The sequence below is a fragment of the Plectropomus leopardus genome, chromosome 11 (assembly GCF_026936395.1).
Source record: "Plectropomus leopardus strain MGB_pleo_1.0 chromosome 11, ASM2693639v1, whole genome shotgun sequence".
Classification (NCBI taxonomy): Eukaryota; Metazoa; Chordata; class Actinopteri; order Perciformes; family Serranidae; genus Plectropomus; species Plectropomus leopardus.
Window position 1 is genome coordinate 13,368,647 of NC_142186.1, and position 144,179 is coordinate 13,512,825.

Genomic DNA, 144,179 nt, shown 5'->3' on the forward strand with positions numbered 1-144,179 from the left:
AATGTGCCTGGCTTTCTCACATGTATATCGTATTGATTGGCATGGAAAAAGTTATGAAAAGTTTATCTTTGTTCCCTCTGCAGCTAGGCTGAAGACAAGAGTCAAGCACACAGAGATGTCCTGACTTGTTTAGGAGGGAAACAATACAATGAAGCTGTGATTTTTAACACTTGGTATCATTTTCCCTGCTAGTTCTAGTGTGCCTTGTATAGAGAAGTGTCCTCTTTACTAACTACAGATCTCAGCAACAGGCTGTTTTTTGCCCTTAAGGAATGTGAGCCTTAGTCGATGGAGACATGCATTTAAATATAAACACCATGTTGCAACACTAAGGATGCTCTACATAGTTGTTCAGACAACTGCAGCTGGATTTTGCATCTGAACACTAAAACACTGGTCCCCAGGTAGAGGACTGTGTGTTTGTGTGTGTGTGTGTGTGTGTGTGTGTGTGTGTGTGTGTGTGTGTGTTTGTGTGCGTGCGTGCATGTCACATGTGCATTTGTGTCTGCAGATTTTCAATACAGGATCAATGCGTCCCTGCCCTGCTTTAATCTGGTTAATATATCCCCCAGGAACAAAGAGCCATCTTTTAACAACATTATGAACTATAGCCTGCGCCAAAGTATCACTTCTATTTAATCATCAATGAAGACAGATCCAAGAAAGTGGATGACGACATGGAGGCTGGATCTAATTTCCAAGTGCCTTAGTCAGCTCCTTTGAGTCAAGAAAGGCTAAAAGGGGTCTCAGTGAGGGCACTTTTTCCCCCTTGATTTTAATTGGAATAAAATGACAACCGTTCCAGCCACTAACCCTCCAATGATTGAACCTACAGAAGAGTGATTTTTGTCAAAGCCCTCTCCTCTGATACATTCTACTTCCCTGCACCTTGCTGACAGTCTCAGAGGTAACTGATTAAATACAGCTAAACCGAGCAGTGATCCACCAGTGCCCTCATCAGAGACCAAGAGGAACTACAACACAACAGATGAGTGATGTTGCTCCTCAGTGTCCCTGGCTGTGTTGTACCAAGAGTACAGCATAATCGAGAAGGAGGCACTCCAAAAACATTGGTACTACTGCAGAGCTCCTTGTGCGGTTAAGTTTCAAAAGAAAAACTCATACTGCAGACAAGACAGAGACAACCAACTGGAAACTATCTCACCAAAAACCAAAAACAGAAAGTTCCACTCTCGAGAAACTTTAAAACAACAGTGTTATCCATGCTTTGCATTTACATACTTGACTGAAATCAATGAATGGTACATGGCACATCACCCAGACCACAATGAGATTCCACACACTGATAAAAGGTTAAATGTGACAAAAAGGTGTTTATTAACTAACCACAATGACTCAACAAAATGTGGAAATATTAATATCACTGGTGTAAAGCATGCGTGGATGGGTGAAGTGAGTGTGGTGGAAATTGCGCTAAATAGCACAAACAAACAAATCTATTGTGCAGGCCATGTGGAAGGCATCCTAGCAGCCTAATAGGGATAGAGAGAGACCCAGGAAGTCAGCCAGTTTTTAAGCTTTTCTTAGTCCCTCCCTCTCAAGGTGCAGCCAGTTAACCCTGACGACCTCTTTGCACTTCTGGAGGAGAGAAACTAGAGATGGAATAATCATAGTGGCCATCACACTGGTTGATGGTTAATTTGTTAATCTGCATGCACTTTTTTATGTTATTTGTAATGTGTTTAGTTTTTGTCTTAATGCTTTTGTTTTGTTTTGTATTTCTGTATTCATGTCCGTTTTGGTGAAAGAGTTGACATCCTGAGACACAAGACACATTTTAGATTTTTGACAATCAAGTCAAATCAAATCCCTCTTTTGCATTAACCATATAAAAATCACCCCTTTCACCATCAAAATAACACTTTACCCATAAAATGGTCATTTTATATGAATGACTTACCCCATGTTACGCTGAATTCCTGAGAAAAGCTTTGTTTTACTTGCAGGCCTCCACAGTGAATGAAGAACCAAAAAACTGAATTCCTGATAAACTGAAGTCATAGTGGGCCATGGTTTACGGCAGCAAAATGATATCAAAACATCTGTTTACAAACACACAAAACTCGTGCAGTATAATGCATGTCTCATTTATCCAGTCTATGCTCAGTACTACCCAAACAGATAACTGTTACTGTTATTGACAATGGAGTCTAGCTTTAAAGAGAGCATAGGTAAGCTTCACTTTTAGTTCAGTTTAAGTATAAATGTTTTACTGAAAAAACACAGGTTTAGGGAAGTACTGACTGGATAAATAAGACTTTGATTGCACTACACGAGATGTGTGAGAGCTTGTAAACAATGTTTTGATATAGTTTTGCTGTTTTACACGCACCTGACTTCAGTTCATCAATATTGCTTCCCCCTTTTTCCCCATACACCATGGAGGAATGCAAGCACTGTTTTCTTCACAAATTCAAAGTAACTGGGGGTGAGTAACTAATATACAAATGGTCATTTTATGCGTGAAGTATACTTTTAAAGGCACCATGTAGTGGCTAGCAAAAGAGCAGGCATAACACATTACAAGCACACAAATTTACACCTTGAACTGAACTTGGAGTTTTAAAATGTTTATTAAAAAAATAGAAAAACTTACATAAAAAAACAAGGTATACATCTATATGTCAGTCATTTACACATAACCCATCCTTAATTACACATATTTGAGCAGGGAATTTGGTTCGTGACAATATGATGTAGCAACCCATCGATCGTCCTCTACACGGCTTAATAAAAGCAGCATTGAAAACGAGAGGATAAGGCTAACCGTATCATGTTGATTCCATCAAATCGGTGTGCAATGCATTATAATAATGACAGACTTAAAACATACTACCTCCATCAAATTTTGGTTCTGTGAATGGCTCTACCAAAACTCCAGTAACGGTGAATCTGTGACATCCCAAGCTCAAGTCCTCGTATGGATTGCTGTGTAAATAATGTAGCTTTGAAACCTTGTCTTACAAGATGTAGGAATACTGACTTTAAATATGGAAGAGGAAATTCCCTTTGAAATGTAAGAACCTCTTGCCTTTTATAATTATGACTTCTGAATTAAAAAAAATAAATGTTGTGACATGATGTTAATGTTAACAATCATTGGCTGCAGTAGGAGTCTACTCCTGGAGCATACACCTAGAAGCTGGGTGTAAAAATAAAAGCCAAGTAAACCTGGCAGTGCTTATAGAAACAAACAGAAAGCTGGCTTCGTACAGGAAAAAGGGCAGATTTGGTCATTTAAGAAGGCAGTTAACCTGTTGCTCTAACAGAATCAAAGGAGATATAAGGCAGAAAAAAAGCACTTTGCTGGTAATAAGTAGCACCAACTATTTTTGAAATGACATGAGTAAACACTGCTGAAGGTGCATTTCCAGTACAGCCTACAGTCTATCAAGAGGAAATACACCCAAATAAAAGTCAAACTACTAAACAGAGTGACATGGGTTGTGATTGAAAAACATATGGACAGGTAGTTGGCAAAATTTCAAGTGATCATAATGAAATGGTAAAGTAAATATGAGTAAAATGTTGGCTTCATGTCATTTTTGGCACATTTTTATGTTGCTTAACCATAGCTCCCCCTTCTGCTAGAAGGCTACACACACACACACACACACACACACACACACACACACACACACACACACACACACACACACACCTCTTCAAGGCCCTTAAATCCATCTATTGCACAGATCAATGTTGTCTAAAAATTAAAAAAAAAGCAAACTTATAGTGGGGAAAACCCCTAAAATAAACCTAAAATGTGAAATAAATTAAATAAAAGCAATTATTGCACATGAACGCAACAAACATAAAATAAGGTGGCAATGTTTACAAAAACAAAACATAGTAGTGCCAATGTGAACAAAAAAAAGCCCTCAGTGACAAAAATAAGAGAACATATGACCAACATACAAAAAAAGGAAACACTTTGTACATTCAAACAAGTCATCACAGTTTAAGCACTTGAGACAAGGTCCGGTTTGTGCCGTCACACCAAAAACATCAAGTCAGCATTGCGCTGCATAGGTCAAAAAGGTAGTGCTTCGCTTCGGTCCAGAGTACAATTGGTAGGTGATAGTCCAAGCTGTGAGAGCTCTGAATCAAGAGCGTAGCCGATAGGGAGTTGCATTCAGAAGGCCAGATGAGCCCAAAACCTGATCAAAAAGGCCCAACAAGTGTCAAAACTTCAAGAGAGACCAGGCTTAATAACCAGTTCAGTACTATGGCACATGATGTTGCTTTCTAAGGTGTTCAAGTTGCATGGAAACTCAATACTTGACCGAACCCTTCAGCATACCAGCCAGTCTTTAGCAGCTGGACAGCGACACTGGTGAGAAACCCAGTCTGGCAATCAGGAATTCCTTCATCAACTCAAAGTCTGTGCTGGTGTGCATCAAATTTAGAGGAAGGGCCTCTGACTGTTAGGCCGATGTAACAAAACGAGCAGCTAAGACTTTAGGCCTTTAAAATTGCGCCTTCACCTGCGAGAGCCTTGTAGCATCACTTAGTGCTTGCACAATGCTAGCAGAGATCAATCATTTGACACTTTAGGAAACAGCTTCCCTTGACTTGTGAGTTCCAGGAAAAAGTCAGTGTTTCTTAGAGCCTCCAACAAAAAGCAAGTGTATCATGAATCCTTCAAACTCCTCACCACCAAGACTCATGATGGGCTAAGTGAGGCCTTCAAAAACCAGTGCCAGTCAAGTCATGCATGTCTTTCATCTGCTCTGGTTAAGAGCAGGAAGATTGTCCCTCTTCCTGCGCCGCCAGGTGTTGCGGTTGTACTGCTGCTGGTTCCTGAAACCCGGAGCCGTGTTATGACCCTGGGGAACAAACTGCCGCTGGGGACTGAAGTTACCTTGAGACTGATTTTGACCTCTGAGGCAGCCACCTTGGTTGTGCTTGAAGCCAACTTTGTGCGGATCAAGAGAGCCATGGGAATTGGACCTAATGGTGTAAGTATGGCTATGCTGCCCTCCCATCTGAGGGTGGTGGAGCTGGTGGAGGGGGCTGGGGAGAGGGCTCGTGGAGTTAGTGTGCTGGGAGACGTGTGCAGCTTGCGACAGGTGACGGTGCACAACACTGATTGAGGGTGGATTCTCGTGGTAGAACTGGCAATCGGAGAGCGACGGGATGGTCAGGTTTTCTGGGAGAGACATCTGGACCTAAAAAAAAAAAAAAAAAATCATGCAGAATATGCAATGAGAAGTCTACCAAGAGTGAAGTGTTTGCATTGTTGAAACATGGTGGGAATTATAAACTAGAAATCATATCTCACTGTCAAATTAGATTTGATATGCGTATTCAAATTGGGGTAAATGCAATAGTTTTCATTCCCAAATTAAACATGTATATTGTCTATTAGAATGCAAAGGAAAAAATAAAAATGTCAGTGTACTGAGTTAACCCTTTGAACTCTGCAGCAGAAATGGCCTGACAGTGCCTACATTGCTTATGTTGATGTCATTTCTAAAAAAATCTTCAAATGCTGTTTTTCCCTAAAATCTACACCTAAGCTGAAAAGATTATGCAAGTATTGAATTTATTCCATAAATTTAAATATATATTACAAAAATCTGACAAGTTTATTTTGTTAAGTTTCACAAAATGAATACATTGAGCCAAAACATTTCTAAACAATATTTTAACTGTGTACATAAATTCCTTTTTGAGATATGCTCAGTTTCATGGACAGAGTTCAATGAAAATGAGCACATCAAAGCTATCTGATCTAGTTTAATTATTGATTCCTCTGGCTGCATGGTGGGGTTCTGCATGCAACATACCATAATGACATCATCACAAGTATACAATGTGATGACACTTTCTGCTGTTTTTAAAGGATTAATAGGTTCTACACTGCCTGAAAAGAGAAATGTTAGTATAGGTTGATGTTTTTTCTAAAATCTATGAAAAGGAAGAAAAAAATGAAACCAACCTGAGGCATGGTGTGGAAGCCTGCAGGATGTGTGGCCCTCAAGTCAGTAGCCATCTGGATTACTGAATGGACTGAGGCCAGGGTGAGGGGGTGGAGCTGGATAGCAGCATTACTGCTCGGGGGGGAATCAGACTCCTGGAAAAAGACATGAAGGCACAGAAAGCATTAGACCATTGCATTTATCTCAAATTGTTTGTTTCTCTCACACGTTGCCAAAGTGGCTGTGAACTACTGAGTCACAAGTGTTTAAATAGAAGAAAAAAATAATTTGGCCTTACGATGTCACTCCCGGAGGAGGAGGAGGAGGAAAGTGAGCATGCAGAGGATGATGATGAGTGGTGCTGAGGGCTGGGGAGGAAGACTGGAGAAGGTGAGGGGGAGTCAGCACTGAGAGGGGAGGAAGTGTCTCTCCGGTCCTCCACAGAAACCAGCATCAGCCTGGCGAGGTCCTGCTCACAGGTCTCCACATCTTGGACCAAACAGAATACTAGTGTTTAAAAAAGTTTAAGCACATTTGACAGCGTCAGGTATATTCACGACATCATTTGACTGTTAAAAAGGGGAAATATTTTGTCACTGTGTCTGAAGTCTTCACAAAACACAACTGCAATATAAATGTTACAAAATAGATGCAAACATACGAAAGATTCCCACAAAGTTACCATGGTTCTCCAGCTTGGCATACTGCTTAGCTCCCCACTTCTTAATTGTCCAGTCTCTGTAGGCCAATACCTCTGGGCTGACTTTGATGATGCGTCCTAAAGTACTGCAGCACAGAGAGAGGTGTAATCCATAATGCTGCCAAGACAAACTCAAAACTAGTGCTGAAAACAAACACTGCAAAAGATAAGAAAATATGTAATTAATTAAGAAACCAACCTGTCATATTCTTTGTTGGGGTAAGCGCGTGCGAGAGGAGACACTCCATGACTCAGCACCATGTAGGCAAAGTCAAACACCTGCTTGACTTGCAGGACACCATACGAACTCCTGCCCACGTCGTTCCCTGTGACAGCCACAAAATGAAAAATATATAGAGATTACACACAGAAGCAGTTTTGGACAACATAATATATGAATGACATCCTCGGTATAAACTCCAAGGAAATGTGTAAGAGCACTCAACATCTAGGCTTAACAGTGCCTGATCCCATCCTGTTCTAGAGGAGGATTTGGCAGTCAAATCAATATCGAATTAGATATAATTTTACTCGCAAATGTAACATACTTGACACAATGGCAACTACGCATCTACGATTTGAAACTAGAACTTCCAACAATTTCAGTGAATTTGGCAACATTTACACTATATTAGGTGTTGATTACAATTTTAACACCATTTGTCATGTTTCCCTATGTAAATGGGCAGATGATACATTTTGCCTGTTCGCTACTATTAGTAATATGTTATTGATATTATGCCATTAATGATTCTTCTTATCGGTCTTTTTCTTTACCTATTCCCTTATTGATTCCTGATCAATTTTCTGTGGGGGATAAAATTAGGCATACACAGGTTTTCATTTACGTATTCCTAATTAAAGAAAAAAAATCTGCTAAGTCTGCCTGCATGGCACTTATGTTATCGTAAGCAGACAAAGATTTTCTTTGATCATGAAACCCAGTGTTACAATTCTCGAAATAATCACTTAAATGTGCAGACTACGGCACAGTGACAAACCTGCCGAGGCATATCTACGTGATATACTTCTGGCATATGAAATGTCTGCATCCCGCTGTGCTTTATCTAGTGACACATCTGTCACCAGTATTCAGGTGTCATCTTACAAGGGATTACTACTACCAATCAGAATAGTGATACGCTATCTATTCACCTCATACATGAGGCTCTGCCTCTCACACACACCCACAGGTAAGGAAAAGCTGTTATTGCACAGGTACTACTGCGGTAATGTCATTCGTTGCATAGACTGATTTTTCTATAACAACTGTAACACATAGTATGTTGCACTGTCTTGTTTCCTCTTGAGAGAAGCCACACTTTTGACTGATTTCTCCTCTCTGCCATTACTCTCTTGTTGCCAGTTTCTAGCAGTTTAGACACAAGTTTGATGTCATTGTTTTGCAATAGGCAACTGTCAGAAAAACATGCCAAACAGACAAATTGGAACCGATTCTCAATTCACATCCCCACACGTGGAATGCTGAATTGATCATGTTGATCACCACTTATGCATCAATTCAAATCCCAATCTGACCTGGCTGTATTGGGTCTTCTATGCAGAGCATGGATGGCCTGTTTCCACTCCCCATGGCTTTGAGCATCTCCTCCTTACACAGGTAAGCCCCTCCATTCTTAACCCTGATGCCGGTCTTCATGTAGTTGAAATCGCGGCCATACAGCTCAAAGAACTCAATCAGCAGGATGCCAAGGTTGATGTTGGCCCGTCGTGTGTCAATTCGAGGGTGTAACTGTGATCAGCAGAACAATAAGAACTCATTATCTATACTTTGTAACCAAATTTATAAGCAACTTCAGCCAGGGTGAGTCCATTCACTGAATAGCAAGAAATATTAAACTTGTAATATTTTGTTAATGTACCAAGCGACACTATGTGTTGGCAACAACACAAAACATTAATAAAATCAATCTGATGAATCACACACACAAAATTATCTGAATGAAAAGGTGAAATTTCAGCACTGTGGACACATAAAAAATAGACCGCAAATAATAACTACTTTTGTAATCTACTGTTATCACACACAGATTCAAAATACATGCTATCACTGTGCTACTGAACTCATTGATCTTTTCCACAGTTAATGTTAATACCCAGCTATGGATCTTCCAAAGTTATTTATATAGAAACTGAGGAGCTATACAAAACACTGACCTGGGTTCATTCAAATTTAAATTTACTCAACAAGAGTGCAAATGGAATGTTATTATGTGGTATCACTATAAGCATATGATTAATGTGCACAATTTTTCCCTTTTCTTTATTTCTCATACAGATTACCATCTAATTCACATTTGTGTATTTGTTACATGAATGTGAATGAAAGCAGTCAACTTTGCTATTTCCTAAATCTTACTGACTGTTTCAACCATGTGTTTTTTATGTTCTTTCATATGATGTCATGTATGAAAAGACCTAACATAAACACTGTAAGAACACTAGCTGATCGCTGTAAACCAGTTAAATGAACAGCATTTGTATAGGAATGATTCTGTCCCAAACTTTTTAATCCATATAAGCAAATGATCACTGTAACTGGAATCACGTTTAGTGGTTTCCACTGTATTTAACTCCAAGAAGATTACAAAAGACTAAATGCGTGAAGACATGTCCCTCGTTTTATGCACAGATGTGGCAATTTTGAGGAAGCACTGTAACAAAATGCCAATACTGAGAGCTTTCTGGTTGATTTGACAAAAGATTGATTATTTTTGTAGCAAAATTTGCATAGTTTTTAATGGACAACTTATTTTTGTTGATTTAACAGACGTGTGTTTACCTGCAGGAAGCTGATGGCCATTAGTATAAGACTGTAGGAGCTGATGCCTCCCGTAAAGACTTCATTCAGATCCCTTTGCAGCAGGAACTGCTTCAGGACAAAGATCAGAGGTGGTAGAACAGTGTACTTCTACAAGAAAGAAAGAAAGACAAACATTAGACACAAATAAAGAGACACCACATTTGTGCTGAAAATGATGAGTGTTTACCTTAAGATAGCTTTTGATGAACTGTGCTGCTTTAACAGCTGTCTCTACATTGAAGCTGATGTCCACTTTGACTTCAGTTTCATGGTCGGTAAGCTTGATGATTGGCACCTGAAGACAGGACAAAGAGTCACTTGGGAATCAATCCAAAGGTTGGTGAACCGATCAATATTTTATCATTCACAATGAACTAACTAACACAGTTTCTTCAGTTATGTCATTGACTGGGACCTAATATTGTAAACCCAACTGTGAGGGTTCCCAAAAAAACACTTTCAACTCTCTCCTGGTGACCTACTGTAGCTTTGTCAAGGACCTTGATGGGATACGGGCCCGCCACATTGTGTTTCTTCAGGGCTTGTTCCAGTTCCTGCAGTGGGGGATGATCCCACTTTCCAAACACCACCAGGTCAATGTCACTGATAAGAAAAACACAAATTACTTTGTACCGTTAAAAGTTTTTTCCCTAAAATATGTGCACAGTGCACAGTGATGCAGAGGTCACTGAAAAACAAAATATTAGATTAGGGTCTAGTGTTATGTTGTGCAACTAATAAAGGCTTCTGGGAAATGTTGTGTGAGCACAATGTGACCGCTTGACAGATTAGGACTTTTAAAGGAACAAGATAAAGAAAGAAGAAATTCTAACTATAACTGCAGGTTTCAGAGAAGCAATATTTCTGTCTTCAGCTGCAAAAAAAAAAAAAAAATCTGCTCTTGACCACCTCTCAATGCAGTTTCTTCTCTAAGATAGTACACGTATACAAAGTAACTTAATGAATTAACGTATATAGAAGCAGTCATTTTAGGAAATTAGTACATGAAGTGGTTATCTTTAAGACCTGGTCCTAATGCATAGTCAGTTTTGCCGATCATGGAGTTCAGCCTAAACGAACGATTGAGTGTTAGCTGAATACAGTGGTGTGATGCTTAAACAATCATTGAATTAAATAGCTGCCTTATTACCCCATTGAAATCCCTGTCATGACTGCTAGACTGATAAATAATTCCAACAAACTTTACATGGAAATGATTTAACTGCTGTTGTTTATTTGCAGAACAACTACCCTGAAAGCAACTTTTTTTCCCAGTATTGCACAGCACTAAACTCAGTAATTCTAATCACAATGAGACCTTGAGAAACATACTATACACGACAACACCATGAGAGCACATGGCGAAAAGTAAAATCTGAATTTCCTGTAATGGGGTTGTAGATTTGCCACTGAACAGAAATACTGAATGCTGTATGGAATCATGTTACTGAAGCTCTCTGACATAAACATACCCTCCTAAAAATAATGATCCTTCTTCCTCAAAACTAGCATGTCAATGAGACATTTAAAAACACGCCCATATAAGGTCAGACTATACAGGACACACAAACAAATATTACCTTGTTGGAAGATAAAGTCCTGTGCTGAAGCTGCCAAATATCTCCACCTGCAGAGTACAAGACACATTAATACAAGCCTGATTTAAAGAGGCAACACATTATTGTAACCGTTATTAATTTGACTGTTCGTGTCTTTGCTGGTTTGACCTTTGGGTATTGGCACTGAGACTATGATATGAATTTGTTTTATCCCTTGTACATTATTGCTTAAACAGCAAGTTATAGTAAAGTCAAACTAAATAAATTGTCTGCAAGTTTACTGCCTGGTGTGTGTTTGTGCTTTCTCATACCAAAGCAATCGGTTAGGAGAGAATAAAGGAAGCTAAAAAATATTGAAGTGATCTGTAATTCCTTTTTGCTATGGTTGTTGTGGCTAAACACGCCTATGACCTGTACAGAGAGACTTGCATCATAAAATGTCAAAGAAATCCTCAATTATTATTGCCATTAAGCCAATAGTTTGCCATTAAGCAAATAGTTTGGGGAGGTGTTATCAGGTTAACTACCAACTTTATAAATAAGTCTCACAATAACACAAAACTACAAATTAAGTACTGCAAAACATAAAATAATCAAAGTTTTATGTCATTCTGATATTTTATTTGTCAAGCTCAATCAGTTTGCACAGGTGAGCATGTTTTCCTGTAAAGTTTAATTCTTCACATTAGTTTCAAGTCTCTTAATAGTGGTAAAAACTATAATGTAAAATAACTGTATTTTCTGGTCATGAACCAAAGTCCACTAGAAAAATTAAACATTTCTACTGCTAACACATATTGGTCTTTGGAGAACCAAGAGGCCCCGTGGGACCCCCCCTGGGCTATGATTAGCTCAAAATGTTTACAATGTTAACAAAAAGCCCTTATTTGTTACAAAGTGCACTTTGTCTAACATTCAGTTGGCAACATAGAATGGAAAATAATTCACTAATGTTACTTTGGGAGTGCACGCGACATGAATAATGATTACATCTGGCTGACTGTGTTTGGACGTGCAGTGTAAACTGGGCTGTTGACTGCCACCAGCGTGGCCAAACAGGATATGTGAAGTGCAGTAAACCTCCAGACACACTGACGGCTGAGTATATAAGACAATAACATTGATTTAAACAGCCCATGGCAGATTTGCAAAGCAATTTGCAAAGCAATAAACTAAAGTCAATACAAGAAGAAATAAAATGTTGAATTAAAAACCAAGGTAACACAGTGTCAGAACCTGCGAATGAAAGACAATAGTAAATGAAACTTAATGCAAAATTCTTTTGTAAAAATGTATTCTAAAATACATTTCTATGTAAAATGTGAAGAAGCCTGCTCTCGTGTTTTGTTGTCATACACTGTCACCCATAAGAGTTTAAACACCTGATCCGGCACAGGGGGTGGGGGTCACCAGTTAAATTTAACTTCTCCTTTTAAAAAAATGGTCAGTCTGTCTGCATTCATATTTGAAATGGATTTGTACAGAGAACAGTTTACTTAAGAATGCACCACTAATCAGGTTCACTTGTGCATTTTTAAACAAACAATCTAATAGGCCTACAATGAGTCCCTTTTCCTCTAAAGTTTGTAGTATTCAGTCCGATCAGACAGCGTGTCAGAAAAAGGGCTGATTATATTCATGGTCCTGCTCTGTCTTCCTCATGTATCTGAACGACAGCAGCTAACACCACCTCAGACACATTATTCATCTCAATGCTTACAGGGTTTCTACATCTTAAGGTAAAATAATTTAAGACTTTTTAAGACATTTTAAAAGCCACTCGCAGTGACATCTAAGACCAATTTTACAATAACCAAAAATGAAACAAAAACAACAACCAAAAGACAAACATAAACTAACATTTTTTTAGTTAAAAACAGTATGCCCAACCGTTTATCGTGGCATAAAACCTAACATTTTTGGTCAAGTGAAAAATTTAGATTTGGTGGTTGTAAGAGGTAAATACCAGGCTTTTAATGGTGATTTTTATTACCGATCTTGTGTGTCTCACTCTGTATGTTAGATTATTCCACTTCTTTAATTACTATCATGAAGGGTTTAAGAAGAGGGAATCTGTAAATTATTATTATTTGAAAAATGGATGTTACCAATTTTTTGGAGATTTTACAATGCAACTACAGAAAAAAAACACTATAAAATCCTACTTCCCATGTTTCTGCATTTTTAAGACTTTTGAAAGATTGATTTAAGACATTTTAATAGCAATTAAGGTCTTAATTTTGCATTAATGAATTCAATGCCTTTTCAGGCTTTTTAATGATCTGCTGGAACCCTATGCTTACTTAAAAATGACCAGGGTTGAATCAGCAAGTATCAGCAAAAAGACAATTAAACTGATTAAAAGTCATCCATTTCACTGTTACTCAGAGAACTCGTGTTACTATAGAGTTTTTAAGGTCTTTTAAGGACCATCACAAAATCCGCTACGCCTTGGTCAGTACTGTTAAAGAAGGTTTTGAGTTCAATACTTGATGCAGCAGGAAGCTGCGACTTACTGACTGTTTAAACTAGAAGGATGATTAGCAGCACATCTGAAAATTGTACTAAATAAAGGCAAAGGGCAAAAGAATAAAATGACCTCAAGAACAGAGTATTGTGGTACACCTCAAGTAATCAACTAAAAATCTAAAACAAAGGTCCCAGTCTCACAAACTGTAAAAGCCAGATGGATTTACTGCTCCCACAGACAGGAACCACAGCTTGGGTAAGCTCTGCCAGCCCATTAACACTCACCCGTGCTGTGGGCCACAAGTCCTTGATGACACTTTCTATTCTGTTTACAACATCTCGTCTCATGGCCTCCTCCTCTGGTCGCGGTGACATGAAGTTAAAAAAGTCCACGATTTCTTCATGGAGACTGTAAGGAATCAAGGGAGACAGGAAACCTGGGATCATGGACCAATATACAAGAGGAAAAACAGTGTGAGCACTGTACAGTATAAGCAGTACTGCTGGATGTGTTTGAGAAACAGAGAAAGTATCAGGCCTAGGCCTAACGAAGACTATACTGCTGTTAATACTCAAAAAGGAATCTTTGAAACACTGAAAAAAAAGAATAATGCCTCAAACACATCTTTACTCCAAGACACTTAAATTTAACTTAAATGTCCAGTGTTTGGGATTTAGGGCCATTTATTGCCTAACTGGTATAATGCTCATAACTGTATTCATCAGGATATAATCACCCAAAAATCATACAGGGATGTCCAAACTTTTTTTGAGGTGGGCCAGATTGAATAATGTGAAAACACCTGGGGGCCAGCTGCTTCTCGCATCAAAAGGGTTCAGAAGAAAAAAAAAAAGATTCCACAGAAAAATGGGACAAACGCAACCATTTTCATCTTTCAATAACAATAAATTTAACTTTACAGCAGCTCTTAAGAGCGGTGGTCCCCACTGTCGCCACTTCTATGCTGGGACCATGTCTGCTGTCTAGCAGGATATGTTGTTTGCTTGTCTGCTGTCTATTTATAAAAATAAAGTTCTGCCTACATAGTTCCTACTTGGTCAGTGTTTACAAAGCTTATGATAGTCCTATCATTGTAAGATGAAGGAAAAAATGCAAAGTGATCTTGCTTGTATAACCAATATTGTGTGGCCAGCCACATATAGCATGTCTTGAAAGTCAAGCTGAGGGCCATTTTAAATCAGTCCTGGGGCCCCCGGGCCAGACTGTGGACATGCATGTGTTAAAATGAGCCATTTATACCTACATAAGGAGCAGGTCCTCTTTCATGGAATAAGCCATGTAACCTAGAACAGACAAATCAAACACTGGCTCTAGATACGGCCATTTGCGTTTTTGCATCAGCCGCTGTTGTTCTGCAACTTCACCACTAGATGGCATTAATCCTACACACTGGACCTTTAAGCATTTTGCAAACTACTTTCATTGCTAGATGCACATTTGTGCAAAAGTATTAGGCCACCTTAAACTTCAGTATTTTAGCAAGGTTATAATGACCTTATATATTTATTTTGCAGCAGTCTCTTTACTAAAATAAAACCAGAGCATACAGGAAATACATATACAGTATATGGGCAGACCATATGAGATTTACAATACTTATCTTCTGTTATATCTGAAGATTTAAGAAAACTTCAAGATGGTCTGCCTCAGAGAGTTCAAGAGGAGCTACATGTAAAGACAGGTCACAGTAAATATTGACCTCTGTCTGAAGAAGTCATTTTGTTCTGATTTTTTGGTGTTTTAATGCATTGAACAAGGTCTTTGTGGTATCTGTATCCTTATAAAGAGAAACTAAGAAAAAAATAGATAGATGGTCATTACAACTTTGCTAAAAGAACAAATGTACGGTAGCCTAGGGCTTTTGCACAGTACTGTATATTGCAATATACGAGAAGGAAAGGCAGAATTGTGGAAATGTTTCTTTAATACTGAACATATGCCCTTGTGAACCAGTGTGCATTAACAGCTGCTCTTTTTGATAGGTGAGTTTCTCTCGGAGCCCCAGACCTCACTTGGAGAAGCCCTCCATAAAAACCTCCTCTTTCTATCCTTACCCATTGATACCCGGGCTGTAGCGCCTGGTCTTCCACAGGCTGCATGAAGAGTCTACATGGTGTCCACTGCAGCCGTAGGACAGGAGCGGGTTGATGCCGTGGAAAGTGTTGGCTCTGTTCAGATGCCTCCTGCGGCCGGCTGAGTGTGACTGATAGTGGTGGTGCTTGTTCCCATGCTGATTTTTCATCCCGGTGGGGGTGTGGCCGCCAGATTGTTGCATGCTGCGACAGTGTTGCTGAACAGTGTGAAAAGGCGGAGGGGGATACTGCCGTCTGAGATTGTTCTCGTTCAACTCGCGCTCGCCGTAGTGTAAAAACCGGCTGGCCTCTTCTGCGACGTTCAAATTATCGATTTGCAGAGAGGAGCCGGAAGGCGAGGAGCTCTCGGCCTCCGAGTCCAAAGAGGACGAGGACGGTGACAAGGAGCCCTTCCTCCGGACATTCCCCCTCTCTCCGCCGCCGTCTCGCTTCGGCAGTTTCCCGAACACACACCCCGGCGGCGGTGCTACATTTGTGCAATACTCGCCGTTTGACTCCGTGGAGTTTGCATTTTGCGCTGCAAAGTTGCGCTGGTGGTGGAGGTGGTTGTCGATGCCGGAGTTAGCCCCAAATCCCCGAGGGGTTTCCCAAATGTGCATCCACAGGGAACTGGCAGGTCCCTTCTGCTCCGGCTGGATCCAAGCGGTCCTGGGATCCATTGGACTCGAGTTTGTCGAGAACCTCTTCACGGAGAAAATGGCGAGCAATTTGGCAAATTAAACACTTGGCACTCGAGGAAACAAATAAATCCTACCGCGCTGATTTACTTGTTATCCTCGAAATGCTTCATGTCCAGGAACTGGTTTGGTTTTTCGAGCGGCTTGTCCAACTCCACTCCCCATGTAAGCCAGCCAATATGGCGCACCCAGCAGCACGGATCAGCGTCTACGCATGTCTGAGGGATTTAAATCTCTGAACACACCCCTCGAGACTGAAACATGCGTCAAGTTAACTGTCAGACAACCACACAGGCCAGAAGAAGACGGAAGCTGAGCTATTTAATTCTTTAAAAAACAACAAAAAAAAAAAAAAAAACAGAAAGACCCACATCCGACAACACGTAAAAGACAAAATTACAAAGGAGTGTAAATGTATTTGTAGTTAACAAATATACTATTCATATTATTGATAACATATTTATATTTTTCATTTATTTTCACATTATATACTTTTTTAAATTGTCTTAATTTATGTCCATTTTTAAAGCTGATGCCATAATCAGACTAATATCACCACCATCTTTACAAACATTCTCTCACTAATAATCACGGATGGATTACTGAACTGGCCTACCAGGCAAGGGGCCCAAAGTGTCAGGGTGGCCCCGTGGCCTCTGCTCGCAAGATGTCACATGTACCAGCCAGGAGGAGACTCAAAATGACCTCAGGAGACACAAAATAATCACAAAGAATGTATAACACACAAAAGCATGTATATTTACTACAAAGACATGCAAAACCACCACAAAGTCTGCTTGCATGGCTCTTGTGTAGTAGGAGGGGTGGTAGGGCCCTTTGCATAGCTTACCCTTTGCAAGGGGCTCATTGTCTCATAATTTAACCATGCTAATAATAGCCACTTGTAATATTCCCTTTTAGGTTAAATACAGAATCAATTATTATAAATTTACATAAAACGAAAAGAAGCATTACAAGAAGTACTTTACACCTCTGCCATAAAACTAGAACGATGTTTTTTTTAATTTATTCATATAGATTGTTAAACAGAAGTGCAGCTATCCCAATTTGAGGATTTTTTCAAACTCCTGTCCACATGTTCAAAATGATTTCTTAAAAATTGTTTTATTTAGTCAAAATAATGTCCTTCCTTATATTATTTTACATTTCAGTGATAGGACCCTAAAAAATGTTTTCTTAATGTAGGTATTAGGTAGAAGAGGGTGCATATATTTTTGATTCAAACGTTGGGGCTTTTATTTTGAAGGCTAGTCCCGGAAATCGTAGCTATTATATGTTTGACTTCTTCTCATAGATCAGACCAGGGAGAATAAAACGTGATAGTTGTAGTAATTTGCCTGGATCATTAGTTGCTGTCTTTATCACTATTTTTTAATGTAAATGCCAATGTTGTGGTAAATGACTTTCAAATATAAGGTATAAACAGCAGGGTTTGTTTTGTTTTTTTTTGAGAAATGTAGGTTTGTAAATGACCTATTCTCACATATGCTAAAGATGTGTATGAGGTCAGTATATGAAATAGTTAACCACAGAGGGCATCAATGCAATAACATACGGTATATTCATTTGACACAGGTAGAAGAGAACGCATCCAAATAGACATGATTTAGTTCAATATGTAGAAACTTTAATTTGAAAAAGTTAAATAACCTCTGGAACTTTAAACTGTACAAAACATATACTGTGGCAATGTTATTTTTCATTCAATACAAACATAGATACCTCATATTTACAAACACTAGTATGAAGAAACACTTGCAGCAGTGCCACAGTTGAACACATGTACATATTTTACAATATTTAAGAACATTCCCTGAGTACAGAAAACAAAAAAGGCAGGGGTTTATGCATTTATTACAGGCCGTGGACAGTCTAAAATTTTAGCAAACCATTTTACATGACCCCAACAATAAAAACTGAGGAATCATTTGCTACAAAATCAGAGTACATTTAAATGATATATTCATTTTAAAGTAGAAGTGCACATAAAAAAACAACTAAACAACAACTAAAATGTTTGACTCTAATTGACAGTGCATTTAAATTCAAGATTTGCAAAAACCTCCAGATATTCTGTGTTAGGAAGAGAATGAACCCCGTTTGTGACTGGTCATGTGCCCAAATGGTAAACAGCTCTATCACAGGCTGTCAGCCAGCAAGTTAAAATGAGCTTTGAGGTGCATTACTGTATTTTATTTTACCCCGTCTTTAAAATAAGTACAGACTGACATGCATGCTTATGTGGATTTGTAAAGTATGTGCGTCTCTATTAGCTCGTGACCTGTCTGCAGACAGATGCTAACTGGTTAATGCAGCTAGTGACAGCAGGAGGGACACTCTGAGATATTTCTCCTCTCCATGCTGCCAGGGCATTCATGGCTGGCTTGGGGTTGCAGGGAGACAGGTCATAGATGCAATAGCTGGCTGCTAACTGGACCTCCCATGGCAAACCTGGGGAGAGAAGACATATATCCACACATATTGAGATTAGACTTCTTTATGGTAATACAACTGCTGAATTGCCTTTTCTCTTTCATAATAGGATGTCAGACCATTACATTTAATTTTTGATTTATTTGGCATAACTATGACACTTACATATACCTGCCATAATATACTGCCATACTGCCAAGTACAGATGTAAATATTGGAATGTGCTCAAAAGGCGACTTATTCTTTTACAATGTCATTTATAATAAACATGGTTTCAAATAGTTGGGTAAGCGTATGTAGAAGTAGTCTCACACAACCACACTGATCTCATGGTGTGTCATTCTTTGAGAAGGATCTGGATGAAACAATCTTGAACCTGCACTAAAGAAAATTTTGGGTTGTTTGCATTTCTCTAAACCAATCACAATCATCTTGGGCGGTGCTAAGCCCAGGTTGCAGCGAAAGTGCCCTTGCAAAACAATGTTGGGGGAAACTTGTTTAGGTTGACTCGGAAGTTGAGGGGATTTTACCCAGTCTACATTGTGTGAGCTTGACTAATATAGGAATAATCCCTTTGAGGGAAAACCTCAAGCTTCAGAATGTTTTGAACACTCTTTCAGACTGTTTTTTCCTTCTATTTTTGAGACAAGATGATGTCAGATTGTGACAGATTTCTCTACAATGGCCATCTGTTTCAGGCACCCTACTGCTTTACATACACTATTACATGTAGCGACATGTAACAGTCTACATCAGGGAAACATATATTTTGGTTGGCCATGTTGTTCATTCCTATCCAGTTTCAGATCATATTTCCCCTGAAACATGCTACAGGTGTTCCAGAGCAGACAATATAAGGAAAAATGTGCTTTTTGACCATTAAAGCGAGTTAACATATTTTAGTAAAAACCCAAACCCTAGGTATTAACCTGAAAATGAGCATAATAGTTCCAAAAACAGTTTCAAAAATCCTGGTGAAGTGAAAGCATGTCTGGTGTAAATTGGCAGTACTCTCAGCACACAACAGAGGCTGCGTATTAGTTACAGCCAAACTGAATCAGTCTGTGTTAACCAAAGTTTCTCATATTTCATACCTTCAGTCTGTCCATGCATACCAAATGTGTTGATGACGTTGGCTACAGTTACCACAGAGGAAATGCACCTCTCTTTGATTCCCAGTTGACCGAGGCGTCCTATTTAAGACAAAAAACAAAACAAAACAAAAAACAAACAATGAATCACCTTGGTGATTATTAAATTACACATCTGGTTATAGTTAACACCCGAGTAACTTAACAATGCAACTGACCAATGAGTCGGAGTACAGTGGCGACAGTCACATCAGAGATGAGTCTTTGTTGATCTCTGGGCTGTGACACCCAGGTGTTCATGAGTGGCCACAGCTCCGTGCTATCAAAGTAAAATGAATACATTAGCACAGGATTACATATTACACTTGCTTTAAAATAAGTATTTAAAAAAATCTTTAAAGGTTTAGTGTGTAGGATTTATTGGGATATAATGTGACATGTATGTTTTCTTTAATGTATAATCACCTGAAAGTAAGAATTGTTTTGTTTTTGTTACCATAGCATGAGCTGTTAATATCTACATACAGAGCGGGTCCTCATTCATGGAGGACGCTGTGTTGCACCGCTATGTTTCTACAGTAGCAAAGAATGGAAAAACCAAACATGGGCTCTAGATGGGGCTATTTGTCTTTTTGGGCCAGTCACTGTAGTCAGCAGCCCTTCCACATCAACAGTGTTGGAAAAACAAAGAATTTAAACATGAAACTGGATATTCAGTGTTTTTAAATGTTTTAAGGTCCATTTGTTTTGGAGAGGTGGAGACCTCTGTGGATAAATAGGCCCCAAATAAAAACAACCAGAACATCTAGATCTTGAGTTATGAGAGAAAAAGGTGAGCACAAATTAGTAGGTGCTGGGCTTGTGGCCTGTCTTTGACAAGCATCAGAGATAGCCCAGTGTTTTTTAACCAGTTTAAATCACATGTTACATTTGTTCTGGAGAGGAGGAGACCTTTGTGGCTTCTGGCAAAACCTTCTGATTGATGAACACTGAAGGAATTTTAACCCGGAGAAATTTTAGCAGGTTGCAATCTGCTATCTTACACACTGTTCCTTTACCAAGTTTTACATGGTTATTTTTGTGTTGTTTAGAAGACAACTGAGATTAAAATTAAAATCATTAAGAACAGTAGCTTCAAGGCAGAAAAAGTGACATACCCCAAGACATGATCATAGGTCCACTTCCACTTCTTGTGTTTACAAAGGACTTGCAGTGCTGAGACAAGCTCCCAGGCCTCAGTCCCCAGGTCATGCCCATACTGACTGTGTTCAGTGAAAGACAGGCTTGACCCTGAGCGAATGTCAGACAGTGTTCTGGAGATCAGCGTGTCAATGTCACAAGGAGGATTCTGCAATGATACAGGGAGATAAGTTTTAGAACGCTCATTCTACATTATTTGACAGGGCACAGATGCGAGAGAAGAGATGATGTGATAAAGGCAATGAACTGACTCTAAACTTAAGGTTAGAAAATCAAGCATTGCATAGAGCTAAAATGCAAAGGAAATTGTTAAAATGGCAATGCTTTCACCAATCACTCCCTTTGAAAATCAGGGGATATGCATCAGAAAAGCTAGATTTGAAAAAAAATACACATAACTTGACAAATGTAGAGCCACATATCTATACAAATACTTCACCTTCTCCCAACCAAGAAATGCTGAGAGGCAGCTGAGGAGGTTCTCTGGTGCTGTCAGTTTGGTGACAGTATGTATTGCCTGGCACAGAGAACCACTGTGTGAGAGAACATTGGGCCATGTTGTCACCATAAACAAAATCAGCTTAGCAGAATCTGGAAAATCTGCAGTAGGGAAGAAACAATGACAAAAAAACATTGATCATATTTAAGCTTAATGGATTTGGATGAAAAAAAACATTGCAGCTGAATAAAAACTGTCTTCACAGATGCCAAGATAAGTTAAAATGGCAGTGCAGGTGTATCAAGTGTGTGTAAAGGCCTACAATATGACACAAATTGCAGACCTTCTGTGAGTAGGCTGTGGGCCAGGATGTGCACCTTCTCCCAGTCTCTCTTCTGTCTACAGATCCCTGTGTGGACTCTGCAGAGGGCCTGCATGTAGTTACTGCTGAGATCTCTTTTCTCTGTTTTCAGCTTGTTCAGGATGGCCAAAATCATATCATCTGCCTTAAGCTGAGGAGAGAAGTGAGAAAACATGCACATTAATTTCACATGGACACAGATTTTTGAAAACACACTTTGTCTTATGAGGCATTTGTCTTAATAAATTAACTTTTGTCAGAAGACTACCTAACAGCCACATGCTTGAACTGTTGTTCAATTGACATTTTTACTTCCTTTATACAAAGACTGCTGATATATTGGCTTCTTTTTTCTTTATTAAACCATAAGCAAGTTAAAAAAGGAGGGATTAAGAAAAGACTGGAAAATAGCCAATTCTGTGAATAGGGTTAGGGTTAAGGGTTAATGTTTTTGCTGAAATTGCTGTAGCAATACAATGTTAAGCCTGTTAGGATATTATTTTTCCGGTTCAGTTGATCAGATAAAAATTATGTCATTCATTTAAAATCTGGTGTGTACAAATAACCTCACAGAGATTGCCTGATGCTAGTTTGTCTCAAGAAACTACTGTTACCCATACTGGAAGAACAATGCAAAGTGACCAGAGGCTCAGAATTTAGTTAGTGAATGAATGGTAAGAAGGAAAAATAAAAAAAACAGGAGTTAAATAACAACCAGTATACTCACCAAACCGCTTTGGCAAATCTCAGAGATAACCTCTTTTTCCACATCTCTCAAGACAGGCTTTTTGGGCAGGTTACCCACAAACAGGTGGCTCTGGATCACAGGCAATAGATCAAAACACTGGCTTTCAATCTTCTTTAAAAAGTTATTTATAATATTTTGCTCTGCAGGTTCTCCAAATTCCATGGATGGAGGGGTTGTTTCATTTTTTAGCAGTTTGGGCCTCAAAGTCTTGGGTGTAGTGGTCTCCTCTCCACTGTTGGAGGAGGAAGGCGCCTGCCTGCGACTGACAGCAGGAGAGTCGTCATCTAGCCTGAGACATTTGCTGCTTTTGGGTTGAGGCAAACTGATGGCCTGTCTTTTCCCTCCTCTCATCTCAGTCTTGGTGAAGGCTGTTGAAGTAGAGTTAACACTTTTAAAGCAAGACATCTGACTGTCAGTTGCTGAAGTTACTGTTCCACTCTCAGAAGAACAAATACCGAGACCGACATTCCCTCTGAGGATGCTCAGAGTTCGGGCATGGGCAGAGAGCTCTGGGTACATGGTGTCAAGCATTCTCATGGAGTTTTCTTGAGATGGACTGGAGGAAGACGACGGAGAAGAGTGCACCGCCGTAAAGGGCAGGCGACCTGGGACAGGCAAGGCATGTTTTGGAGTGGCGGATCCGAACTGAAGTGGTGATGAGGGGACTCCGTTTGGAGGAAGTGGACTGTTTAGAGATGAGGAACACAGCTGCTGGCTGTTGGGTGTCAAATGGACCTTGACAGGAGTGGTAGGCGAAGCCAATCTGTCCATGGGAGAGGGAAATGAGAGCTTCCCAATAGCTTGCCTTGGATTGATTGATTTGCCTGCTTTCGGAGGTGTGATCACTGGCGTTAGAAGACGAGGAAGTGGAGGGCCCAGTTCAGAGCGAACCTGGCCTATGTATTCTAATGGTTGAGCTGCAGTTGAAACTTCCACTGGAGTGGGATCTTCCTCTCTGATCACATGTGGGCTTTGTTTTTCAAGCATCTTTGTACATTTTGACTCCAAACATTCTTTTTGTCCATTTGTGGCAGCAGCACTGTTTAATGAGATAGTAGCTCTAACAGAGCGCAAGTTATAATTGTTCTTTTTATGGTTACTTGTGTCTGTGCTGTCCCGAGGCAACTCTTTGACAATGGCCTTTTCTATGACAGCTTCTTCTTTTAAATTGGAGACAAACTGCGGGGTTTTTTTGCTTGCTGAAATGTATTCAGAGTTGTTTAATTTGTCTGAGCTTTGATACGTTTCCAAAGCCTGCAATGCCACATTGGGTAACACACATGAAGGACTCAACTGCCTGCACACAGAATGCATATTTCCTTTAACAGATTCACAGTTAACAGTCTGTTGGGAGTCAGACAGGGAAGGGCCAGGATCTACTAGTGTTTCACTGTTCATTGTCTCCATGTCCACATCCAATTTTGATGGAGTTTCAACATTTGCTTTACCAGATTCCTGCTCAGCATGGGACTCTTCATCTTCTATCTTCAGCAGTGAAGACTTGTGAGGAGACTGTGGATGACTATCACCATTTGACTCTGAGCTAGAAGTCGTTACATGAACTCCTCCAGGTCCTTGCGCTTCATTTCCATTTTCCCTCCCATGAGGTTTAATGGATGCATCACTTTCAAGCTTTTCTTTAGCATTTGAATTGGAGGCATTACTGATGCTGTCACTGCTGCTTGACAGACAAGGGTTATCGTCTGGCATGTCTGTGTCCTTGCCAAAACAGTCCTGATGACTTTTTCCCATTTCTGAACCATTTTCTTTATTTGTACCCTCAGCGTCTTGCACAGAGTCAATCAATGTTGAGGAAGTACCTGACTTTGCATCTCCTTTTTCTTCACAGATTACAGTTGTATCACTTCTTCTGGGTGACTCTCCACCACCAGGAATAACATCACTTGGACTTCTGTCTATATCCATCTTTGTAATAGTCTCTGACTGATCTTCCTTTGCCTTTCCTAAAGCATTTTCACTTTCAGAGATGCTTTTGGTATCACTGCTATTGGAATTTGCACTACAGGATTGGTCTTGACTTTCTGTAGTTAATGAGACAACCTCTACCATCAGTGTTATGTCTGATGTGGAAGAAGAGGATGATGCTGATACTAAAGAAACAGTCGCTGGCTCCAGCGAAGTCTGCATGTCTTTTTGAAGAGGCATTTCCTCACCATCTGTGCTGCTTTTGCCCTTCACTTCAGTAGGGCTACTCAACTTATTTTGTCCCAATTCTTTGGAGTCATTTTCAAATGAAATGTGTTCTACTTCCTGTGTTGTGACTGATAGCAAGTTCACTGTCTCCTCTGTTGGTTGTGCATAAGATTGTGGACCGTTACTTGTTACTGATGTTGTAATGAGTAAGGACTGTTCTTGTTGATGAGAAACCAGGTCATTGGCGATTTGGGGATGGGTTTCCTTTTCTTCATCATATGTCTCCATAGATTCCATCTCTGTGTCCTGAAAGTCAGGAAGGAGAAAACAGAGATGTAACATGCAATAGCATACAACCATCATAGCACTTTGAAAAGGACCAGGCCAACCAGCAGACAAGAAAAATGCCAGTTATTAACTAAAAACTTTGGAATTACATTACAGGAGCTTTGGTGTGACAAATGTGCTTTACTAGAAAGGCCAAATCTGCAATTTTTGAACATATAAATCACGTGTATGTTCACAGGCAAGTAATACAAGGCAAACCAGAGTTTTGTGTGTTTCTCCAAAATACAATTAAATTAAGTTTCAAAATATTGAAAAATAATGTCACAGTTTCTTAAAGTAGTAGTTGACACAGAGTGTGTTTTATCTTCTGTGACTTATTAATTGCTTATTCATTCATTGTAATTACAACTCTTGCATTGTGAATTCAATATCCAATAAGGCAGATAGAAGCAGCTTGCACTATTTTAAAACCATAAATAAAAACAGGGAAAACTGCATATTAGTAATTTTTCAAGAGCGCATTTGAAAGAACACACCTTAATTCTCGTCAAATCTGGTAGTGGTGAAATGCAGGGAAGCAGTGGTTTGAACATTGCCATTATCTCCCCAACAGATATTTCGGAGCTGCCCGAGTCAGGAGATGACTCCTTAGTTTTGCGTTCCTTGTACAATCGCTTGCTCTTTTTGGGAGTGTCCGTTTGCTTCTTGGCACTTGTCGACTGCAGAGATGCTGGCTGCTCAATGGCTTTCTGCTTGTGAGGGGAGGGTTTTATCTGTGTCACAGTGTCCTTCCACTGCATGGGGCAACTGTGGGATTCAATGATCTTGTGAGAAGCAGACCTTGATGCATTACTCAGATGAGATTGCAATCTGTTTTGTGGGGAAGAGGGTGGAACTTGCTTGGACCTGCACTCTGAAATAACTGGAATAAAAGAGAAGATTGCAATAAATGCATGAAATGGTGAAAGAAAATTGAAAAGCCAGAGGTAAAAGTAAAGACACAGTAAAGACACTCAATGAGCTAATTCATTAATAACACACAGATAAAGTTAGCTTAATGATGCCTCACCAGGTAAGTGCAACAGGTTTGCAGGGAGCTGCTGCTGAGGTTCAACACACGCCCACAAATTCTGTAGCAACATCTGGAACCTCTCTGAGAAACAGACACAAACAATCACAAGCTGCAAAAAATTTACAATGATCTTGATTGATGCATGCGATTACCTCCCCAAATAAATGTGATAAATAAAAAGTGAAGCTGACTGCATACCTTTGTCAACTTTAGGTTCCTCAGGTGCATTAGCTTGAGCTGATGCGCTTCTATATTCTGCCAAGAAATAATTCAGATGTCACTTAACTTTTGTTTCAATGTAATTTTAATTCTCGAAAAGACACTGCTGTTTCATAGATTAAACTAATTACTTTATCTTACGGCATTTGAAACCTAATTTTAAAAAGATAGGTCATTTGTAAGAATTGTAACAATTTTTGTTTACCTAAATTCTAACCTGAAGAAACAAGATCTGACCACAGAAAAATAAGCAGTGTAATGCTGTTTTTGTAAATGAAGCTTTAAGTTGCTTACCTTTACTCCTTTCTCTTTCCAGTTTCAGCAGTCTCACCTGCAAATGAATTGAAATTATACACAAAGAAAAGTCAGTTGAATATTATTGAAGATGCTTCCACCACTTTGCCATATGTAAAGGGTCACTACTGTACCTGGAGGTCATCAATATTTCTCTCCAGCAGGGTTTTCTCTTTGGTCAGCTGGGATATTTGATGTTTTTGATCGCAAACTGAGTCTGAAATAAGAACAGAAATATGTAAAGCTAAATCCCCAAGCAAGTACTTTCAATATTAACACAGATTCAGACATTCTTATGAACATGATGCAATTCTTAATCTTTTCATTGTCAATTTTTAATACCAACCTTCAAGCAGTCTTATGTTATTTTCAAGCTTGTTCTTTCTGTTGATAAGAAAACAACACAGGACCTTTTAGCATAATTAGATTGAAATAATTTTGTCAAACAAAATAAGAGAAACAATGAACCATGAATAACACAAAGTTTCATAACAAATAACAGAAAAGACACATTGAGAGATAGATGGACATGGCACTCATTAATGTCTTAGTTAAGAAACCTGTAAAGCAAGTGGAAGTTCTTACCTGCTTGTTGTCTTGGCATTCTCCTCAATCAGTTTTTCAACTTGATCTGCTTGTGCCTCAGACGTCTTCAGAAGTGTCTGAGGAAATGAAAATTAACATTTACTTTATTAACCTATAGATTCTGTGTATGAAGCTGCAGAGAACAATAGTCATCATTCATTGTCAACAATAAGATCACAGCAATTTTAAAGGACTCAAGTGTGTTTGGAGAGCACTTTTTTGCTTACCTGGGTCTTCAGCAAATCATTTTCTACCGCAGCCTTTTCCCTCTTCAGCTGAGCATTTTCAAGTGACTGTGTTTCTATCAGTTCTGACAGATAAAAGAACAAAAGCAAAAAGTCAGGGGTGCTTTTAAAACCATCTTTAAAAGATTATGAAACATTTTCACAAGATTATTACAACTGTTTTCATAAGTTATGCAACTATTCACTGGTAAAAGTTACAGCATGCAAATTTTAAGTACCTTTCAAGTCCTTTAGCTGGTCTTCAAGTTTCTTATTTCTGAGGGATGTGAAAAATAATAGCATTTTAACACAAAGATAATACCATCATACTATCATTAATCGAACTATCATAATTATGACATAGTTATCTCTTACTCAGCTGTCATCTTGGTGTTTTGCTGCTTCAGCGCTTCCATCTCTTCAGACATTGATCCATAGCCTTTGAGCGCATCCTATAAAAATCAACATATCATCAGAAAAACAAACAAAAAATACAAAAGTGTGGCTGGCACATTTTATGTTGTAGTACTAACGTTAAGCGACATATACATTATTACCATCAAAAAATAGTAGTTCATAAAAAAAAAAAAAAAAATGATATCCTACAGAGATGGGGCATACCTTCTTTTCCTCCAGTTCTGCTTGCACAGATTCATAATCTGCTGTCTTCTTCTCCAAAGTAGCCCGTCTGATCTGCAGCTCATGCAGCTGTTGTTGAAGCCTGATCGTGTCACTGCATAAAACATTTTAAGAACAGTTTCATGTAACATGTAATAACATATTGCAAATAAGCGTTTACTCTTTAAAAACTACAAGAGATGATGATAACTGATAGTCTTTCAGTAATTCATCACTACAGAGTTACTCTTGTCAAATATTCCCATTAAGATATTTTAAATTATTCAGAAACTACAAACAAAGGGATATTTTTAATTAATTGTGACCACCATTATAATGCATGTAAAGGGTTAGAAAAAGAAGTAATATATTTATAATAATTATTAACGGGAAACACTGACAAACAATCCGCAAAAGTAAACAGATAACTGGCTAGTTTGCTACGACAAATGTTTAGTAAACCATATAATGATAGCCAGTTGGAAAAAACTAACAAAAGAATACAGTTACATAATAGTCTTGATTTTGATGTGTAACTATGCTATATCTGTTGAGGAAATTCTAAATAACATGGTTAAAAAACTTACCCAGTTACTTTTAGTGTTTTACTGAGACAATTGTCCATGGGCAACACACAAGGTTAAGTTACGAAACGTTAATTTAATTATTAGCTGGCATTAATTTTAGTTACACTTAATATTTATCCCGGGCTCCGTAGAAATCAAATCTCAGTACGAAATGTGTTGTTTCCTGAATATTGTTCGTCTATTCACAAGACAAATTATTTCTAGACTCCAATTTAGTCACATTAGTTGTTACAGAGTGTCTCCTGTCACAGCTAGTTAGCTGTAATTTTTAACATAATGAGACGTGTCTCCATGGTAAATACCGTACTCACTCAGCAACCGTGATCTTCTGTTTCAGCGCCAGAAATGACGACACATATTCTGTCAGGCTCTGTGATCAGAGAAAAGAAGAAACAAAACAAAAACAAACGGGAAATATTGTCATAATTCATATTTACCGACAACGTTCACATGGCTGATAAGATATAAACAGTCACAATTGTCAACGAGTATGTATATATATTCAGTCAACAAAGACACAACTTTTCAGTTGACTCGTCTGTCACATAAAGATGATCTGACCTGGTTCAAAACAGAGCAGTTTTGACAGTTTCCAACCGTCGCGTCCGCGGCGACTGCGGCCGTTTTGGACTGACTGTCCCCTGGCATCATGGTAAGACAGATTCCACCGAAACCCTCAAAGCCGATGTTTTAAATTACAAAAAGTTACGACCATCTCCCGGTGATACAAAATCCACACAGGTTCAAAATAAACTTCACATTTTCGCGTCTCCCACGTTGACCAAGGACCCAAGCCAGGACCCCACGGAGGTAGCTTCGGGAAATGCCGTTTAAATTAAAATCAAATATATCTCACGTAGTTGTCACCCCTCTACAAATTCTTGTATGCATTCAATTGAGTATGAGTAAGAATGGTGCTCAGTTGTATACATTTCTGTCGACCGAAATATTATGTTTCCCGAAATTCGGATTTTGGTTCAGGCAGCGCTGGTCGATGATGTCGTATGGAGGCGGATCAGATAGAAAACAGAAAAGCGCTACAGCTTGTGCTGGCCAGTGGGGGCAGTATTTCAGCCTTTTAGCCTGCAGTGCACCGTTATTGTTGTGCAGCTCGATAGTCCGTTTTATGTTTGTGGACAACACATGAAAAGAGTTATCATAGTAAACCTCACCGGGTCATACACAGTTCATCAAGTATTGAAAAGGCTGTCTTTCACTACCACCATATGAAACCTGTTCAGAAGAAATACTACATTTTGTCTTTGTATATTTATATATACATATGATCACGAGCTAAATAGCTATCCCTGGTGGTCTAGTGGTTAGGATTCGGCGCTCTCACCGCCGCGGCCCGGGTTCGATTCCCGGTCAGGGAACTCCTCTTGTTTTCGAAAAGCACTGTTTGGAAGGATAGGAAAGGTATCCGAACAGAATTACCTATCGCATACCTCTAGTCATGTGAGCGGAACGTTTTTTTGTATTTATAAGCAGTGTTGCACGTTATGCTTTGCTTCAATATTTGCATTGTGTATTAAATTTCTATATACAGTCAGTAGAGGGTACTGTTGTACAGATAACAGCATTACAGTGTTCTCAGTATATACTGTATCTTTCTGTTTCTCTCTCTCTCTCTCTCTCTCACACACACACACCACCACCACCACCAACAACAACAACAAAAACAACAAAAAAAAACTTTTTCAATAGACACTTTGGAGGTCATGTGGTCACAAATTACAAAAGGTTAAGTGCCCCAGGTTATTATTCTCCAGACTGGTCCTTGTTACTGTAGCAGCAGATCGTCTCCAGCCTGCTGAGTCTAACAGCTCAGAGGAAACAACTAAAGGTGCTGGAACTGCTGTAGGTGCATCTTGATGGAAAGATAATAACCCTGTAACTTCAGATGAACCTTCTGAGTGTAGCCTCAAGGCTAAAGAGCCCAATCTCTCCAAACAGATGCAGTCAGAGATAGCATAGTTTCTTTAAAGTGGAAAGGGGAACATTGGGCATGCTTTCTCTCTTCCTGTCTCTCTCTGACAGATAATCTCCTCTGTTACCTGACATGGGTTAGGTAACACTTTGGATGTTGCCAAATTTGTCTCGATCACCTTTGTTACCTACAGGAAGCCTTTGTCTGATTGCTATCTTTGTATAAACAAAATGCTTCATCCTCTTAATCCCTTTCTTGTTGAGTGGTTGGATTTTTTTCCTCTTCTTTTTTCCTTTGTTTAAAGCTCCTAATTTGTTAAAATTATAGAGGTGGAATTACATTTGCTGTCTAATGAAAGTCAAAGCATAAGTCACTGAAGCAATAAATGATTGTTTTTGTTAGCCTAATTACTGAATTAAGATATTACCCTGTATTCATACACTGTCGGAATAAATGGAAAATTAGTTCTGTCTAGGAATATTAATGTGAACACTGCTTCAAGTCAGAACAACAAATTGAAAAATTGGTGAAAATTTGTCCACAAGACTTTCAGAGTTGGCGTCATATTACGCAGAAACATGGTGGACAAAAGTCACTGCTGGGTTAATGGTAACTGGAGACTTTATGTAATATGTGATATGGCATGCAACCTGACCTTGATGAATTAGAAAAGTTATTCATTAGCATTAACCCTCAGGTAAAGCAATATTTTAGTGCCCTTCTGTTTTTTTAAATGATCTGAGCAATACAATACAACTCGGCATCTTTGTGGCATCCACGTTGTTTCCATGTCACACTGAAAAACACGTGAACACAACAAATTCAGAATGACTTCCCGGCTTGGAAAAACGGACCATCTAAGAAAAATATGAATGCAGCATTACTCTTTAAAAAAGTGACTGGTTCATCTCAGGGCTAAATCACACTGACAGAAAAATATATTTGCATTCACATCTACAGCAGTTTAGAGTTTCTAATGCACCTAAACTGCATATCTTTGAACTGCAGCAGGAAACCCAGACCGCAGGAGAGGATGCAAACTTTCAGGTGTAAACTTCAATGCATTATAATACTTCATTATTTCAGTACTTCATAGAGAAACACAATAGTGAAATACATTGTTTTATGACAATTTCAGTTCACATTTTCATTCTCTTCTCTTCTCTTCTCTTCTCTTCTCTTCTCTTCTCTTCTCTTCTCTTCTCTTCTCTAAGATTGAGTTTTTACTTGACATGGGTGTGAAGTGGCTGATGACAGTAAATTCCAGAAACTAAGGAAGGGGGGGTTAGAGAAATCTGACTCTGTGTGTGTTTGTGTGTGTGTGTGTGTGTGTGTGTGTGTGTGTGTGTGCCTGTGTCTGTGTGTGTGTCTGTGTGTGTGTGTGTGTGTGTGTGTGTGTGTGTGTGTGTCTGTGTGTGGTGTTGCCTTTGTCAGCAAACTGACATTAATTAATAAAACTGTTCTGCATCTCTGAACATCTTGCAAACATTTTACTTGTGAGACCCCCCAACTGCTACCCTGGCCTAAATGTATTCAGTAAGATACAAAAAGCATACAGAAAGAGTGACACAGTGCCCACAGCTGACCAACTATATATCAGCTACACAGAGGTGGTTGACAGGGAGGAAAACCCCTTTTTCTCTGTACCCACCTCTCCCTCTGGCTCACTCCCTCTCCTGCTCACAGCATTTTTCTATGACAGCACCAAATACATAGATGCCCTCCCTCCTCCCTTCTTTCAACTCTCTCTGTCTTCTCACACTCTTCTTCTCTCTCTGAAGGCCTTAGGGCTGTGCCCCAAGGATTATGACAATGGTGATTTTGTTTTGGGGCATCTGTGTCTACTTGACATGTTGAGAAATGACTTAAGAGGAAAGCCCAGACACAAGATGTCATAGGTGTTGAAATGGCTAATACCGTTTTGGCATTATTGTTGCCTGTGTGCTGGCATATGTGCTGCACACCATTGCAGACTGAGGATGGGAGCTTAGAATTAGGGTCATTTCTCAAATCATATTTCTTTATTCATCAATTTATGATATAACATACAATGCTAATTCATGGTGTGGTGGTGTTTTATCAACCACGTACTAAAAAAATTACAAGAATTGCTGAAGATGGCTCATTGCATTAAATTAAACTTGATAGAAAATAGAAAAAGGGTGTTTGTTATTGTAGCCAAGGTTAATTGTATACCTCAATATTACATACACCTATAATACCTTAATAAATGTTTAACTTTACAACCCTGGATTCATACAAAAAATAGCCATAACAGGAAACATATCAGAGGACCATAACTGCTCGACACATGCCCTGTATTCACTAAGTTTAAACCTGCTCTAATCACAGTTTTAGTCAAAAGTCACTGGTAGAGACAAACATGCACATATTTACAGACACAGCAGTTCCCCTCAGCTCCATGGAGAACCTTTGCCTTTTCAGCTCATTATTTTAGTTTTGCATCCCCAAGATTTCCAGTTTTGATTTCCTGTTCGAACCAGCCTCACCTCAGGACATACAGAGCAGTTATCTTCATTGAAAACCGCTCTAAAAACAAGTTTAAGTTCGTATTAAATACAACCTCCATGAAAAAATTCAGCCTCATGTAGCAAAAAATGTGGCCGCCAAAGGCTGGAGAATTTTTTTCTGGACTGAGTGACTGTACAGTGCACATGGGAAAAGTTTACCTTTGGCAAAATCTATAACCTTAAACTGGAAATCCCTCTCTGGCAGAAAGCCCTCTAGGCAAACTCTTCTCCCAACAGTGTCCATGACATGGTGCATGTAGCTGCTAAAGAGCAAGATAGTTCTCTCAGTAGTTGTTAAGACAAAAACAGAGCTGAGAGATGAGTGAGTGTTGTACTTACATTTATTCATCTGGTGGCCAGAAACACAGCTTCAAATGAATGCTAATGCTGGTCCCTGACTGCTGCATGTGCAAATCAAGCCCCCGAGAACAACGCTGAGCTTTGAAGCCAGTGTTGCATAGTGGTTAAACATGGAATTGTGATGGCTGGCTCCATCATATGATGCCATGGGGCCCAAAAATACTTTTTCTCCTAGACTTACATAGTGAAAAAGAAGTCTAGGTCTAGATCACTGAATACATTTATTTGAGCCATTCGGTTTTAATAACATTTCAAAGTTCTAGAAGAGCTGCACAGTTGAATTGTTTCAATCCCATTCTCGTTAGTGGAGGGCTAAACTGGAAGTTAACTGTTTAGTTTATATTGCACTCGCTCTGTGGGCCCCATGGTGAGGAATATCAACCTCTGAAATCAAGCTTTTTGGCTTCATGTTCCACTGAGCAACTGAAATGGGAACTGAAACAGGGCTCCACCTCCTATGCTGTATCCAGTTCTCTTTATACACCCGTGGTGCAATATGTGAGATATTGTTTGCTGACAGCTATATCAGCTTTTAAAAGTGATGCAATGTCGTTGTTACGCTGCCCCCATGTAGCTAAAAACTGTATTAATGTAGCAACAATTTCTAAACTTTTTGATCCCAGCTGAGCTTGCACCAAGCCTAAACTGTACTGTTTTCTACCTTGTGGAGATAAAGTTCCCCTATGCAGTTTGTTGAAAACAAATCCTTTGCCAGGATAGGATAACAATATTATGCCCAGTTTAAAAAAAACAAAAAAGTACGATTGAAGGAATCAAGTTCACTTCCTGACCTTTCTTCCCTTGGCAAAAACATATTCAAACTTTCAGTCTCACATCACACCGAAAGGATCAAATTCACTCAACCTGACAGCCAAACACAATGAAATCAGGACTCGTGCCAAAGCTGAGATGCTGACATGACACACATTTCTTTATTATTTCATTTACATTGTAAAAATCACATCGAAATAGCCATCACCTGTCTGTCAGTGCTTTCAGCCATAACCAATATGTAATGCATTATTTTTGTGCCATATCAATGCATGCAATACATGACATGTGTAATAATGTAGGACAATGCAACGGGAAGACGGATGAGTGACTCTTAAAACAGCATGCTCATACCTTTTGTCATTATTACAGATTTAAACTCGAAAGCTGTTGTAAATGATTACTCATCCATGTTGACATTACTGAATTGGGCTTTGTAAGATCACATTTTAATTTTCTTCAAGAATAAAATAAAAGTTTTGAGTAAAAAAGGTGCAGTTTGTCAGCATGAAATCTTATGAAACATAATACAAAATATAAAGTTACTGGGCTTAGGTAAAGTAATAAAATGACACATTTATACTGCTTATTAATACAGTCTTCCAGCAACGCCATATCGTAAAGCCAATAAATAAAACAAACAATACTGTACATGGGTCACTCAATTCATTTGTTCTTTCCTGACACTTGAGGATTTCACATTGATTTGGTGACAGAAGACAACGTTGTAGCACCACTGAGAATGAAAGCCAGTTCCTGCAACCCTGACCCATCTCAGAATAGTGTATGCATGTATGAAGCATTTGGTTTAGTTCTTTCCTTTTTTTCTTTGACATGGCAACACAAAGCTTCCTGTTATTGTCCAGCTATCAAGGAAGCCTTCTTTGATTATTCCCAGTCTGTTTTTTATCAAGCCATAGAGAAAAATTATGTTCTCTTACTTGCGTCTTTGAAACATCCCTTTTCATTATCAGACCCCAGATTTCCAATTGATCAAGAATTGCAGCGCAGACCCGGGTGTATCACATGTTTCAGTGCCTGAAACCTCGTCAACCATTTTTCTCTGTTGGCCTGCCATCATTTGCTTGTGGTTGACTGGGAGACGTTGGGTGTCCTGGGTACAGATCACATACAGTCTATAAACAAAGCTGGGATTTTTCAGGTTTTCAGTTTCTTTTGGATATGTCAGTCCTATTCGCTTTAATCAAGATTCCCATTTTGCTAGTTCCTCCTCATAATTCTCTCCTTTATTTGTACTGTCCTGATCACATTCCTGTGTAGTGAATCAAGTTCTTGTATCCAGATGTCCGGCATCGCAGGGAAAAGAAAGGGCAACTCTCTTGCACTTCCACTGAAGTATCGTTCGTTTTTCAGTGCTCGACGCACGCTTAAAGCAAAAACACTGTCTTTTCAAGCATGGACGTCAAATATAGTCTTTTGTCTAACTACCTATCTGTCTGTGTCACAGACAAAGTCACTCCGTATGATTATAGGTTTGAATTTGAACAGGACTGGCAGCACTGCTTGCCATAAAACTTGTGGTTGCAGACTCCATGCTGAGGCACCAGGTAACACCAGTTGAAGTAATCTCGACACGCAACGTCTGTGGACAAAAAGAAATACAAATGAAGCTTGTTGCTATTCTGACAGGGCATTTAAGGATAACTACAGTTTACAAAAGTTTGCATACACGCATCAAAGTAGCACTTTTAAGTTAGGTACCTTTCTTCTCAGGCTGTGGGCAGAAGTTGGTGTTGCAGGCCTGGGACATCAAGGGTTTAAGGTGGAGGGCACAGCCAGGAGAGGGCTTCCCTTGGACCAGACACTGGACTGTCCTGGCCTGCACTCCTCCTCCGCAGGTAACTGTGCACTGTAGAGTTCAAAGAAAATAAACCTTGATGTTGGATACAATGAATGTCATGAACCCTGTTTCAGATCCTCCTCTCTTGTCAGTCACCAGGGGTTGATGAGCTTTCAAAGTGACCATAAACAAAGCCAAGACTGCAGACATAAAATGTAATGCAGTGCTCCGTATGGTTCAGCTATGTAACCCTGCTCTAGGGGCTTGAAACCTCATGTCTATCGCATGCTATGGCACAGCTTGGCCTAAATCAATTCTTCTTTGGGGTTTTCTTCACTAAAAGTTATTGAAAATACCTGATACTTTTTTTGGAACCACCTCAGCTGAGGTTTCAAGCGAGCCGTGACAATACTACAAGGTGAAGTTAAAACACTGCAGATCACTGATCATTTTTAAATAGCCACGCTACTGTCGATAGCAACCCCAATTTGTTCAATTCATTCAACCCCAATTTTAAAAGAATGTCACCCTGCAAAACCATGCCATGGTTAATTAACAAAGTGCAGAAACTACTCTGTTTGCAGGAATTCGTGCTTTGTTGCATTTAAGATGAAGTGTCTGCAGTTTCGGTCCGCGTGGCTATGAATAATATGAAGAATCCCGCTTACATTGATGCAATACTATCTGCAAGAGAAAAGTCCCCGGTCCCAAAAGTGGGTCGAGCCGAATTGAGCCGAACCATTCAGTAAAAAAGAAGAATAAGTTACCGTACCTGAGACCAAGGAGATGAGTGCCATTGTGCTTGAGGCGGAGGTTGAGGGAGGGGTTGAGGTGGGTAGGTGCGATGACGTGTGCTCCATCGCTGGACTGGTGGGGTCGTGCGGACGGGGCATTCAGCCAGGATGCAGGGCCTCTGGAGCTCAACTGTGGGCTTGGGAACATGGTGGCACTTCTTGGCAGCGAGCTCTCTGTATTTTCCTGCAGTGTCCTGTAGTATGGAAACCACAAATACTCATGCTACCGATGCCATTGTGTAAATTGCACATCACTGTTTGATGAAAATAAAAAGCAGTGATCTGTTGAAATAGATGTTTAAAGTTACTAATTTAGTAATTACCATTTTGCTATATTTTAGTGAACGGGTAATACACACCTTCTCTGCACACTTGATGAATCGTGCCTGATAGCCACGACCACACGTTACTGAACACTGGATGATGAAAGAAGGAAGTGAACATAGGAAAAAATAGAGAAAGACAACATATTTACATTAGCTAAAACACTATAATTTAACATACCACATTACTATATCTATTTTAGTTGGATATTTTTTCATCAGTCTTTATAACTGCTCTTGAATTACCTCTTGCCACGTGGAGACAAACCACTGGACTTTGCGTTGTTTCTGGCAGCGTTTGATGAAACAGGATTCTTGACTGGTGGGTTTCGACAAGCCCGCACACAAACTGTCTGGCAGTGTGTGTGTCCGGGCACCTGGGTTGGCGCTTGTACACAGCACCGTCCTCTTCCTCAAACCGTTGCCACACTTACGAGAACACTGCCAAAAAACCAGAAACATGATGAGGCTAAAATCTGATGTCCTCAACTGCTTTTAAGATGCTAAAAGTAGGGCTTTGTCTTAATTAATTCAAGATTTGACATAATGTAGCTATTAAATGAGCAAAGAAAAATATTGTTACGGGCCAAAGATCTTACCAAGCCAAATGCACACAAAGCATTTAAGCACAGGTTTATTCACATTCTCCCTACAGTGACTTATTATGCCTTACTTCCTCTGACGTAGTCCAAGAGTTCCCACAATATTCATTCTGATCCTACACACACATCTTATGGCACGGCTTAAATCAAAATCTTGAAAGTGCTTCACTATATCCAAAAAAAGAGGGGGAGTCAATGACGCAGTGCATAGTGCCAGAAAGAACCGGAGAGGAGGTAAACTGGACACCATTTGTGGCAGGTAGTTAAGGATATTTGGGGGTAAAATGGCAGTTAAAAAAGTTTAAGAGTGAGACAAATCACCGCGCACAATGTAAAGGAATTGGACAGAGAACAAAACATGGGCGGTCTCAGTGGGCACATTCGTAGTTTAAAGCCACTGAGATCACTGTCATAAAATGTGGTGAAGCCATCAAGGCAAGGGTTCACTGAACAGCACAGTGTGTGGAGCTCTTTAGGCTGGATGGCAAGTGTGCAATTTTGAAGTGTGTTTTTTTGCCCCCTGTGAATGAAAGTGTTTTACTACTGCAGCAGCAAGCCGTCGAGAACTCTCGTTCTTACAGCCAGATCACTTTCACACATGCTCACCTGTGACCATGGTCCGGTGGTCCAAACCGGTGGACAGCTGTGAGTGTTGCAGTCTTGCCTCCTGGGCGGCGTGGGCTGGGCACAGTGAGAGTCGGTCTGGGCGTCTACTTTGGTCTGGCTGGTTCTCTGGACACACTGAACCTGCCTTGTCTGCTCCCCTCTTCCACAGCTAAGGCTGCACACCCCCCACTCTCCTACAGACCAGCTGCGACAACACAACACAAGGCTGCTGAGTCAACATGCAGAGCTCCTCAATCACTTATTCAGACAGGCCTGCGGGAATTCACAAATGACATGATAACTGCACAATTATAGTGACTGTTGTAGACTCCCTGTGTTGTCTCTAAGCCACCTCTCTTCTCAAGTGGTCCCTGCTGCTTATTTTACTTCAGAGATAAGAGATGGTAAAACACAGAAGTTACTTTAGTTGTAACAAAATTTTTAATAGCTCTTAAAGAGGCAATGTTGAAGATTTCAGTCCTGAATGATTTGGCAACACCTGTACTTACTGGTGGTTACGTTAAATGTGGTTTAATACTATAGATCACAGAGTCCGGGGAGCAGCAAAACAAATGTGTCATTTTAAGAAAGAAGTCAGTCAATAATTTACCTCTTTTCTTTATGAGAGCAATTATGATTATGATGATTATGATTTTATGCTGCACACGGCATCAGTCTGTGAACAGCAGGGCACAATGAGAGGAGCTGGTTACAAGCAGTAACCTGCGGAGCAGAAAAATGAAGCCAACGCAGAAGTGCCAAAAATTACAGTTCAGCAAATGGCCAGTTGAGATTGGCCCCGAAAGTAAGTCAATCCCCATGAACCCTCGTGTTAAAATTCCCAACTTTACAGCAGAGAGAAGATTGTTTAAAGCCTGGTACAAAAACGTTTTGGTTTTTTTGTCTCTGTAGGTGTAAGGGGAAGTGAATTTTATTTTAAAACTCATCGGTTTACTTTTTATTAAGTCTTAAAGTTGTGCCTAACTGTGTGTCATACAGCATAACAAAAATGACCATTGTCTTGATATGTAAATGCAGTTTTGATAAATGATAGTGGGAAATGTTAAGCTCTCTAAAAAACACATTGCATTTTCCGTGACTACTTCATAATAAAAGTCAGTTAAATGCTTTTAATGAGATGCTGCAGCAGTACGAAATGTTCACTTTTCATTACCAGTAACTTAATACGCCAACTTTTTTGCATATTGTCACCCTGGACACCCAGTTTACAATACTGCAAATATTTTAATATTGCAATACTTTCATCCGTGGGCCATAGATTTGATCACCACTGTGTGTGACCTTATTTAGCAGTAAATAGTGAATTAATACTTATTTAAATTAAAGTCTCCAAGATTACTACTTGTTTTGAGTAATAAAACACCTTTTCACAAAGAACCCTTACTCCTTGGCAGACAATAATGTGAAATTAAATCTAAAAATAAAAAATTGGAGTATCAGTCTCTGTGACTTAACACCAGTCCTCATATGTGGCGCTGAGCTTGTTGTAATCTTCAAGGCCAAACTCTTCAGGGCGTTAAACATTTGTTCATGGCTGACTGGCTTCAGAACAAGTCACAACAGCCGAAACACCAGGCTTTTAAACTGTAACTTAAACCCCACTGCATGGTTTTAAACCCCCTCCCTGCCTATACTCAGCCCTCATCACCACTAAAACTAAGTAAATCACCGCATATTTCCTTCATAATCACCTCCAGTTGTACTGTACACTCCTAAAAATTGCATATGTTTTACAAAAACATGGCTTTTTAAAGATATATATTAAACATCCTTCATTTGATTCATCTGAAATACACAATCCATTGACCCTAATGACTCCTTAGTTTAGGACAGTATAGTTTTTGTTATTTTTAGGACATATTTTCAACACTGAGGCACCCAGGCAGACCAAACATCTAAATCGTCTAATCCCTATTCCTAAACTCTTCCTTAAAGCTTCATCGCATCCATCCCAAGTGACCCCAAATTCAAGGTGCAGGCAGCTCAATCCCTCATCACACACTTTGTCAAACTGTTTTTAACTTCACTCCAATGTACCCAGCCGGCCTACTAAGATCTACACCAAACAACCCCAAAACGCCGCTGTCAGCACATAGAGTTGTATATATTAACAGTCTAAACTTTATTTGTGGTAATTGGGTGCATCACTTGCTTGGAATGTTGTACCAGGAGGATGGGAAGAGCCTAGCTCTAAAGGGCATTATGCATGCACTATCGAATATAAATAAATATGGATGGAGAAATTACATCTGGTTTTATATATGTTACAGCTTGTCAGGAGGAAGAGACACGCTGTATTATCATCAAAGGATGATTTGAGGGAGGAGACGCAGAATGCAGAGATGAAAATGTCTGTTCAGCTGCATACTTTAAACATTTAACCGAGTGATCAACACATACATGTAACATATTTAACAGGATGACATGATATTTATTAGCCCTTGGCGCAGAAATAGGGGCTAAAACCTCATGGTGTTACTGAATACATAAATAAATGAAAGCAGAAGACCAACAAAAGTCACAGCAATATTTAAAGCCACATCGTTTCTTTCCACATTGTTTCTTTCATGAGCTGAGACACATGTGGACACATTGCACTTGAACTGTTGGCCTTAACTTAGATGAAACTCAATACACCTACTTCTTAATATGCATTTCTCCACAAACATGATTATAGTTAAAGCTATGCTCCACAATTTGTATGTAAACCACATGAGCCAGCAATGTATAACTCATGTAATATGGAGGGCTGCTATCATGTGACCAATGTGCTGACAGGAGTGAAAAAGGAAGTAGCATAAAAACCGAAACTCCACATGAGGAGGCAGTTTGGGGTGGTGGATGGGTCAAACAACACAGGACTTTACCCCAGTAGACAAGTTTTTGGGGTCATATAAAACCAAGTGAACTTTTCTAACCCTAAACTACATAACTTCATTTGTCTAAATCTATAAACACCCAATCATGTTTCTTTTCCTAATCCTAACCAAAGTTATTTTACTTGCTCAAACCTAACCAATGTAACTTTACATCAATTCATGGGGTGGTAATTTGTTAGAGGATACGCTGCAGTAGTACAAGAGAAAGATAATCTGGAAAAAAATTCATGTTCCTCTGTCCCTTTGCAGTACTTCTCATGGCATTTGCAAGAATCCACCGCAGCTGAACAACAGCCGTGGAGTCTCGGCTCTATTTGCATATACATACAAATTTTAGTATACCGTTTAGCTGTAAATGACAAAGTTTGTGACTTGACTGCCATGTTGAAAACAGCTGAACCGAAACCAAGCATATCTAAAATATGTTTCTGAAAACATGAGGTGAGAAATAGCCAATGCAATCACAGAATCTTGATCCATATTTGATCAGTGCTGCTTAGTTTGATGGTTTAGACTCAGTTCACGAGCACTGATTGGCATGATTGACAGCTGCGTTAGAGACTCCTTGGTTCTAATTTCTATACTGTACCATGCAAGCTTGTAGTGGTTGGCTGGTATCATGGATTGACTATGTGAGAACTTTTACCAACTTGCACCAGTATTACATCATACTTGCTTACATACTCATTTTGGCTCTCTGACATCACTTAGTTACATCTCAGATATCAGTTTCTGCACAGAAAAGTAAAATGTAGTCATCTGAAGACAGAAGGCTTTAATGTGGGAGATGATAAAAGCGATATAGTAGAGCTTTAATTAATACTGAAGGGCGTTTACTTATACCATGGTTTTATCACCTCAGCGACCCCGGTGGCATGCCCATTGGTATAACATACCGACTAATGCCATATCAAGTTATAGCTCACCTCGTGATCTTTGCCTTGACTGTTATTTGTCAGTGGGGGTTGTTGGAGGATGAGTAAGCATTACACTCTCAGGACAGAAGCACAGGGGGATCAGATGTCCTGTGGTCAGAGTGTCAGATAGCCTCTGTGGTCTAAAAGACGCTGTCTAGATGCTCACCAGAGGCATTAAATAACTTCTGACCAGTGTTTATGGCTGTGCCACTGTGCGTGTGTTTGAGCTTTCAAGTGTGCATGTCAGTGTGTGGGTGTTTCTGTGCTTACATCAGTCTACGTCCACACTGTGAGAGAGAATGATATCATGCTCTAAATGTGGGTGGGCATCGGAAACCTTTTTCCATGAGGTAATGCCTGTGCAGTCCAACTTACTTGGTGCAGACACAGCAAAATGAAATAACTGTAGGGCCTCAGAATAGTATGACCTGCAGAGATGGACTGATGACCACAGATAGCTTGTCTAGTCATGCATGTTTTGGTCTGTGCAGCATATATCTTGTCTTGCTCACATTATACATGAGGAGGGCCCATAAACTGTAAGATGCACTTTGAAAATCTTCAACTCCAGATGTTTGGTGAAAAAAACCCAAACATATGTACATATACTAGCACAATATGTTTCAGTTTAGTTCAACACTAATGTTCTATAGTACATGAGGTATTTCACAGAGGCACAAATCAGTTCTGGTTGATTAAACCATGAAAGGGAACTCTAATATAGCAGGGTACAGAAATTAATGTGATCATCAGAAAGCCAGACACGATAGCATCACTGTAGCTATATGACATGCGTGTTATGAACGCTTAATATGAAATCAAAAAGCATGGAAATAAAGCCTGAAGGTTTAGATTGCAACCTATAAGAAAAAGACAGATTACCTAATATTATTACTGTGCAAGTTTTCTCCTGTAATATGAACTGTTGCTGTAAATGTTTGGTTAATTTTTTTGCCAGAATATTTGAGGTCTGGCAGTAGATGTCGTTACAAAGATTGATGGATCTTGAACCCACAAAGAATTCACAAAATGATGATGATAATAGCATCTGATTAGTATCTCGATATTTAAATAACATCAAGTTAACAACTTTTCATTTGTAAAAGATGTAATCCCATTTGAAATTATACAAAAATAGCAGTCACTAATATGGGTAATGATAACTGACAGAGGAACATTGAATAAGTTGAGGCACTGCAGTAGTCAGCAATAATATTGTATCCTCCATTAAAAATATTTTGCCCCCTATACATAAAAACATATCAACTTAAAAACTGTTGATGTTATAATGCTCATTTCTCTAAAAAAGTTTCCTTCATAGCATAAAAAATAGCTTATTCAGTGGTGAATCTTGCTTGTCACTTTATAGATTATCTGACAACTGTGTAATTATCAGTTCCCAAAGACCCAGCCCTGTCTCTTAGAAATTGCATTTATATACAACCAATCTGAAAAAGATATATTTTGAGGTAAATGTAATACTGAGCAAATTACGTTTTCCATCGGGAAATGTTGCTGATTAACGCAAAAATATTCATGCTAAATGTATCAGTAAAATGTTCATTAGCAATGTATTTCAGTTGTTTTCCACAAAATAGGCAATTTTGCAATACACTTACCATAGGTAGTGACTTTTTAATTTTTTGAGTTATTTATTTATGGATTTTATCAGCATTTAACCAAAATGTTGATCTTTGCCTAACCTTATCTTAAGTGCTCTTGTTGTCAAAACCTAAGTCAGGACTCTGGACACGACCCCAAGGTTCTGGTGTTAAGTTTCAGCACTATTTATGCTCACTTTCCTCTCCAGCCCCCTTTTTCTAAGGCCTATGCCATATGATGTCTCTGAACATAATTCAAGCACTAATTACATACCACAACAACATAAAAAAATAAGTTTAGTAACATACAAATGAAATTTCTAGGAGACAGGGTTTCAGAGATCTCCATTTAAATACATAATGTACTCAAACACTCCAAATCTTTCACATATTACTGAATAAACAACATATTACCAGCAAAGTAGCTCTGTAAGTGTCTCCTTACTTCATGCATGCATACATAAACACACACGTGAATATACACAGTCACACACCTAAGCAGCCCCAGCTGTAGATAATGAAGGAGATAGGAAATGAGTGTTAACAGTTGTGAGATCACTTTACAGCCACTATTATCTCTGCTTCCTCAACTCAGTGTAAACACACAAATCCATTAGTGAGTAAATGCTGATAGGGGTGGTGTGTGTAACTTTGTAAATGGTGGAGTGGATGAGAGAGAGAGAGAGGGAGAGAGAGAAAGAGAGAGAAGAGCAAGAAAAGAAAGTTAAGTGGAAAGAAGAGATATCAGAGAAGACATCAACATCTAAGATTATTTATAGGTGACTTTTTAAAGCTACAGTGAGACAGACAGGCAGACAGACAAGCAGACAGAGTGTGTATGTTTGTCATGAAGCCACAGCCCAACAAATCCCTGCTGAGAGATTGGAAGTGCTGCAACGTGAGCACAACAAAGTTTGAATGACAGCTATCCTTGGCTGGCTGCTTAGTGGAATCAGTGTGCCTGTGTGTGCATGTGTGCGTGTGTGTCTGTGTGTGTGTGTGTGTGTGTGTGGTAGGACAGGGTTGGACAGGTCACAGAGAAAAAAGATGTCACATCAAAGTGTCCAGGCCATTAGGGTAATGTTTACAGCTGAGCCTGAAGCCACCCAGGTAATGGACACTGCAGTTACTGAGGTCTAACTACCAAACTCTGTCACTCTGTGCAGTGTGTGACCTCAAAGGCTTCACCTTTGTCTCTGTGTGTGAGAAAGAGAGAGACAGAGGGAAACTGAGTCAGACAGTAGGACAGACAGAGAGTGAGGGGGGTATGGGGACAGAGAGAGGCCGTGCCCTTTGCAGACAAGTGGAGTGTGTGTGTGTGTGTGTGTGTGGAGGTTGAGGGTAAATGAAGCATCTGTTGTACCTTCAGTATCCTGAGAGATGAGTAAGCAGTTTACGTACTGACTGAAATATATGGAAGTGAAACAGTCACTGTCTCTGGCTGCCAGATAATGACAATAATCACGATGAGTGATTGTCACAAACCATAGATGTGCAGATAAAGCCTGAATTGTTTTGTTTCTCTGTACAAACCAACAAACGTGAGCAAGAGTTTCCCAATTTCTTCCTTGATGTTCTCCTTCTTCTCTATTGAAATGCTCACTTTCTGACTCCACTACGATCCATTTACCAATAGTTACATAATTCAATTTTCTACACTGAGCGTGGCATAGAAACATAATACACTACATGCATGGGTCATGCCCATCTATGTACACTGTACAGTAATATGTCCTTTTTATATCCGATTTTTACATGGGTATAATTGGCAAACCTAGCTGAGACCACTCAGTGAGTCATATTTCGCTATACTGACATTTTGGAGTGCAGAAAATGAGTTATTAGAGCTCTATGTGACATATTTTATGGTGAAATATTAGCTTTCAGTGAACTGTAACCCAGTGCTTCTCAAAGTTTTTTCTGTCAGGCTCCCCCTCAACGAGTAAACTGACTGCATATTTAATGATCAATAACAAGACCAGGGAAACCAGTAACAAAAAGATCCGAGTAAAATTTCTATGCTTCTCATTGATTTCTATTGTGTACAGTAAGTGAAAAATACAAGTTCAGGGTACGGTCGCACCTGAGCAAAAGTAACATTGGCGAATATTTACCCTTCTATTCACTGCGAGCATTGGGGCGAATAAAACATTCACTTCTGGTGGCAAAGCAAATTCTCACCTTTGCACAGTGTGGAGTTCAACTTTGGTGAACTTTGACTAGCAAAGTCGCAGCCTCAAACAATAGCATAGAAGTGTGTGTGGAAGAAACATTGATTGTTACTGTGTCTAACCAGCCAATATTTTATGACATTGGCCATGAAAAGTACAAACTGCCCCACATGAGAGATGCTGCCTGGCAGCAGTGAGTCAGGAGAAAGTCACAGAATGTAAGAAAATGTACCAATAACATCATAATTTGTGTTATTATTAAGCTAGCCAACATTAGCCAGCAAGCTAGCTTTCCGCTGTGCGACATACATTACTGCCCACATTCAGCATGAATATCACCTCTGCAAGCGATGGTCACTCGCCCACATTTGCCTGTGTGTGACCATACCTTAACCAGTTTTGCTTTCTTCCTTGTCAAAGGTCTTTCCATTGAAAATCATTGTTAGCATCAGAGTGATTGCAGTCCTCTTTCAAAGCAGACAGTCTATCATAGCAGGAGAAGCTCAGGTGGAACTGATGACATTAATGATGACTCTTTGGGCAATCAATGCAATGCAGTAATTAACGTTAGCTGTTACACCTGTTGTCAAAAACAGTCATCACCATAACATATGTTGATGCATTTTTTTCAAACAAAGCTTGAAAACATAAATCAAAGATTTCTTTTGACCATTTTTCTTTTTAACTTTTATGTTACCATCGGGTGAAACTCAACACTGAGGTCATGTGATAATAATTAAACCAACTCTGTGACGACTGTATGTGCTGAGTGGTTGAAACATATTAATAGTACTATTCTATTTAAATGGGTTTAAAGTTTCAAATGCAACAAGTGGGACCTTGCATTTAATCTTTCTGCACGTGCAACAGGCTACACTAATGGAGTCTGACTGCCTAACCGTAGAGCTTATATATTTACATAAAGTCCCATTTAACCACACTTATGTCATCTTGTCAGTTGACAGTTAACGGTGAAGCTTCCTCATAGTTAAATGTGTTTTCTTTACTTAACTTTAATTCTACATTATAAAGTAACAAAAACATTATTTTGTTTTGTAAAAGAAATCCTTGGTAACAGTAATTACCCCAAAAGCACCCAATAGTTAATAATGTCGACTGTAGGTGGAGTACAGTGGTAGCCATCCTAACATAACATTTGGTGATCTCTTTTATCCAAAGTGCCTGACAACTCTATGAGTGCAGACATTTTTAGAGCGGGTGGGAATAATCTGTAAAGCTGGCAGTGTTGCGCTGGGCTCACAGTACCAGTTTTTTTTTTCAAATACAACAGTGAAAACAAAGCAGGAATGACTACATAATATACAGCCCATTACTACACACGATGACACAATGAACCACAAACATGCCATTATTACTTAAAACGTCTGACTTAACAAAGCTCTGGAGGACATGGCCTGCTTTTCTGATGACTTTATATATATATTTTCTGTCAACATGATTGCTACTTTATGTCACTGAATATGAGACAGCTCTGTGGTCATCATGCAGGATTTTCCGAGGATACCTGTTCCAAAACGGAGACAGACACAAAATGAGCAAGAATGGAAAAAAGAAGGCACTGACACTGCTATGCAGTAGAAAAATCCCCTTTAGAACAGCTGTTGGTTACTATAAAACATGAGATAAATGGTAACGTAACTGGGATTCCATGATTTCAGTGCTGATTACATAATGTTGGTGCCCTGTATAAAGCTGTCTATATCCCGGAGAAAATCTTTCTGACTTTTTTTCTGCAGGTGTTGGGACACCACCAATAGCATGCAAATTAAGGACAGGATGATTTCATGAGTAAGAGGGGAGATTTCAAAGAAAAGCCTCCAGACCAAAGGAGGGAGACTGAAGTTGAATATACTTCTGGAAATGTGTGCATCAGTGTTACTGTAATAGATTTTGTTGTGGTTTTAGATTTTGGAACGGCAGTGTTCATTGGGTGGGGTGTCGTAGAGAAAATTGTTCCTTGGGAGTCTTGATGAAAGGGTGAGAGAGTCTGGGTGGGAGTGAGTGTCATCGTAACCAAACACCACCACTGTTCCTCTCCTGCCCTGCCCTGTCTTCTTCCTGCATGAGTGTGTGTGTGATGTGTGCCAGACAGCAGCTGATGGCCAGTCATTCTGCTCTTGGCAACATGATGTCAGCAACAACAGCATCATACACAATGACTGCATTTATCCTCTAGATGTTATTTTATGCACACGACAAAACTGTTTTGCAAAAAGCCAACAGGCAAAACCCAAAGCAAAGAATGTCTAACACTCAAAAGTCTGATTTTGCACCTTGTACTTTTGTATTGTATGGTGATGGGCAAAACAGAATGAACTAAGCTGTCTGAATGGCTCTTTAGTGTCCTGTATATACCAGGTCAAGGTATCAGACAAATTGAAAATGTACCAATAACATTTACAATTAGAATGCAGCATAAGCCTGAGGAAACTATGACGTCTCCTACTCGCCTTTCGAAGAATGACAGTCAGTCAGTGACATTTTTGTAACACTAACTTCATTTTGAGCTTCCACAGCCTACCTACATACAAGTGGGATTCTGAGTCAGTGCATTAAAATAAATATTTGGTCTTTGTTAACCCTTTGAACTCTGAGCAAGTTGGTTCGATTTCTTTCAAAAATGTGAAAAAGGCAATGAGCAACTTGATAAGAAATTTTTCACAAATTGCAAGAGAAAGAGAGAGTAAAAAGAGTAAAAGCTAGGGTTAAACTATATTTATAAATATCATAATTACATAAACGTATTAAAAATGGTGTTAAAAAATATCTAACATTTTTTAGCACTTTCCTAGGTCAATTCCTTGGGTTTTTTTTTAAACTTTCTTTTTCATTTTCCACCACTCATTTTCAAGCAATTTCCTTGTTCTTTTAACTTTCTTGAAAATCATTGGGTAATTTCTGCTTTTGTTGCTAAGAATGTTCTGAAAGAACAAAGGGTTTATGTAAACTTAGAGATGATCGCTGGTAATTAATTGAGAAGTTTATTGGTGCAAAACTTAGATGTACTAAAATGAAGTGTGGTGGAGAATGACATCATATTTGGCAAGTATAAAACTAAAAAAGTTGTAAACATTTATATATATATGAATTCGAAGGAATCAATACTGTGACGAAATCTGTCCACCCATCACTAATTGTGTATTTCATTGCTTCTAAAACCTTGGAAATAACTCCTATATGGTCATGTTATATTTTACAGGCATTTAGCAAACACTACTTGAAACTGACTCAGAGCCTTAGAGGCATTGATGTCAAGGAGCAAAGATGCAATAAGGCCTCATTGTGTCTGTCTCTTGGCCTTCTAATATTGAGAAAAAATATTAAATAAATAATGAGACTTCCTAAAATATTTTAAGAGGTCTGATTTGGCCACAGAGTAATAAAACAGTTTTACATGCAGGGGACAAATCCGCATTTGGACACACAACAACTGAATTTTTCTGGACATCCACATGCAACACTGACCAAGATGAGGTCAGTGTCTCAGCTAAACCATTCTCTGCTCGTAAATCAAAGCGCAACTTGTCATCAGTGTCCACTTCATTTGCAAGAATCTGGCTGATATTTCAGACCACTGCTAAGAGCGTACGTGGGAATACTCAGAATAGAGACACAGAGGAATTGACGCCTCAACAGCAGCTGTCAAAAGCCACGAGATAAATGCTCTTGTTATTCCTTGGGAGACAGGCATCTACTGTACTCTTTAACTCTCCTGCTTTATCTGTGCAGAGGTCGTCTTCATATGGGCTCAGTTCTACGCATCATCTGTTTATGTTGAACTACGTTTTGTACCTTGGCTAATAATTGCAGACACTGAATTACACAAGTAGCCTAAATATGAAGTTATAGGCCATGACCAGAGGTAATATATTTAAATGTGTGTAGAATAGTTGACTGCTCTTAAGTTTTGCTTAATTAAGTGGAACAAGCTTGACAAAAAGAGACATGGAAATGCTGGTTTGGTTTTGCTCGGTGCTGCAGTGTTAATTGAATCGTTTCTTGGCAATATAGCTTCAAAAAGCAGCAAGGACTACAGAATGAGATGAAAGGATTCACAATGTTAACTGTTATGAACAAGGCAAAACTTCAGCTGCAAACATCAGCATGTGTGGTTAACTCACATACTACCTAAAGTAATAATCTTACACAGCGTTACTTGGCTGTAGAAAAAACAGTGTTATCCCAAGAGCGCCTTTCACGAAATTGTTTTCTGGCCAGGCTTTTACCCTTCATGACACTGTCCAGAGCAGCATAGACAAGGGAGGGATATTTCCCCTGTGTGTGTCTTTATGTGTGTGTGTGTGTTCATACATGTCCTGCCTGTCATCGGGCGCACCACTCCCTATGATGTCCGCAGCATCGCACCACGCTGACTGATCTTTGATCCTCTGCCTTTGGCTCTACGTATCAGGGGTATAGACAGTGACCAAACCAACTGAGCTGAGCCAAGATCCCACAGAACCACACCCTGAAACCACAGAACTATTAGCTGGTCTCGTTCCCACTCTCTCTCTGTCTTGTATCGTCATACATCATAGAAAATTTGTTCGTGCCACTCTTTGTGACAGCAGTGACATTTTACAACACCGAGAAAAGCCCTCTTGGCCACAGCATCCTGGAAGTGAATCTCAACATGTGATAACATTTCCTACTTTGGTGCCCAACTGCAAATCAATCATGAGCTTGTTTCTGGTGCACTCTTGTGGGAAGAAAATCCTTGGGATCAGCAGTGTTTGGATGAATCAACATCCCCCATCAATTCAGCTGGCATGTGCAGTTTGCATACAGAAGTGTTTCTCAAACTACACATTCAAATGTGAAGTCTCTGTACTGTAAAATCCGACAAGTTGATTTTACTTAAAAACATCTAGAAAACTGACTGCCTTGAAAAATGTTAGAAAAAAATAACTATTAACTAATTTATGTTTACTTTATGTCTAATAGTTAAGTTTACTTAAAATGTAGCGATATCTGCTTAATTTTTGTGAAATTGTGGCAAATTAAAAATGTCAGCTTGAATTAAATCAATCTTTCTAAGTTTTAGCAACTTATAGCAAACCAAGTGTACTGTGCTTTATATCTGACTTTTTGTGGCTGAAAACTAGTCGGTCATATTTGTATATTCCTAACCATGTTCAGAACAAAGAACTCGCAGATCTCCTAACTTCATCTTTGTCGTGATCAAGTTAAACCAGACTAACTTTGTTTACTGAAGTTGCTAACACAAGGTAAGAGCAAGGTAATTTCACGCCTCATTTTTATGTTGCTAAAATTTCACAAAATTAAGTAAATATGGCTAAACATAAATTAAGATTTAAAGTTTCATTTACTTGAGTTTTACAAAGCAATCGCTTTTTGAGATTATTTTAAGTAAGATCAACTTGTTAGATTTTACAGTGTAGTGGGCCTGATAGGGCCAGAGAACTGGTGCTTTGTTATGAGTTTGGGTCCCACAGTGATGCTCCATGTGAAAAGGTTTACAAGTCCCTGACCTGCTGTATTATACAAACACAGAAGCTAACTATTTCTGACAGTTGGTGAGGTATCATGTTGAACTGGACAAAGACACGAAAAGAATATCCAGTGGAACTTCCCATTCTTCCCTGTGTCTCACAAGCATGTTTTGGCCAAAATAATTTTTCATTACACGAGAGGAAAATGTCATCATCACAGAACAGGTGCTTTACTGGGCTGGGAAAGGGTGGAGAATACAGTCAGCGCTGCCTGACACCCTTCATTCGCTTTATTATAAGGAGATAGTGTGGGAAGTTGGGAAGAGTTGACTCAACCAATAAACAGCTCCTTTTGACACTGCATGTCAAGAAATTACAGAGCAGATGTGTAGGTGTTGTAGACCAATAACACATGGCGGTCAGGAGGAGAAAGGGAGGAAGGTGAAAAGGACAGAAGGTAGGAAGACAAAAGAATGGTGAAGTAAAATGAGACGTGCAGAAAGAAAAGACAAAGAAAAGGGTATTAGGACAAAGTAGAGAGAATACTTCAAATGCTGTCTACAAGATAATATCTTAACGAGCATGGGGAATAACTGTATCAACCTATTTGGCTGGTGGCCCCAAAGCTGCCTCCTCAAGTTCCAAACATGAACATGCACGCACAGAATGTTGAGCTGTTGCAGCCAACAGTGTTTTTGGCTGTCACATAGACTACAGCACACCAAACAGCCCTTCCAGGGTACGCCAATTGAACAATTGAATAATTGGCATAGCCTGAAACCTAGAGGTCTAGATGGGCCAACTATTCTGTGTTTTTCCGTCCAAAAATTTGTATCAGGAAAATATGAGGAAACGTCTGCACCACTGAAATGCCATTTTCTAATGATGTCCAGATTAAGAGCCAGAGTGTAGGTACATTGATGAAGTCATTCATAAATGTATGAGGCCACAAATTATCATTGACGTTTTGAGTTTGAATTAAATGAGTTGTGATATTTAAATCACATAAACTTTGATCTTAACAGCATGAGTCTACAGCCATGCTAACTGCTCTGTGAGGCTGTACTTTGGCATAGCGGTCCTAAATGAATGTCGGCATGTTAACATGCTCACACTAACAATGCTAACATACTGATTTTAAGCAATAACAATGTTAAGCATGTTAGCATTCTAACATTTGCTAATTACCACTATACACAAAGCTCAGTTGAGGAAGACAGGACTGTCAATTGTTTTGCAAGTATTTAGTTAAAAACCAAAGCACTGCACATATTCAATTTTGCAATCATATCATAATGATTAAAATTCATTTTGAAGGGCATATGAATGTATGTACCAAATTTCATGGCAATCCATCTAACATCTAACAGAGAAATTTCACTACAAACTGAAATGATCAACCTCGTGGTGGTGTTAAAGGAAACGTCGGGATATCTCTTAAGTTACTAGAATTCATCCACTTGGGACCATGAATGCCAGTACAAAATTTTCACAATTAAAATGAAAAAACAACCAAGGAGTGCTGCAGGATGACACAATTAGCCGATCAGTGCTGTGGGCCGACCAACGCTATTGTCAAGCTGAGTAATAACAATGGCGCGCTATATACAAAATGGAAACTGCTATCGAGGCTTTTCTTTATTTAAATTGCTTACTTCAATTCACTTCACTCTAGGGTAAGGGTATGGGTATGGTGTCAGTGTGGACTTAAAATGACATGAAATACTTGTTTGTTTACTGAATAGGTATGGTGAGCATCTGACGTTGTTGTTTTTGCCCATATTTTTTATTTTTATTTGTTGTTTGATTTTATTTGCCATGTTCGAAAAAAAGATCTATCTATCTATCTATTTATCTGTCTTTCTAAAATGACATTATATTCAGGCAGATATGTTGATCTCTAGTGACTGGTTGGGGAAAATCAGGGAAATGAGCTAGAGCAGTGGTGGTGTTGGAATAAGATGGAACAGCATAGCCATTCCTGGAGCCATGCCTCTAGCGTGTCTTAAAACAGAACTTGTAATGGAGAACCCTTTACTTTGATATTAAAACTAAAGTTACTGAGTAAATGCATTTACTAAAACCAGGATACATAATATTGATATACGAAATAGCACAGTGTCTGACCTGGCAGGACATGGTTGGGTGTTGCAGGGCATCAATCCAGTAGCTGGTCTTGACCTGGGATTGCAGTAAGATGTATTCACCTGCACTCTCAAGTCTTTGTAGCACGCTGACTTGGTGTTCATCTGGCCTGTATGGGTGAAATGTCCATCAGTTCAGGCACATCATCATGCTGAAAGGAGAATATCCTTTTCATTTTGACTTCCACTCTACTCTGTCTGCGGCCTGACTACTATAAAATAACAGTAAAACAAAACTGCAGGCTCATATTTACAGTGATGGATTAAATAATTATGGAGAGATTATTGGCACAGATGTATAAAAACACTAGTGTTATTGAGCTGGAAGGCTAATTCTTGACTTTGGAAACAGAAGCTTGACATAAAAGGTATTTAGAACAAAACAGCATTGTTGTGTAAGTCAGAGTGTGTCAAGCTACTTATCCGGATACTATCAAATGTTTGCACATAATATACTGGCAATATGTGATACCTGTTTAGTAATATGGAAACGTTTTACTGGTTTCACACTGACACTCGGTATACTTTCTAGGTAGCATGTGTTGATGTGCAAAAAAATACTATGTCTGCAACACACAAAAACAACATTTGAACAGATTTTAAAAATGTATTCACAACTAAATATACTGTACATCTTATAGTGCTCTGACTTTTATATTGGTGGAGTTTTGGCACAATGCAGATCTGACAGTGTTGCTTGATTTATGAGAAACTTGAATCCCAGCTTCACAGATCCCCTGGTTGGTATTTGGCCTCAGGCATGGTCAATCTGCACATCCTAACTCATTCAGGCCAGTTAGTCAGTCACACTCTTTAATAAAGCAAACGACCCCCAACCCATCATGGCCTACAATCAGGGCACAAAGAGGCGGAGGTGGTTAGGGTGGAAAGCAACAGACCAGGGTGGGGAACTTTAACCTGCAGTGTCAATCAATAGGAACTCTACACTGGGGGCTTTGTTCACACTCATGAAAGCAAGTACACACACACACACACACACACACACACACACACACACATCATACACCCAGGCATGTACAAGCAGTCACAAAGAGAAATGAGAAAGAGTAAACACACATGAGCACTCTTACACACACACAACCCCCCCCCACACACACACACACACACACACACACACACACACACCTACACATTGGGGTCAACTGACCTCCAGCCTCAAAGCACCATGCCAGGTTCTTTCTGGGTCATTGAAAGTCTTTACGTGTGTGTGTGTGTGTTTAGTACTAGGCCTCAGGTGGTACGACGGCCACTGGACAAAGTCATGCACATGTGCACTAGTGTGTTAGTGTGCATGTAATAGCAGGTCTCCAGAAGAAAAAAAGAAGTCACACCAGTCCAAAACAAGAGGTAGTAATGTCCACTCAGTAATGATGGGAACGCTCCCCTCTCCATTTAACCTGCAGCCAAAAGCCTTATTATGGATCAGAGAGGTCAGACTCAGCTTTGGAAGCTGGTTCACATTGAAGATCTGAAGACGATCTCTCATTTTCCTTCAATGCAATAGACCCATAGACTTTTACTATTGTATGAACATAAAAATACACAAAAACAGTATTGCACAGGCTTTACACCTTGATCAGTGCAGCTAAAAAAATAAATTTTGACTTTTTTTTTGTCAGTGGAAGTGAGTGATTTGGCCAAAATCCAATTTCAAGGTAATGGAATATATATCATCAAACAGATGCTTGATGCTGACTATGATGATTATTTTTTTTCTTTTTATTTATTTTTTGAACTTGCACACAAAAAACACACTTTCGTTAAAAACAAAGACCCAAAACAGTAAAACTTTTTTTTTCAGAATGGAAGTAATACGGTTCCTGGGAACAATCATTTTAAGTGTTACAGGCTTCTGTAGACAACTTCAGACTCCTCCTCATAGTCTGCCTACATCAAATGACATTAAGAGACAGCTGAATTCACAAAATCATGAGATCACATGAAAATCCTGATTTGCATCTGTAATTTTCAGTGTAATATGATAATGAAACGCAACATTTTTTTTTTGCCAAGTCATGTTTGTTTACTTACCTCCGGCACATGTAGCTGAGCACTGGGAGCGTATGATGGCCCATGTATAGTTATGTTTGATGTGATTCCTTTTCTCATCAGCTTTCTTTAGAGTGTATTCCCAGCGTACACCTGGGTTCCAGCCCTGCAACAATATCTACAGGAGAGAGAGCGTGGTATGAGCGATGAGATGAAGGCCGACAAAAAGTAGTCCAAATATAAAGATGCAAGTTATCATGGGAAGTAAAGAAAGTCACTGAGGGATAAAAGGCGCAAAAGGGAGGTCGTAGATATTAAAAAACAGCATGGCTGCACAAATACCTACATAAACTGACATAATAAATGTGTTACAAATGCTGCAGTAGGGGAATTACATCAGTAAATCAATACTTTTTGTGACCAGCATTCATTACCTCTATGACTAGTGTCTCATTAGTTGGGCCAGTTGATATGAGGCTCTCTGGTCTGTTGTACGGTCTCTTGTACTCAAAAATAGCTCCAGCGATGGGATGTCTGCCTGGCCAGTCCACCGTCCAGTGCCCGTTCAGGTAGTAGCGTCTCTGGGTGTCTCTGACAGACAGGTACGAGCTGGACGTATTCAGTTCCATCACACGGATACTCCGAGCCCCTGCTGGAATGGTTACCACCCCATAGTACTCTGAGAAAGAGGACAAAACAACAAACATTATAACAGAGATTTAACAACCATTCAATAAATACCACTGTACATTTCTAAACGTGTAAGTCTGAATTTAATGTATATTTAAATTAACTAATGCCTTTTATTTTATTCTATTTCTTAAGCTGTACATGCACCCATCTATGCTGCTATTACTGCTTTTTTTTACTGCTTTTATTTATTTTATCTTTATTTATTTACTTGAAGACGCCTTATGCAATTAAATTGTACCAGACTTTAATGACAATAAAGATCATTAATTCATTTCAATGCTGTGTATGAACTATATAATGAAATTCAAAAAGGCAAAAAAGCAGAGTCAGTGTTTGGGATAAAGAAACAAATCTGTAGCCTGAAAATACCTCAAATAAAACCCCACAAAACTAATGAATTGAACATTTTAAGCACTCTGACTCACGGTTGGTATAATGCTGCTTTGTGTACTGCCCTTTGTAGACCTTGCAGGTGGAGTTGTCTCCTTTACACACCCCACAAGCATCAGGCACAGCTGATGAGCCCAAAACATGGTCACAGCCCACTCTCTGTAGGAGAAAACACATCACTGCTTTAGACAAAAAAAGTAGATTTCACATAAAATTCAACATGCTATTATATAGATGACATCAGTCGAAGACGACCATCATTTATCCTTTATGTGGTGACAGGTCAACGTTTTCTTTTTCACAACATTTAAAGTAGTCGTGAAACACCCCGGTTAGGGTGTCTATTGATGGTCCTGTGCTACTAAATCCACCCAGACTTTATGGCTCAACCTCAAAGACATGATATATGATATAACATTCAAAAAATATTATTATAAAATAATTGCATTACCACCAAACACTTTAAAATGATCAATCTTCAGTCAAACAGTGCCACTGCCTTACTGTTTGACATTTAAAAGTATTACCTCACACAGTCCGTCAATACAGACATTGGAGCTGTCCTGTGAGCAGAGTGTCCCGTCTTTAACTTTGCTGGCCAGGGCGAAGAAGAAATCATAGCCTTCAGCAAAGCAGTACAGCTTACACACATCTTGATCTGGGAGGAAAGAAAATAACAACAGGGGCCAGGGCCACCAGAGAAAATAGTTTACTACTTAAACATGGCTTGTTGGTAAAACTCCCTCCTAAAATGTCTTTCATCATTTCGAATCTTTATGTCCGGAGTAATTTTGAAAATTAATGTAGCAGTTGTCCCACCATCCACTCGAGTGTATGGCCTCCAGTTGTAGTACCATCCTCTGAACTGTTTGCTGTTGAACTCTGCACACTGCTGCGCTCTGTAGTCAGTGGTGTTGAGGGGACAATCCTCAGTGTTGCAAAGTTTGTAGGACCTGGTGGAGCCCTCGCAGAACTTCCCTCCATAAGCAGGTCTGCAAAAAAAGGATGAGGAAAATATGTCTCCATTTGTTGCATACTGCTATATATTTGACATTCAGTTTTTCACTAGAATCATTTTCTTCGTAATGTCCTGATTTCTCATCATAAGTGTGGGATATTTAACGCTTACAGGTTAAACAGGGTTAACAGTAAATTCTGCAAAAGAAAAACACATTTGTTGCGTTTGATCTAGGTTAGCTTAAGTTTGTTTTATTAATAACCATTAATAACCATTTAATAACCATGTACCGGCATGACCTATATATGAGTATGCTTGCCCGTATATGTGGCATGTGTGAGGGTGCCTTTAGTGAGGGCTTCTCCAATCACAGGTGTATATCCCCGGGCTGTGTTCCTTAAAATCCCTTCCATGGGACAATTACACCTTCTTTAAGCCCTCTAATCACATTGTCACTTATCTCTCTATCGCTCTCAGATTCTCTCTCTTTATAGATCTACATTTCATCTTTGGCTTTTTTTAATCCCTTCTCTGTCATCTCTCCGAACCCCTCTTTCTCTCTCTCCCCTATCTTTCTCGCTTACCCTTCACCACCATCTTTCCTACCCCCTTTCTCTCTCTTTCTCCTCGTCACTCTGTCTAATTTAGCCCGCCACTTGTCAGGATCTTGGCATGACATGATAAAAAGGAGGCGCCTGCATCTGGGATAGGGCCTCCCTCACTGACTGGCAGAACAAATAATCCTGAGTGACTGATGAGTAGGGGAATAAGTGAGCAGATCAGTGATGAAGCGACAGACCCATGTGAGGGATACTCACTATTTTAATCACGTGTCTTAATATACTCTTGGCGTTGAGTCAAGCAATCATAAACTGTACAGTCCATCTCTGTACCAACACACTTGATAACCTTCTGTGTGTTCTGAAAATTACAGCAGGAAACTGATTCAGCTTTGCAGTTTTGCTCAACACGGTAAACAGATATAGGGATGGATTTTACTCTGGTTTTGGGCTCTTTGATGACACATTTTGAACAGCAGCAAGACTGCAGCAGGGAGTCACTTCTCTTGGGTGCTTGATCTTTTTGGTATTTCTGTGTGTACTAGTGTTGATATTTGTCAACATTTTCCATTCCAAAGAGAAATACTGACACTGATGTCATACAATTTAAATTTTTGACGGTGACAAGTTTTCTTGGTTAGTAGCACAGAAGAGCAGAAGGATGTTAGTAAACATTGATAATTAAACATTTTTTAGATTACTTAAAACATTATTCTTGCAGTGTACATGTTCAAAGCCATTTGAAATCGTCATAATTCAAAATGCTAAAAAACAAACAAACAATAAAACCATGTCATAAAAGCCTATATGTGAACGGAGTGAATGAGATAAATGATGAGAAGATGGCACTGCGAGGGTGTGAGAGAAGGCAGGGCTATAGGGGCACTGCAGCGGTATGTAAGAGAGAATAAAGAGCGAGAAAGTAGTATTCATGGTACTGATGCTGAGAAAAAATACTATTCAAATAAATATTCGGAAAAGGTATCAATAGATATTTTTACAACACTAGCATGTTTTAATAACCCCCCCCCAACACACACACACAAAAACTCTTAAACCAAACTTAAGATGTGCTTGCTAAAATATTCTAATCGCCTTCAGTATTCAGCTCCATAACAACTTTTTTAACCCACAAACATGAGTTTGGTATTCAGCATTTTTCTGTTGTCATTTTTCTTGTCTTTGCTAACATGCACTGCTGTTTTTGTTTGAGGAGTGTAGCTATGTTCCGTGGGTTTTATGTTCCCCAGCTCAACATGACACCTTCAGGAGGACCTTTCAACAGGTTTTTTTATTCTCAGCAGTTCTTTAGCCCAAAGTCAAATGTTCATTCTATGTTTCCCTGGATTAATATGTTAAAGTTACCTACAACTAATGCCCCCAAACTTGCAGGTAAGACCCTGAATAACTCCACAGTGGCTGAAAGCATTTTTACAGCGTAAATTGCATCTAAAACGTTAATTTCTATTTGTCTTTATTTGCATTTTGAACCGCAAAGATAGCCCTTAACCCCACATATGCTCAAAACTCAACACAAGGCTATGTCAGGCACTTGGGAACAAAGAACCCAGGGAACATAGGAATGCCCCCCTTGCTGTTCGAGACTGTTATTGTAGATATCTCTACCTGGGGTTGTTGCACTGCCTCTCTCGATAGGTGACTCCACTTTCACAGCTTCGGGAGCAGGCAGACCAGGACGACCACTCTGACCACTGACCGTGCTGAGGCCTCGGCCCCTCGTCACCTTGTTTGACACACTGACCCCTACGACACCACTGGAGAAAACAAGAAAGATAAATTATGAGTGGAGTGGAGGGAGGCAGAAGAAGGGAGGCACATACAAGCGAAGAGAAAAGTGTCATAAAAATGTCAAAAATACACAGACTTTCCAACGGACCCTGCCCTTTATCTTCTTTATGTTGACTGCCTGTCAAGCCATAGAAGAGCACTGTAAGATATAGCTTTCAGCTTTAACTGCTGTCAAAAAAGGTCGTGGTCCAGTCCTGGTTACATACTCACAATCTATCAGTGAAACTCCAGTTGTGCTGCTTTTTGGACAGCCTCTACCTTGAGCTGTCATCAGCTAGAATTAACAGAGCTAAGCCAAACACAACTGAAATGTGGAAAAACTGTCTCATACCTGACAAGGATATTCTCCTACTGTGATAGTCTGTCATATTTGCATTTCATGTTGCCGCACACTGTATTTAACGTTTGCTTTATTTCCACCCTAATTCTCCTTTTTTTCCTCTGTGAAGCAAGAAAGAGAAAGAAAAGCAAGACAAGTAACTATAAAAACACGAAAAAAGGTTCACATACTATTGCCAGCAATGCATAAGTCAAAAAAGAAATGTTTTTTTTTACTGCTGAAAAACATTTTTTGAAACACTTTTAACTCTTAAACAAAATAATAAATATCTTCCAAGCCACTGAGAAAATTTTACTTCTCTCCAGCGCAACTGTAAGAGTTGAGTGTCAGTCTTTGTGTGACTTGTTTATTTGTATTCATATCTCGAGTCTGCCTAACATTTAAAAGTAGTGAACCAGAACAGGCAGATTTCTACTGTGTATTTTCCAAAATTTTACCCATCTTCTCCCAATTTGAAGATGCAAATTCCCCTCACAATCTGGCCCGGGGACTGTGCAGGAAACCATGTCACCAGCTGCTTCTTTTTACCCTACAGAGAGGAGCTTCAGTGGGGTTCCCAGTTACCTCCTCAGATACCACCACCCCTCTGCACAGGGACCACTCTGGCCAAGTGGATTTCCATCTGTGAACATTGCCAAATTTGTTCCATGAGGCAAACAGGCAAGCAAGGAGAGGAATATGAAACTAAATGGCAAGTTATGTGAATACAGCGTATGAGATGATGGAGGTGCTACAGGAAGTTCATACTCCTGAATCAAGTTATTTACTGTAAGTGCCTCAAAAAGGCTGAGTCATTGAGCATCCAACAAATAAGTAGGACTTCACTCAAAATCCCTAAATGTAATTTGAGAACACTTTGTGGAATCTAGACTCACTTAAAGCAACATTATGTCAGGGGCTGTTCCCTGGCACAAAGCTGAACTGGATTTGTGCATGTCAACATGACATCAGTCACAATTTACTTAACTTTGCGCTTTGGAGTGGTCTCAGAAACCTCTGCAAGCACACACACTGCACACACAGCCTGCTCATGTATTAGGATTGATAGGGGGGCATATATTCAGCTATTCTGGTTCTCTCTGTGTGTTTATGCCTGCCACGAGACACACACTAGCACATACACGCACACTCTCCTCTCAAACTAATCTCATGGTCCTTGACTAAGAACTAGAACAGCTGATTTCCCCTCAGTTTTCCCCCTGCGGCTGAGTGCCACGGATTCCTAAGTGAGCCTGTCATTGTTTGTGTTCAGTTAATTGTCCCGTGGAGGGAAAGGGCGGGATTAAACCATCAAGTTTAATATATCGAAAAGCAAATGTGGATGAGTGGCTGTCAGGGGAGAGAGGGTTAAGAGAGAGAGAGAGCCTTGGGGGAGAATCATCTTGAAAGAGGCAAGGAACGAAACAAAGAATAAATAAAGAGCACAGATTGCTTTTTGGCCCAATCCCCAATGGCATATTTTTGCCACGTCAGCAACAAACCAATTGCAGCTGCTCCCTGAGGTGAAATAATGAAGGGAGTGTGGTACCTCTATCATAAAGACAGATTTTGTTGACACTGCACTCAAATGAACCCAAATGTAAAACACAATAAAGTACATGTAAAGTCTTTGCTTACAAGTTAATTTATTTTAGGCTGCACCAGTACACAGACATTGGTGTGTAAAAGAGGTGCAATGTCACTCAGTTCATGGACTTTTGTCTTGAAATGGCCAAACTGAGTGGACTAAATAAAACCAAAACACTCAATAAATGTTACTTTACAATAATGTCTCCATCAATTTTGTCTCTTTACCTTATAAAATACTTACAGTCGTTGCCTAGTGCAATTTACTCACTCAGAGGTCAGTGGTATCCCTTGGACGAGGGATCTATGTGTGTGTTAGACATCTTAATACAAGCTCTACTTCTCTTATGTTAAATGTCACACAGTTGATAATACTAGGCAGCACAATGAAAAAATGCTGGGTCAAGAGATGCCTTAAAGGGAAAATCCACTACAAAATTAAATTCACTTTATTCATTAGTCTTGTGCAGCCAAGTCTATTAATACTGTGCAGGGAATCAGAGAACTGTCACATCCAATGTTCTTGTTTGTATTATGTCGTGGGGCATATTTTTTTCACCAAAACTGCAAAGAAATGGTTCTGGGAGGCTCTTGTTTGGCTTCTTTTATTTGTGGATATACTTGGTAAGATGTTACCATGGAGCAGCAACAGAAAAAAAAACATGCTGTCCTCATCTGACAAAACAAGCATATCAACTGCATAATCATTTTGGCTCCTTTGGCAAAAACGGAACAGAGGTTATCTTAGTGATGGCAGGATTAAAGGGAAGCTCTATCCCCTGAATGGATGGTACAACAAAGACATGATTAATGGCATCCTGAGGAAAGGTATGACCACTTGGATTGCCTCAAAGGCGATGGATAAAGAAGTCCAATAGAAATGAACGGGTTCCCATGCCAGTCATGTGATGCTGCTCTTGAGGTGACAAAACTCGTGAGAAATTCCCCATTCCACTCCACCTCACACTCACACATACACATTCTTGTACTTCTATCCTTGTGAAGACCCCTAGCCCCTTACCCTAACCTTAACCATCACAACTAAATGCTCAATCCCAGCCCTTACCCTAACTCTAACCTAAACCAAAGTCTAACTTTAACTTTAAAACTAAGTCTTAACCCTCAAACAGCCTTCTCAAAAAGTGAGGACCAGCCAAAATGTCCTCACTATAAATGTCCTCTGATGGTTAAAAACGTGTCTTGGTCCTCACTATTGGCAAGTACAAACACACACACACACACACACACACACACACACACACACACACAAATGCACGTGTTAAGTCACCATATCAGGTCCGCAGGCAGAGCCTTCAGCAGCTGGCATGAACTTGGTCTCACACTTCCTCCCAACACGGTGGCACCACAGAGCCTTGCAGATGTCCTGGAACAACATGGGAGAAATGCAAAGAATAAGTTACACATCAATGCTAACATAGAATTTCAGAAGTGGGTCAATCAGTATCCTTCTCAGAACAGCTGTAAACAACGCTAGCAATGGGAAGGACCATAAATTACCAACACATTGTGATTTTGCCACTAGAGAGCTATTAAAACATGTTGATGGAAACCTGCTGACATTGAAATTGTCTGAATAATGATCTTCTGGCAGGATATCAGTGTGCAGCAACCTTGTATCTCCAAAATATTTATGCTTCAGTAGCTAGGATAACAACATTTGCGAAAAAAAGCATGATCCCAGAGGGAATGCATCAGTGAGAATAAAACAACCATATCAATTGTTTGTGCAGCAGAATGACAAAACAATGAAATGAAGAAAAAAAAAGCTGCAATCAGTATTTTAATACATTTTCTTTGCCTAACAAATAGTGCATATGGGCCACAGAATATAAACATTAATACAAAGACATTATGCTATGCAATTACGTGCATTAACAGAGCACAATTGACTTAACAAACATACATGATGTCATGGCTGTGTTTCTCAGCAGTGATCTGAGAGATTCCGATGGGAGCGCCGGGTAGTTTCCCTGCTCACATTGCCTGAGAAACATGGCCTGCTACTCTTTAACATGTCCACTCTATTACTATATGAATGACTATATCAGATTTTGACAACTCAGTGCAGATGTTGACAGGCACCTCAGCCTCAGCTTGTTGCTGCCAAAAGCCACCATGGACTTCATCCCAAGGCCTATTTGTCCAGCTGTTTTGCTTGCTCAGCCTTTTGTAGTAGTAAAAATGGCGTGAGTGAGACTGAGGAAAAAGTAAGTGAGTGATGGAAGGAAAAGACAGAGCGAGATGATGGACAGAGTGAGACAGAAACTGAGTTTAAGAAAGAAAAAGGGAAAAACACCCATACGTATCATTTTGCTTTTTGCTAGGGTGACCCAGCTCTATCTAACCGCACGCACCACGGAGAGTATCATTTGGCTCCTCCAGCGGTACCTTATCTTGACAACACCTGCCAAAAGTGTCATGAAATATGAGCTCATTACACCATGAATTGCACCACTGAGGACGATACTTGTAGTGTTTTTTATGAGCAACAAGTGTCTGGAATGACAGTGAGCATGAGTGCTGCTTGGGGAGTTTTGGGTCCTGTGCACCTTGCTGCTACCAGGTGCACGAGCAAAGACAGTGCAAGACCAAAAACAAAACCATGAGGGAATAATTCTCAAATATCTTATAGCTGAAATAAGGCCTGGATGTTTCAGTGTTTTGATGAGCAGGCTAAGTAGGACACCATGAGCTGATTTCATGGTTTCAAATGCAGCTAATAATCTCTGTGGCATTTTACAGCCTCTTTCCCAAAATCTTTTCCACCATGCCCTTCAATAAGGCAGAAAACCTCGAAAGTGATCTTGAAGAGGAGGAAAGAAAAAAATGGTATTCTTGGCAGTCCTGTCCCATGCTCCAATCCATTCAGGAAAAGATATAAACAATTTTAACCATAATTCACTGTTTTTATTAAGAAGCATTAAATCTGCATCTCATGTCAAGTGCTGATGCTTTTAAGAAGCACATGACGAGGATACAGTGCATAAAAAAATATACTGTGGAACAAGTTTTCCCTTCGCAGTCTCTAGTGCATAATCAGGGGACAAGAAAGACATTATCCACAAAAAGTTGACCTCAGTGTTGCTTTAGGTGCTACAGGAACAACGCTGATTAAACCACTGCCAAAAAACGATAAATAAACACAGTAAATCTCTAGTTGGCACATGGGTCCACTTGATCCCAATTAATGGTAATACAATGGCCATAAGAGCTGCACACAGCAGAAAAAATGTATACCATGGTGTTAATTACTTATGTGATATGCTGTATTTTTGTATTTCAGGACACTGTGCAATATCGCACCAGTTATGTAGAGTCTTCTAGCTAGCTGGCTAAATGCTGTAGTCTGACAGTTAAAGATTTCTGCCTGGAGGTAAACATGGTGGCCAATTTATTATGGAGTCAATGAGTTTGCTGACAGAGTCCAAGGCTGCAGTCAAATAGTCTTTTTTTGCTCAAGAAGATTCCTACCTGAGAGAAATGGCCCGCGAGTAAGAGGCAACCACGATAAGAGCTGGTCAAATTCTCTGAATGCCAAGGAAAGGTGCATCTATGTTTCCTTTCTTAGCTCCTTTAGCATAGGATACACTGGACTACCCTTTGCCTATTTTGCATACATTTACAAACTATTTTCAAACAATCACACTAAATGTGATTCATGTAGATACATATGAATGGACAGGAAGGTGAGGGTGAGCAACCATCAATATGATTACTTTTTTATTTTACTTATGCGATTGGTAGTGTTTTAATAATTACTTCCAACCTTGGTAATCAAGTGAATTTTTCACTAGGTTGTCCACATTTATTAGCCCTCATGAAAATACATGGTAAGAACACAGGGTGAAGTATCTAAGATGAGCTTTTAGTAGTCTGTCTTTGGAACATTGTAACTTCACCACAGCAAATGCACTTCGATAACATCCACTGTTGCATAATTAGGTAGCTTACTGTAAGTGCAGTCAGATTTATTTAGCACCGCTGATGTCTTTCCCTAATGAATTCTTCTTCACATCTTTCCTTGATCCCATGACATTTTCAATTGAGGTCAAGAAAAATTGTTTGGGAAAAGACATAGCAGTTTTTGACCATTCAACAACATGTTCTCACACAGTGTGTCAATATCTATTGACTCATTTTTCTTCTTAAGGGCAGGAGCATCCTCAGGTGAGGATCAGATGGAGAGCCATGCTTGGACCCATTAAGATCTCCCAATATTCTGACCTGTCTTTACAGTGCCATTTAACACCTAAGTAATCCAAACCCTATCTGGATTCAGACCGGGTATCTCAAACAGCAACATCAGCAGAAATGGGACAATGGGAGAGTATGGAGAGCATCAAGGAGAGGTTCCCATTGGCAACATTCCAGTGTATATTTAGTCATCTATCCCAGTGAGTATTACATGGGCAGAATTATAACTCTCACTGTTTATTTTGTATGTGTGTGAGAGTGCAGTATGCATGCATTTGTGTATGTGTGAGTGTGTGTGTGTGCGTGTGTATGGACATGAGAGAACGCAACCCTGATCAGTTACTCTTTTCCTTCCTCTTTCCTTTATTCTTTCTTCTTTCCTTTACCTCATTCCCCCCATCCTGCTCTCAATTTCTTTTTCAGTTTTTTCCTAAGGAACAATTGCCACCACATTGTTTTAAACTAATTAAGCACTCAAGTTTGAGTGTGTGTGCTGAGGAAACCCCAGAGAGAATTACAGCATGGCATGGGCTTTTTAACAATTTTTTTTTTTAAAAAAATTGCATGAAATGACATAATTGAGTCAAAATCAATTTTACCTTCTTGAAGTCGAGGGTGCAGAGTTTGGCCTTCTCCCCAAATTGCCATTTACACTGTGTGTCTGCATCGTACAGCTCGCCAGGCAGCTTCTCAGGGTAACGATACTCCTTGACTGCTCTGGGTTCATCTGATAAGCACAGAGCCTGGGCTGAACTAGAGGAGAGAAGAGGAGAATAAAAGCAAACGTAATGGAAAAGTAGGTAAAGAAAAGGAAAGATAAGGAGAAAAGAGAGGAGCAGGGGGAAAAGTGGAGATCAACAGGTCAGCGGAGGACAGGAAAAGAAAAAACAGGGAATAAGTAAAAGAAAGAAGAATGAATCATCTCTTAACAACTTCCGATGTACAGTCAGCAGCAAACATAAACAGTCAAACAGACATGTGATTCAGTACATTATAAATGTTAGGTAGCTGATATCAAGGCTCCATGCTGTGCACATAGAAATTCAACGATAGGGATCATCGGGCATGATACTCCATTGTTTCCCACTTTGGAGAGTACCGTAAAGTGTTGCCACAGTAACATAACAAATTGCCAAACTCAAACCCTGGGAGTAATGGTTTTAATGCATCACAGACTCAATTATGACAGACATAAAAAAAATCCTTGCCCATATCGCTCATATCCTAACACCAGCAGGGGGTTTCCAATGTTAACTGATATCACTGGTTACCATACAGAGATGTTTTACAGCTTATACACTGCAGCCAGGGAGGATATAATACAAAAATATGGTGGGGAGAGCATGAAAAGGCAAAATATGTTGGAAAGTTTCATTGTGCTAGTGAATGGTCATGATTGCTTTAGCAGAGTGTGTGTGTGTGTGTGTATGTGTGAGAGAGAGAGAGAGAGAGAGACAGAGAGAGAGATCGTCTATTGCTTTATAGGTCCTGTGTGTCCAAGAACAATGTCTGTTCTGCAAGTGCAATATTCTGATATCCGACATTATTCACATAATAAGGTTCCTCAAAAATACATTACATTTACAGTGTACGCATATCAGCAGGAGCACATGTAGGGCAAGCAGTCACTCACACATTAAATTACAAGCCCTATGTAGCTAATTTACAAGATGACAGGACAGTAAGGAGCGTCACATATTCACTGATGGCACTACTAGAGGCTCAGGACAAAATGTTTTTCCAAAATGTAATCTGTAAACACAGTGTGCCACGAGACGGAGATAAAAAAAAAAGGATAAAAATAAAAATTAAAATTAAAAAAAAGCTTCCATTCTTTTCTGGGATTCCCTGCAGATCTTCTGACTCACTTCTGACTATCTTCCGGATAAAAAATTGTCAGACTTTTTAAATTTACCATGGTTTGTTTGTACATCAAACACAAAGATAACAAAATTATGTGTTGTACCAATGTCAAGACTGGCAAGAAGAACGGTGATCACATGTGGATTCACTCCTGAAAGCAGCTGATTGACTTCATCATAAAATGCTGCCAGCTATCCTGCCCCTGTCCAAAGGTAGCAAAAATCAGCAACAACACTGATTAAACTGCTTTATTGTTTAATTAACCTGTACAAAAATGGAGGTGTTAAACTATCTGGCTAATTGCCAGAAAATTACTAGTTCAGGCCAAAAACTAGTCTGGCAGGTAACACCCCCATAAAATGGCAAATTATTGTTTTTACATTTTTGTGTGGATTTTGTTCAGAGGCGAGATGTTTGCTATCTTTGTACATTGCCAGGCTAGCTGTTTCTTCAGGTTTCCAGTTTTCATGCAAAGCTAAGCTAATTACATGTTGGGACCAGCTACGTACTCAGACAGAGTCATTTGGCAGAATCAATTTCTTTTTGTCATTTCATGTTTGTAGATTAACTTCTATTTGTCTGTAAATGAAATTCACAGATCTATACCTTAAAACAACTTACAAAAAATGGCTCAGCAAAGAGCACCAGTTGTGATTGAGGATGAGATGCTGTTCCGAAATAGTATGTTGATCACATGGAAAGAGACATATCCATGTCAGTATGTGAGACTCTTGCAAAGAGGAGAAATCCCAGGGAATACTATGAGCAGGTCCAGGAGCTTTGCCTGGATGATTGTCAGTTTTCGGCTTAATTTCGGAGACAGTTTGACAGACTGCTGTCAATTGTCAGGCCTAATTGTTGTCTATAAATGATTAGAAAGTACTTGAGACTACAATTTCTTAAGATTTGTCTTAGAGCTTGAAAATGTTGAAACCGATCTTCCTTTCTAACTCTTGTCAAGAAAGCGATTAAGTATATTTCCCAAAACGTCACCAGACAAGAGTGTCACCAAGAGACACAGAGATATTTCCTTGATGTTGACTATGTGTTGACCGATGGGCCACACTGTGTCTTTTGGGGCATGTCTGACTCTGGGAAAAAGAATGTGACCCCAAGAGAATCTTGTAACTTTCATGTATTGCTGACTTTCTGATGTCTCTCACCAGTGCTCATACAAACAAAAACAACTTCAAGTGGCTCTAAAGGGGATTTGCTTCCCCTGCCATGAAAGTTTTGAAGCATTTCAGGCATGACAAAGAGCTCAGATAAAACATCTGACTACACATACAGCACTGGCACAGACCTCTCTGTCACAGCGGACTGAGGAGAGGCGGATTTAGAGTGAGTGTGATGTAAATTCTGTTGGCTGAAACAACACTCGCCTTCCATAGCAGATGAAGGTAGAGACATGTAGGAGCCTCAGTTAACTCGGTGAGACATATTTAGCCAAAAACATTTAAATATCATAACATTCTGTTGATTGCAATTAGGAAGACGTACAGCATTTCAGCATTTTTATCATTCAGTCATCACACAGGAAGACGACCCCTGGTTGTTTCAGCGGTGCAGAGATCCCCTCCACGTGGCCTCAGGGGGTGATTGGAGTTTAATATAAGGCTGACAGCCCTAACAAGGGTGAGGTCACCCAAGCTCTAATAACTCAGCGAGGAAATACACTGTCTGTCTCCACCACTCTGAGGGGAGACCTGACAGTTCAGTTAACACACTGGTAAATTTAGTGGCAGGCACTGGCTCTGAGCTATCTGGTTTCAAGCACACACGCATGCACAGACACATAGAAACACGGCCAGACGCATGGACGCTATGTCTGTGATGCTTCTTTTTGCTCGCCTGGATGAGCAGGCTGTATGCATGAAAATGCTGCTATTGCACAGACACACATGACTTTCTCTCTTGCACACTTTCACACACATGTTGCTTGACACATGAAACATACAGTATGCTGCATGTAAAATAACACTTACAGGAGAATAGAAGCACCACATATCACTTAGCTGCTATGTCAGCTCTATGTTTCAGCCTCTCGCACACATACATACTATAGACCTGCTTGTCCTTGCTTTTAAGTCCCATAATAGTTATAACATAAGTGAAGCTTTTCACTTGGCACTCTTTGGGTCAGGGCAGTGTTTGAAATTGATATATCTGTTTTTCCTTCAACACATCTTCATCTATCAGTAACACATGTTGAATAATATAAACACAATGCATGCTAAAAGTGGCTATTGCCAGGGGGACTCATGCTTTAATAATTCTGTTTTATAAACTGATACAGTGCTTTATGCTTTTGTTGCATGAGCTCTTAACAAAAGATCGCATGAGGACTTGCTCATTACTCATCAATGTGCCATATGGATGTGATGTAGCTCTTTTGCTGTGAAAACTTAATGAGACTCTTCAAGCAGTTATTCCCATAAAAATCATTACTAACAATAAGTGCTTCTTAAATCAATAATTTTGCATTTTCTTAGAACCACAACAAAAGCATCACAGTAATAGAAATGTGCTCACTTGAGGAAGCGGCTGAGGTACTGGCGGCTGCAGGCGGACCAAGAGAATATGCCATTGTGACCGGCTAATGTGGGAGACATGATGTTGCCTTCTGACTTCTTACAAACGTTTCCTTCACCATCATGGACCATTCCAAAACTGGGGAGTAAAAAAGGAATACATTTTTTTTTCTGTGAACAAGTTATGCTGACAATACTCCACAGTAAAGGATTCATGTTATTTAATCTCTCAGGTGGCTGCACCATGTAAATGTAACTGTAGCAAGGGCGAGCAAGCAGAAACCACAACACTGCATTACTAAGGGAATTTTTGCATATGGAGAAAAAATAATGGTTGAACACAATCTTTGTGGTCCATATTTGTCAAATGTGCATTAAAAGAACACAGCATTAGTTATGCCACTGGTTTATTATCTCCACCAGCTCTCATGTGTTTAGTCGTGTGTGTGTGTGTGTGTGTGTGTGTGTGTATCTGTTGTTTTGTCTGTCTGCAGTTAATTTCACATACTACTGGAGCCATCAGCCTAACATTTTTTGTTCAGATTTATGACCGTATGCTTAATGACCTATGATGGTTGAAGTGATTCAGAATATTTGCAAAACCTGTTTTTTGACTTCTATCTTTTTCATACCGTCAGTGACCGCTGATTTGTCACTCCTCTTTACCAGCTGGTGGAATCCACAAGTGATCAACAAAATCACATACTAAAGGGCATTTGTCGTGGCTCTAATAATGAAATCCATAGTTTTGTCAAATTTTGAACCATATCATATGTAGATTAAATCCTTACCCTATGTTATGATCTACTAAAGTTAGGCATGATATGATAATAATTCTACCGTTATTGTTTTTTGTTATCTCTAGACTGAAAGACTAGACTTTTAAATATTTTTAAGGGCATTTCGTGGCTTAAATAGGTTTCTGACAGTACAGAGATGACAGAGAATAAAGGGAGAGAGAGGGAATGCCATTCAAAAAAGGTTTCTGGCTAGATTCTTGAGTTCATGGTCAAAGCCTTAACTCCTTAACACTTAAAATCATGCGATTATGAGAGAGATGGAAAACCTTACTTGTGTCCAGATTCATGGGCGATGGTGAATGCCAGCCCCAGCCCTGTGTCTTCATTAATGGTACAGCTTCGGTACTTGCTGCACATCCCACTAATTGGAGCAAAACCTGCAAGGAGTAATGCAATTTTTCATCAGTGGTAACACAGTCAGTTCCACTATAAACTGTAATTGATGATAACAATAACCACTCTCAAGCTGAATTTACTCCTACCCAACAAAAATTTTGACCTTCCAATTTTGCAATGCATTAGCAGGGCAAAACCAAGAAGATACTTCAACTGGGAACCAAAAGAAGTCTGGGCTAGTTGTGGACTGCATGCAAAAGACACATCAGACACCCTATAACTGGGTTAAAACCCCTCCACATGTTAAAATATGGGACTCAGTGGAAACATTCCTAGATCCGCTGCTATATTTCACATCGTTTTAAAACATTCTTTCTCTATCGTCACTTCTTTCTCATATCGCTCATTCTCTATTAAACCCCCTTTTACTATACGGCTCCCTTTATGCCTTTCTCTGTCGATTCTCCTTCTGTCTCTCCCACACACACACACATGAACACACACACAGCACCCCTGGCTCTGAATCAAAAAGGATAATACCCATGGGGGCCTCCCTTAATGTTTTTGTCTCGGTGTCTCAGGGAGAATTTAGCCTTGTGTTTTGTTATTTTACAGCTCTAAGTCATTCACCATAGAGTGCAAAAGCCCTAAAGTAATGTTCTTATGTACACATCTTATAATGTGAGTAATGGTATTTAACACAAGCAGGCAGATTGACTGTGAGAACTGCCATTTAGTTACTTTTTTGTGTCAGGAAAGAGGTAGATCATATTATATACTGGTTTTGAAATATGGAGGAAAACACTGAGAGATAGGGCTGTAACTGTAATGCAAATAAACTGTGTTACATACTGACTGGTAGCGCAAATGGTCATTTTAACTTGTACCTTTGGGAAATGGTCAGACGTTCTTTACTGCACACACGCATGCACACGCGCACACACACACAGACACACACACACACACACACACACACACACACACACCTTTGAACTGGGCTTTCATAGAAACGATTAGGGCTAATGCTAGCCTCAACACTTTGAAGTCAAAATTTAAGCCTAGGGTTTGAGGGGAGTCTGTGTTTTCTAGTATGTGTGTGAGTGTGAAGGAGACTGCACTTTTCTGGGACACAAATGGAAGTTTTTTCTCACAGTGCGGAAGAAAACAACGTGTTTGCATGGTCATTACCACAAACAAGCTGTTGTTAGTTTGGTAGATGGTTTGCACTCACGATGACTGTATTTTTACAGTGTTTGTCCTACACAGATTATAGCTAAAGAGCACGTTTTCAATGTTCTGTGATTTAAGTGAAACCATGTATGCATGTTCCATTTTATGAACTTATATCTCATATTTCTCTGATGTTGCATATGCAATACTGCAGCCCTGAATATGTTTCAGAATCGTTTTTCTGAAAATGCTTATAACGCTGATGTAAAAAATTTTTTTTCTTTTAATCCGCTGTCAAACATATTTTTCCCACATATCCAGTGTGTGATACTCAGGGGTTAAAAAGATCTAAAAGCTGCAATTTTTTTAACATCTGGTTTGGCTGATGTGACGCTAAACCGCAATGTGACAAAAGACAGAGACACCTTCCCAGAGAAGCTCAGACAACGAGAGAATGACATTTTTTTTATCAAGAGCTCGAAACAAACAAAAAAATAGTGACATGTGGCATTTGTATAAAACACTCTTACTTCATAATTTGAAAATTTAGATCAGTTTTTCCTCTGGTCCTTGCAGTTTCTTGCATGTTTATGGTCCCAAATAAAAGTTTCAGGCTATTTATAACTGGAAAAAACACTTCTGGGGCGTCCGGTGGCTCAGTGGCTAGAGCAGGCGCCCCATGTACAGAGGTTGTGTTCATAGTGGCTGCGGGTTCGATTCTGGCCTCAGCCCTTTGCTGCATGTCGCCCCCTCTCTCCCTCCCTCTTTCACACTAAAAGCTTTCCTATCCATTAAAGGCATAAAAGCCCCAAAAGATAATCTTTAAAAAAAAGGAAAACAACACTTCTAAATGTTACCCAGTGTGTCACAGGGTTCATTCTTCCAAGAGCAGATGTCGAGTCCTGTGAGGAGGATGGCGTGGTCGTGGTGCCGACCTTCTCTGCTTCCCAGAGTGGATTGCCAGTGGCAGAAGCTGTTCAGTGTGTGGTCTGCATGGTGGTTGATCACCAAGCCATCCTGTGAGATAAAGCAGATAACAGGGGACAATATTGTCTTTATAGAAAGAAGTTGTGAGCACAAAGTGTTATGTGTTTAACTGAGAAAAATGTCAGTCAATTAACTAACATTACCTTCCCCCTTCCCTCTGCTTCGACAAACACTGATGTCTGGTTTTTACTATCAATTAGCTCTTGAGACCTATGTACGTTCAAGGCAAAATGAAAATGCAGCAGGGGGTACTGATCAAATAAGTGTTGCTGCTAGGAAGACAAACGTCTGGGACATTTTTGCCATTTTTGGCATTCCTCTTGCTGATAATTGCCTCTTAAGGAAGATTGAGATCTATTAACATCACAGGTGGATGGAAACCAGAATCCGTTCTCCTCGGTCTGCTTAACTCTTTTTCTCTGACAGTGCCCCACCTGTTTCCCTCTGCCTCTGTTCCTCTCCCCTCTTATATTCTCTTGTACTCAAGCTGTCCCACCATCTCCCGCACTCCACGAGAATTTCCCTCCTAAATCTGGCAAAGATCCAAGGAAACGTACACCCTATAATTAACCACTGTAAAAGCCCTTGGCGGTTAAGACGACCCCGAGCGAATCTCTGAGAGACCTAAGAGGTCTGGTCCTTCAGGCATACAAACAAATAAACAAACAAATGATCTGTTGTTTTGCATTCCCTTTGGTGTTTGAAGCTCCATGTTACATAGAGAAAACAGAAGAAAACACACAGTTATTGGTGTTCTTAAAGCCCCTTTAAGCATGCGAGCACAAAGTCCTTTATAAGAGAAATTTCTAAACCTTAACTTTTAATGCAAACATCAATTACAGTGTTTGCTGAATGAGAGGCTGGATTTTCTGACACATTAAGTTTTTCACCTGACAATGCTTACAGATTTTGAGATGCTCACCTGCTCTTCATCTAGAAGCACGAGACCAACTATCACTATGTTGATGTTCCCCCCTATTGTACCGTCTTTGAAGAGGCTGGAGACCTAGAGGACACAAGAAGAAACATTACTGCATAACTATTGACACAATTGTTTACTTAAATGCTGTCATTTATCTACAATCACCTCACCCAAGTCTGGTCACAATGACACTGTTTGCACCTTGTTATCATGGTAACACTCTTTCAAAATAAACCTTAAAACACAGTTAAAGATTTGTCAGTTTTGGCAACAAGACAGTCAAAGATTCTTCCCAAACACAGGCAATGTTGCCGGTAAAACCTAATTTTGTCTTGAGTGAGGGAAGTGAGGGGACACGACTTGAGAACATATGGCCTGGGTGGCTGGATTAGGTCAGAAAAGTGACATTTAAAGTGTTATTTTGTCTTCAGACATGCAAGATCAGTTATTAAAATATTCAATTTCAGAATAAAGTACTTATTTAAAGAGTACTGGACTACACAATGGAATTTTTTGAATATTTTCATCCATGGGTCCAGCTAACTAGCACTACATTAAGTCTTAATATTGCTGGCTTTTCTCATGCACTGTTCGACCATATACCTACGAAAAGTTAGTCGACAGAAATTTATGTATAACCCATGTGATCATAAAGGCTACAATCATGCAACCAATGAGCTGACGGGTGTAACAAGTTGAGAAGTATAAAGAGTGAAACTTTCAAACATACACAGGACTATTCCCCAGGAGATTGGTGTTCACATCCAGTATGAAACCAAGTGAAATTTGGGGTCTTTTAAGGTACTTAATCACTATGCTTCTTTTGCAAAATCTAACCTACAACTTTACACGCCTAAACCTTATCTAAGTAACTTTACATTACGTACATAATGTGACAACACCACTCGTGGTGTGCTAATTCGCATCTGTGATCAACAAATTCTTGCTCCACGTAGACTAATACAATAGAGAGGTCTGCGTCAAGTGTATAAGAAAACACACCTTAATGTTCCCATAAAAAGAACACACAAACCCCTTTTGATGGTATCTGTGAGGTCTGACAGCCACAACTGCTGTTTTCAATTCAGCCTTGTGTACTCACACGGATATCACACAGATAAAGTGAACTCCTGATCTTTTGGTCTTGTTCGCTCTGTCTTTCTCTCGGGTCCTGTGAATACCTGAGGTGCCACTCACTAAGCCTTTTTTTTTCCCCCTCCAGGATCACCCTCATTCGTTCCTTATGTTCCTGATGTTTGGTCTGTCTCTGCACTGACTCATGAGAAGACACATGGCTATGGTTTGTTACCAAATTCGAGCAGAATTCAGAGGTCAGAGAGGCATTCAAAGCAACTTACTTCAACTATGATCTCCTGGAACACCAGTGTTTGACAGAGCTCCAGATTTGCAAAATTCAAAAGATACAGGGAATCACTGTGCTTTCATTGCCTCATAGAAGAAACAATACCCAGTTTCCATAGAGCTTCAGTGTTTTGAGGTACATAATGTACAGTGTGTTTTTCTAAAATTGGTAATTAACACTTATGGAGTCTTTCCACTCTGCCGCGAAGAAAACATAAATCTACGCAAATGCTGAGGCGGCATATCAGATTTTACTTTTAACAAATATTAAATAACCTTTTTAAGACCCATGAGAGCTGGCAGGTGGGGTAGGGGGTTGGATGTTTTCTGTGAAACTCCATACTCTATTTAGGTGACTCCTCTGAGGCGGGCTGTGACTGCTCCAACTTGGTTTCTACTAGAGGGATCTATGTTTTCAAAATAGATGGATTATCTTTGGATTTGTCAGTCAGTCATTAAGTAGCAAAACGAGCGTGACGGAATTTGCTTGCAGATCAGCTGAGAGGGACGGGGGACACTGAGTGTTGTGGCGATGATCTCACCCAGGTATCACTTTCGTGTTTTCAGATGTGCTCTTTCTGATAAGTGAGAATGGAAGACAGGCGTTTCAAGTCACTAAATCCTAAACTATGACAAACATCACATTGATATGTATTTAAATGGCTTTCAAATCAATTTATACTGATGTTTTTCCTTTACATGCTTCATAATGACAATTGTGAAGTCAGGCTAAAGTTTGGCAAGTGCCAATAGATGCCAAAACTTCCTGTGATGAAAGGAAATAAGCCACTGCGAACTAATAGGCTTTATAGTGCTGTTGTTTAATCCATTTAAAATTATTTCTTTATATTCTGATGCATTGCAAAACGCTCCTTCCTTGCAAAAAGCTGAAAGACATGGCAAAGGCAGAAGGAAAAAAATCAGCAACCACTGTTGCTGAAAAACAAGCCAATGTGGAAGTGCCATCTGCTCAAATGGCCACTTGAGGCTGGCTCCAAGAGCGAGCCACTCCCCAAACACCCATGTTAAAATCCCCAACTTTACAGCAGGAATAAAAATGTTTACAATGGTTTCTGTCTATATAGCTAATTTACCCCTTAACCATGGCGTGAAGCCAGATTCACAGAGCAAAGCTATAGCTGTGGCTCAGTGCGTTTTCAGTTAATGAAAGTTAATTGTAAGATTTTGCTCACAAAAAAGCTTTGTCCAGTGTTTGTTTGTACTAAAAGACAATTTAAGGAGATGGATATTAGGTTTTTGCCAATACATTTTGCTATGGTTTAAAATCTGTTTTGGCTTGCAAAGTTAGCATTAGCATCAGTATTATGAAGGTTATAGCTGTAAATGCACCATGCTAAGTTAGCAGCTTGCATAAGAGTTATCTCTCCGCCTTCTCGTCCAAATATGGTTACTTTTGACACCAAAAACAAGATGGAGATGGCAAATATGCCAAATGCAGGGCTTCAAAACAGGAGTCCACAAACAAAGGGGTGACGCCACAGTGGCTACATCCATTTTTTTTAATACAGTCTATGAGAAAAACATATCCTACATCGCATTTGTTATTCATAAAAAATAAGACAGAGAATTAGCAATGCTAGCTACGCTCTGGAGCCTTTTGAAGTCAATGCTAACATCAACATGCTCACAATAACAATGTAAACATGCTGTTGTTTAGCAGGTGCAACGTTTACCATGTTCACCATCGTTGTCTAGCATGTTAGCATGCTAACAGTTGCTAATTAGCAGTAACAAGCTCCTTTCCTTTAAACTGTACTTAGATTTCACTCACCATGTTTAGCACAGTAAGAACATATGTGGTAATGTTCTCATGGCCGTGGTTGTCCATCATCTTCCTGTCCACCACCACCAGCATCTCCACATTGAGCTTCTGGTTGCCGTGGCTTTTCATTAGCACTGCTCGTTTGTTCCTCGGAATGAACTTGAACTCATCTGGAAGGATAAAGACATCTTCTCCTGGAGGTTTGGGCATGTCTGAATGAAACCAGATTAAGAAAAAAAAGGGGGACAAGTAGTTAATTAACCAATTAACTGTTTTGAATTTAAACGCAGTTACTTTATATGATAATAACAAAAGTTTTATGACTGCTTTGTTACTGTGCCTGTGATGATGAGGATGAGTCATGTGACAGCGAGAACTGGAAAGCGCCAAAACCAAACGTAGAGTCATTCATTAAGGAAAGGGATTTTTAAAAAATGGCGGACCAGTGGAGTGGCAAAGGGGAAGGCGAAGAGAGAAAAGGAAAACAGGGAGCTCAAAATACGGAAAAAAAAACATTTCCTCAATTTCTGCTTTTTTCAACCACTCGCCTCTCTGGAAAAGATCCAAAAGGCGACGAGAAGGACGTATTTTTTTCCGCCTGATACTTATATGGAGGACCAGCCCGACACTGAAGCAGATGGCGAAGACGCAATGGCAGGTAGGCAAGGAGTTTAACAACCCCACAATTTATCCTTTTCGTATTTATTTTAGTCTTGACAGTTTTAATTTAATATTTAGCCCCACCATAGGCCTTTCTGTGGCGCCAAATCACAAAGAAGTCATCTTTTCATATAGAATAGGTCTAGACCATGTTTTTTATAGAGTAAACTAAATATGCTTATGTTATTTATCTAGTTAATGTTTCAGTCTCTGCGTCAATACATCCATGCTCTGCGTCTTGGCACGCACGCGCACAACTCCTGTGTTTAGTTACACTCAGTGGGGTGGAGGCAGCTCTCTGTCTACTTAGCTTAGTTGCGCTATGCAGCACAAAAGGAAACAAAGAATATAGCTGAGATAAAACAGTCAGGTGATAGTGCTGAACTGACCTGGTGATCATGATGTTGGACATCAAAATGCACAAACGGAGTGCGCACTGTCTGTGGCGCACCGCTCTTAAAACTGTGTGCCCTGTGTTTTACTGAACATCCAACATGCAGCAGCTGGTTATGGAGTTAATACTGAACATGCACAGAAATAGTTACTGTTCTGTTTTTACGAAACGCGCCTGAATACAGACTGTGTGCCAGCTGTCCATGGATCGCAGCAGCAGTAATTAATTGCTGCAAATACCTTGTGTAAATCCTGTATGACAGATGATATCTACAGGTGTTGTCATTCATGTTGTGATCACAGGGTGCAGCCTATGATCACATTTTTTTTGTGTGTAAGTCCTGTATAAACTACAGGTGTTTCCAACAGATTCGAGTCCATGCAAAAACCTGTAATAGTAACATCACAGTACAGTGTGTGTGTGTGTGTGTGTGTGTGTGTGTGTGTGTGTGTAGTGGACAAGTTGGGCTCCAAGATTTTGTGCCCAGGGGCCTCTACATTTTTTATCCGTGCCTTAGTAGAAGTAGCCTACAAACCAGCATAAAATATACTCAAATACAAGAACCTTAAAATTGTACTTAGGTACAGTACTTGAGTAGATTGCTCAGTTACATTCCAACGCTGTTAACATAAATACAGCTCTTGTCAATGCATGTTTAATGAAAGCAGTTTTGTACCCCATGTTTTGACACTATTTTGAGGAACACACTTAAACTTTTTAATGATTAAGATTTGTAATTTGAATGTAAATAAGGTGCCAGAGTGCATTAAAAACGTGTGAATCAGAACATGTTTATCAAAAAAAATTCTGGAGGAGGATCCCCCTGGACTCCCTACCGAGGTCACATCTAAGCCTTAAATATCTTCAAATCCTAAAAAACAATGCCCATTAGCTCTGGATAAAAATAGGAGATGCCTATGTCATAGCACAGTCCTCAAAGAATAACTTATATTACCCACAAATGTCTCTCACTGCCCCCCAATTCAAAGCTGTCAACAAACGGGTCTGAGAGTCAATATAATGAGGATCAAACTGTTGCAGCCTACAGTAAAGTGGGTTTGTAAGTGTTTGATGAAAGAAAAATCAATAGTGCATTTAATAGCAAGTAATTAGCAGCTATGACGTCCATTACAAATATACAACCCTTCCTTGCCACAAATTATATGTTAGTGCAATATTTGAAATTGACTTATAGCCACATGGCCAACTTTGCCTGCAAGTGTTAACCAGCCATTCTGGCAAGTAGCTGACAACCATTTTGGATGATTAACTATACTCTTACTTTCATGACCTGATGTCATGCATTAACTGCAAACTGAGCTTTTTTTCTGTTGTTGACCCTGGCACTCTCAGTGCTATGCTTAAATAAAGTGTGAAACTATAGTATGAGCTTGTACATTAGCAGCAGCTACAGCAAGTCAAAATTTCTCACATGCAACTGTTCCCTGACATTGACATTTACACCGACATTACTATGACATTACTAAAAGCAAATCCATTTTGCTGTCAGTGCAGTCATAAAAGCGTTCTCTGAGTAATTTTATAGACATAACACAATGCTATATAATGATGGACGAAGGACATTTCTTGATTCATTATGAACAATAAGTGCATCTCATGTATTAGGCCTAACCTATCTCTGTTTTAATCCCCTTGCAAACCTTGTTAATAAAGGCAATTTTGAATGGTGCCCAAAATTATGTCAGCATTCCATAGATAAGATAATTTTTTTTTCTCTAAAGGGACGCTGTAAAAATGAGGACATAAGTGAATTCACAATTCAAGCTTACTGTGAGAACTTATCAGCGCTTTGTTAAGTGAACATGTGACTCACACTTAACACAAACACACACTTAATCTTGACATCAAATGTCCAACTCTGCCCTATTTTTTAACTCTCCTTTTGAAGCTAGGTCGTCTTTGGGAAACACGTCTAACATCTTTTCTCACTTCTAAACATGAGGTCAATAGTACACACAAGTCAGAGCAAAGCACAGCCTTCGACTAATTCAGCTTGTGACATTATCACCTCAGATCTTCACTTTCATGTTTCCAGGTTATCAGAACCCTTCACCTATCACTGCCCGGCTGTGGTAAACTATAAAGGCTAGAAAGTTTGCTTATATAGGCGGACTGCAGGTGAGCGACCAAAGTGCCTGTGTGACTAAAACATGGCACAGGTGTTCAGTGATGTCATCTCATGTGAATGTAAACATCAGTATGTTTTCACAGGGGACAGACAGACAGCTGGGGTTCTGCAGGGTAATGGTGGTGGTACCAGTCCAATCCCTGCCCGCTCCCTTTCCGATGACCCCTGTGACACCAGCCATGTTAACTGATCTTGTGGTAATTTCTTGAAAGCAAACATTTGTCACAGGGAATATAAAACACTTCCCTTAACCTTTAACCAGTCATGTCACTAATGTCACCAAAACTGTCAATATAGATTAAGTTCATTTTCCTCAAAGGAAACATTTGTCATCACGTGAAATACAAATCAAAACCTCCTCTGAAGGCTTTCCGCTCGCAGGATCATTTTTCAGGGAAATTTGCCAAACATGTTGATTTGCGATTATGTTCACAGGTAACAAAATATTCTCAGTTAAAACTAATGAGTCAAGAATGCCGTCAGCTCTGAGCAGCTACATTCCTGGATTTATAATCCACCCCCTTGTTAAATCAGTAAAAAAAAAAACACACATATCTTGTTCTCTCTCTTTAACACAACAGGAGCTAATGATGTGCTAACATCATACATTAGAACATGATGTGTGACTTCTAATGTATTTTTTGCAAATGTTACACCGTCTGTTGTCCTTAACACATTAGTGCTGTAAGTACCTGAGAATTTTCCAATAACGTTAACATGGGAACATAGTTATAGTGGTGTCTCCGTGTTCCCCTTACACTAACCAACCACAGCCCTGAGAGACTGACTGTTAACACAGCTACCAGGTGACATCAACAAATAGAATTATTATCATATGTCAACCTTTTTTTTCTATTTTCAAAGTCACTAAGCAGTTATTCTTCAAAATAAGCCTTAACTTTTTAGAGTTCAAACCACTAATTAAGTTATATCTGGACATTTAAGAATATTATGACAGTGTGTAAAATGTGCAATATGAGAAGTATGTCTTGGTGGGAACAATCTTATTTTGGTGTCAAATGTTAACCATTTTATTTGAAGAATGGGAAAGGGCAAAAATGACTACATGACATTTTAAGAACAAAATATGTCACATAATCTAATGTTATGCGTTAAAGTAAAAGGAAAAAATTGAAAAGCAAATATCCCTTAGGTGGAAGTATATAGGTAAGATTAACCTCATTATAAAGTGTTATTGAGTTGTTGAAACATTTAAAGACATCAGTGCAGGAAAGGTTCATGCAATGGTTTTTTTTTTTATTTATCTCCATCTCCTAAGTGCCTGCTTTGATTTGCAGAATGTAAACGCAAAGCTAAAAGAAAACTGTTACTTACACTATGTCCTCCTGTTTACTCAATATATGCATGAAAAGTGGCTGCAGGAATGTCTAACCCTTTGAAACCGGAATCAGCATCATTTTTCTTGTGTAGCGTTCAGACACCTTTGATTTAAACCCTTGAAATCTAAGCAAATCAGCTTGATTTCTCATGAAAACATGGAAAAATTACAATGAGCAACTTGGCAAGAGATGTCCTGCAAATTGCAAGAAATTAGTAAAAGTTGATAAGAAAAATGACCTGAGAAAAGAGAGAGAAAATTATTATAAATAGTAAAAAATAAAATAAAAAAATGTTAAGAGAACTACACATAGATATTTATTCTAATTCTATATTTAATAATTAATTAAATAATTATGTTATAAAAATATATGTATATATGATTTAACACTTTGTTTTTGTTTTTTATGTTTTTTCTCATTTTTGGAGAGATTTTCTTGGAACTTGTATGAATTTCTTGAAAAATTTTGGGGGCCATTGCTTGTTAAGTTGATTGTTGCCGTCTTTTATATGTTCTTGAAAGAAATCAAATCAATTTATAGGTTTCAAAGGGTTAATGCATGTCAACATGAAGCTGTGGTATATGACAGTGAATTTTACATTAACAATACATGTGAATTAGAATGCGAAATTGCCCTTACATACATTTCTTCCGTCTCCCGCAGAAGTGTTGCCTCTGCCTCTCCCCATGTCTGTAGTCAATGTTGTGTCGATGGCTGCTGCGGTGATGGCCCATGTCACGGTGCTCCATCTGGTCACCTTGACCGTTGCTGTCTTCATTAACTGTCTTATAGGTGGGGTTGGTGTGTGAGTTTGCGGATCTCTTGGTGACAAAGTGTCTGAATGATGTGTGATGAAATGAATCTGGGGATCTCTTCTGAAGCTCCCGGGGGTCATGATCCCTCTGCTCGCTCTTGTAGAGGATGTGCGGCTGGTGACTGGAGGGCGCTGTAAAGTTCTCTCTTTGGGCAAGGCTGCGGGACACGGGTCTCAGGAAGTAGTCCCCATCCTGTGTTCTGATCAAACCTGACTAGAGGTAAAACAGAAAGTCCTATTAGCTTACAGTAATGACTCTATAATGGGCCCATTATAGATAAAAAATAAATAAAATTATAATGTTTGACTTCAGTTTTTTTTTATCTACTTGTTCAGCGACAATATTTAAACATGACCTAAATAGCTGCCAAAATACAAAGGAAAAAAATAATACCCTTTTCCAGTTCTTCGTTTAGCTTCCCAAACTGTCTCTGTCAGCAATTAGTCAAGATTTGGCTCATGGGTCACTGCGAACCTGACCCCCCAAACTTTTGTGAGGCTCATTTACTGGCAGTGTTTCTTAATGTTCAACATCTGTTTTGCTGTTCGGGGTCAGACGTTATCTCAGCAAAATCTAAATAAGACTCCATCCGAAAGAAAGAGTTTCAAAGAAAAGTGCTGATGTGAGGATGAAAGGAAGTGGCATCCTTTACTTTAATATACACAAGTATTAGAAATATAGCCCCTTAAAGTATGATCTGAATATAATATTTATCAAATCAAATCCTTTTTTTAAAATTCAAATGTTATGGATACTTCTCACTCTTTGAAAATGATGTTATGGAGGGCCCCACTTAAGTGTCTTATGCTTCTGATTTAAGGGGTAAGTTATGGGAAAGCCCATCATAAATTTTTAAACGTCTAGCACAGTTGACCTTTCTCTGTCTCTTTCTCTCTACCTAAGTCAGTCTGCCTGTCTGTCTCTTTCCCAAAGAGACATTTCCAGTTTTCATATTCCGTTCTCAATAAACTTCTATCAACACAGTCGATTCAGACACTTGGAGGTTACTTGCTCTTGCTCTCAGCCTCTCTCTTTGTCTCTCTCAGTCTCTCCAAACACGCACCACATCTGTGTTGACAGTCAACTGGCACGGACTGTTTGGACTGTAACTGTTCTTGGCAGAAATAGAAGTTTCCCTAAAATACGTTTAATTGATTTTTTTTCTTACACTGTGAGTGGAGTGTGAGGTCCTTGGCTGACAGAGACAGGCTGACACAGTGGCAGTTGTGAGGCTGTGGTTGGCCCAGGGTGAGTGGTGTGTGTGTATGACAGTTTCAGCACAGTACAAGGTGGATGTGTGTATTTGGGCCTTAAAAAGGTGATATTGGAAGCTGGGAGGACAGAGATTATACATGTCCAACTGAATGTTTTGCCTGTGTTAATGTATATAGATTTTTTATACCTGCCTGAGCTCAAGTGGGAGTGTCTCCTGTTGCAATCAGTCAGTCTTGCAGAAGCAGACCTCTATATGTGATGGGTTTGCTATAATGGTCTCCGCAACTGATTTTCCCCATTTCATCATCACTTACTACCCCGGGCCTCTGCCTCTGCCAGCCTTTCAACCACAGATCAGGAAACCAGTGGAACAGAGTCCCTGGAAAATGCTGTGACTGTATTAAGCACTGAAGTTGAAAATGATGAACTCTGTGAATACATGCCAGCACAGATGTGTAAGCTGTGACCACAATGGCTGTAGAGTTTGCAGCTTTCATCGCGTACTGTGGTAAAAGAAAGCTGTCATGCATTTATCTAATAAATATGATATATTATTGATTTGACAGGAGCCAAATTGGCTTAGTCTCTCAACTGCTATAAAATATTAATGGTGAAACTTTGCATAATCTCACAGCAAAGAGAAAATAAGGACATTTTCAAAAGAATGCATGCATCTGTAAGACTCCTGAAGGATTACAGCAGTTTATTGTCAACATAAGCTACCATGTGGGGAACACTTGCTTAAATCCCATTGTTAACTTTTATGCCCTTACCACAAGCCAGTGCAGAGTCGTCGTTGTTTACAGGTGTTTCTGAGTCAGATAATAATCATTTCCCACTGTACAGAAACTGGTATTTGCCAGACAAATGATAACCAGAAACACTGACACAGAAATATATTTGCAGATGTATTTACAGCCGGAAACACACTTTTTGGCCTAGTACTTACTGAGATGATTACAATCTTTGAAAGCCCCTTAAAAAAACAAGACAAAAGCTGTATAGTGAAGTCCTCAAGACAGTATGCGTGTTTTGCTACATCAGCAGCTCACCAGCACTGTTATTTCTATTCTGTTTTTAAAAAAAACCCAAAGCACAGCTGTGGTTTCCCTCATGACTGTGTTGCAACCAATTCTATGAAACAACTGATCCTGATATACACAAGGGTTTGGGATCAATTATTGAGAAAAAAAGAGAGACAGTGAGAGGCTTGCTAATGCATTACCACCTTCTACTGTAGCTTGCTTGCCAGCGGTCAAGAAATAATCCTTGCCGGGAGCTTCAGCCAGCATCATTGGTTACAATCGCATGTGACAACCTGTGCATGATCCTGTCATCTGCATGGCACCCGCCCCGGCACTGTGTAATCACAGGCAATTGTCATAATTTAGTTCCAAGTCATAGTGAGGCCTCTGACCTGAACTTCGCTGCTGTCAGCCTTGAAAATCTCACATGCTAAGTACTTATTCTCTCTGGGTGGGTGGTTGAGCATTGGGGCATTAGTGTGCAGCCAAAGCAGCTAAATGGGTGCCATGTGATAGTTAAAGGGATAGTGCAGGATAGAACGTAGGAAGTACTGTACGTATAACTGAACTATGGTAAATTACCTCCATCTTACTGGAGCCTTTAAGATCTTCAGAAACATATTTGGGTCAGACACCCAGGAAGTTAGCTGGGCCGTGAAGCCAATTTTTGTAGTGGTCAGATAGTGGTATTACAACTTCCAGCTTCATCATGTGATACCATTGGGTCCCAAACAGACTTTCTCCTATTGACTTACATTGGAAAAGAGATGTCTGTAAATACGCAGATACATTTTTTTAGGGTCACAAACCCGGCTAATTTCCCAATCAGGATTCTGGATAGGGTATCCGCATATCTTGAGTCTAGAAGTCTAGAAGAGCTGCAAGATTAAATTATTTTATCTCTATTAGAGTTAGCAGAGCGCTAACCAAAAGTACCCAGCTCTGCTGGCAGAAGTCTCTAGTGTGCTTGCTTTATGGGCCCAATGATACTGAGGCAGCACTGATCATCTGGTTAATTTCATACCACTTAAATAGAGATTTCTACTCCATGTGCCACTAAACAACTTTCACAGGAGTGAACAGCCTTCCCATGACTGCTGTATCCAGGTCTCTTAATACATCCATTATTCTGGTGGGCTGCATTACTAGAATTTGTGAACAAGACGTACTGTTTCCTTCTTTGTAAAAATGAAGGATGATCAAATGGTAAAACTAAGCAGTGCTGATAAAAAATGAACCAAGATTCTGTTTCTGTATTGTCTATTTCCTGCATAAAATGTTGTGTGTCAGGAACATATTTTAGTTTAACTGTATTCACAGCTGGCTGCCATATTGTTTTATTGTTGTTGTGGAAAAACCAAACCACCAAGCTTGCATGACATCACCCACCGGCGGGAGCGTTTATTGGTCCATTGCAAGACTGTGCATTCTGGTAGTTGTAGGCTTCCTAGCTCTTGAGCAAAAGCGAATATCATAGCCCTGTGCTTCTATTTTTTCTAGTTAAAAAGCTCAAATTTCAAAAGCATTTGCATCTTTCCACTGAAGGCTATAGACAGCCCAGTTTTATGAAAAGATCTTCCCTTTCAGCAATGAAATTCTTCTGTAACAGTAAGGTTTCTAATGATATGGTTGAAGCTTTTAGAGGATGTGAAACAAAATGTTTTTTTCATGAGGGTTTATTTTTAGTCAGCTCGTTCCAAAGGCAGTAAAAGGAGATGGGACCGATAAAGAAAAGGAAATCCATGATGGAAAGAGACAATCACAGGACTTACACCTGCAGCCTGTGGACTGTACTGTTTAGTTCAGAGTTGTTATAGAAACTGCCATGTTGTGATCTATATAAAAGAGTAATCTGAAGCTGACAGGGTCGTCTGGTTGACATTCAGTCTTAAGAAGAGCTCTGTATTTACTGTGAAGATATGTGCAGAGCTGTATTACTTACAGTAGGCTTATTTTCAACTGCATTCCTAAAACTCCCTTTCATTAATGTGATGAGAAATATCCAAACGGCTTTGTTTTCACGGTTGTTTATATCTGCATACGACACCAAGCTATTCACAGCAGTATGCTGATGTGTATGTAGTAAACAATTCAAAGCAGAATAATGCAGAGCTAGTGATTTAAAAATGCTGCAACCTTGGCCAAAGCCTTTTTAACAATTCCACTTGAAGCATGTCAACAAGCATGAACATCAGGATGGCTATGCATTTCATGGTGACAATGTTCACTCTCTGACTGCAGCGTCTGTCTCTTTACAGCACCACAAGCATATGTTCTACAGTTTCTGTGGTTCCAATTCCAGGGTCCCTCAGCAAATTAAAGGATTTATGGAGATCACTATGTAAGCTTATTTTCGACCGCATACTGCCAACTCTCTCTACAGACTGCACATAGAGACATACTGTCCGCAGTGAAATCTAAGTAGATCCTACATTCCACACTTCCTGCAGCATGACAGCTGTCAATTTATATACAACTCCAAATTAGTTTATAACAACCCTTATCATCTCAAATCTTTGTTTCTCATAAAATTTAGTGTCAAATTAAGGCTTTTCATGCTCAGGCAGTTACTGGTATGGCTTGTGTTTGAGGCTCCATCATAACAAGATGCACGAGTCTCCACACAGCCTCATTTTCTCCCATCTACGTCTGCTGTTGCAGTGACTGCAATGTATGTTTCCCCTTGAGAAAGATCAATGCCCCTTATTGTTTAATGAATTCTGTCTTTATCCTCTTGTCCTTTGATTAAGACATCCATTCCAGATGTTTATGTTGCATTATTTAACTTGTGTTGGTGGATTCTGTGTTCTTCAAAAGGATGAAAATGTTATAGCCAGTGCACAGAACAAGCTCTTTTATTTATAGGCAGACACCAGAAATTATACAGAAAACCATATGCAATAGCAGTGTATTGTGTGTTCAATGAATTCAAAATGTTTCTGTCTTAAGCAAAGCAACATGTATCTTCTTTGTCCTCCGAAGCATAACAGCCAACATACCCCACCGTTTATTTTTTTATGTCTTCAGCCTGTAAACTCTGCACAGTCTCTGTACTTGGTATCACACAAAACAAAATGCATCCGTTACTCCCTCAGAGTATGTGTATATACAAGTCACTATGTTAAGAGATTAGGTCAAATACTGCCTTTCCTAAATAGCCAAAGTCATCAGATTACACGCTGTGCTCTACGAGGTGCAAATAGCAGTCATAAAATGCTGAAACACTACTTGGGAGGCCGCAAACAGCTGGACTCTTTGGAGTCAGACGCATCCAGACAAGCAGGGACAGGAAAGGGGGGTGTGGGTAGGAAAACGGAACTAAGGGGGAAGCATTCAGGGCATTACAAGGTGCACCTGACGGTGTATAATATGGTTCTCTACCTCATTTTGTCTACCTCTCTTTAAGTTGCTCTCCCAAACAGAGACCAAAGGGGACCTTAAACTTATGTTTGTATACTCACAGCTCATATCTTTATTCATGTCTTTGGGTGCATTTTATTTCCATCCATGCATATGACAAGCAGCCTTGCAATATATCTTAGAGTTAAATACTTTAAGAGACTGACTTTTTAAGTGTCCTTAATTTGTTGCCTTACTGCAGAAAAAAACATCAGCATAAGAACTGAAGTTTTAAAAAAGTGTGTAAGTTGCCAACACAAATCTATTCTTAAACAGCAAATTTCAAACAACCTTTCTTTGGACAGATCAAAGTGCAGCAATCATTCTTTACTGTGTTTGGTGCATGCAAACCGGTTCCATGATGGCTACAAGTTTAGCAGTTGAAGACAGAGATTCAAACTTTGGCCCTATGTTGACAAGGTTTATTGGAAAATTGTGAATGATACTTTGACATTTCACTTCAGCACTGGACACCTTTTCTTAATCAATTAGAAATCTCACTTCAAGCTGTACCTTAGTCATGTGACAGCCAGAGGTCCAAAAAACGTTATACTGACTGGATTTCTATCAATCTGGAAACAACTAATGTTCTAAACTGGCTTACTCCCAGTCTCTGATACACATGACCCAGTACATAATCTACTTTGCATGACTGAGAAAACTATGAGTGATGTTAGCTAATGATAAAACTAGAAACAATCCTTTAAGATAATTTGATTGATCTGACTGTATGATATGAAAATTGATTACAGCGACTTGCCAAGACCACACTCCTTGCTTTTCAAAGCATCATCACATCAATAGGCCATCCTTCAAATATTCTTGGAAATCCCAGAGGTGGGGCAAGTGTGCAGCATTCGGTTATAACGACTACTACAAGGCCTCGGGCAAGAAACACACCCGTCCTTTTACAAGAGGAAAACACATGACCTCCAAGTGATTTGTAGTGGGAGGACGTTAAACATTTCCCTTTGGTACAAAAGAAGGGTGTGCATTAGAAGTCTGGGTAAAATGAGGGAAACAGATACTGATGTATGTGACGCTCAGTAGGCTATGAAGTACCATGAAGTACATTAAGAGGCAAAATAGACAGAACTAGAGTTTCTTTATACTAATGTTTACTGGTCTACAGAGTAATTGAAGCAAGCAACTGTTTCCAGTTTGTGGTAGCATGAAAGGCAAATCCAATTTAACAGGACTAAGAATTTACGACCATCTAGTGGCTCTGTGAGGCTGTTCTTAAGCACAGTGTTGTTTTCACGACTAATGGGCATACAAATGGTCATTTTGTGGGTGAAATATTCTTTTATTGAGGTGTATGTTTACAGTGCTCTCCAACTTAGTTTATCATGTAAGCATGCTAACATTTGCTAATGAGCACTAAACAAAACAGCTGAGGTTGATGGCAACATCTGCAAGTGTTTAGCTGTGTCAAAGTATTGGGCAAATTGAAATGTTAACCATATTGTGCGAAATAAGAGGTTTGGAGATAATGTCATGTGGGCAATAGGAGTGTCTGTCAAAAAAGTTTGTCCCAGTCTATTTAATACATGTAGGGGTATTTAAGTCTGGACCATAGCGGCCATTCCTAGAGCCATACTGCTGAAAATCACACAAGATGTCATATATATGAAAATAATACTGATTCGTGGTGTCAGAGATAAACAATGCCTGCATGGCACTCTCCTCACCCCTCAACTACCTCTACCCCATAAAAGCCAGACTAAAGAGGATTACGCAGCAGCATAAAGTCGACACTGAGAGGGACCTGCTTTATGATCTCCCCTTCCACATGTGTGTCACTATGCAGTCTTGAACCATTTGGCAGGTGAACAGAGTCAGTGGGATTGGCCTGCATCTTTTATTCCACCAGTTCCTTGCTTGTAAGAAAGAGATTTTTATGGTTGAACTCCCTACTGTCATCAAAGCAGGGCTAACCACTATATGGGCTGCCAGAGGACGGGAGTTAAATGGCAACTTATATACGAGCTTTACAACGTAACACTCCTTACAAGGGGGTTTTCAGTGCTTCAAAATGCCAAGGAGGGTAACAGTGAGCCTTATGGCCTTCATCTCTACAGTATGCGTCTTTAACCTTCCCTGTGTCTTTCTTTCTTTATCTATGTCTGCCGCCATTGGCCCAACAAAACACTAACATGCAGACAGAAAGACATAACATAAACCACAGTTGATAAGCATTTTGTAATATTAAAACGTTCCAGCAGCCAATGCAATTAAAGCGCATTACCAACACTGAGCGACGCAGAGAATGTATATTTACATTATCTGACTGAGTACCAGCTATTTTGGCAAATGTAAATACAGATAGGCTGATAGCAACATCAATGTAAAGTGAAAGGAGTAATTTCCTGTTTTGTTTGAAGAGACCAATTACAACACAATCACATTCGACACAAACAACCCATGCTGCATACATAAACATAATGACAACATGTATAACAAAAAGAACAGGACCAATCTGTATCTGATGAATTTTGACACAAAAGACCAAAATCCTCATCACACCAACTTCACATCACTTCCAAGTGGCATACATGTATACTGGGAAGAAAAACATGTTTTGCACTTAAAGGAACTTTTCCTTTAGATTCTGATCTGTGATATCTAGATCAGGTTCAATCCATACTTTATCAAGTAAAATTTCCCAAAACAATTATGGGGCAAATAAGGGTGATGGAATGATCTCATCCAAGCGGTATCATGCTGCAGTTGGAGGCCTCTCACTGATACAGCTATTGATCTGTGTTGCTATGGTCAATATTTACCTGCCTCCTGCCAAATAAGAACTTGACCAAAGTGCAAGGTCTCCTATGAACCCTCAGGTGGCCTAGTGAACCTTGTTAACATGTTTTGACCAGTCGTAGGCAGATAACCTGGACCATCTGGAGCATACAAAACACAGTATGTGTATATGAATGTGTGCACACATACACCACACCAAGATAATTAAAGAAATCTTTTTAATTGCATAGACAGATTAGTACTACAACTAGGAGTTTACGTATTGCACTACATCAGAGATAGAAATGGATTCATTACCAATGCGCTAAACTATATGAATCATGATTTCATTTGAATGTAGGAGTCGAAGTCAAAACTTGTATGTTGAGCATTCAGGTCATGTTGTAGAAATGTATATTGATAAAGAAAATGCAGTTCAGCACTTTTGAAAAATGGTAACTATATTTAGTGTTCCCCAGGAGTCTAAATAATTGTCTGTGTATTTTGCTCTGTGGTTCCCCAATTCACATAAGAAAAAAGTCAAATTCTCATTGATGCACTGACCCACTCCGTCCCGGCCAGCCTCAGTCGTGAGAACCACATTTACAGTCTGTGCTACCCTGGACCTTTTGGCTGAATCTTTTATTGGAATGTGGTCTGAAATGAAGACTTGTGCACGCATGCAGGCACACACACACACAGACACACAGAAGAAGAAGCTTCCTGGAGATGTGCCATTCTCTGGCCATTCTCTGACTGTAATTTTAGAGGGCAATTCTCAGATATAGCAGTGGACCCTGTATAATGAAAATATAAACAACAAACCAGCAAAGACAGAGCTGGAATTTATTTGATTGAAAAAAAAAAATCTTGAAAGCCATGCTGTGGGGAAATGTGGTCAGACTAGTTTTAAAGGCATTTGTTTGGTTAAAATTGTGAAAACGCAGCCAATTTGAATGACTACATTTCGTTTTATTTTCTGTTGGAGAGTAACAAAGTAACACAATAAGTAACATCACAGGAGTCTCTCTGACTACTGCCTAATTGTAGCACTGTGTCCCCAGTAATTGTTTAGTTCTAAATGAATCTGTATGTGACTTCAAGACTGAGAGGATTAGTGTGTATTCATAAAGTCCTTTGTTCTCCGGTCCAGACTGCTAAGAGGGCTAGTATAACACTTGAGCTCTCACTGGGGTGGAACTACTTCACTGAGGCTTACTTAATGTCATTCTTACAGTAATGTTTCCTTTATGTTCAAGCAGTAGAGGAGGACCACCATGGCAAGAGCTGAAATTCAGCCAGCTTTCTCCACACAAACAAGTTCAGGCAAATCAATAAGTATTTGATCATTAAGCAATATCAACCAGCATATTATATTATGGAGTTCTAGTGAAAGCTCAGTCAGGAAGACTTTACTTTTTAATACTTTAATACTCACACCACCTGCAATTAGCTCCTCAAATGCATGCTGACTTTCTTGATGTCATTGTCTGTGGCTGTCAGTTGAGATATTGGATGTTCCACAAGCTGATCAAATTTAACCAGCTGCACAGCGACTTGACTTCATTATTAGCCCATCATCTTACTGCTGTCTTTTTAATCATTTGCGTTCTGCCATTAGTATGTTCTTGCTACAGCTGTGCGAACCCTCAGCCTCCCCATTACTGCCTAGCCTTTGCAGATTCATCAGCCTCTACAGCCTGCTCAGTCTCAGCAGAGTCACCAGCCGCCATCAACATCACCAGTGTCAGGGAGGAATTTATCTGCTACTGCTCAGAGCAGATGCCCCTTGATTACAAAATCTCACCGTTGAGTCTAAGTGTCAAAGTCTCTCTGTCAAAAATCAATCATCAATTGCAAAACCGTACACCTGTAATCGCCGCGAAACAATTATATTTACTCCATACACCTATCTTTCCTGATTGAATTTACTTTTGTATTGAGACAAGTTGGAAGTATAGCATGGAAAAATATAGGGGCAAAGCCAAGTTCCCCCTAACACCTCCAGAGCAAATGCTGTTATGAACTAATCATCAAGACCAATAAATCTGCCCAATTTTTTGCATTTGGAACTTATTCGTTGTGCAGATGTTAGTATGTTGTGTATTTCATGCTAATGTTAACATTACTGACCAATAAGCTTGTTACCAAGTTGCACCCCTCCCTTCTAAATATGACAATTCAGTTCAATTATATTTTTCATTTCACTGCTTATGGTGCCAGCTATGTTAGATTGTGAAATATTACTGCTTATGAGCTGAGAACCTAATAAAGTCCATGCAAAAGATGCCAGTCAAGTTTTAAAATAAAATGTATACCCATGAACTTTACCTTATGTCTTGGACATGAAAGCTGATGAAAAAGCATAATGTGTGCTAAATAAAACTATGAAATACCAACAAAACATTATTTTGGCATGTTTGGCATGTACATGTTTTGGAGATTTTCCTGGCTAACCCAACAGTCTGTGGTGTTCAGACTTGACTTTTCCATTCATTAGTTATTCATTAGCTGATTTAGGCAAAAGTGCAATATACACGAAATGAGCTAGGACTAATGATGCGCGGCAGACTGGAGGAAGAAACTTCATGACTGGGTTTTAAGTCAATTGAAGTCCAAGTTGATTTTCTGACCAGACTAGACAGACAATGCACTGACTCTGTTGCTGTATGAAAGGCTGCTTCACAGAATCATTCTGAAAGGACTGCTGTAAGAACAGTGCCTCGCAATGAGAAAAAAAGATTTTTCGAGATATACTGGCCGGCTGTAAGCAGATTTTTCTCCTCCTTTCATACTTTCTTTTCCTCTCACTCTTTCCTTTAGCTCAGTGTCTGATTGGCATCTGGTGTCTTCTAACCTAAAATTACAATGTGTTGCCTCAGTCATTTAGTCCCACCTAACCTCCATTATAATTCAGCATGACAAGAACACTAATGCTGTGTTTATATTATCAGTGGTCCCAGGATGAGCTAAACTTCTTAAACTTGGCTCAAAGGCTCACTATTTCTTCTAGGTCATTGAGTGCAATTACAATACTCACTTGGTAGATCAATCCAAACGCTGCCAAATTTAAAGTTACATAAAAGTGTCCAAGACACATACTTCAAATTAACTGACCCTGGAGTCCCTTTCACTTAGGCAAACGCACACCAACCCATCAGATCTTCTCATGCAAACCGTCCTGCAACGCGACTCTGTGCATGTTCAGACTCACCATCCCCATGCATGTAGACAGTGCCACTGAGGAGTTGACCCTTGACCTCAGTGACCCCTGGTAAAAGCAGAGGTCGTCCTGATGGTAGGCCTTCAGGCTCTTGGTGCCGTTCTTTCCCAGGACCTGGATGGTGAAGCCAGGTGCAATCAGGCTCTGTGAGGCCTCCCTCAGCTCCATGTGGAAGTCCTGCCCCAAGCCGCTCAGCCGGAAGTGGAGTGTTTCACTGCTGCCATCAGTGTTTGATGAGCCTGCATCTGGGGTCAGGGACCTGCGTCGCCTTCTGCGCTGGTGGTGGGCTACTTCATGAGAGATGTACACGCCTTGGTGGTTGACCTCATAGGGAGATACAATCTCATATTCTGGATGAGAGATAAAGGAAGATGGGGAAGGGAAGAGGAGAGAAAAAATGAGGACATTATTGGATGAAACACCGAATTTAAACACAATAAGAACAGATATGGAGAGAAGGCAGCCAGTTTTACGGCAAAATCTAGTCTTTTGATATATTAGATTAACACAAATGTCCTGGGATCAAACAGTGGGAGAGACCGCTAAGAGAAAGCTATGATGTCATTTTGGAGATGCAACCTAGCAAAAATTAAACAGATTGTCCTTGTGGTCATTCTGGTCAGTCCATAACTAATTTGGTGTGTCAACATCATTTAGAGTGATGCAGTGCATGCTGTGTCAGCTGCTACCTTGATTGCATCACGGCCTAAATAAAAACTATGACCTTTCCCTTCCTTTGTAAATTCTCCTTGACCTGCCTCATATACTTTTGCTGGCAGGGTCAAGAAAGAGTTACAAGAAAAGGAAGGGTTTTAGACAAGTCCAACACAGACCCTTCAGCAGAGAGTGAATCATGTTTGACCTAGTGTTTTACTACAGTTTTTACTACAGCTCAGGCTGAATAACTGCAGGTCATAAAGGGAGATGGTGGCAGGTCACTGGCCCAGCCTCTTAGACCAGTTAAATGTCTAAAGCAAAGTGGCCACAGAAAATAACGGGCTCTCCTCCAAAAATCAAATCAAAAGAGACTACTTCAGCTGCACTGACATTGGTCTTACAGAAGCAATCATGACAGTAGATGCCACTCCTGTGCATCCCCTGAGTAAGAATATGCCGACCTAAAGCATCTTGTATAAAGCATGTTATCATCTTTAAGGATTTGCATACATTGCAGGTTTTGGGAGATTATGCATGCACAACAATGATCCAAAATGATACAACAAAATGAAAGTGTGAATTATTACACAGTGGGTTACTGTTTTTACACAGTATCACCAACCCTAGATTCACTGTATTTGCTTTTCTTTGGAGCTGTGTCAGCGATTTTCATAGCTTCCTCTTGGATGCGTGCAGTTGCTTTCTGATTGCTACCTTTTCATAAAGTTTCAACCTCAACTGCACACTGTGCCCAGGAATATCTCAAACATAGCAAGTCTGTGCAGTTAAATACACTGCCAAAGGAATTAAAAGGAATTCATTTTGTATGAGTCTATAGACTGCTTTTATAGGAAAATCCGGCACTTAAATGTGAGGTCTGAGGACCAAGTCATCATTTTGCAAGTCACCAGTAAGTCTTCGCACTGAGGTCCCTGGTCAAGACCAACAAGTACTAAGTCAGGTCCTAAGTCCTAAATGCAATACTATTTTAACAACAGAGTAATACCGTTATCTAAATATTAGTTCACAATGTTAATATTAGCCTTGAGTTACCGTTCTTTATGCAGCTTCAAATGTTGAATGAAGTTGGAAGTTGCTAAGTCGGGCAGTAATTTTTGACTTGCACATTCTACATGCTGATATCTATTTTTTTTTTTTGACTACTGCATAGTTTTAGTACGTTAACAAAATTATACCAAAGATAATTTTGTTAATAAACTGGCTCTAAGTAACTCCTACAACATGACTGGATGTTGTTGGATTTTTTCAAACAAAGTGGCTTTGGGGAATTAAATGCTGGGAATAAATGGCAATAATGTTGGTTAAATCAGAAAATGAAGGGAAATGAATTGATTCATGGCATGTTTTTAAATAACATAATCTTTGGGATTGTTTTCAAGTCAAAAGGCAGTAGTCCAAATGAAGTCATAAGTTATTGGTATTAAAGTCCAAGTTGAGTTGCAAGTATTTTGACTTTCGTCAAGTCGATTCTAAATCTGTGACTTGAGTATGACTCAAGTCCAAGTCATGTGACTCAAATCCACACCTCTGCCTTTAACTGATGCTGGAAGAAACTTGACAGGGTGTTTTACAGTAACCGTTGTTACTGTGGTGGGATCTTAGAGGTCAACCATCACACACCTCGAAACATTATGCACTTGATACACTTTTGATCTATGAGTAACCGAGCAAACAAATTTAACAATGCCAATGTTGATTTTATTTTAATGGCCTTTGTAAATGTGTTCAGTCTTGCCATGGGAAAATGATACATGATGACTTTATCAGCTTAAAGTGCACAGAAATAACAGCAACCTTGGACCTACAGTCAACAAGAGCCAGTCTCAGTTACTGTACAGTATGACCTGCTTTAGCAAGCCTGAATAATGAGTAAATATAGCACAGAGACAGACATGTTTTGGCAGTGGGAGAAGCATGCAGGGTGACAGACAGTGTGTCATCACTGGCAGTGTGAATGCCTGAGGTTTGAACTTAGCTATTTGGTGCATCTTGAAGCAGACTTAAAGCCCCTACACACAACATGACATACGCTTATTAGTGGATGCATTTATTTAGAGCACCTTGCATTACTATGACCACATACATTTTAGCTGGGGTGCTCATAGTAGGACAACAAACCACCCACCCTTGAAGTGTTACAACCAAAATCTGCTAAGAGAGTTGCAAGACCGCATAGAGCAAACACATACTTCTAGTCTCAAGGATTTTTTGTGCAGACACCAAAGCACTTAGGCAAAACCAGAAAATGGTCTTCTCTATCTTTGCTGTCCTAAAACACATTTACACCTAGTCAACTGTGATTGTTCCGCCTTAACTCAAAAACCAGCTGCAGTGACCCATGTCTGACAGTATACAAACAAAGAGTCTGTGGGAACAGAGCACACACACACAAACACACATATCTTGTCTGATGGACTGAGACAAGATCCCGCAGTGGTTAGTTTGTTGGTTTAGTGGCTCCTGAGTGCCATTAGTAGTGATAGGGGGTCTAACCAATGGCTGCCTGGGCTTAAACTTAACAAAAGATTGAAGTCTTGCCTCAGCTGCTCTAACATGGCTGTATGAATGTTAAACACATTAACACTGAGCGATAGTTGTGCTGGCTGTGAGATGATCTGAAACACAAGTAAGGGCTTCCCCTCTCTTCTGTTTCACATCATCACCACATGTGCTCAGTGAAATGAGTTTTGATGTTTATTTGTTTACGTGTCTGCTCTTCATGGTAACTAACACAAAAAAACAAAGGATCTGGAGGGGAATGCACAGCCAGCGCAGTTGCTGACTCAGCACACCACATGGGGTTACATCCACAAAACAAAGAACAGATGAAAGCTTTGCACTTACTGCCTGCACTAATTACTGAATTGACTTAGCAGCTACAACAGACCTTTCATTTAAGTCTTTTGGTGGCTCCCCAGTGTGTACTAATATGATGGAATGATTTTCATTGTGCTATTAAGCAATTAGATCAATGTAACATAGATATGCTTTTCTATTACCTGCTTATTGATCAAGGGGTGCACAAATTGAGAGCTCCTTTAGAGTAACTCGTGAAATTGGCGATTAATAAAAGTAAAGTGCTCTTTATTTTGCTGTGGAGCCCAGCATGAGCTCCACTGCTGCAGCAGACACTGGTGGCTCTGTGTCAAGGTGCAGGTCGCCCCCCAGCGGTGAAGAGAGGCAACACACAGCGCAGGTGAGCGCAGCTTGATGCTGTTAGAGGGATGCAGTGTGTGGCTTTACTTTTCATTATATTGAGCCGAAAAGCAAAACATGAATCGTTTAATCATAATGCACTTTCCATAGTCTAAAAAAATATCATCACAAGCGCAGAGACACTGCTAAAATATGCAGGGCGTTTTGTTTACTTACCTGTATGTTGAGGTAAATTGAGAGATCGCAGCACGGCCGATGCTCCTTGGTGAGAGTCAACGCTGTCAGCACCATTATTTAAAAGTATACTCTGTAATGAAAGACATGTAAACATGACTTGGTCTGCGCATCCGGCAAAAATATCACGGAAAATAACTCCGCGCTTTGTCATTTTGAAGTGTTGACAACTTTATGAGCTCTGCATGCATGTGCGTACAGGCGCAGCGGAGATAATACAACTGACTTACATTGCTGAGAGTGAAAAAGCAAAAGAGATGGAAACCGAGCCGCGTCCAGCTTCTCCACTTTGCACAAATCCGCAAGAAAGCCATCTCTGTGGGTCACCTTTACGCAAAAGCTGAGCCTAAATCAATCCTGCCAGCAATCCAAATAAACCAAATAAACCACCCAAAACAGCAGCCGCAGCAGCTCTTGCAGATCTTGGGCGGAATGAGGCATCAACGAGTCTCAGATGCAGGCTTCTTCACTTATGCCACTTTGGTTTCCATTCATTTCAAAGCGCAGTATTCCGAGAGCTTCAACTCAAGTCCTCTCTCGCTGCAAGTCATTTTTTTCCCCACTCAGACAGTCCGACCAGTATCCAAAGCGTCTCTCTCTCTTGAAAACACACGCTCACTCTGCCGCTCTCTCTCTCTCTACCCAGTGACCCCCGCGGACCATTTTGACTCCCAGTGAAATCATGTGATTGTTTTAAATAGGCTGCGTTTCGTCTTGGCAGACTTCTATGAAAGTCGCACTGAGTCCGAATCTGTTTCCCCCCGGGAGCCTGCCTAGAGAGCACTGAGAGCAAGGCGACTGGGTGTACTGTGTGTGTGTGTGTGTGTGTGTGTGTGTGTGTGTGTGTGTGTGTGTGTGTGTGTGTGTGTGTGTGTTTTGAGGAGGGGGTGGGGGTGGGGGGTAGTAAGTACAGCCTGTAGCCAATCACATTTGACACCTGTGCTGAGAGATGGGGTTTGTGTCCATCTCTCAGGTTGCAGGAGGATGTAGAACAGAGTCAGTGTGTGATCAAAAGAAGAAGAAGAAAAAAAGGCAGAGCTGTGTTTGCTTGCAGGTTAATGAGGTAATTACACTTCCCTTTTACATGCACTGTGAGGAGAGTGCAATAACAAGTGTTTGTTATGTTTGTTCCACATCAGATGGTTTTAAATTGATGATGCATTTCAAAGTATGAAGTATGTACACAAGAATGAAAATATTTATTTGAATTCAGTAGTCTGGGTTTTGTAACCCCAAACCTGATCTGGAGATTAGGCTACACCCCGGAGCAGGTAATCAGAAATTTGTGATGGATTGCGGTCTGAAGTTTAACCTCTGACCCTGTTTAATCCACTCGTCATTCTCCCATCTCTCCCGTATTTCGCAGCTGCACTGATAGGCAGCGTGCCAACATTTCTAAACTCCCCACAATCATTCATGGAAGTGCTTCGGAGTGTGGGAGCCAAAGGATTGGGGAGCGCTTGTTTCATATTCTGGAGCATTTCATCCTCCCCAAAAGAAAACCAGATGAGTTTTCTGCTGTGCTGTGGGAGAATGAAATGTGCGACAGTTTACGGTGTGATCTTTTTTGGCACTAAGTCAGAATATCTGGATCACAGTGAGAGGAATCAGAGGTGATTGTAAGCAAGATGGTCTATGAAGTCCATCCCCTTTTCAAGATGTAGACTGTTCCACAAGTGTCAGTCTGCAATGTTTTTTTTTTTTTAAATATAGGTTTCTTTTATGTGTAAAAAGCAGAAGATTAGGTTTTATGTCTTTATCTTAAGATAAATAGAGAACTTGAATTAAATTTGAGCATATTATGGGTCTTAGCTACAGACTTAGGTGTCCAGCACTGTAATAGATAGCCATTTAGCTTGAGATAAGGAAGGAAAACCTCTGTGTCATGTTTCAACATTTTAGAGAGAGTGATGAGAGCAGACTGCTTTGATAAATTACACTGAGTGAAAAAGTGGGGCTTCAGCTGACTCCCTGTCCTGGGGGGTTCTGCTAGGTGTTTGATGCATCTCCCGAATGCTCTGTGTTGTGTTAGATTAGCGATAGTGTCACACATGAAAGACTTTTTGAAAAGTTTTGAAAGACAGGAAGGGAACAACTGAGACAACAGAATGACCTCTAAATGCAACTCACCACAGATAAGAAGTGGGCAAAAGTAACTGTAAGAACACAGTCATCCTGAGAGCATTATGCTCTAAGCCTATAAAACTGATACATATACAAAACTGACTTTCTGCCAAAGTTTGCCAATTCTGGATTCAATCAGTGATAAAATGCCATCATGGAGACAATTCCAACCATATGTTTGGAGGCTCGGGAAATCTTTACAGTGTCAGCTGCTGCTGAAGTTATATTGCCCCTCCCTCTCCTTAACACACACACACACACACACACACACACACTGCAATACAATACTCACTCTGCACCTGGAAACACACTGCTCACATATTTCTGTGTGAGTTAATTCTTTATATTTGTTCAGCAAATGCACGCAGCTGATTGGAGAGTTTTTAAAGCTTTAAACAGTCTGATAGTATTGTGCTGTCAGATTATGGGGAAAGGGGCGGATTATGGGGCGCAGGTACAGCTGATTGAGAAGTAAAGAGAAGACGTTGTATTGCATCGGACTGAAGAAGCCTGAACTGAGCTGGCTGGTGTGAGTGATTTGACCTCTGAACCCCTGAGCTCCTGTATGCCTCTCAGTCTGACTGCTTGTTTGTCTGCCCGCCTGTCTTCAATATCATCTGGAGATGTACAAAGGAAAGGAGCTGGCGCATAAAGGGAGCTTATTCCATCACATGCATTGCCACACACACAAATACAGTGTATCAGTTTACATTAGACAAGCTGCAAACATTCAGACTCGTTTACTGTTCACTACAGGAGGAGTTTGATCTGTATACTGGTTGAAAACAATACATGCACTAAAACAATTATCCTTTTATTTTCTTTTTACAAACATCTGCAAGAATTTAAATCTTTGTGCAACATTTTGGCTGCTGTTGTAAGAGCAAAGGGATTTTAAGGGAAAAGTTCAACATTTTGGGAATATGCTTATTTGCTTTCTTGCTGAGAGTTAGATGAGAGGATTGATACCACTCTTGTACTTATGCGCTAAGTATGAAGCTATTGCCAGTAGCTGCGTATCTTAGCTGAGCACAAAGACTGAAAATGGAGGGGAAACAGCTGACTTGGCTCTGTCTAGATGTAGCAACATCTGCCTATACCAGCATCTTTAGCGCTTACTAATTATTTATGTTTGTTTAATTTGCGCCAAAACATAAATTGCTGGAGTCTTTATGGTTGCCAGGGCCAGCCAAGAAATACAGCACTTCGAAAAACAATTCCCCTTTAAAATAGCTGCAGATTTTGTCACATTTTAACAGGACCAGACATGCTGCTTCCCCTTGTTTCCAGTCTTTATGCTAAGCTAAGTTAGTCAGCTGTTGGTGGTAGCTTTTTATGTACCATACAAATATAGGAGGGTTTGATCTTTTCATTTTTACCAAGACAGTGAATGTGTTTTCCCCAAATTATCAAACTATTCCCTTAAATTTTACAATGTGCGTCTTAAAGGAGACCTATAATGCTCATTTTCAGGCTCATCTTTGTATTTTGGGTTTCTATTAGAAGAATTTTGCATATTATATTTTTATATTTTTTCTTATATTGTCTGTGCTGGAACACCTGCACTTACCTTCTGTCTGGTGCCTTCTGCTTTAACACCTGTCTCTTTAAGTCCACCTCCCAAAAAAACTCAGTCTGCTCTTATTGGTCAGCATTTCAGGTTCTTTATATCTGTCTCTTCATCAGCGGTGCAGCTGGAGGGATCATTATAAAAGAGTATAGTGTCACTTTCTATTGTCACAAATCACCAACAAAAGCTTGTTAAACAAAGTCTTCACAACCAGACATGTTAAAGCAGGAATCTGATCCAAAATTGAGGACAAAATAACATCAGCAACCATGATTATATGTTTCCTTGACATAAGCATTTAGCTACATGTAGCAGTGTACTTGCAGACAGGAAATGACTTTAATGAAGTTTAGCTGTACTTTCTACCACGAAATATCACCGATTAAAGCTCCTAAACACAACCTGATATGTTCTGGCAGGAATATGGAAGAAATTAACAACATTGGCAGGCAAGTATGCATGTTTTCCTGACTTGTAAGCATGTACCTGCATGTAGCAGCAAAAGCCACTTGCAGTTGTGTGCCTGGAGCTGATGACCATATGAAGAAATCCATCATGACATGGCATCAACTTGTCTTGAAAGTAAGAAATAACTCGTGGAAACTGCATATTCAGAACAGTCTAAAGCCTGAGGTTTTGGCTCACAGGGATAACTTTTACACACATTCACCACATTATTTGAAACTTTGGCTACACTTACTATGAACATCTGATATTCTAACTATATATATATATATATATATATATATACATATATATATATATATAAAACAGAAAATAAGGCAAAGCACAATAGGCCCTCTTTAAAGTTTCTTTCTGCTTTAGTCTCTCCAGGTAGTTTTCACTCCAAGGTCTAATTTAATTAGCTGTCTTAAACTGTCATCGGGGCAACATGTGTGCAAGAGTGGTTCGAGAGTGGATACTTGTGGTACGCATATGTAAGTTTGTGTGCATGCTCTCTCATGTGATTTATATGTCTTTGTGCGTTAGTGTGAGTATGGCCCTGTCCATGCATCTGTGCGTGTGCATGTGTATTTTGGTCCTTATGTGTGTGCATGTGTGAATAGTAAGCTGACAGCGGCTGTAAAATTCCTCTCTGAGCATCACAGAGGGGAGGCTGATGGGAGCTGACAGGGAGCAAGAGTAAAGGGAGGTGGGAGAGGAAGATGAAGGTGAGCGTGGAGCAGGGGAGACGGTGGTTGCCAGCCAGTTTGATGATTGAGGGTTTAGTCAGGCTTTGCAGAAATTCTGTACCGCTGTCGAAGAATACTGATGCTTTTACTGTTATTGTGTTGACCTTATCGAGTGTAACCCATACACCTTGGATGTATCAGCTCAGAGTAAAAACAACTGTTTCCCCTAAATATTTGCAGATGGTGCTGAGGTCTGGCTTCTGGCCATTGCTGGACCCATTCCCAGTTACCAATTTATAAATCTTACTTTGTATTTTAAAGACTAATATTTATTTTGTTTTATTTTAAATTGCAACTAATGTAAACTAATATCAAACAACAGTGGATGTGGGATATTTCACAAATGATTGATCTGGGAATATAGCTTTGAAATTATTTTAACCAGGCCTATACTAATTTTGTTTTGTTTGAGCTGGACAAAATATAAAGAAATAAAAGTTTATACATTTTTTCAAATAATATAAGTAGAGGGGATGAACTGAGGAGGAAGTAAGAAAAGCTGGTTGGACTACAAGATTTCCAAAATACCAAGATGAGAAATCCATTAGATAAAAATAGCATCATTATTAGACTGCAGAAACAGGTGTTAGTAAAATAAATCAGACCCCATAAAATTGTCTCATTTCTGAGGATTCAGTAAACTTGAGTATTAAAAGAAACTGAAATATCAGTAGCGTAATGGTTCAATGATATGTTCAGGTTTATGAGCAATATTGGGAACCTGCATGTGAATGTCCCACAATGCTTTAATTTGAATTTGGTACAATTTGAAAATAAAACGCTATGACCTATCATCATTTTAATGTAACTTGGCAGCAGGGGTGCTGTGATTGATGATAATCGTGATATTTGAAAATGAAGTATTAATATCATGTTAACAATACAGCATTGATAACATCGAGTAAATAATCCAGTGCCTCTTGAATAATTTCCATTTCTTTACATTCTTGCTTTGTTTCCCTCTACCAACACCATTTACAACCCATTAAATGTAACTGCTCTTTTTGTTTTTGCTATAAAGACTCTCTCCACCTCCCTACACTCAGATTTTGAGTGTAGTTCATCTACTAAGAAAGAGACAAAACACACCATAAACAATCTTAAAGATCAATTTGACTCATAGCATTATTGTTTATGTTATTTATTCATTCAGTCATTTTCTGTAACCGCTTTGTCCTCGCAAGGGTCGCGGAGGGCCGGAGCCAATCCCAGCAGTCATCGGGCGGAAGGCGGGGTACACCCTGGACAGGTCGCCAGACCATCGCAGGGCTGACACATATAGACAGACAACCTTTCACGCTCACAGTCACACATAAGGGCAATTTAGAGTCACCAGTCAACCTGAGCTGAATGTCTTTGGACTGTGGGAGGAAGCCGGAGACCCCGGAGAGAACCCACGCAGACACGGGGAGAACATGCAAACTCCTCACAGAAGGGCCCCCACCCATGGACCAAACCCCGTTCCAATCTGGGTTCGAACCAGGGACCCTCTTGCTGTGAGGCTGCTGTGTTGTTGTTTTTTTTAATTCTCTGTAGATATTGCGATGATATTGCTAGCATGAACTCTTTTGGACTCTATATAGTTGTATAGTGAAAATTTGATATCATGGCAGCCCTACATTGCAGCATTTATTTTTATTTTCACCAGTAACAGTTTTCAAATTCTTAACATGGTGAAGGCATTATCTCCACATCACCTACTGTAGCAAACATATACAAGATACACAGCGTATCCTGTCATCTGCATTGTTTTAGTAAAGCAGTATGCTTTGCTACATATGGTTTGTCTTAAGCATCGTGACTGCAGCCAAAGTGGATACTAGATACATATGAGCATGTACATTCAGATGTGTTAAGAAACACATTTTCTTAACACATCTGTTTGAGCTAAACTTACGAATTTGTTATTATGATGACAAGTTTTCTTCAGAAGAATGACCAAAAAAATTGTACTTGTAACTTTTATTACATTAATTTACATTAAATTAATAACTTGAATTTAAGGGTCCAGTGTGCAGACTTTACAGGGATATATTGGCAAAAAAAGTGATGTAAAATACAATTAGTATGTTATCTTTAGTGTATAATCAACTAAAAACAAGAATTGACATGTTTTTGTTACCTTACAATGAGCTCTTTATGTCTACATAGGGAGTGGATCCTCATCCACCATGTTGCATCGCCATGTTTCTACAGTAGCCCAGAACTGACAAACCAAACACTGGCTCTAGATAGGGCCATTCACGTTAACTCACATTTAACTCGGCCTCTGTAGTTAGCAGCCCCTCCATGACGAACCGAACAGTGTCGTAAAAACAGATTTTTATGTGTAACTGCTTTATTCTGTGTTTTTAGCAGTTTAAATCAGCAGGTCCATTTGGTTTGGAAAGGAAGAGGCCTCTGCAGATAATTCGGCTTCCTGTAGAAACCTCCTGAACATCTGGATCTTAAGTTGTCAGAGAGAAAAGGAGAGCAGACATTAGCAGGTGCTGAGCAAGCTGCCTGTCTCACATATGTGAAGTTTCTGCCGGATGATATCTGAAATCCTCACAGCTGGATGCCACTATATCAGATCCTACACACTGTGCCTTTAAGTCATATGGAACAATGTTACTTTCAAAGTTTTAACATGAATCACCATAAAATAGGCCAGTTTTACTTATGGGTTACACCAGCAATCAGAAAAACCATGGAGCCCTGGTAGTTTCAGTAATTTAGAGCAAAACAGCAGATTGTTTGTTCACCAGCTCTCCAGTGGAAAGTTGCATTTGGAATACGTAACTGTGCTGCCTCACCCCCCCCACCCACCCCCCACGCCCCCTTAAATAGCTTCCACTGAACTAGGTAATATATTGGACATGGCTGAGCGACTCAAACATTATTCTTTATAATAACCACTGATTAGTGAAGTTATTGTGGTGATGTCAGTGCTCTGCATCAGCTGGCCCGCGAAGTGTTGCAGTGTGGGAGGTCTCTTTCTGACCCTGTTTGATCATGTGAGCGGTGATAGTTCACTCTGGGACACGACACTGGATGACGCTGACATATTCCTGATTAACCTGATTTATAGTGGTAATCATCATGTTGTTCTATTGCTGTCCAAGTAGTGGTTTAGGCTATTAATCCAATCAGCTGCACATTAATTTCGGAAGTAAGTGCCCCATCAAAACACTGGTTATGCTTTGAGTGCGTGAAGTTGTTTAATTACAGCACTAGCAAAGTTAATGGTTTGGGTCACAAATGCCTCCTTGTAAGTTATTAGGATAATTATGTTGTGTCTCACTTTTATTCTACAAGATAAACTGCAGAAACCCATATCTACACCTTATATATGTGCATTCTTTGTTTTCATGTTTCTTTTAACAAGTTAATGCCTTCAATTTGTGTCCCCCCTCTTTTCTTTTAATAGCTGTTTAAAAATATGTCTAACTCTTCTGCAACTGTATTCTGTGAAGCACTTTGTAACGTTGTTTTGAAAGGTGCTATGTAAATAAAATCTTTCTTATTAACTTTCTTACAGCACCTCTCTCTCTCTTGGTTTGAGCACCCAAGATGAAAATGAAGGGCTGAAGAATTGCGCTAATTATTGGTAGTCAGCTGTATGTGATCGCTGGGGCAGAAAGAGCATCTCTGGAGGGGTGAAACCTAAAAACAAAGTGGCTAGTCTTATGACACTCTGCAGGGGTGAAGGCCTGCTAAAGTTCACCACCTCCGTATTGTGTAAGCAGCCCTGTAATAATAACTGCCTTCATGCAGGGAGAGAGATTGTAAAGCCTATTTGAAAGATTTTTGTTGGATATAACTTTCAGCCTACCTTCATGAGTAAAAAATATGTAGGATGTGCAGTAAATTTTACCTAATTATTCTCATTAAAAGCCTTCATCTCCAGGAACTTTCCTTGAATTGTGTACAAAGCTCAGAAAAAATGTGATGCCAGTCTCAGCAGCACTGCCAGTCTCTGCAGTGTACAGTAGCTCTATTTTACACTGCCAGACCGATAGGAAAGTGTTTCTCTCTCGCCACTCAAACATTTGCATGTCTGCAAACTGGTGGTGGGGTTTTACCCTGTGGGAACCGATGTCTGGCCAAGAGTGTCTGACCCACACAACCCACCAGTGTCCATATAGTTTGGTGTGGAACTGAACCTGCTGGCGGTGAGTTGGAATAAAGAACAGCAGTCCTCGTTTAGATGTAAATTTGAATGTTCATACTGCAAAATTCTTCTTCATAAGTCAAGTAGAATTTATAAAACCTGACAATGTAGCCATTCCTATATAGGAGATAATGCAAAGAAATGTACTGCAAGGGGTTTGTGTTTCTGTGGTATTCAAATTAAGAAAGAACAGGGCATTTGAAACAACTTGACCTCTGACCTCTCCCCTTTGTTTGATAGCTGTATGGAAAATCTCCATAAAGTAAATCAGCATCAGATAACCAACTTTCTTCATACTTTATAGATGTTTTCTCCACTTATTAAGTAACATTTCACAGTTGATTCATTTCTCAGAGAAACTATGTAGACATTCTGTAACACAGAGCACAGGCACAGTGTGTGGCCTCATACAGTAGCTACCACAGTAACTTCCACTGAACCCCTGGAGTTTCCAGCTACAAATGTGGGTCAGCCAAAGTATGAAAAGGGCCAGTTACTTCGGTTTAACAGTTTAGTTCCTTACAAAGGGTCTTAAAGTTGACAAGTAAACCACCTTTCAGGTCCTAACCATATTATGCTGGCATACTTCACACTTGTCACTCACCTGAGCTCAGTAACTGTAGTTGTGCGCCATGTATTTTTGCAAATAAGCCGTACCGCAGCAGTCTTCAAAGCTGCACCGACTGAACTTGCTGATATGGATTAGATTTTTTCTTTATTGGCAGTTAATGCTGCCAAACCTTGATTCACCACCAGTCACCAAACCAACAACCCACCTTACCCCCCAGGATAATCAAAGTGTGGAAATCTCACAGACCACCCATGAATGCACACACACACACACACACACACACACATACACACAGAGGCACTGCATGGTGCAGAAGCAGATTGCTCTTCTGAATGTGAAGTTGTATTTTTCCACAAAGTCCTGCGAAATTAGCAAAAGCTCAAGACTAAGTATTTTCATTTCATTTTCATTTTCATTACACTTCTACACATGCACACACACTGTGCATGTACAAAAACTTTGCTATGTGTCACAGCAGCCTAAAATGACAATGAAAATATCATCCAAAATGATGCCAAGGCTGCATTTTTGCCATGGCTCCCATCCACAGCAAATTTCAGCTATGGCTGAAGGGAATGCCTTGTGTGGATGCCTCCTCCTTCCTGTATGAAGGGCCTGCTTTGTTCCTTTGGAAATGCTTAATTTCTTCATAGTGCAGACAAGTTGAACAGCATTATACTAATGGGTATTCAAGTTAAGGTTTACTCACAACACTGAATTATTGTCCATGAATGAGCCGGTAAGAGATACAGCAGGTGATGTATTCGGCCATGAAGGATGATCATTAGGTTTTTAGAGAGGTCAAAATATATAGCAAAACATCAAGACAGGTCATGCTATTCCCTGCTTTTTTATATAATAGATATTTAATATAATTTATAGAATGTAATATAGTTGGTTATGGTTCTCAAGTATTTAGTACTTATAATTTTCCTAAAAAACAATGCAAAGTCTTATGTAAAGGTAATCACCCTATGACCCACTAGAAGTGTGTGTTGGTGTACCTTTCTGCAGAGATCCTGCCCTTTGCCTGTACTTCTTATTTCCTGTGTTTGGGACATTTATGGGTGTGCACCCCTAAAGCGCTCAGATGAGGTTGGGGCTTTATAAAAAGGTAGCAACCAGGTGTCAGACCATAAGCAGCAGGCATCCAAGACACACATTTCAGAAAAACACAAACATAGCGAGGTGAAACACAAAACAAGTGAATCTGGGGTTGGCTTGAACATCACTTTGGCTTGTGAGTGTTTACAAACAGAAACCATCATTCCTGCATAGTATACCTTTAAGATAAAGGATGCGCATTCATCAAGGCAGTTGAATATCAAATGTATTAAATAAATATTTAAGTGAATACATGTAGGGAGTTTTTCTCTTAAATATAAACCTTTGCATAGCTTCATTGATGTAATATATTTACTTGTGCTGCAGTGAAACAGTGTTTCATTTGGATGCAGACACTAAAACAATTCTAGCTGTCTGTGGGGAAATTTTAGCCACATCTGTTTTAAACATGTCCTCACATAGGTTTTGAAAGCTTAAGGCTGGAAGGTCATGGGTTCGATCCTAAAATTGGCAAGATAAATCTGGGCAAGAGAAGTGACAGAGCAGCACTCGGGTGCCCTTGACCAATGCATGCAATTCTTACCTGCTGTGCTGAGCAGCTTCCAGGTGTGAACATGTGTAAAAGAGAGCATGGCCCGATTTTTGATAAATATTAAACAGTGTATGTATGTCAGTATATGTGTATGCACAAAGTCACATTTTGATAACACAAGGAAAAGGATGCATTCAGTTGGATTTCTTCCCAATGGCTCATTTGGTCTCTAACAGCAACCCCCTTTGAGTCACACATGCACTCACACAAACAACAACACTCTACCTGCAACTGGACAGTCATCACAGGTCACCACCTCCGTCAGCATGTGTCCCCATCAGTGGCAGAATAGGTGACCAACCGTTGCAGGAGTAAAGCTTTATTTTGGTTATGAGGTCAAAGGTCATGAGATGCAAGTTGACAGAGGCTGTCATGGCGGCCAAAGTGGCTGTGTCAGTGAACCTGAAAATATTTGTTTGGAAGCATCAAACACTGAGAGAAACTCAGGGGTGAAAACTATGCCTGTAGTGTGAACTTAAGTGTTTCCGCTCGTTAAATTAAAGGGTTGACTAGCTTGCACCATTTGCTATTCTCGATGTATTTTTGTTGTTGTTTTGGCAAATGCTAAATTAGCAGTACTGAATATATTTACTTGACTTTCACCAGAAAGACATAAAGTGTTATGATGTGCAATAAAATGATTTTGTATGGGGGAACAAGGCATACCTAACCACCAAACCTCATAAATACATTGGGATTTCCACAAGCTATGAAATCCCTCATTGGGAATGCTTCAAAAGTAGTTGACTTGTTCAGCATAACAATGTGAAATAAAACCATCACCCATAAATTCTGCATGAATATATTTCTGCTGTCATTATTATTACTCTAAAAAAGTGCTTCCTTTGGAATGTTTCATGCCCTCTGACCCCGTAGTGCAGGGAGTTTGCACATCCATGTCTCCACTAGTAAAAACCACATTCCTACCTTCGATCTGGGTCAGAGATAAACCATGACAAAGATCTGATGCTGACAGGCAAGACAGATCTGACATTCAGAGACAGCATTTCCTTTAGAAGGCCGAGAGAAAAAACCCTGTACAATAAAACATACATTATGACACACAGATGTCAAGTAATTTATTGCAGCAACTTTTGATCTGTGTTTTCTTGAACTAGTCTTTTCTAAATAATGGAGCCTTTTGTTGATTTCCACCCATTATTTACATCCACCTTAACTGCAATTTCTGCTGGGAATATTTGTTGTTCTTAGTGCAGAGTCACACTGGACATGCCTTGTAGGCATGAAATTCAAGGTATACTGCTCTGTCTTGATATAGGGAAGCTGGCTTTAGTAGAGGTGCTGGACGCGTCCTCTTGTTTTTGCTGGGCAGCTGCAAAGTTGACTGCTGTCATTCACTCAGCTAACCAGCTAATGACATTATGCCACTGATATCTGAAATTCTGTCCCTCTTTGAGGCAAACTTTTGTTTTGTTTTTTTCTCCTACACCATTTGCACAGAGGCGTTATTTTCTCTTTCTGAAAAGCAGATACTGAAACTATATCTGGTCTCAATGGGTATCTACTACTGTTAGTGTTTTAAGATCCTCACCATTTAACACATACTTGTCTGCAATTTACAACTACAGCTTTCATTTCTTTTAGATATAGGGGCATTAAATCCTCATAGGAAGTGAGGCATTCGCATGTACTGCTAGCTATTCAATGACTACCAAAATCCTCTAACTAAGTATTCTTAGTCACAACCACAGATGGATTACTGAACCAGCCTTCTGCACATAGGCCCAGAGGCCCAAAGTGTCAAGGTCTCCTCTAGGCTTCACCTGCAAAATGTCACTCAAAATAACAGGTACAGACCAGGAAGAGACTCACAATGACCACAAACACAAACAAAAAAACTAGTCTCTGTTGTTTTTGGGGGGTTTTTTGTCTATAGACAGAATAGAAATGTTGACTTAGGCTGTTTTTCTTCTTGGAGTTTAATGTAATGCAACTTGGAATAACCATGGTGCACTTATTTTTCCTCCAAAGAGATCCACGTGAACAACTGTGCAAAAACACTGAAGTCAGTGAAAACAATGCGAAGAAAGGGTCTCTCACTGCAGAAAACACACCTACTGAGCTTAAGTGCTTAAACTGACTTAATGTATTAAATAATATTTAACAAGGCAAATTGACAAGAGCATTTATTCATGGAAATGGACTGTGAAAGTCACACTCAATCACATATTGACCTTCTTCATTTGGTGGACATTTGGAGCAGTCAGTAAGACACTTCTCTGGAGACAAAAGGAGACAGTAAACAGGAGGGTCACTTATTATCACCAGCAAGAAGAAAATACGCAGACCTCGGAAATCTGGATAAATGATGGGGCATGTAGAAATTGCTTACACTTGTAGAAACATTTAAAAGAAATTTATTTGAGCGACAAAACTGGATTGTCTGTGCTCCAATTCCGCTCATGATTGTATTGAATCAGATGTTCAGAAATCATATTTGTTCAGTGCACAGTTGGACTGCGGTCAGATAATTTAGCAGCTTAATTATCATGATGTATGCTGCTGAGTTTATGAACATTTTACGTGGACACAGTGATATCTTCATATCTGTACATACAGCAACTCTAGTGCACCTGGATGCGTCCTTACCTCAACTATAGGCTTAATGCATTGTGCATTAACCACACATTTGGGAAATTTGTTGTAAAATACTAAATTTTACTGTCTCAAATCCAGTGTGACAACATAGTTCTGCTTTTCTTTCCATTTGTTTGGTGGGCAAGCTTTCACCTGTTTCTGCAAGATGAAAAAAACAAGAATGGACTTGCAGCAATTTAAACAGTGAATTTTGAACTTCAGGGTCAGCACCTTAAACCCTGAAGCCACCAGGGCACCCAAGCAAGTCCTCTACAAGGGCCTGATGCAATGGTATCAGCCCAATCCCAATGTCTGCCACGAGGCCTTAAACCCTAAACCCAAACTGCAAGGGTTCACAGTGCTATAAATAAGAATGGGACAGCACTTTGCAGCGACATATCAAGTTACCTTGATGACACTAAAACATGCTACATATATCACAATTGTGGGTTTGGGACTCTTTATTTGATGTTTGTTACCTTCTTCACATCCAAGGTATTTTATGGGTCCACCCTTGATTTAATTTCTGATCTAAATGCTTCCCAGTGCATCTGCACAGGAAAACTGATGTTTGTGTGTAAAGTGTCTGAGCATCACAAGCATCTACAGACGACATTAATTTCCACAGCACCATTAGTGAAGAGAAATGGCGTATAAAATAAGCCACTGTCTTGCTCATCTTCGCTCTTTAAAAAATGCACAACAGTTCAGAATTGTGTTAACGGTTGCCAAGCCTGTAAACCACCACAGCAAAGCACAACATTGTTATTTGCAGTGCTTTTGTATGAAGGGAGACAGAGATTCGCATGCTTGCAAAGACTTCTACAAAGCACAAATCAACAACAACATCACACTATAAAGTAATATAATTGATGAAAATGCCATCCTGCTCAGTGTACGGTGTGTGCCGCTATACTTGACTTGACTAGACTTGGAATTAAGACTTGAATGACCATTCCATTGCACTTTCTCTTGTCGGAAGTGGATGTGGTGCACAATGGACTGAAGCAAGTTATTTCAGGTAGTTTCTTCTTATTTCAGGTAGTTTCTTTTATTTTTAATTTATTGGAGACAAAGTTAGACATTATATATATATATTTATGGCCGTTGCCAATGTATCAGGTTGCCAAAGTATCAGGACCGTCTATTCGGAATCTTATTGGTTGGTGGATTACACTGAGGCAGGTGAGTTAAAACACATAATGATTGATTCCGGAGTCTCTGTATTTTAACCATTTCTCCTGCCCTGCTCTCTACTGGTAATTTCTTCCGCTATTCTCCCGATTTCATAGTGATATGACTTACATGGGTGTTTCACAGTTTCTGTGATATGTCCAGACTGTAGGATATGTATCGTGGTACCTGGCAACCCAACCCACACCACACCATTTGACGTGCCGTGCGTCATTCGTGACTGCGCAGTGCGCACGCTCAAGCTCACGTTTCAAGGCAGCGCCAATTTAGTCACAAGGCTCCGCTAGCTTTGCAATTGAAAATGGAGGAAACGGCTCCCCAAAAGAGGAAATAAGCTTTCTGTCCACTTGGACCTTCCCGTTTTTAGCCGTTAGCCTCGTCAGCAAAATACACGCGTTTTGTAAGCTATGTCGGGCTGACTTTTGCATAGAACACGGTGGGAAAAACGACCTTAGCAAACATGCTAACACTAGCAAACAAACAGTCCGTGAAAGCACAGAGGAGAACTGCTACATCGGCTCGTTCCTCGTGACGGGTGTGTGGGGGACGAATAAACTCACGAAGGCAGAGGTAATAACAGTCATATCTGTATTTAGTGTGTTAATTTCTTTTACATTAACTCTAATTCTCAGCCCAATGTTGGCAGTGGTGTAAAACAGTTTGTTGGTGGTCTGATGGAGGCCGTGATTGCACCAGCTGCAGTGATTGCATCTTGAAATGATTTGTGTTAACTGAATCACAAGACTATAACAATCATTGCCTCTTGTCGTGACCATTTCTCATGCCTCCAACAATTAATCTATCCGTCTTTCTACCTATCACTGCTGCAATGCCATGGCTCACCTGTTTCCATCTCATTGGCGTAGAGAATATTGTAGCCTATATTTTAAGTCTGTCAATCCCTCATTGTAAAAGTTATAGACATAGGCCTAAAATACACACAGGGTCACACAGGACCTACATGCATTAGTTGCATCAGAGTGATGGTCAGTGCTCTGCATATAAAATGCGTGAGTGCCTTGTTCAAGGGCCCTAGGATGTGAACTGCGCTGCAGCTTTGAAGTAGCTCTTTCAAACAAACTTTAACATGAAAGCCTGAACTTAACATTGCTATGGTGTTCTGTTTACATACATATTTAAAGTATGCTTGATTTATTATCAAAATGTCAGCATTTTTTATTTGTGCTTCAACACAATTTAGCAATTGATCGGCTTGATATGAGATCATCGCTTATAATTGCATCTTATAAGTTTATGTATGTGGTTATAAATATGCATTTTACCTGCTTCATATGAGTTTATTTGTTTTATCTACATTTTACTTATTTATATATAAATGTATTTTTTTGCACTTGCACCTCCATCTGTTCATGTGTGAGCTCATTGCTGTTTGAAATATTACATCACACTTAATTTATGTATGTCATACAAGGGGGCTTACATGAGTTTGTGATTTCTTAATTTTAGTTCTGTAAATCTTAATCTGGAAAATACTTTGTGCCAAAGCTCTAAAGGGCAGCATTTGAAAAAAATAATAAAATAAATTTCACCTGTCACCTCTCCAGCCAACAGTCCACACACTGTGACGTGGTCCATGCTGGACTTCTCGACTTGAACCCGCCATCCTCTGGTTCCTATGGCAAGTCACTACAGACTGAGCAACCGCAGTCCCAGCTTGATCTATTAAGGGTAGGTTGAATTTTCTTAAAGTATGTGTTGTGTTTTTGGCTGGCCACCGTGCCTACCTGATTAAATGTATAATGGCCGCCGTGCCATGACTATCTCTATCTATCTTTCATCTTTCTACCCATCCCTCATCTCTCTCTCTCTCTCTCCCCCTTTCTCTCTTTCTCTCACTCTCCTCCTCATCTCTGTATCTGTTCTTCATTCTGTTTTTGGTAGTACGCTGGGCCGACCTATGCCTGTTTGATTATGTATCATGGCCGCTGTGACAGGATTAGCCTAGCTCTATATCTCTACACTCTATTAATCTCTCTCTCTCTACTCCTCATCTCTATATCTATTCCTAATCTATCATCTAATAATCTAATCTATTTTTTCTATCTATCATGTCTGAGAGATAAGTGTCTCTTGTGTTTTTGAATCTGTATTTTTTTTTTCATTTGGCCGCCGTGCCTGCCTATGTTTTATCTATCATGGCCACCATGCGATGACTTTCTCTTTATCTATCTCCCGTCTTTCTAACTCTCTCTTTATTCCTCATTTCTCGCTCTATCTTTCTTTCTATATTATGGCCGCTGCGCCATGACTTTGTTATTATTCGTCATCATAGGCTCAAAATACACACATGCACACACAGGACATATAGACACTAGACATTAGTTGTAGAGAGATGCAGATTGATGGGGCCATCTCAGTGCTCCAAGTAGTTAAGGCTTCAGTGCCTTGCTTAAAGGCACCTTGGCAGTGCCTGGGAGGCGAACTGTCATCTCTACAGCTTCTAGTCCACACTCCATATTGTGGTTTGTGCTGAACTTTTGGACTTCAACCTGCCAGCCCCTGGGTCCTACTGCAACTCCCTGCAGACTAAGCAACTGCCGCTCCAACTAGATCGACAAAGAGTAAGTACCATTTTATTTTTATTTTTGTCCGTGTTGTGTTTTTGGCTGCCGTGCCCACTACTGTTTTTGATTATGTATCATGGCCGCCGTGCCTACTAATGTTTTTGATTATGTGTCATGGCCGCCGTGCCATGGATATCTCCCTATCTCTCTATCCCTCATCACTCTTAACTGTTCCTAATCATTCTATTTATTCATCTCTTTCTTTCTATGCATTCCCTATCTCTGTATCTGCCCCACATCTCTCTATGTACTGTGAGACATAGGTGCCATTTTTATTTTCTTAAAATGTTTTGCAGTTTTGGTTGTCTGGCAATGTATTTATTATAACACTAGAACTTAGAGGCTTTTAAATGTGTAGTTGTAATAGGCATAAATTTCACACAGACACCTTTTTAAGAGAAAGTGAATTTTACTTAAGATAGAAGTTGATCCAGTTAAGGTTATCATATTGATTTAATTGCTTAAGGGCTCCTCGGCAGCACCGAGGAGCTGAACTGTCACCTCTCCAACTTACCAGTCCACATTTCATAATGTGTTATATGTTAGACTTCTGGATATGAACCAAACACCCTCCTGTTCTCAGGCTAAGTTCTCAGGGCTGAGCTACTATTGAGATAAAGTAGGCATATCTAACTTCTCTTTATAGAGTCAAGTAAAAAGGAAGTGTAACTTTTGTCGCCGTGTCTTTGGTTGGCTGCGATGACCAGGCCAGCTTGTTTTGACACACACCTCCTTAAGTAGTGACAAGTTCCATTGTGATGTTTGCCTTATTTACTGTAATAATTGTGTTTTTACTTGTAATGCACAAACTTGTATTTATATAACTATGCCAAGCATTTATTACCCCAGCACTCACCCTAAGTCTTCAAACTTTTGACCAAGCTGCAGTAGAAAATCCCACCAACATCTACAGGCAGGCACGGGCTAACAACCACAGATGGTACTTTCTCATTCTGATAAACACCAAAGTCCCAATTGATGCGCTGTCTTTTGTATTCCTCGGTCATGCCCTTGAGGAGTAAACATATGTCACCCCCATAGTATGGAATTTGTGAATACTTTAAAGATTGTAATGCTTCCTTTTCAGTCACTGGCAATTAGTTTGGGAATGTATAAAAGCACAGCGAGCAGGGGAGAGCAAGAGTTTTTTAATGTTGGACTGTACCATATAATAGAAAACATAACTGCTTTGTGTGCCCCAGGTGTGTCTTAATCAAGGACCCTTAACCAATGAAAGAAATACATCGTGTTCACTTCAAATATCCCGCTATTCATTATTTCATCTGGATATCAAGATGTCAGGCCTCTATTGTTTTACTTACAGTAATGTTTGTGTGAACGTTGGTCTAATCCAATCTTGCATTCACTAAAAGACACAATACAATACATGACACAATACAAACACCAACACAAAGAGTCAAACCAGACAAGACCCAAAAATCAGTCAGTCAACCAAAGCAGTCCCAAAACAATTTGCTCTACCATGAGCCTGCCCTCGTGTGAAAGGCAGAGCATTTTAGTGCGGGGAGTCTCCAAGTAGTTGTCACTCTGTCCATATAGCTGAGAAAACTAAAAGTCCATTATCTGAAAATGGCAAACCATTAGTCTCTTGGTATGAGGAGCCTTTCACTGCAGATCCGACATAAAGGAAGCCTACAGATTCAGCAATGTGAGAAGTGGAGAAAAATGAGACCTTTAACATGGGTGGAAAAAGGGGAGGGGGGGGGCACTGAGAATAAATCTGCTCTGTGTTTAGGTCTGTGACAAATCCCAGTGATGCTAAAATGCTTCACTACACTGTAGAATATATGGGTCAGAGTAAAATGTTTAATTGGAAAAGTCCTTGACCAGAGCTCAGGAATAGACATGTTTGTCCTCACGGTCCAAGAGATGATTTACTCCTGCATGCACTGTGGTTCGACACCATGTCAATGGTTACAGTCTAATAGACTGCCCTCAGATTTTCCAGTAGATGAGGTCTTACCATTGTGAGCAATGATAATGGGTGAACTGTGATCATGGATGTCTCGTTTCAGAAGACTTTATGACAGCACAGCCACTGTCACTGACATTTGTGTGATCGGTTGTCACACAACAGTATGTGCCTCAAAAGTGGATTTAGTACTGGGTCACAAAATTCTGTCTGGCCAATAGTAATGATTTTTCATACAGATATTTTTGTAGTTTTCAACAGAAAACTGTGAACACCTGCATTGTGTAGGAGGACTAGATGCCATTTGAAAGCACATAAATTTTCAGATTTTCAAATTTTCAGCATTTGGCCTGAATGTAACTGAATGTTAAATTTGATTTTAAAAAATACTGTGAATCTATTTGAGAAATTAGAGCACAGATCTGTTGAGTTAAAAAAACAAAACAAAAAAACACCCTCTGTCTGCATATATCTGTGTGTATGTGGTCTCATGTAAAACCATGGCTTCTGTTTCATGGTGCCAACATGTGCTCATGTAAACTGTGTGTATGTGTGTGTTTCAGGGAGACCCCTTTTGCTCCCATGGCTCTCATTCATCCACTGACAACTGGTTCTCACTAATCCCTCTCATTGGAAACAGCCTCCCTTGGTAGCAGCTGCCCTGACTACGTTGCAGCAGAGGCACGTTAGCGCCCGTCCATTCCAGTTTGGAGTCAGATATTAGTTTGTCATGCGAGTTTAGTTTGTCATACTATACCGAATGTAGAGCTAGCTAATGCCAAATAAATAGAGGTCAACAAAGACATGATGGAGTCATTTCTGGAGATGCACTCCATGTTTTAAAGACCCATACAATTTACTGTTGTCGTGATAATGATGATAAAATTATTCGGTTGCCATGTTATGATACTAACAAATGAGTTTCCACGAGGAAAGGCTGATGCTTGTCACTGATTAGCAGATTCATGTGTAGCACAACCTGTCACCATACAAGTACCCAGAGGAATTCTACAAGTTGCAAGTGTTTATCTCCAAAGAATTACTGTTTATTTATAAACAAGTAATTTTCAACAGTGGTTTGGGTTCACTTGCACCATGTAGTCCCATTGCAGGAACAGTGTGACATACTTTGGAACATATTCTGGTTACACGCTATTAAAAATATTCAGTGTATTCAAACAGAATCAATTTTGCGCCATGGACTACAAAAGCAAAAGGCTTAAAAGGCCAAAGCATTATGTCTAAATTTTAATTATAATGCCCAAGATTTGAGATAATGATCAAATAGATCTGTTATCTTGAGATGACGAGACTCAAAATAATGAGCAACACTCAACAATCCTTTCCCCTGTTCTTACAGTACTCATTATTTATTATGAACATAATTTACTCATAGGCCAACAAATTATCTATTTTTCGCAGCCATTTTTTTCTATCATTACCTCAATGTTTTCATTTTAAATAAATGTCTTTAAGGATCATTGTTGTACTTTCCAGCATCTTGAATTACGTCAGTCTTTTTTTTCAAGAGCGCAGTTGTCACTACAAAGTGGCTCTCCTTCCGTCCTGGATTGAGGGTTGTAGATTTGACACGGGCATCAGTTCGACTGATGTACTGGGGAAGGAATGGGTTTCCCTGTGATGTATTACACACTTGATTCACACTTCACTCACCAAATGACGTGCCTTTTATCACCAGTTGTTTCTAACAAGTGTCTGAATTTCCCCATTACATTTCTTTAGTTAAAGAGCAGAGCCATGTGAAAAGGTTTTGGACAAAAGACACCTGTCGTTATGACTAAAGCCACTCGACAATTATCAAAAGGAATCTTTGGTCTTAACAGGTGTTTTCTCAAATTCCACTTGTTCCTGTTGATGCTCAGGATGTTGATTTATTAGACGTGGAGATTTCTCTTCGAGACGTGTCCGATGTTAAGTTTGCTCAGAAATGTGGATGATAATTTCAGATGTTTTAAGACATGATTGGTGGATGAGGAGCAGTGGGCGATTTGTACACTAGCCAGAACCTTGTACTTAAGCCCACATCACTTTAACCAAGATCTCAGGGGGTAAAGCTGTATCCACCTATTACTCATTCATCAGATGGCACGAACATTGCTCAAGGCTCCATTTTCCCACAGTGCTTACTTTATGTGCCGTCATCTCTATACTCGTAACTGTTCTTCTTATTGCATCCTCTCTGGCATTACCTCACTTCTATCATGATACGATGAGAATTTTATAACAAGTTGTGTTTACCCACAAACAGACTGAGTCTTGAAATATTTTACCCTGCCTCTGTAATTTTTCAGCAAGTTTGCATAGCGTATGTTACACTCAGAAAGTGAGACCTGGCTGAAGTAAAAAAAAAATCTTAGGTCCCTGACACACCAAGGCGACGGTTAGCTGTCTGTCAATGGCGGGCTGTTTTGGTGGTGTGTCCCACACAGTTGCCACTAGTCAGCCCTTGTTGGCTTTTATTTTGCATGTCAAAGCTGTGTCGGAGGCCACTGGGGAATAAAATCCTTGGCCGTCCCTCTCAGCTAGCATACTGCTCTGCGAGAAGGTGATAGTGCGCCCCCTGCTGTCCAAAGTTAACATCTTTGGCAGGACTGCTGCAGCATAGAATCATCATCACAGGGTTTTATTTCCTGTATATAATTATATCTCTGCTTTTGCGGCCTGGTTGCATAGATAATGGGCATATAACCTTTATAAGGTGATAAATTCAACTTTTCTTTCTATGATTACTTATGATCTGTGAGTCAAAATCAAACCTAACTTTGCAGCAACTTTGTAGGGTGTTGCATGCTGCTTGAATTTTACATTTCACTGCTGCATTTAATCAGTTGCATTCTTTCCTTGTTTGCTAGTGACCATAAGTACACAATCAATGAGATGATAGCTATCTGTGACTTAAAGTACGGAAAAGGCTCTGATGCATTAGAAAATGCAAAAATCTTTGGTTTGTCCAAGAAACCAAGCCTTTGTTTACTACTGGATTTATAACATACCAAACATATACATGACAGACCTCTACATGTTCCCACATTCCCTCTTTCAGCACTATCTGTCTTAGTAAGTCCTATGTTGCAAAAAATTTTCTCCTGTTGTCTCGAAGTGACCCCTGAACAGGCTCAAACTATCATGCTTTTCAGTCTAATTCCATTGGCGCCCACTGGAAGTGCTCACATGTGCCAGGTTTCACTAACCTCATCTATCAGACAAAGGCTGGCATTGTAAGGGCAAAGGCTCCTCTATGACTGGCAGGTATTGTGAGAAGTGGCAGTGTGAGAGAGGGATGATTGGAGCAAAGTGTATTAGATTGATTCGTGTTTGTATGAGAGTATTGGTATAAGTGTGGATGCTATTGTGTGACTGGACAGGGCATCATGGACCACCGATGGTAAGTTATTTAATGACCAGAGAGAGGAAGATAGAGAAGAGTGTGAAACAGAAAATAGAGAGAACCAACCAGGCTCAAATGGTATTCGAAATAGCTCGTCAATCACTCTCACATTGTTTAGGTACCCACCCCTCATCCCTCACTATAAAAAGCTGCCCACTCAGACACATCAATCAGGGACTTGCAGAGCTGTTACAGCTCATTAGTCATTATTGAAAACATCATTAGACTGAGCTGATTACAAATCAGGAAAGGTTGTCTGAGGTAAGCTTTGCATGTTTTATTTCAGGCACTGACCAATAGCTGAGCTGATAGCGTCACTATATTTGAAACAAGGTTTGTTAGGATACATCTTTCTTTGGATAGTCCAAATCCAGGATTCTGTTAGTGCCTTGATATCAAGACAAACAGATAATCTGCAGTGGTCAGTTCAATATAAACTCACTGAAAACCAATAGAAGTTAGAGGCAGTGATGTCACAATCATTTACTGATCAGTGCCAACAGACGTGGAGCTCTGAAACTGCATTTAATTGCTAACAGTTTTTGACGAAAGGGAAACCGAGATCAGAGCTGTGGTGTGCAACTTTTCTTTTCTTGTTTGAGCCAGCAGCACAGGTTGCAACTATAAAAAAGACTGTCCAGGCAGGAACACTGCTAGCAAGGACAATAGGGGCTTTAATGTCAGTTGGTAGCACACAGAAACATTTAGTTTTACTATTTTTTACATAAAATATTGTTTTTGCTTGCATTTGGGTTGGTTTGCACCATTTCCTTCAATGACAACTTACTTCCATCCGCTGATCGCTATTTTTTCATGTAGCATAGGCTGCAGAAGACAGTTGTCCAGAACTTTCTGTCCTGGGCTTTCCTTTCCAGCTGTTTCCATGTCAGCCTGCTCTGCTTGATGTCAGTCTTGAGATCCTGCACCAGGTGTTCTTAGGTCGGCCTCTCTCCCTTGGTCCTTGGGGGCTCCATCTAATGGCCTGACTACGTGGTGATGCTGGCATTGGGTTTCCAGAATTTGTGGCCAATCCATCCATCCTCCTCTCTAATGCTGGGTATCGTTAAGGTTTTTTCCTCATACCAGTTTTAAAACGGTAAACATATAGTTTATGGTGGGCCACCATAGTCTAATTTGTAGCGCCACAGTCTCAATGAATGGAGCTGGACTCTTAATTAGGAGCGGTATTCAAATATACACCAATGAGTTGGAGGAGCAGCAGAGCATCAAGCGCAAGTGAAAGTAAACCATTTATTCTGCTGGGCCTAAAACTCTCTTTCACTTACAAAAATTTGCAAATATCTCATCTCATCTATCGCTCTGATCAGCTGTGAACGTATCAACAGATCAATTATCCACCCCATGAGTGACATTCGGCTGTGAAGGAGCTGAAAAGAGCTCTTTATTATAATAGGGACTAATTATAGGGACTGGTGCCATGTTGGCACTGGGCTTTGGTACCCAATCCTACTTTTCTCTTAATGTGTTCCTCTACAGGTTTCAACATTAGTAGCTATGAATACAGCACACAGGCAAAGTAATGGCAATATATTTAATATAATTAAAAATAATGTAGGGCTATGTTATATTGTATTGTGTGTATGGATATTTTCTCTACACCTAGAAAAAAGGGGTAAATGAGTAAAACGTGAAAGAAGTCCGCAGTTCCTCTACCTCCCATACTGTAAAGAGACTGAATGGAAACAAGGATGAAGGAACCACATTTCATATTTTCATTCTGCAACAAACAACCTCTGTCTAATGAATGGAAACCTTTACGTGATAATCCAAGGGTGCGTTTCAATCAACCTAATTAGGATGGTAACATATCTAGGGCCTGCGCCAAATGTTTGAAGATTGACAGCCTCTCTTTCTGTGTTCTGTCATACAGTATAATGCATGTATAAATACACACACACACACACACACACACACACACACACACACAGAGCCAAGGCTGCACTCCATAATGACTGAAAAGGAGAGGGGGGGCTGTAATTTTGTTTTCAAAGGAGAAAATATTATTCTGTGATTGTAGGATAATTAGGGCTGCTGTACTTAAAAAAGACTGACAAGATGAATGACTGGCACCTGCTTGGATGTCATGCATGCGTGCACAGGGTATGCATATTATCTGCATGTGCAGTTTCAAGATTAGTGATAATGCATGCTACACGCCCTTGGTGTAAACTTATCTGTTAAAACATTTCCACTTTGGCATTTAAATGTAAGTCTTGGTCGAGCAGTATTGATGCGGTTTTGATATTTGAGCCAGATTGAGAGCAAGTCAATCATCAGTCACATATTAGCAGTTTGTATGTGCATACTCTATCGTATTTTTTGCTTAGGTGTGTTTATTTGTGATAATTAAAAGTCATGTAGTGTTCTAGCTGTACCCCATGTGGCCACCAGAGGGCGTAAACACCTGCAGTAAATGCTGAGATTGATTTATTCCTGAATGATATTTACAGTTGTTGCTGGCATTTTGCATTTTCTTTTCCATTTGTGTCATAACAGCTATTTGAGTCTACAGTATGTGATCATCTGTGTGATTATACACAATTCCCACATTTATTGAAATAAAATCCACATAGGTTAAGTTTACTTAATCTCCATTTGGTATTTCTTCAGTACTTTTGATTGGTTATTGCCGGGGCAGGATCTATTCCTCTTAGCATGTCGATGCAGTTACATTTTCTGTTCACGGCGGGCAGGGGAGGTTAATGTGTTGGTAATGTCAAACTCCCCCAAGGAAGCATGAGAAATCCAGAAAACAATTTGAGCTGAATAGGGGAAATCCCTGCCCTGTTCTCCCTGTGTGTGACACATGCTTGGTCCATGAGGTGAAAATTGCAGCGGAAGATGCCTTCCATTTCTGCTATAGATCCTGTGAACAGCTGGTCAGGGGTTGTTCTTACATTGAGAGCCCCCTGGAGCCACATAAGGCTCCCTGTGGGTGCACATAAAGCTGCATCCACAGAAATATAAGCCTTAGCACGGATATCAGTGCAATTTTTCTCAGATCATTAAAGTTTGAGATATGTAGACTATTGCACTGCCACTTTTGTACATCAATCATCATATGCCAGGAAATCTCTTTTATGGAGCTGAAATCAGTTTAGTCAAAATTTACTAGAGAAAACATTATCAATCTTTACTTATTTCCCAAAGATTTTTACAAAGAAAGGCTTTATTTTTTCTCAAATTTATGTTATTGCTTTCATTATCTATGCCAGGCTTAAGCCCAGAGGGAATCAAGCATTCAGCCTTGTGTGTGAGTGTGTCTGCAACTAAAACCTCAAACTACTGCACCAATTAGTCAACAATCTGTTCGAACACTTCTGACTTTGTGATCAGTGACCTGTCATGGTTTTGGTTATTTAAAATTGTTGAAAGACGTGTTTTATTGACTGTTTTATACTGTCATTGACTGCTGACTCGTCGCTTGTCTTAACCAGCTGGTAGGGGCCACAAATTTTACCAGCTAAAAACAAGCTCTATTTTCTGTTGCAGGCCACATTTTGGCCTTTGTTGTTGCTCAAAAACTGACAACTTTTGAAAAGTTTGGTCTCATTTTGGACCAGAACATCTTCACATTATTTCCATACCCAATTATTTTATGGTCCAATACAGTAAGGCACAGTCCAAGATGCGTTGGTCCTCATTTTAATTGTCTTCACTTCCATTATTGAATGTAAGGGAGCTGGGAGGGACAATTCCCCCAGATGCAGCTGTGCCGTGTTCTGCCTGCCATTGCTGTGACCCGGTTTTGTTCCGTCTGCTTCACTGTGTCATATCAAACTTCCAGAAGCAGCGCGTTGTGCCTGCTTGATTTTGTAGACTTGGAGATTTTGCTAATTTGGTCATTTTATCATAATATTAGTGCTTCTACCATAGGGTAAGTAAGTAGTATATGCAGTTAGATGTAATTTTTTTAGTCTTTTGATTGTGTTTATTGTTTTTATTTTTTTTTTACTTTGTTGTGCTTTAGCCTACAGACAAAGTTAATACTGTTAAAAGTCCAGTAAAGAATGACATGGTTTAAATATTTGTGGCTTTGTTTTAGTTTAAAAAAATGTTCATTCTCATAATACTATGTTTTTAGTTCTCATACAGTTCCTCTTAGCAGGAAAACTTAATCTGCTTTGTGCAACACACCGCATCTTTGTCAAACAGACAAATATAATCTTCTAAAACATGCTGCATCACGTCTGAGGGCACTTTTCTATTTAATTTTGTTGTAACTTCATGCCTACTTTTAGAGCTCTCTAACATTTTGACTGAGCCATAAAAAAATGAAATACAGCACATAGAAGTTAATAATTTATTTGATAATGAATCTACATACAGTTTTTCCTTATCGGGCAAACTAGTATCTATTGAATGAGATCAGATAGTTGAGGCAAGTTGAAAAACATTTTTAGTTTTACCATTTCCTGATGGAGTTACAGCCATATATTCCACGAAACCTGAAAGGGTGTAAGGGCTACAAAAATCACACAGACCAGGGATGACTTCTGGGGTCATCTGACACTGCATGTACATTGTCACTGAACTCTACTTGACCCTGAAGCCAGTGAGAATATAGGTCAATCCAAGAGAGAGGTGAGTCGCTCTGTTTCCTCACCTCTCTGTTACACCCTTTTCTCTGTCTTTTTGTTGCTCTAAAATCTCTTGTTTCTCAAATAACTAAAAACACTTACAGCTGAACAGATGAGTGTCTTCAAATAAACATATTCACCAAATGAAGTGAGGGGGTTTGCCACCTTATTAAAAGTGATAGTTCAGGGAATGGCTGTAACTCTGTTTTTCCTGGAAGTGTTTATGAATCGTGCCGCGCTATGCCTGGGCTAAGAAATGACCCAGCAGGAAACCACATTATAGAGCTCATTCTTTCAATTAACACAGATAACAACAAAGGGGATTAACACGCGGAGGAGAGGCTTCCCCTTTTTTTTCTCCCAAAAGGTATTCCTCTTTCAGTGTCTGTGTGTGTGCACGTTTATTCAGATGTGTGTGGCCTATACAGAATGTGACCACTTTATACTTGTGAATATGAGCACGTGAGTGTGTTTACTAAAGCATGTGCAAAAGTCCTTGTCTGCTGTCTCTGTTTGCATATGCATCTATGTGCTTTTGTGTTTTTTGCATGCATGTACTGTATGTACTTGTGTATACATGCACTGAACATGTGTTGTGTGAGTGTGAGTGTGTGTGTGTGTCTGTGTGAGTGTGTGAGTGTGTGTGTGCATCTGAACCATCTGGGCCAGGCGGGTGCCAGCTTTGATCAAGACAAGTGTTGCCTGAATGTGACACTTTGACAGAGGTTCAGTTTCCCCCTCAGAGGGAACAACGCCAAAACTAACACAAAACATGAATCTGACCTGCCACACTACAGTGAGCTTACAGAACTTGCCATCACTGGTGGGCAGATAGGATATATATTTTTTTAACTTACCTGATTCCTTTTGGCTATCAGACAGAGAAGAATTGATCTTGACAAGGAAAAGTAATGGCAGCACAAAATAAGACAAAAATATTGTGAAAATTACATAACTTTAACAGCAAAATATCTTTTTAGTGATTCGGGAGCAATTATGATTTCACTATCATGTGATTGTAAATATAGTACTTCACTTTCATATGGTAACTGTATATCTTAGTTACCAGGTTTTATGTTTTTACAGAGCTATAGGGAATTGACCTGACACTATTTGCCTCTGATAAGCATTACACTTTTAGTTTGTGTTGCAAATTGGAAGTATATGATCATATTGTAGTGCTCATAGCTTGGCTGGTTAGCTGAATGATGAGGACGTGGTGACTGAAGTTTAACTGAGTTATTACCCTAACATACAGGGTAATAACAGGGTTAGGAGAATGCCCAAAACAACAAGAAGATTGGGTGCCTAAACTTGCTAGTTAGCTGATAACCTGGCATAAATTAAGGGTTGTCTCTCTTTGGGCTTGTCCTTTTACCTCACACTCTCTTCCCCTCTCTGCCCTAATCTATCAAGCAGAACTAAGGGTGACATTTTCCCCCGTGAATGTCCCAAAAGTCATAAATTAGCCTAATGGATAAAAGAAAAAAAAAAATTGCTAAAGATATTTATGTCTACAAGAGAGCATTTTTTTAACCTCATCTTTGTTCCTCAATGCCCCTCCAACTGATGCACTCCATCAACCCAACAGTGTTCTCAGACGTTTTTCAAATCACCAATTTGTGTAAGCATATCAAAGATTTGTATGGTTATGAAAAAACAATTCTAAACAAATATCCAGTGAACAACAACTGTCAGCGTTACCCTTTGTAATCACTTTTACTATTACATCACACTTACATTCATATCAAGACCCTCTAAAGGTCAAATAACCCAGGTAACACATCAAATCGTATCTCTCAGTCCTGTGGCTGATTAAAAATGTGACCTATAATGACATAAACAGGTTTAAGTACAACATAGATCAAATCAAAAATTCCCGAAAGATTTATGACATACAGACCACCATGGCTGAAAAATATTATTGAAATAGTGAAAAAAAGAGATTGGTGAAGTAGTGACAATAATACAAAATGAAATGTCCAACTGTGGTCTTCGCAGTGGTATTATAGTATGAGACCATCTGAAGTCTGGCAGATTAAACTAAAGCAAGCAGAATCCTCTCAGTGCCCACCGGTCAGGCTTTTTAGTTGAATAGTACTTCTTACATCTGTTTTCCTGGCTGATTAAATCAGTTCTATATTACTATGCCTGCACAAAAATGTGAATGTAAATTGATAGATTTTGGTCTTAATAAGCAGTCCTATCTCTCCCTCTAGTGGATATTTGCTGTTAAAGGCTTTTGAACAGCATGTTTAACAAATGCCTGGAGACATGACTTTCATTGGTTAATAATATTGTTAATAATAAATTGTGAACTGCAAGAAAAGATTTTCTTGCAAATTATACTTAGATTATTTTTGCTGCTCAGATTCCTTACTTAATGACAGGACATTTTGACCATAAATAAATAAATATATTTTAAGTAAAAACTCCTTGTTGTTTTTTTCACTATGATGAAGTGCAAGTTGGCTTACTTTTACCATCAATTTTTGGATGATATCCAAACAATTCCTGTCAAAAACACAAATGTTTTTAATGTTATCTACTTGGATTTAGTCAGCACTGTTTACTTTTTAGGTCCAAATCACTACTGCACATCAGTGGCCCCTAGTCCTCTCATAAAAGGGTAAAAGAGAGCATCCGTCTGTCTACAATATAATGTTTGACAGTGTTTTTGAGATGGTAAGTGGCCCCTGATGGAGATAGATCCATATGAAGCATATAACACCAGTCAGAAGGTCTAGTGGGAATCCCTCCTCTTTGACCATGCTAGAGTTTCCTAATCAATTCCCCTCTGCTCCTTTTGACCCAGATCAATAGCCATCATTGGAGGAGAAGAGATAAAAGAGAAGAGTGAGATCATCTGCCATAAAGTCGCAGGGGGAAGTGGAGAAATTGTTTCTTCCTGGCAGTCTGCCCTTTTTGCATATGATAGTCAGTTTTTGAAAAAAAGCTGAAGGAAGGAATGTAATTCTCTGATTCAAGATTATTCAATCCAATATTTACAAATACACACATACACACAGTATGCACATGCATTCACAGGCAGACAAGGACACACTTTGCTCCTCCTTCCTTGCTCTGTCTCATCCCATTCCAAACAAGAGAACAAATCTATCTCCTCTGTGTTGTAATATATGTACAATAACAAACAGATGATCATTACTTTACCTCCAGATGAATATTCAATGACGCACACGCCCTCAAAAATATGGAAAATGAAAACAGCCAGACCTGCTAGAGACAGAGCGGGGTAAAAGGGAAGATACAAAGCGCTTAAGCCTCCTCGTCATTACGATGGCCCCTGGTACTCAGGGCCACCAAGGAATCCCTTAATTCCTCCAGCATTATGCGCTTCAGATGCTTTCATGTCCTCCGTATGGGAGACGGCGGATGGGGATGGGGGCTGGGTTGCTGGAAAAATTCTAATATGTCTCTTGCTATGAAAAAATATGCACATACATTTAGCATTTAGATTCTCCAAGGCCAGAACAGAGGAGATGGGCACATGTCAGCTACCATATTGTGTGTGTGTGTCTGTATGTGCACACATGTCCTTGTGCATGCACATATGTTTGTGTGAGGGGGCCATCCTTAAATGGTTCAGTCTCTATTTATCCCCAGTTTGTGTCTCTGCCCTGTGGTTACCATAGTAATATTAATGATTCGTCTCCTGCATGCTGCAAATGAGAAAGGTCATGTGTGCTATGCAGCCCTACTTAATGTATACTGTGCTAAACTGACAGGGACGGTATTGGTTAAACTGACGGACTGGTTGACTCTTGGCAGAGGTTAACTGGTTTCCTGTCTGGCTGACTGAGTGAGTGACTGGTTATTTGAAGTTTAGACTGGCTGCTGGTTTTCAGCGGCTGCGCAGGAGCAAATTAAATGACTGGTAGACGTGTTGGCATGTTGACTGGCTAACCTGATGAGTGGCAGGCTGGCTGGATAGCTGACTGGCTTGTTGACTGACTGAAGGATTAGCTGAGTGTCTGATTGACTTGTTGGTGGAATGACTGTCACTCTGACTGACTGCTGAGATGCCTGTCTGGGTGGCTTGTTGGCCAACTGTCTGACTGACTGGATTGGTGTTTTTTTTTTTTCTCACAGACTTTGAAACTGACTTGGTTGCTGGCTTGTTTCTTCGCTCATTGTTTTGCCAGATTGCAGAACCTAATTCACCAGCAAAACAAGGAAGATGAAACCTATACATGTAAATGTAATATTAACAGAAAAGATATCTAAATACCCACAGTGGAGCATTGTTAATTACCTTTAATCGGCAGTAACATTATTTCTTTTTGTTAATAACACACGCCCCAATTAGATTGGCTATAACAAGGACTAAATGGATAGCTTCTCCTTAATTGTGTTTCTGTTTATCCAACAATACTCTGAGGATTTTTTCCCTTCTAATACTTTTTTAGTAGCATTAATTGTGTGGTGGAAAAAACAAAACAAAATATTTTTTAATCATAAAAGCATCTATCATAATCTACATTTTGCCTGTATCACCCTTTATTTAACTGTATTCCATTATTTAAAGGTTTGGTTGCCATTATAATATTAGCAGTAGACATGCACACATTTGTTCTAAAGGTTCATCATCTAAAAGTTGTCAGTCACACTATTTTACTGGTTTGTTAGAGGAATGCATGTCCTTTATCAGTTCGCTTTTACACTGATTTTGCTCCAAATTGTTCTTATTGATATAACTCCATGATGCATTCCTATTACAGGGTAATAGAATTCAGAGTGACTCCAATTAGGTGTCGGCAGAGAAGTGGGACAGGCAATATTTCACTGCAGTGGCCACAGGAGGGCACAGCAGGCTCATCTCTCACCCTGCTGCTTTATTAAGATGGAAACAACTCAAAAGGAGGAATGATCTTTATATCTCTCTTTTCCTCCATCTCTCCCTCTCATTCCGCATGTATCTCAACCCTTTATTGAAATCTCGCCTCTATTCAGACGTGTTCATAATTAATTACACAATTTGGGATCATTATTCACAGACATACACACGCACACACACACACACACACAATTGTGTTCCTCGCCACAGCTGAAGACTTCATTATCTGTGGAACCTGCCTCTCAGATTCTCCACAGGCTTACTGGGCTTGCCTCATCAGAAGTCTTTAAACAGTCTCCATCTATTCAATAATACCGACTGCTCTTTTCTCACCAAGTGATCACTGATTATTAGAGCGTCCACTTTAATTGACTGCATCACATCGAAGCTGCTTTGAACAGTGAATGAAGAAATGCATTGATGCTGACAGATGAAAAGATTTTTTCTCCAAATTTGAAAGTTGGACAGAATACAAAAAATGTATACACTTTGAGACAAATGACCATGTTTTACCAAAGCTCTCTGCACGTATATTAAGCATTTACTCATTATGTCAGTATAAGGTGGCATGGTATAATGGCATAGACTATTAAAAGCATCACTACATTTTATGTAACATTATGACTGTGCTCAAAGAAGAGAGCTACCTCACTGTTCTTGTATTATGGAAGTAAATAAACATGAAGCAGTCATTAAGTCCCATGGTATTAGCATAGTAAGTATTCATATGAAGTGGGGTGATGTGATAAAGCAGATTTATTTTGGTGAGTAGTATATGGCTTTCTTAAGGAAAGCATAGATTAATTCCAGTAAAACGACTCTCATAATTTAATTGATATTTTCTTTCAGCCAAAACTGGTCAGGGGCAGATTAAATGTGATTAAAGTTTACACACCTGTTACTGTGGCTGAACAGTAGGCCTCATAAATCTCAATTAGCAATCTCAATTGATACATCACAGTATTACAGCATTTTTTAAGATATTCATTTATGAAAACCTTTTTGTTTTAGTGTCTTTCACAACTGACTGCTGCAGGAAAATTAGTAAATAGCTTTTGTTATGTACCTTGAAAGAATAAAAAGGTGGTCCAGATTTAGAATAGCATGGTGTTTCCAGCCTAGACCTTCCCCCCAGCCTTTTTCTAATTTTGGTTTTCTTTTTTAGATATGTTTGGGAAATGAAGCCTTAGGGCTTGGCTATATGGAGAAATACTTTAATATCCATATTGTGACAATATGGCAAATAATACCATGGCTACAGCAGTGTGGTAAATTCACTTCACTGTAATGCAGCCTTTAAAAGCAGGAAAAGACAATACTTAAAATATTATGACATCCAAAATCTAAGGTGATATGTTTGCAGATATCATGGTATCGATATAGTGTCAATATATTGCCCAGTTCTATGTTGCCTGAATATATGTTCTAGTAAAGAAAGGGTGGTGGAGTGTGTAAGTATTGTTGTAACCTACATCACAAACAGTGGTTATTCTAGGGCTGGGCAATATAGAGAAAACCAAATATCAAGAAATATTTTTGACTTACCTCACTAACAATAATGTAGTACCGACTATTGGTGCTTTCACAAAATATTTATTATTATTAATTTTTTTTTTTAATCATTAAAAGGGATAAAATGACTAAATGAGTAAAGGCAAATCATAGAACAGCTATAAAAGTTTTTTAAGTTGAGAAAATTGCATCACTTTACTGTAATGCAGCCTTCAAACCCAGGAAAATATAAATACTTCAAATATTATATATTATATATAATATAAATCTAAGATGTTTTAGTCTCATATCATGATTTAAATGTAATATTGATACATTGGCCACCCCTAGCTCATTCTATTTCAGCAAATGTAACGTGGTAAAACTGTGGTACACCTAACATTCTCATCTTACACCCTAATTCTACGATGATGCTGTCATAGCAGTCACCTGACATTCATCAATAGTTTTACACCAAAAATACCTACCTTTTGTGTATCTTACAGTGACATACAAAAAAGACATCCCATTCACTTTCTGTGTAACACTAAACTCTTTAACTAATAAAGTAAAGTAACTTTAAAAGAGGAAACAACTTCAAGAAAAGTGTTCCATGTTTAGCCTACTTCCACAACTCTTGTCTTCCGCCACAACTCAATTATAATGTGATTAATTTTGTCAACAATAATTACATTTTTCATGACAGAATTTTAAGTAAGGGAAGATGCAAAACATTATCATAACACTCCCCATTAAGTTGTTTGTGTCTGTTTGTTTATTCAATTAAATATTAACAGCCTGCGACTAAAACTGATTAGCAGTTAATTCTCTCTCACAAGTGGTCTCACAGATCTGGAGGATAAAACAAACCAGACGTGTCAGCTGAGGAAAAACAACAACATGGTGAGGGGCGCAAGGTAGGTCTGGGGGAGATTGCTACAGTGAAGGCATTGTTTACATTAATTTCATAGGAATAGTGCCCCTCAATGTTTTTACAGGGCTGTCTTCATTCTGTGTGATGAGTTAATAAGTTTACTGTAGAGTATTTAGCCTAAATGTCACATACCTCCTTTGTAAATGCTGTTGCATCTGGAGCTGTCTTTACAGTCTCTACTATTACACCTTTATTGCTATGTTGCAGTTTGTGCATGCATGCTAAACCCAGTCGCCAGAAAAAGGTTTTCTTTTGCACTGTACATTTCTGCATGCCCTTGATTCTTCACATTTGTGCATTATTTTGTTGCGGATACTATGAAATATAATGTTTTTCAACAATGCTATGTTAAAGGTGTGGCTCAATTTAGGCACAAAAAACGCTGTCATAGGGAGGAAAAGGTCATATCTTGACTTAAAATACCCATATTTGGTGGCAACACCAAACATCCAGGTCTGGTGCCTAAAATGGCATTGCAAAATGCCGCAGTATAAAAACACCAAATTCAGTAGCTGACATGCTGGTAGGAAACAGCAAGATGTGTCTGTTAAAAAAACACCCAGGTTCACTGGCTCAACAGCTACGAAATCGCACAATGTGTTGGTAAAAAAACAGAGGTTCAGTGGCTCAAATGCAACTGGGAAATGTAGCGATGTGTCGATAAACAACAACCAGGTTCAGTGCAACAAACACTGGTGGGAAAAGGCACAGTGTACTGCTAAAAACACCCAGGTTCCTTATGAAAACCAAGATTCTGTGCCATAAACACCACTGGGAAATGCTGCTAAGGGACACTAACAAATAATTGTAGTGTCATTATTGGTTGGTTTCAAACAATGGTCTGCACTGGTCTGCAGCTTGGCAGGAGCCTCGAGGAGGTAACACGCCATTCCACCGCCCCTCCAAACTTTGATATGATGTGTATAAAACGTGCAAATGTAAAAAATGTACAATGCCAACACTTTCTTCAGGTGACTGGGCTGCCATGCGGCATGGGAAAAGCAACATACAGAGCTACAAATATCAGCTATGCAAGAAAAAGGACATGTATAGAGATCATCAGTTAATGCTCATAAATTTCTGCAGCAAGTGTGATGCAATGTCATGATTCAGTAGCTTTCAAAAATGCTAAAAGCCACTTTGAAACTGCCAAGGAATAACATGAAAGCCCGTGTTGATGAAGTCATGGTTTTAAAATGAAACTGATGAATTGGTTTGACAGTCTAACAAACTGGCCTTCACCATACATGTACAGTGAGTGCATACTTAAGTATGCAAGGTGGCTCAGCTATTGCAAATAGTGCTGTAAAGATTTAGAAAGTTTTGTTGTGTGAATTTAAAAAAAGGGTATATCTGATGCCATACTTTTAGTTTTGACATCCTTCTTTCTCAGACTGTGGGGTGAACTTAATGTGCAGGTGCAGCTGAACATCAGAAACCTTTGCATACATACATTATTAGGCTGTCCTCATAAACCATCATGGTAGGGGTTTTTAGTCCTCATCTAGGTAAGCAGGTTTTATTTATGGGTATGAATAATTAAGTATCTATTAGAATATCCCTCGCTCATGCAGTGATGGAGGTACACATTAATATTTTAAAATATTAGTGAGACCTGGCTTTACAAGTCTTCTGTCTATATCATTTAAAAGTCCATTTTTCCTGACAGGTCAGCCTCATGTCACGTTAAAACATGCATTTCAATGACCATGGTGACAAGACCATTAGTGAAATCTGCCTTTACATGACATCCATTTTATTTCCAAAGGACCAGCCCCATATCACTGTAATCATCCATGTCAATGACCATTGGAATATGCGAATAACAACTCTTATGCCACTGAACTCATATGACAGCAGGTATTGTTGTCACCTTGTGAGTGTATGTATGTTTGTGAGTCATCACAGCAAAGTGTGGTCCTGGTGACACCTATTGTAGCGGGAACTATCGCAGAGACAGTTTTGAATTCTTTGCAAGTTGTTTATATAATGTGAAAAACAAGTCAAAAGAACCAGTGATTATTCTTTTCTTTTTCATTTTAAAGCGTCATTAATTTAAAAAAATGAAAAACAATATATAAGGCTGCTTTTAATATACATGTACAGTATATACATACATTTAGTCATACTGAGAATTAGAAGAAAACACTTTCTCACACAACAAAAACAATCTCTCAAATGTCTGTGAATTGCAATTCAGTGCTGTTTTGATATGTGCATTCTGTGTCTGTGTGTTTGTGTGTCCCTTTATTTGCACATACTTGCATGTGCATGATTACAAGTAAGGGATTTGTGATTAGAAGCCTTTGTGTGTGTGAATGCTGATGTGCATGTGTGCGAGTGCCTGCCTTTATGTGTGTATGTGTGAGAGATGGCAGCTGCTGTCACCCAGTGGGGCTGACAGTAGTTAAAGACAGTAAAGCTGTGTGTGTAACAGGCCTGCTGTCACTTCCTTCCCTGTGTTATTTTACTTCTCTCTAATGGGCTTTATTTCATTGTCAGCTGGCAGTCTACCTCCTCCTACTTTTCCTCTTTCTTTTCCTCCCTCTATTCCCTCCTTCCTCATTTTCTCTCTCTTGACACATTACAGGCTGCCTTTGGAGAACAGCAGAGGGCCAGAGACCCCCTGCCAGCCATAATAATGTGGTAAAACAAGCCGACAGGTAGAGTGTGTGTGTGTGGGTGTGTGCATGGACGTGTGCGCACATCCACATTTGTTTAAGTTTGCGAGTTCACAAGCACGCACGTGTGCATCAATGTGTGTGTCCGTTCTTGTCTTCATGTGCATGCCATGCATATGTCTTCCTCTGTGCGGCTTTTTCCGTGTCCTGGAAAACCTATCAAAGTCCTCCCCATTAAAAAGCCTTCTGTGGCACATTATTAGCCCCCGTTACAAGGGCAATCTATCTAAGCTCAAACTAAAGGGGAAGGCGAGGGGAGGAGGGTTGGGCGTCGGAGTGGTGGGGGAGATTCCTGTCAGCTCAGAGAACATTAGCTGTCCCAGAGTGCTTGTAGCCGCAGCAGGTGTGCTGACCCACCAAGACCCATCAACCCCCTGCCTCTCTCTCTCTCTCTCTCTCTCTCTCTCTCTCTCTCTCTCTCACCCACCACACACACACACACCTCCGAACATACAGACTTGTGTCTCAGCTGCAGAAGCGCAAACACAGAATATCTGACTGCAGGCACATACGCACATATGCACGAACGGCACAATACCAGACAGGTACACTTGAAACCAATACCACCCATTGGGACAAAAGCTCTTTAAATCATCAGAAAGGAGACAAAGTTGTTGCATTAATAAGTCTGCAGTCTTGTATTGCCAACTTATGAGATGGAAAAAAAGCAGCAAGGAGTAGGAAAAACGGGAATGCCTTATTAGTGGATATGGACCACACCTGATGTTTGTGTGAACTAAGGGGTTTTGAAAATGGATCTGTCGTTCCTGAAGGCACACAACCATAGTTTGATCATGGGGGTAGTGACATCAGCTAATAAAACATAACTGGAATGGACTTTAAATAGTATTTTTCAAGGATTAAAAAAGCAACAACTAGAAAAGAAAAAAGAGAATAAAATCCAGAATAAAACTGAAGGAGGAGTCCATTGTGGCCTCTAATAGCAGAATCTGAGGGCTGACTTGATGTGAGCATCACAACAGAAGCGTGATCCTCACAGTCATCCAAATTTCTTTTATCTCCTGACCGTCGCTGTCTGTGCATTACTGTATGTGCCTGTGTTTTTACTGTAACATGCAGTTTCTGATCTAACCTGACTAATGGTGGCCCTTTTCCCAAAGCTATTCTCATAATTCAACACTTAAAGCTTGATAATAAATCTTGCAAATCGTCTAAGTGGTTTCCAAGATCATGAGGTCCATCTGTAATGTATAGCTAAAGCACAGGCGTTTGTCACAAGCTGAGATTTGGAAAAGAAAATTAACAATATAAAAAGACACAAATTGAACTTTCCTGTGACACTGAATTATTTGGTGGTGCTCATATTCACCCTGACTGTACTCTGCACAGCTCATATTTACCATTTACCAACTTTCCATTTGACTGCCCCATTTGCTTTGAAAAAAGTCAAAGATAGAAGAGGAACTATACAAAAAAATGCTGGCCTCTTTATTCAGAATTCCTTTTGTATTGATATTTAAGTGTTTTTTTTTCATGGCACTTTATTAGCCCGGACTTTTACTGTCTGCAACCACTAGCAGATTCTGAAGGAGAGAAAGGGAGGTGGGGTGGGGTAGGGGTGGATGGAGACAGGAGGAGGACGCAGGAGGGGTGAGAGATGGATGTAAATGTGGAATAATGTAGCAGGAGTGAATTTGCATGGTCAAATGTCAAAAAAATGAAGCCTTCCCCTGAGCCTTGTCAGGAAAAATAACATAAGTGGCACGCTCCAGCACTGGCATGCCATTAGCGGTTAGTTCTGCCTGTCATCAGTCACTGAGAAGAAGAAATGGCCGTCATTATCTCCAAAAAATGGACTGGGAAAGATGGATACGGCCCCCCTTCTCTCTTTGACAAAGAGTCATGTGCTCATACTGTATGTGAATGTGCGCAGTCAGACACATATAAGCACACAATGACAGAGACGCACCTGCTTCTACTGTATGACTGTGTACAAATATAAAAAGTATGTATATACAGTATACTGTAATACAACACAGACGTACACACACAAGCATGCATGTGCAAAATGCATGCATCTACAGATATGTCTGACCAGGAAAAAAAAAAAAAGATTCCTCATGAGTAGTCTTGTGAGGTGGAGGAGATGGTGGAGGTGATGGTGAAGAACATTTGTTAGGAAGTTCAGTACCGTTTGTGCACACATGTACATATTTGAAACCTGCAGTCATAGTTAAAGCTAATCATCATCTGCCACCCCTCTAACGCTTTAGTCCTGAGGCTGTTTGCAGCTGAAGATATTAATGCTCATAATAGCTTCATTTCCAGTCATGTAATGTCCATTAACATGCTACATACTGTATCTCGACAGCAGGCGAACAACAGACAGGCCACATAATTAAATATGCTACTAGTGGAGAATTAGGAAAGGATAGTGGATGAGGATTGAAATGTGAATAAGAAAGAATCATACATTTCTTTTGATATGCACACACGCATACACACATGCACACTCATTATGGCTCAACTCACTGCAGGAAGGAGACTCTGGCAAGCAATTATATAATAAGCTTAAAGACCGTAAAATCTGCAGTAGCAAGGACAATTAGCCATTACATTCCATGGTACTGATAGCCACACATTGGTTTTTGAAGATAAAAAAAATCCTCTTACTTTTACATTGTCTGGACACCATGTTGAATTGTTTTAACAAGCGTCGACAATTCACTTATTCTTATTTTATTTATTTATTTTTTTGTGTAAGCAAAAAGGAATATCTGTATTTGCATATTGTTGCAATCATTGGCATACATTCAAATAAAACCAAGACAAGTTTACTTTGTTATGCAGCAGCTTTGTGCCATCGCTTTAATTTGTCCTTGAAAATATCGCTCTTGACATTCAAGAATGCAATTTCCATGTGGCAATGAGACAGGCTGGGTAACAATAGCAGAAAACTGAATATAGGTATGTATTGAGGAGAAGTCCATGAATTTTAAGACAGGGAATATATTGAGAAGCCCTGCCACCAGACAATGAGAGAGATAGAAAGAGAGAGAAGGAGAGAGAGAGAACAACCGAGCAAGAGATCAGCATGGCAGCTAATGTAATGAATAATATCTCAAGTGTAAATCCAGCCAATTGAACCCAGGGCTGCCTTCTCCCTCTAGCTAGGCTAAATGAGTTTCCATGGGAATGTGGATGAAAGGAGCGCAGACGTCTAGGTCAGGCATATTGGAGAGGAAGAGGTAGAGAGGGGCTGGGAGTATGAAATAGAGTCCTCAGGGTCTGGTTTGGAGAGATTTGCACTTGTGCTAAGCCACTTCAGATGTGAGTGGAGGGTCTAACAGCCTTAGACTTGAGCATCAAGGTATGTGTGTAGGTCTGTTGTTGAGCTATGTAAGCACTGAGGGGAGAATGTGCCCCAGAAGGGGTGAGAGAATTTCAGTTATGCCTTCTCTGTGTTCAATTCAACATATTGTTGGCGGAGGGTGGTGGTGCTGAGGATAGAATATGGTTGCTGTCAAATAAAGAAAGATAGACAGGCCTATATAATGCACACAAAAATGCATCATGACAGATTTTATACCACACAATGTGAGGTTTCCTTTCGCATTTCTCCCCTCTCAATATTGTCCCCCATGCTTGATTTAATTGAAAGTCCACGCTGTCTCCCCCGCCAGGAACCTGTCTGCGGTATTTTAGAAGCTGTAGTGACTGAGTTCAAAGTGACACATCTAGGACATGTGAGCTGCACATTACCTTGACACAGGCGAGCTGTAGAAATTAGCCGCTGTCTGAATTATTAAAATAACAAGGGACATTTCATGTGATTGGGCAGGGAGATACACCCCCACAGCCCCCCCACAATTCTAATTGTCCACTTTAACTAGTTTCTTTGAGCCTTCAGGATCAGTCAATGTAAAGTACTGGTTTGCAGATTTCTTCACTCCCATTAGAGAAGAAAAACGAGGCATGGCTGTCCACTAAGCCCACCTCATTTATTATAATGGCCTGCCAGGCCCAGACATGAACATGTTAAAGTTATAGGAGAGTGGGACATGACAGGTGCACACAACCTTGTCAGATCTGTGTTGGTCTAGTTAGAGCATACAGATTGTCCACTCCAAAAAGACCGACAGGCAGATGGGTTGGTAGCATGTGTGTGTCTGCAAAAAGAAGTAAGTGGCTGATGTAGATTGATTTTTCATAGGAGTACGAGTTTGTAAAATCTTAAGAATGCTAGACTTGCTATGAATCAAATTGGTAGACTTCTTCAGCGGTTTATGAAAATGGAATACTATTTGATGTTGACACCATTTAATTAAGCAAATATCCTGGATTCAGTAACTTGAACTCTTTCATCAATGTACCGTAGCACTTTTTACAAGTCCAGGGATTTTAGTGTTTAGTGTTACAATTGCTTACAGTGTTTAGGTTCAGGGAAAAACAAAAAAATCACCATGCACTTACTGCATATACTATATTATGGGAAAAATAGGTGGGATAAAAAAAAAAAAAAATTAATGATGACTAGATTCCATTTAGCTGCTTTGATTTCAGGATCCTTGTATCCTGCATGCTCACTGGGACACTTAAATAGAACAGACCCATCATTAGCATTATTAGTTACACATTATAATGTCTGCTGTGAGAAAGGCGTATTGTAAGACTTTGAAAATTAAAACAATAATCTCAAATTTGCGTTATCAATTTCAGCTAATTCTGCTTTAAATAGCCCGACACCCATTGAACGTTAACCAACCTGTTATTTTTTTTAAAAAAATAACACAAAATGACATGATTACAAGAGGTCTTTCCTTTCTGACTCAGTGACTTAAGCACCACATTTCAAAATGCTTTCCATTTTGAGGTGGTCAAATTTTAATGTTTTGTGTTGTAAATGTCTTGCGTTTTATTTGATGTTGGCCTTGACTACAGACAGCTGGCTAGCCACGTCAGCATTCGGAAACATAGTACCCACTGCCAGTTCTCTGGTCTCCATGGTTAGCACACATCAGCCTTGCTGCTCAGCATTGCACAGAGCTAGTGGTTACTTTAGTGATTCATTCTGGATGCGGTTGCTGTTAAATCATGGTGTCTAACCCTCCTGCCTCCCTCCAAGTAACCCACGGAAGTAAGTGGCTGCATTTTAAACCTTAGCATTGTTAAACATGCACCTTTAAATGTACTGACGCTACAAACAGAGCTAACCGTATTAAACATCTACCCCTTTCCCACCAAAATTACTGTGTGCACGCAGGTTTTTTATACATGGCTAAACCCGCTCTGAACTCACTGCTGGAAATCGAGCTGGCCTTTCTGTGTGTGTGTGTGTGTGTGTGTGTGTGTGTGTGTGTGTGTGTGTGTTTTCTTGCTGGTCTGTCTGTGCGATGTCATGGACAGGCAGGAGAACAGGTAAACAGTAGAAAGCAGTAGAAACAGAAGTCTTTGAAAACATGTCAGTGGTTTCTTCTCTTTATTTATCTCCTACTTACTTACTTAATTTGGAATACATTTTTCTTTGCGCTGCTTAGGAGGAGACGGAGGGTAATTAGTGACACTGCATCATTGCATCTTGCATCTCTAATTAGCTGAAATTGCCGGGTTTACCAGGGTGTGTGTTCCCATCAATGCTGATCGGAGGTGGAGGCATTAAATACCAGTATCTGCTGCAGAGTCATTTGACCCGGGTGTAATTGAGATTGTATGCATTCCCGTTACATTAAAAAGACAGATGTTACTTGGTGTTAGCAGGTTTTTTGTGCAGTGGGAACAATGGCAAATGGTACTAAGAGTAGCAGAATAAACCTATGAACCCAAATGCGTTACTGATGAAGAATATTTTTGGCGAATAACCAGTTAATGGTTAACTGTTTCAAATCAATATTGTTGTCGGTTTTGTCATTTTAATTTATATTTATTAGAATCTCAATAAGTACCTGAGGGCATCACTCTTTATTAGTAAATCTGACATGACATGCCAGACTAACAAATGTCTTTTTCAAATGAATAATTATAACGTATGATTAAAACTATCCAAAGCATACCATGTGTCATAATCCACTTATCAAAGGTCCAGGGTAAACAGTTAATATGTTGAGATTGCAGTTCAGTATAGACAATCATACTTTGACTCTTCATCAAGACTTATGCTAGAACAAAAGCCTAGTGTGTGTTTAATGGAGACACAGTAAACAGTTCTGTAATCCCTATAAGATCTAAGTAAACAAATGTAGGTCTTCTAAGTCTGCATAATGGAGCGCTGCCTTTACATTCACCCTTGGTCTCAGACTACTCTTATCTGAAAGGGCCTTAATGCCATGTAAGAGACACACACAAATACAGGAGCACCACGAGTTTCTTTTTTCCCCTCCCAGAACTAACATCCAAACTGGACTCTATAATCCTCTGCCATTCTTTTAATCATCTGACACCCAGAGAGGGCAATATCTATTTTCATCTGGTCCTGATAGGATCTCTTTAGGATTTAAAGAGGGGCCTCAGCATGCTGCGCCCAGCAGCTCAGCTGTGATCTCAGGCTTTGGGGAGTTCTCATTAGGCGTTAGCGGCCCCCAGATCGAAGAAACCCAGTTCTGGCTAGTGGATTTTTAATCCTCCTATGGCCTGTGTTGGGAGATGGAGTTATTTAGGGCTCTTTGATTAGCCTTGCAGCTGCACTTTGATTAAGAGAACTTCTAAAGATTGAGCTGCTGGGCTGCAATTTGGAGGTGGTAGAGGACGTGTGTGAAGGTGGTGGTGTGTTTGTTTATGTTGTCTGTGTGTTAAAATGGCTGAGTGTGAGCATTTTTGTAAAGGTACATACAGTATCATACTAAAAGGTAGGCTTTTTATTTACTGATATTTTCACATATGTGTGTATGTCAAAAATATGTCTGAAAGTGCTTACTTATGAGCTGTACTTCTGTATTCATAAGGTGTGTATATGTACATTATAGTCATGAAATAAGTTTAAAGGTGCTTTTTACAACACTCAGTCTCGACTGGGGTTACCTGCACACTGCTCAAAATGTTCAGGAAGTGGGACAAGGGAGATGCTTTAGCAAATTAAAGAAGAACTGTCCACTTTAGTGCTTCTACAATGACCTTCTTGAAGCTGAAAGCTGATGAAAGGCATAGACAGACATAGAAAGGATTTGAGGTATGGACAAGGTAAAAAGGTCTTAATGGCAATGGCAATTTGATATTTTGTGTCTTTTCTGTTCTGCTCAGATTCAAACCACCAGGTCTGGTCTGTCAGGCTGGGCTGAGAGTGGTACCATCCAGGGCCGAGTCTGTCCTTCAGAAATATAGGAGGGATTGAACCCTGCTTTGTACTGGTATTTTTCTCAGGGCCTTTTGAAGTGACTCGACTAAGATCAATGGGAAAAAATGGAACGCTGGATAAAGGATATTTGATATACTGACACATCTTTGTCCGAAGCCTCCAAAAAAACAAAACAAAACACAGATGTACACATAGGTATACACACCTATGCCTACACACTTACATACATGCACATAAAGGCTTGCATTTAGGTAAACTGGCAGTAGCATAGTGGTGAATTATGGAGATGGTGTACTCTTTCATTGGCATTTCAGCTTCTTAAAACAGGGAGAGTGGCTGCTCTTCTGCTTTGTGAACCAGAGAAAATATAGTGTTGATGGGTAATAGGAGACCCAGTCATCAGGAAAGAAGGACCGCTGGGACCTCCAATAGCTTGGAATGTCTGTTTGGGTATACTGTAGCGAGCAGATTTAAGCTGCCTGGGAAATTTGCATGGATCTCTATG

The 144,179-nt window shown here is 39.7% G+C and overlaps 4 protein-coding genes and 1 non-coding gene across 6 annotated transcripts in view; 2 read left to right on the forward strand and 3 right to left on the reverse strand.

The window, feature by feature from the left end:
- Nucleotides 1-2,575: 2,575 nt before the first annotated feature.
- Nucleotides 2,576-16,503, reverse strand: LOC121946289 (terminal nucleotidyltransferase 4A-like). 2 transcript variants are annotated; one of them, XM_042490792.2, is made up of 12 exons: nucleotides 15,574-16,503; nucleotides 13,783-13,906; nucleotides 11,050-11,096; nucleotides 9,952-10,072; nucleotides 9,657-9,764; nucleotides 9,449-9,577; nucleotides 8,185-8,398; nucleotides 6,845-6,971; nucleotides 6,628-6,731; nucleotides 6,244-6,434; nucleotides 5,966-6,100; nucleotides 2,576-5,192 (listed from the first exon to the last, which is right to left on the reverse strand). In XM_042490792.2, exons 1-12 carry the CDS (start codon nucleotides 16,269-16,271, stop codon nucleotides 4,746-4,748), a joined length of 2,445 nt encoding a protein of 814 aa, XP_042346726.1. In that variant the 5' UTR covers nucleotides 16,272-16,503; the 3' UTR covers nucleotides 2,576-4,745. The 2 variants fall into 2 exon arrangements, with proteins under 2 accessions (XP_042346726.1, XP_042346725.1); XM_042490791.2 differs by having other exon boundaries at nucleotides 6,244-6,452.
- A 1,412-nt stretch (nucleotides 16,504-17,915) lies between these two features.
- ice1 (KIAA0947-like (H. sapiens)) lies at nucleotides 17,916-29,587 on the reverse strand. Its single transcript, XM_042490599.2, has 20 exons — nucleotides 29,185-29,587; nucleotides 28,935-28,993; nucleotides 28,040-28,151; nucleotides 27,794-27,870; nucleotides 27,658-27,695; nucleotides 27,422-27,504; nucleotides 27,195-27,271; nucleotides 26,956-26,993; nucleotides 26,744-26,826; nucleotides 26,610-26,646; nucleotides 26,295-26,351; nucleotides 26,094-26,177; nucleotides 25,561-25,946; nucleotides 22,562-25,042; nucleotides 21,817-21,985; nucleotides 21,474-21,634; nucleotides 20,992-21,182; nucleotides 20,053-20,153; nucleotides 19,838-19,936; nucleotides 17,916-18,761 (listed from the first exon to the last, which is right to left on the reverse strand). Exons 1-20 carry the CDS (start codon nucleotides 29,272-29,274, stop codon nucleotides 18,580-18,582), a joined length of 4,605 nt encoding a protein of 1,534 aa, XP_042346533.2. The 5' UTR covers nucleotides 29,275-29,587; the 3' UTR covers nucleotides 17,916-18,579.
- A 340-nt stretch (nucleotides 29,588-29,927) lies between these two features.
- trnae-cuc (transfer RNA glutamic acid (anticodon CUC)) lies at nucleotides 29,928-29,999 on the forward strand. Its single transcript has one exon. It is a non-coding gene; the product is annotated as a tRNA-Glu (tRNA).
- Nucleotides 30,000-34,360: 4,361 nt separating this feature from the next.
- On the reverse strand, nucleotides 34,361-99,500 carry adamts16 (ADAM metallopeptidase with thrombospondin type 1 motif, 16). The gene is made up of 24 exons (XM_042490638.2): nucleotides 99,104-99,500; nucleotides 98,856-98,946; nucleotides 94,797-95,155; nucleotides 83,030-83,414; nucleotides 77,853-78,055; nucleotides 74,699-74,782; nucleotides 73,647-73,806; nucleotides 71,555-71,660; nucleotides 70,485-70,622; nucleotides 66,689-66,842; nucleotides 63,163-63,258; nucleotides 59,786-59,934; nucleotides 57,461-57,633; nucleotides 57,169-57,299; nucleotides 56,677-56,800; nucleotides 55,993-56,237; nucleotides 55,601-55,736; nucleotides 53,532-53,658; nucleotides 38,342-38,546; nucleotides 37,380-37,574; nucleotides 37,170-37,226; nucleotides 36,789-37,004; nucleotides 35,938-36,085; nucleotides 34,361-35,818 (listed from the first exon to the last, which is right to left on the reverse strand). Exons 1-24 carry the CDS (start codon nucleotides 99,185-99,187, stop codon nucleotides 35,703-35,705), a joined length of 3,882 nt encoding a protein of 1,293 aa, XP_042346572.2. The 5' UTR covers nucleotides 99,188-99,500; the 3' UTR covers nucleotides 34,361-35,702.
- Nucleotides 99,501-114,183: 14,683 nt separating this feature from the next.
- irx4a (iroquois homeobox 4a) overlaps nucleotides 114,184-144,179 on the forward strand; it is a 486,370-nt gene continuing 456,374 nt past the window's right edge. The window contains exons 1-2 of the mRNA XM_088084042.1: nucleotides 114,184-114,503; nucleotides 115,499-115,622. The gene's annotated coding sequence lies outside the window, so the exon portion shown is untranslated. The remainder of the gene's footprint in view (nucleotides 114,504-115,498; nucleotides 115,623-144,179) is intronic.

What these genes read in the sequence shown, in the direction of transcription:
- LOC121946289 (XM_042490791.2), bottom strand. Translation starts at nt 16,271, where the DNA reads ATGGATCCCAGGACCGCTTGGATCCAGCCGGAGCAGAAGGGACCTGCC. An exon ending in GGACTTTATCTTCCAACAAG is followed by an intron (nt 10,073 to 11,049) that starts GTAATATTTGTT and finishes TTTTCTTATCAG; the next exon opens with TGACATTGACCTGGTGGTGT. An exon ending in CCCAACAAAGAATATGACAG is followed by an intron (nt 6,732 to 6,844) that starts GTTGGTTTCTTA and finishes TCTGTGCTGCAG; the next exon opens with TACTTTAGGACGCATCATCA.
- ice1 (XM_042490599.2), bottom strand. Translation starts at nt 29,274, where the DNA reads ATGATGCCAGGGGACAGTCAGTCCAAAACGGCCGCAGTCGCCGCGGAC. An exon ending in AATGCCAAGACAACAAGCAG is followed by an intron (nt 26,994 to 27,194) that starts GTAAGAACTTCC and finishes TCTTATCAACAG; the next exon opens with AAAGAACAAGCTTGAAAATA. An exon ending in AAACCTGTTGCACTTACCTG is followed by an intron (nt 25,947 to 26,093) that starts GTGAGGCATCAT and finishes CTTTTATTCCAG; the next exon opens with TTATTTCAGAGTGCAGGTCC.
- adamts16 (XM_042490638.2), bottom strand. Translation starts at nt 99,187, where the DNA reads ATGGCTTTCTTGCGGATTTGTGCAAAGTGGAGAAGCTGGACGCGGCTC. An exon ending in TTCTTACTGTGCTAAACATG is followed by an intron (nt 74,783 to 77,852) that starts GTGAGTGAAATC and finishes TGTGTCCTCTAG; the next exon opens with GTCTCCAGCCTCTTCAAAGA. An exon ending in TGCTTCTAGATGAAGAGCAG is followed by an intron (nt 73,807 to 74,698) that starts GTGAGCATCTCA and finishes TTTATCTCACAG; the next exon opens with GATGGCTTGGTGATCAACCA.